This window comes from Aquarana catesbeiana, linkage group LG08 (assembly GCF_042186555.1).
Source record: "Aquarana catesbeiana isolate 2022-GZ linkage group LG08, ASM4218655v1, whole genome shotgun sequence".
NCBI lineage: Eukaryota > Metazoa > Chordata > Amphibia > Anura > Ranidae > Aquarana > Aquarana catesbeiana.
In genome coordinates this window covers 49,623,316-49,767,494 of record NC_133331.1, presented here as the reverse complement: position 1 = coordinate 49,767,494, position 144,179 = coordinate 49,623,316, and the positions used below count along the sequence as shown (strand labels likewise).

The 144,179-nt window shown below is 43.9% G+C and overlaps 1 pseudogene; it reads right to left on the bottom strand.

Moving 5' to 3' along the window:
- Positions 1 to 41,931: 41,931 nt before the first annotated feature.
- On the bottom strand, positions 41,932 to 126,937 carry LOC141106664 (pancreatic lipase-related protein 2-like; annotated as a pseudogene).
- Positions 126,938 to 144,179: the final 17,242 nt, after the last annotated feature.

Genomic DNA, 144,179 nt, shown 5'->3' with positions numbered 1-144,179 from the left:
AAAGCTTTCCCGGGCTCCTGGCTCTCTCTCTCCCATTCAGCTGAGCATGCTGTGTGGGCTGCAGTTTCCATGTTACAGTTGGGCTGCCAGTCCTCGGGACTACATGTCCCACAATCCTCTTTGCTCCTTTTTTTTTTTTCCCTGGCTGATATGAAGGCGGGGGAAGAAACATAGTGCGCCGCTCACTAGTACAGCAGTGCGCACAAGGAGAAGTGCGCACAAGGAGAAGAAATAAGAGCCCGCGGCTGCAGTGGCGTCACTAGGGTTGGTGTCACCCGGTGTGGTAAAACATGGTATCACCCCCTCCACCAACTATAGTCACCCCTCAGTACAGACCCCCCTCCACTAAGTATAGACCCCCCTCCGTCAGTGCAGACCCCCCACTAAGTATAAACCCCTCCCTCAGTATAGACCCCCCAGGACAAACCCCCCCCTCCATTAGTACAGACCCCCCTCAGGACAAACCACCCCCTCCATTAGTACAGAACCACCCCCTCCATTAGTACAGAATCCCCCAGAACAAACCACCCCCTCCATTAGTACAGACCCCCCAGAACAAACCACCCCCCCTCCATTAATACAGACCCCCAGAACAAACCACCCCCCTCCATTAGTACAGACCTCCCCAGGACAAACCACCCCCCTACATTAGTACAGACCCCCCTTAGGACAAACCACCCCCCTCCATTAGTACAGACCCCCCCAGAACAAACCACCCCCCTACATTAGTACAGACCCCCCAGAACAAACCACCCCCCCTCCATTAGTACAGACCCCCCCAGGACAAACCATCCCCCTCCATTATTACAGACCCCTGCGACAAACCACCTGCCCCCTTCCATTAGTACAGACCCCCCCAGACAAACCACCCCCCCTACATTTGTACAGACCCCCCAGGACAAACCACCCCTCCATTAGTACAGACCACCCCCAGGACAAACTACCCCCCTCCATTAGTACAGACACCCCCAGGACAAACCACCCCCCTCCATTAGTACAGACCACCCCCAGGACAAACCACCCCCCTCCCTTAGTACAGACCCCCCAGGACAAACCACCCCCCTCCCTTAGTACAGACCCCCCAGGACAAACCAACCCCCACCATTAGTACAGACACCCCCAGGACAAACCATCCCCCCTCCATTAGTTTAGACCCCCCAGGACAAATCACCCCCTCTCCATTACTTCAGACCCCCCCAGGACAAATCACCCCCTCTACATTAGTATAGACCCCCCCAAGACAAATCACCTCCCCCCTACATTAGTTTAGACCCCCCAGGACAAATCACCCCCCCACATTAGTACAGACCCCCCAGAACAAATCACCCCCCTACATTAGTTTAGACCCCCCAGGACAAATCACCCCCCACATTAGTACAGACCCCCAGGACAAATCATCCCCCTACATTAGTTTAGACCCCCCAGGATAAATCACCCCCCCACATTAGTATAGACCCCCCAGGACAAATCACCCCCCCACATTAGTATAGACCCCCCAGGACAAACCACCCCCCCTCCATTAGGCTAATTAAAAACACACGGGCGGCAGCTAGAGAGGAGAGAACGGTGTGCAGCCGCGCCGACTGGGTGGAGAACAGAGCTTGGGCAGCAGGCGGGAATTAAACACAGGAGAAGAAGTGGAACACGTCGGGGTCAGGCTCGGACCGCCCTCCCCCATGATGTCACTGCACGGCAGTGACTGGTCTCTCTCTGCACACAGAGACAGCCGCTCCGGTCTCCGGCTGTTTCGATCTCCTCCTCTAACAGGAGGAGGGAGGGGGGATGGGCACAGCGGCAGTGGTGGCGGTGACCGGCGGAGAGAGCCGCCTACGGACAAGAGGAGGAGGAGGAGGAGGGAGGGGAGCATTCTGGCGCTTCAGCTCCCCCACCTCTGTGGCGCCCGGGTGCACTGCACCCCATGCACCCCAGCCAGGATCGGCTCTGCGCTGGGCAGATGTGACGGTTTTATTAAGATCCCTTTCCCATTTGCTGAGGTCTGGCAGAATATAATAGTCTGGAGGGATATTATCAAGGCTTAAATCTTAGGAGGGTATAGGGAAGGGGATCCTTGTCCTCTGAATATGATTAAAACATTGTCCGCTGACGTTGAATGTTCACCAGGGGTCCTAGGGTTCGAAAGTAGTGACATAGCTGTAGCGCCTGCCAGAAATTTAACCCGAACTGACCACCTGACTGCACCAACGTGGAGATTGTGGGTCAGGTATAAGAGGTCAAAAAATGAGCAGCCTGAAAACAGTCCTTCTCGAGAAGGCAAGGAAACGGGCCAGGTGCAGTACATGGAGGGAAGTTAGGGTTCCCTAAAATGGGGAACAGTGGTGATTGAGCAGAAGAAAGCTCAGGATTCCTGCCAGCCATGAAGCCAACTCGGAGTGTGGGGCCTATAGTAGGATGCATCTTAAGGGAAGTCTGTAAGGCTGAATAACACCACGGCACCCTACACAGGGGAATGGGGCTGAACTGTTGCTCAATGGCTATCCAAAGCCTAAGATCTCCATGTCTACACCAGTCCATCACTCTGCCAAGGTGGGCAGCTTGGTAGTATTTAAACACATCCAAGACAGATAATCCGCCATAACATTTAGGCAGTATCAGAAGGGGTCTACAAAGCTTGGGTCATTTGTGAGCCCAGATAAACTTAGTAAAAAAGGGCATTGACATTTTATAGTTTTTATAATCATGGACACCAATGTGCATTTAATTGTAAGCAAGAGTATACTTTCTACAGAAAATCACTCCATAGCATGAGAATCAACCATTCTTAACCAGGGTTCCTTGAAATCCTAGGGTTCCTCCAGAGATTGCTAGGGTTTTCTTGAGCAGTGAGTAACCTCTGTCTCTTAGTCGCTGCAAGCCTCGATGATTTTTTTAGCCATTTTCTAGAGGGGCAGCATTCTCACTGATCATTTCTCCACTAACCAGTGATGTACAGGGACATTCCTCCACTGACCACCAATGTATCGGGACATGTATACACCAATCACTTAAGTGCAGGGTCGTTTCCCCACTGACCACCAATGCGCAGGGACATTTTTCCCTGATTTTCAGATTTGGTCAACAAAAAGAGCACCCAGCCTGACGTGCCCTAATCCGTTGTTTGGTGTGAGGCCATTAACTTTGGACAATTTCATTTAGTTGGAGCGTCCGGAGGCCACTTCTTTGAGGGGGGATACTGTCATGAAAAGAGACCCGTTGGTGGCGCTGTCGGTCTCTTGGATCGCAGTACCAGTGTCCACCAGCGGATGTCTTCCAACACCCAGGACCTGTAATAAGAGGACTCACCTGTTAGTGACACTGTTGCATCCTTGATCTTGCTGCCTGTTATTTTGACCTTGAGCCTGCATCTGTCCTGTCCTGACCTGATCTGATCCAATCCAATCCCTATCCCGAGCCCTTCCTGGACCTGTCTCTTCTGTTTCCTGATTAGCTTGGATTCCTGCCCTACATCCCATCCATCCATCCTCTCCCTGTCCTGTTGGTTTCTCGTCCTTAACCATCTCCTGATCTCCCGGTGTATGACCTCGGCCTGGCTTCTGTTTACGGTTCCGGTATCTCCCATTTTATTGTACATACTATTTTGTTGTTTGTGGGTCTTGTGGTTGGTTGTGCACTGTTATATTCACTTATTTGTCACTTATGTAAATAAACACAATTATTATTCACTTATATACATTTCTGGTTTCCTCTGTGCAGTCTACACAGTCTGGCTTACTAATTCTCTGACAGTACACCAAGGCCATCCCTACCAGACGTGGCTGCACTGAGGAATCACCCTGTTTTGTTGGGAGTGTTAAGATGGATTTAAATGAAATTACATATTAATCTCTGCTGGCGGAAGAGGATGGTGAATATTGCCGCCAGATTTTAAAAGACTGGACCAGTGATCAACTGATGGAAACGATCCGATCAGCTCATTCCCTAGTGGATCAGGGTTACATGTCATTTGAAGATGTTCAGCCCCTGATCCGGTTATGTGCAAAACCAGCCCTGTCATGCATTCCCGAAGGAAGTGACGATTTTTCTCCCCCCTTCAATTATGGCCAAGTTGAGTCTCTGGTATGGTTGTTAGAGGATGATCCAGCCTTTTTTATGGAACATTATTCTTCTTGTTCCCAGCAGGTGTTTGATTGCATCAATTCAGTGCAATCTCTGGTTAGTCAGGCTGTGTGTGAATCAATGTTTGTTCAACCTGTGCTACAGGCATGGTCAGATCTCCTCCTTTATTTAGCCAAACCACAGCCACAACAACCCAGCCCTGCCATTAATCATCTGCCTTCCCAAGAATCTATTTCCCCGTCGCTCATGGCAACCTCAGCTACAGCCCAGTATACACAGCTTTCCACCAAGTACTATTACCCAGTCTTTACCCACTGCACCTATCCTGCTTTCAATCCACCTGCCTCTTCTCCTCCACCTGTAACAATCCCACAAAACCCTCCACCAGCCACTATTCCCTGGTCTTCCTTTTGCCCAGTTACATCTTTTTCTTACAGTCCTGCAGCTACCAACAAAGCTGCAGTGGCTAAACCAAAGAAGAAATGAAAGTTTTTCCCAACTCACACAATCCTGCCAGTAAACTAACCTACCTCCACACCAACCAACCTATTCCAGCCTGCGTTCATGCCAGTTGAACCTGATGACCCACCTAAATCTGCCAACCCAGTACCTGCTACCCAGTCTGACGTCCCAGTGCCTGTTACCCAGTCTGACGCCCCAGTGCCTGCTACTCTGTCTGACGCCCCAGTGCCTGCTACCCAGTCTGACATCCCAGTGCCTGCTACCCAGTCTGATGCCCTAGTGCCTGCTACCCAGTCTGACGCCCCAGTGCCTGCTACCCAGTCTGACGTCCCAGTCCCTGCTACCCAGTCTGACGTCCCACTGCCTGCTACCCAGTCTGACGCCCCAGGACCTGCTACCCAGTCTGACGCCCCAGGGCCTGCTACCCAGTCTAATGTTTCAGTACCTGCCGACTAGTCTGATAACCTCGTGTCCTTGTTCCAGCCTGAAGTTTCACTGCCAGTGTTCCAGTCTGATGTGCCCGCTTCCCAGTCTGATGAGCCTCTGTCTGCTGCCCAGCCTGATGTGCCTCTGTCTGCTGCCCAGCCTGATGTGCCACTGTCCGCTGCCCAGCCTGATGTGTTCCTGTCAGCTGCCCAGCCTGATGTGTTCCTTTCCGCTGCACAGCCTGATGTGTTCCTGTCTGCTGCCCAGCCTGATGTGCCAGTGTCTTCTACTCAGCCTGTGGTGCCAATGCCTGTGCCCGCTGTCCAGTTTGAGGTCCCAGTGCCTGCTGCTCAGCCTGACATCCCAGTGTCCATGTTCCAGTCTGACGCTCCAGTGACTACTGTCAAGTCCGATGTACCTGTTGTTCAGCCAGTTGTGCCAGTACCTGCTGTTTTGCCTATTGTGCCAGCACCTGCTGTTCTGCCTGATGTGCCAAGCGCCTGTGTCTGCTGGCCAGTCTGAAGTTCCAGTACCTGCTGCCCGGTCTGATGTCTCAGTGCCCGCTGTCCAGTCCGATGAGCATGCCTTCCAGTCTGATGTGCACGCTTTCCAGTCTGATGTGCACACTTTCCAGTCTGATATGCCAGCTTTTCAATCTGATGTGCCCGTTTTTCAGCCTGATGTGCCTGCTTTCCAGCCTGATGTGCCCACTTTCCGGTCTGATGTGCCCGCCTTCCAGCCTGATGTCTCAGTGCTTGCCTTCCAGCCTGATGTCTCGGTGCCTGCCTTCCAGCTTGATGTCTCCGCTTCCCAGTCTGATGTGCCCGCTTCTCAGTCTCATGTGCCCGCTTTCCAGTCTGATATCTTGGTACCTGCCTTCCAGCCTGATGTCTCGTTGCCTGCCTTCCAGCCTGATGTCTTGATAATGGTATCTCAGCCTGAAGTTTCGGTGCCAGTGTCTCAGCCTGCTGAACCGGTGCCCGTTACCCAGTCTGCTGAATCGGTGCCCGTTACCCAGTCTGCTAAACCGGAGTCCGTCACTCGGCCTGTTAAGCCAGTACACATTATTCGGCTTGCTGGACCAGTGCCCCGTGTCCAGCTTGCTGAGCCGGGGCCCGTTACCCAGCCCATTGGGCCAGGGCCCGTTACCCAGCTTGCTGAGCCAGTGCCTGTGAGCCAGCCTGCCCTTACAGTGCTCGCTGTTCGGCCTAATGTTGCAGAGCCTGCTGCCCAGCTCGACGACCCGGAGCCTGCTGCCCAACTCAACGACTCGGAGCCTGCTGCCCAACTCGACGACCCGGAGCCTGCTGCCCAGCTCAACGACTCAGAGCCTGCCGCCCAGCTCAACGACCCGGAACACACTGCCTGCTCTGATGTGCCCACTGTTTGCTCTGATGTGCCCGCTGTCCAGTTTGACGTATCCGCTGCCCAGTCGAAAGTACCTGATGCCCAGCCTGATGTGCCCTCATCCATTGTTTGGTGTGAGGCCATTAACTTTGGACAATTTAATTTAGTTGGAGCGTCCGGAGGCCGCTCCTTTGAGGGGGAGGGGTACTGTCATGAAAAGGTTCACCCGTTGGTGGCGCTGTCGGTCTCTTGGATTGCAGTACCAGTGTCCACCAGCGGGTGTCTTCCAACACCCAGGACCTGTAATAAGAGGACTCACCTGCTTGTGGCACTGTTGCATCCTTGAGCCGTAGTACCGGTGTCCACCAACGGGTGTATTCCGGCAGTGTGGAGCAGACAGCACCTTCTGCGCTCAAGTGTAATGTGAGGGCAATTACTGCAGGCTGATAAATACCCGGCAAACCCTCACATGCTTGCCTTGGTGTCTCTCTCCCTGCGCCTTGACCTTGCTGCCTGTTATTTTGACCTTGAGCTTGCATCTGTCCTGTCCTGACCTGACCTGATCTGATTCAATCCCTATCCCAAGCCCTTCCTGGACTTGTCCCTTCTGTTTCCTGATTACCTTGGATTCCTGCCCTACATCCCATCCATCCATCCTCTCCCTGTCCTGTTGGTTTCCCATCCTTAACCATCTGTTGATCTCCCGGTGTATGACCTTGGCCTGGCTTCTGTTTACGGTTCCGGTATCTCCTATTTTATTGTATATACTATTTTGTTGTTTGTGGGTCTTGTGGTTGGTTGTGCACTGTTATATTCACTTATGTGTCACTTATGTAAATATACACCATTATTATTCACTTATATATGTTTCTGGTTTCCTCTGTGCAGTCCACACAGTCTGGTTTACTAATTCTCTGACAGTATATTGTTCTCTCTTATTGGAAAAGTCTGTGAATAGGAAAGTCTGTGAACTGTTGAGAGATCCTTTGCACCTCCAACCAATACTATTTAAGTTTCAGACAAGACCAGAAAATGTGAAGTAAGGTTCCCCCTTTTCTCTCTGCATCTCCAGCAACGACCGCATGTCTCCGGAAAGAATTTATATAGAGCCACCCAGGTGAGGATGTGAGGTACCAACGCATTAATAATTTGTAATTGGATTCCTGAGTACGCCTGCATATGGATGATTTCAGGGAAAGGTAAATGATGTTCTAACGCTGGGCAGATGTGAAGGTTTTATTAAGATCCCTTTCCCATTTGCTGAGGTCTGGCAGAATATAATCATCTGGAGGGATATTAGCAAGGCTTAAATCTTAGGAGGGTATGGGGAAAAGGATTCTTGTCCTCTCAATATGATTAAAACATTGTCCGCTGACGTTGAATGTTCACCAGGGGTCCTAGGGTTCGAAAGTAGTGACGTAGCTGTAGCGCCTGCCAGAAATTTAACCCGTACGGACCACCTGACTGCACCAATGTGGAGATCATGGGTCAGGTATAAGAGGTCAAAAAATGAGCAGCCTGAACACAGTCCTCGAGAAGTTAAGGAAACGGGCCAGGCGGAGAACCTGGAGGGAAGTTAGGGTTCCCTAAAATGGGGAACAGTGGTGATTGAACGGAAGAAAGCTCAGGATTCCTGCAAGCCATGAAGCCAACTCAGAGTGTGGGGCCTATAGTAGGATGCGTCTTAAGGGAAGTCTGTAAGGTGAATAACACCACAGTACCCTACGCAGGGGAATGGGGCTGAACTGTTGCTCAATGCCTATCCAAAGCTTAAGATCTCCAGGTCTACACCAGTCAATCACTCTGCCAAGGTGGGCAGCTTGGTAGTATTTAAACACATCCAAGACAGCTAATCCGCCATAACATTTAGGCAGTATCAGAAGGCGTCTACAAAGCTTGGGTCATTTGTGAGCCCAGATAAACTTAGTAAAAAGGGCATTGACATTTTATAGTTTTTGTAATCGTGGACACCAATGTGCGTTTAATTGTAAGCAAGAGTATACTTTCTACAGGAAATCACTCCATAGCATGAGAATCAACCATTCTTAACCAGGGTTTCTTGAAATCCTAGGGTTCCTCCAGAGATTGCTAGGGTTTTCTTGAGCAGTGAGTAACCTCTGTCTCTTAGTCGCTGCAAGCCTCGATGATCTTTTTAGTAATTTTCTAGAGGGGCAGCATTCTCACTGATCATTTCTCCACTAACCAGTGATGTACAGGGACATTCCTGAACTGACCACCACTGTATCGGGACATGTATACACCAATCACTTAAGTGCAGGGTTGTTTCCCCACTGACCACCAATGCACAGGGACATTTTTCCCTGATTTTCAGATTTGGTCAACAAAAAGAGCACCCAGCCTGACGGGCCCTCATCCGTTGTTTGGTGTGAGGCCATTAACTTTGGAAAATTTCATTGAGTTGGAGCGTCCGGAGGCCACTCCTTTGAGGGGGGTACTGTCATGAAAAGAGACCCATGGGTGGCGCTGTCGGTCTCTTGGATCGCAGTACCAGTGTCCACCAGCGGATGTTTTCCAACACCCAGGACCTGTAATAAGAGGACTCACCCGCTAGTGGCACTGTTGCATCCTTGGGCAGTAGTACCGGTGTCAACAGTTTGGAGCAAACAGCACCTTCTGCCCTCAGGTGTAACGTGAGGGCAATTACTGCAGGCTGATAAATAGCAGGCAAGCCCTCACATGCTTGCCTTGGTGTCTCTCTCCCTGCGCCCTGACCTTGCTGCCTGTTATTTTGACCTTGAGCCTGCATCTGTCCTGTCCTGACCTGACCTGATCTGATCCAATCCAATCCCTGTCCTGAGCCCTTTCTGGACCTGTCCCTTCTGTTTCCTGATTACCTTGGATTCCTGCCCTACATCCCATCCATCCATTCTCTCTCTGTCCTGTTGGTTTCCCGTCCTTAACCATCTGCTGATCTCCCAGTGTATGACCTCGGCCTGGTTTCTGTTTACGGTTCCGGTATCTCCCATTTTATTGTATGTACTATTTTGTTGTTTGTGGGTCTTGTGGTTGGTTGTGCACTGTTATATTCACTTACTTGACACTTATGTAAATAAACACCATTATTATTCACTTATATACGTTTCTGGTTTCCTCTGTGCAGTCCACACAGTCTGGTTTACTAATTCTCTGACAGTACACCAAGGCCATCCCTACCAGACGTGGCTGCACTGAGGAATCACCCTTTTTTGTTGGGCGTGTTAAGATGGATTTAAATTAATTTACCTATTATTCTCTTCTGGCGGAAGAGGATGGTGAATATTGCCGCCAGGTTTTAAAAGATTGGACCAGTGACCAGCTGATGGAAACGATCCGATCAGCTCATTCCCTAATGGATCAGGGTTACATGTCATTTGAAGATGTTCAGTCCCTAATCTGGTTATGTGCAAAACCAGCCCTGTCATGCATTCCCGAAGGAAGTGACGATTTTTCTCCCCCCTTCAATTATGGCCAAGTTGAGTCGCTGGTATGGTTGTTAGAGGATGATCCAGCCTTTTTTATGGAACATTATTCTTCTTGTTCCCAGCAGGTGTTTGATTGTATCCATTCAGTGCAATCTCCGGTTAGTCAGGCTGTGTGTGAATCAATGTTTGATCAACCTGTGCTACAGGCATGGTCAGATCTCCTCCCTTTATTTAGCCAAGCCACAGCCACAACAACCCATCCCTGCCATTAATCATCTGCCTTCCCAAGAATCTATTTCCCCGTCGCTCATGGCAACCTCAGCTACAGCCCAGTATACACACCTTTCCACCAAGTACTATTACCCAGTCTCTACTCACCGCACCTATCTTGCTTTCAATCCACCTGCCTCTTCTCCTCCACCTGTAGCAATCCCACAAAACCCTCCTCCAGCCACTATTCCCTGGTCTTCCTTTTGCTCAGTTACTTCTTTTTCTTACAGCCCTGCAGCTACCAACAAAGCTGCAGTGGCTAAACCAAAGAGGAAATTAAAGTTTTTCCCAACTCACACAGTCCTGCCAGTAAACCAACCTGCCTCCACACCAACCAACCTATTCCAGCCTGCGTTCATGCCAGTTGAACCTGATGACCCACCTAAATCTGCCAACCCAGTACCTGCTACCCAGTCTGACGTCCCAGTGCCTATTACCCAGTCTGACGTCCCAGTGCCTATTACCCAGTCTGACATCCCAGTGCCTGTTACCCAGTCTGAAGTCTCAGTGCCTGCTACCCAGTCTGACATCCCAGTGCCTGCTACCCAGTCTGACGTCCCAGTGCCTGCTACCCAGTCTGACGCCCCAGGGACTGCTACACAGTCTGACACCCCAGGGCCTGCTACCCAGTCCGATGTTTCAGTACCTGCCAACCGGTCTGATGACCTTGTGTCCTTGTTCCAGCCTGAAGTTTTACTGCCAGTGTCCCAGTCTGATGTTCCCGCTTCCCAGGCTGATGAGCCTCTGTCTGCTGACCAGCCTGATGTGCCACTGTCCGCTGCCCAGCCTGATGTGCCACTGTCCACTGCCCAGCCTGATGTGTTCCTGCCTGCTGCCCAGCCTGATGTGTTCCTTTCTGCTGCATAGCCTGATGTGTGCCTTTCCGGTGCCCAGCCTGATGTGCCAGTGTCTGCTACTCAGCCTGTGGTGCCAATGCCTGTGTCCGCTGTCCAGTTTGAGCTCCCAGTGCCTGCTGCTCAGCCTGACATCCCAGTGTCCATGTTTCAGTCTGACACTCCAGTGACTACTGTCCAGTCCGATGTACCTGTTGTTCAGCCTGTTGTGCCAGTACCTGCTGTTTTGCCTGTTGTGCCAGCACCTGTGTCTGCTGCCCAGTCTGAAGTTCCAATACCTGCTGCCTGGTCTGATGTCTCAGTGCCCGCTGTCCAGTCCGATGAGCCTGCCTCCCAGTCCGATGTGCCGCTTTCAAGTCCAATGTGCCCACTTTCCAGTCTGATGTGCCCACTTTTCAACCTGATGTGCCTGTTTTTCAGCCTGATGTGCCCGCTTTCCAGCCTGATGTCTCGGTGCTTGCCTTCCAGCCTGATGTCTCGTGCCTGCCTTCCAGCCTGATGTGCCTGCCTTCCAGCCTGATGTGCCCGCTTTCCAGTCTTTCCGGTCTGATGTGCCCGCCTTCCAGCCTGATGTCTCAGTGCTTGCCTTCCATCCTGATGTCTCTTGCCTGCCTTCCAGCCTGATGTGCCTGCCTTCCAGCCTGATGTGCCTGCCTTCCAGTCTGATGTGCCCGCCTTCCAGCCTGATGTCTAGGTGCTTGCCTTCCAACCTGATGTCTCGGTGCCTGCCTTCCAGCTTGATGTCTCCGCTTCCCAGTCTGATGTGCTCGCTTCTCAGTCTGATGTGCCCGCTTTCCAGTCTGATATCCTGGTACCTGCCTTCCAGCCTGATGTCTCGTTGCCTGCCTTCCAGCCTGATGTCTTGATATTGGTTTCTCAGCCTGAAGTTTCGGTGCCCATATCTTAGCCTGCTGAACTGGTGCCCAATACCCAGTCTGCTGAACCGGTGCCCGTTACCCAGTCTGCTCAACCGGAGTCCGTCACTCGGCCTGTTAAGCCAGTACCCGTTATTCAGCTTGCTGGACCAGTGCCCGGTGTCGAGCTAGCTCAGCCAGGGCCTGTTACCCAGCCCACTGGGCCGGGGCTTGTTACCCAGCTTGCTGAGCCGGTGCCTGTGAGCCAGCCTGCCCTTACGGTGCTCGCTGTTCGGCCTAATGTTCCAGAGCCTGCTGCCCAGCTTGATGACCCGGAGCCTGCTGCCCAGCTCGATGACCCGGAGCCTGCTGCCCAGCTCGACGACCCGGAGCCTGCTGCCCAGCTTGACGAACCGGAGCCTTCTGCCCAGATCGATGACCCGGAGCCTGCTGCCCAGCTCGACGACCCGGAGCACACTGCCTGCTCTGATGTGCCCGCTGTCTGCTCTGATGTGCCCGCTGTCCGATTTGACGTATCCGCTGCCCAGTCGAAAGTACCCGATGCCCAGCCTGACATGCCCTCATCCATTGTTTGGAGTGAGGCCATTAACTTTGGACAATTTAATTTAGTTGGAGCGTCCGGAGGCCGCTCCTTTGAGGGGGGGTACTGTCATGAAAAGGTTCACCCGTTGGTGGCGCTGTCGGTCTCTTGGATCGCAGTACCAGTGTCCACCAGCGAATGTCTTCCAACACCCAGGACCTGTAATAAGAGGACTCACCTGCTGGTGGCACTGTTGCATCCTTGAGCCGTAGTACCGCTGTCCACCAACGGGTGTATTCCGGCAGTGTGAAGCAGACAGCACCTTCTGCGCTCAGGTGTAACGTGAGGGCAATTACGGCAGGCTGATAAATAACCGGCAAATCCTCACATGCTTGCCTTGGTGTCTCTCTCCCTGCGCCCTGACCTTGTTGCCTGTTATTTTGACCTTGAGCCTGCATCTGTCCTGTCCTGACCTGACTTGATCTGATCCAATCCTGTTCTGTTTACGGTTCCGGTATCTCCCATTTTATTGTATATACTATTTTGTTGTTTGTAGGTCTTGTGGTTGGTTGTGCACTGTTATATTCACTTACTTGTCACTTATGTAAATAAACATTATTATTCATTTTATATATGTTTCTGGTTTCCTCTGTGCAGTCCACACAGTCTGGTTTACTAATTCTCTGACAGTATATTGTTCTCTCTTATTGGAAAGATCTGTGAATAGAAAAGTCGGTGAATTGTTTAGAGATCCTTTGCACCTCCAACCAATACTGTTTAAGTTTCGGACAAAACCAGAAAATGTGAAGTAAGGTTCCCCCTTTTCTCTCGGCATCTCCAGCAACGATCGCATGCCTCCGGAGCCGCCTAGGTGAGGATGTGAGGTACCAACGCATTAATAATTTGTAATTGGATTCCTGAGTACGCGTGCATATGGATGATTTCAGGGAAAGGTGAATGATGTTCTAACGCTGGGCAGATGTGAAGGTTTTATTAAGATCCCTTTCCCATTTGCTGAGGTCTGGCAGAATATAATTGTCTGGACGGATATTAGCAAGGCTTAAATCTTAGGAGGGTATGGGGAAGAGGATCCTTGTCCACTCAATATGATTAAAACATTGTCCGCTGATGTTGAATGTTCACCAGAAATTTAACCTGTACTGACCACCTGACTGCACCAACGTGGAGATCGTGGGTCGGGTATAAGAGGTTAAATAATGAGCAGCCTGAAAACAGTCCTTCTCGAGAAGGCAAGGAAACGGGCCAGGCGCAGTACCTGGAGGGAAGTTAGGGTTCCCTAAAATGGGGAACAGTGGTGATTGAGTGGAAGAAAGCTCAGGATTCCTGCAAGCCATGAAGCCAACTCGGAGTGTGGGGCCTATAGTAGGATGCGTCTTAAGGGAAGTCTGTAAGGCTGAATAACACCACAGCACCCTACACAGGGAAATGGGGCTGAACTCTTGCTCAATGGCTATCCAAAGCTTAAGATCTCCATGTCTACCCCAGTCAATCACTCTGCCAAGGTGGGCAGCTTGGTAGTATTTAAACACATCCAAGACAGCTAATCCGCCATAACATTTAGGCAGTATCAGAAGGCGTCTACAGAGCTTGAGTCATTTGTGAGCCCAGACAAACTTAGTAAAAAAGGGCATTGACATTTTATAGTTTTTATAATCGTGGACACCAATGTGCGTTTAATTGTAAGCAAGAGTATACTTTCTACAGGAAATCACTCCAGAGCATGAGAATCAACCATTCTTAACCAGGGTTCCTTGAAATCCTAGGGTTCCTCCAGAGATTGCTAGGGTTTTTTTGAGCAGTGAGTAACCTCTGTCTCCTTAGTCGCTGCAAGCCTCGATGATCTTTTTAGCCATTTTCTAGAGGGGCAGCATTCTCACTGATCGTTTCCCCACTAACCAGTGATGTACAGGGACATTCCTCCACTGACCACCAATGTATCGGGACATGTATACACCAATCACTTAAGTGCAGGGTCGTTTCCCCACTGACCACCAATGCACAGGGACATTTTTCCCTGATTTTCAGATTTGGTCAACAAAAAGAGCACCAGTTGGTTGTTACTCACAACAGAAGATAAAAGCCAATGCATAGTTAAAAAGTTAGTCAGGTTGAAAAAAGACACAAGTCCATCAAGTTCAACCAAAAAAAAAAAAAAAAAATACAATCCCATATACACAAACCTTTCCCCACAGTTTATCCAGAGGAAGGAGAGGAAGGTAACCCCCCCCAGCAAAGCATGCTCCAATTTGCTACAGCAGGGGGAAAAATCCTTCCTGATCCCAGAGAGGCAATCATATTTTCCCTGGATCAACTTTACCTATAAATGTTAGTACCCAGTTATATTGTGTACATTTAGGAAAGAATCCAGGCCTTTTTTAAAGCAATCGACTGAGCTTGCCAGAACCACTCTGTAGGGAGTCTATTTCACATTTTCACAGCTCTTACTGTGAGGAAACCTTTCCGTATTTTAAGATGAGATCCTTTTTCCTCTAGACGTAAAGAGTGCCCCTTGTCCTCTGTGAGGATCTTAAAGTGAATAAATCAACACCAAGTTCCTTATATGGACCACTTATGTATTTGTGCATGTTGATCATATCCCCCCTTAATCTCCTCTTCTCAGAAGGGAATAGATTCAGTTCCTCTAATCTTTCCTCATAGCTGAGCTCCTCCATGCCTCTTATCAGTTTGGTTGCATTTCTCTGCACTTTCTCCAGTTCCCAGATGTCCTTTTTGAGAACTGGTGCCCAAACTTAAACTGCATATTCCAGATGAGGTCTTACTAATGATTTGTACAGGGGCAAAATTCTCTCTCTCTCCACTTAGTTGCCCAATTAAACAAAGACAGAAATGTTACTTTTAATACCAGTCCCTATATCATTTATAAACGTATTAAAAAGTAAGGGTCCCAGCACTGAACCTTGGGGTCACCACTTATAACCTTAGACCATTCTGAGTACGATTCATTACCACTACTCTCTGAATTCTGTCTTTTAGACAGTTTTCTATCTATTTACAAATTGATCTTTCCAAGCCTGTAGACTTTACCTTACACATGAGTCTTGTGGGGGGAACTGTATCGAACGCTTTCGCAAAATCCAAGTATACCATGTCCAAAGCCACCCCTCTGTCCAAGGTTTTACTTACCTCCTCATAAAAAGAAATCAGGTTTGTTTGACAAATTCTGTCTTTCATGAATCCATGCTGTCTGTTCTTCAGTTAACTCTCAGGTCCCCGTGACAATGTACACCCTCATTGTAACTTGCATTGAGGAGGCAAGCGCTGAGCCTTGTCCACATCCACCTGTCCAGCGTTTTCCACTACCATTCCCCAGTAGCATAGTGGGCTCTGCCATGCACCCTGCGCAGGCTCCACACGTGCTCTTAACTCGTCTTTTGAACCATCTCACCTCTGTGTAGGATGGAAAACTCTGTGATGTGGATCCACTCCCGGAACTATGGCAGACAGACCACTAGCGTAAGGAGCTGCGATAACACCTCCCTCACTTCTAAGATAAGATAAGAGATAAGATAAGATTTATTGTCATTGTAGAAAACAAATTCACAATGAAATTACATTTCTACTCCACACATTATTCATACTTCACAATTATCAACCATGCATTTACCACGCAGGATTTAATTATACCAAAAAATAAATATATAAAAATGTCCCCATATTATAAAAGTATAAATATAAAAGTATAAAAAGTGTCCTTGTATTAAAAACTAAACAAAACAATAAAATAAGACTATGTGACTGCTTTCATTTCATTCCTACATTGATAGCCTTAATAGCCCTGGGAAAGCTCTCTTTAAATCTATTTGTTTTAATCACCCTAAAACGTCTCCCAGATGGCAATAATTCAAATAAATGACAACCAGGATGAGTCGGGTCTCTCACTTTTTTTCCTGCTCTACAAAGGCAATGAGTCCTGTATATTTCTTCTAGAGAAACAAGTTCACACCCTACAATTTTCTGCACAGTTTGAACCACTCTCTTTAGAGCACTTTTATCTGCTTGCGTACAACTAGGATACCAAACTAGAATACAATATGTTAATGTTAATGTGTAGTGGCAAAAAATATAAACGCTATTGCGATTTCTTAATAATGGCTTTAATGTTGATTGTTCACGATAAGTTTTCAGAAATGCATGTTCCCAAAAACGTAAAGGTAGAGACCCGCGCCACGCACATGCCTTTATTGAAAAGCGGTGCTGGTTCAGGCCTGTTCCTTCTGAAATCTACAATCAGTTCCTTTGTTTTCCCTGTGTTTAGGATCAGGTTATTCGGTGTATACCATTCCACTATCCTATCAACCTCTCTCTTGTATTGCTCCTCATCATCTCAGTGATACAACCGATTATGGTAGTGTCATCAGCAAACTTAACTATACTATTGGTCTCATAATAGGGGGCGCAGTCATATGTGTACAGCGCATAGAGAAAGGGACTTAACACACAAGTGCTCCAGTACTTTTTTCTCGCTTGGAATAAATAAACGTATCCAATTTGTCCACCTGTGAGCGATGGACCAAAAAATCCCTTTTCCCTTATAGTAAATAAACACTCATAGGTGGGTGTGCCACTATGCAAGTCAGCTGCTGCTGAGTGATTGAGTGATTCCTCCGAGGGAATGGATTAGGAGCTCCAGGCCGCGTGTCAGGAGGCGAGTGAGCTGGAGTGCGGAGGTGTATAGTACAGCACTAGCACAAAGAGCGGCTTCAGAAGGATTCAGCATTCCGGCTCTTCTGTTCTAAGTATCTGTTCTAAGTATCCAGCATTAGCGCATCCAGTATCAGCGCTGCTGATCATTTCACATGCTCCTTCATCATACTGGAAGATCGCTGGAGTGCTGTGCTCTCGGAGGGGTTGTTGGTCGGACCGGGAGCCCATAGTCAGCCCGCAGGCAGACAGCCCGGAAGGTAGTCCATCTCCCTTCTCCCTGCTCTCCCTACATGGATCGCACACGGATCGCACAGGCTGCATGAACTTTGCCTGAACTTTCCATGCTACCTAGCCTTCCTAGCCTTCCTCGCTTCCTCGTTCCTCCTCTCACACTCTTGATCCTTAGTATACAGAGGGCTGTTGAACTGAGCTGTTCTTCACCGAACATCGCTGCAATCCTTGCATCCTTGCATCTTTGCATCCCTGTATCAAGGAGGTACAGGTAAGGTGGACAAGGTGGACTAGGAGGAGATATTTGATATTTGTTATTTGGTGTTATTGGAGTATACAGAGATATTCAGGAAGCCCTTACCTAACTACATTCTTATTGATCTAACTGATTGATCCAACTGATCTAATTGGCCTACCTGCTGAGGCTCTAACCCATCTAACCCATCTGTTGGCTACAGAGAGATGCTGTAAAGCTGTAAAGCTGTAAAGCTTACTTACTACTAATTACTAATTACTAACTACTAACTACCAGCCGATGCTTTGATCCACCTGCTTGCTCACCCGCTCACCCTTCACTTCTTAGCATCCCCCAACCCGCAGTGTTGATTGAGGTGTTTTTTTTTTTTTCTGGAGTGCAGTGTTTTGGTGACTTATTTATTCAACAAGGTAAGGCGGGGCTGTTATCTAAATAAGTGCGAGAGTCTGGCCTGGAAAAGATACGGCAATCCTTGGTATAGCTATCCCTACAGTTCTACAATTATAATCTTACGACTTTCCTTTTTGTGTGATAGCTGTCTGCCTGACTACCAGATTAATTATCAGACTATTAGATTGCAACCGGACTTCTTCTTTAGGCTAGCCCCCTTGTTAGCAGTGTGTATTGCTGATACTGGAGGTCACCGTGGGAATAGATCTATCGTATATATCAGATATACCAGATATATTCCAGATGCCTGATGAGTAAACGCATGAGAAACTGAACAAAAAATAAACAGGAATGGAGAAAATGTAATGTTTGAATAACTGAATAACTGAACTTTCAGATGAGCTTTCAGATGAGCAAATCGCTTTAAGGGTTTCTTTTTTTTTTGAGGACACTGTTATCTCTTATCTGTTTTTGTGCCTCTTCAATCTTTGGCTTCTTGATTCTGTGGATTCTGTGGACTCTGACGGCTTTACATCATTCTACATCAGGATGAATATATACTAGTTATTATATACCAAGCTACATAGTATACTACTATGTTATTAGGCTATCGTGCCATTATAGCATTGTGCGCAGAGACTATCGGTATTCTTGACTTTTTTGATAAGATATCATTGCCCTTTTTTTTTTTGTTTTTTTTTTTTTTTTTACCAAAACATTTTTTTTTTGTTTTTTTGTTTGTCACAGTCAGCTTTTCCCAGTAAATATTGGTATAGACTGGTAATGATTACCAGGTTAACTGGTAACTAATCTGCACATTGTCTACAACTGTCTACAATAGGTACTATACATGATATACAGTATACACTGTATATGATATATGTGATATATAAGATGCATAATTGTAATTGTACAATCACATACATTGATAACTGCTAATCTGTGCTGATATGTGGAGAGACCTTACTGTCTCTGCGATCTTCTCAGGCAATTCAGTCTAACCTAGTTCGCTTATTTTATTTTTTTTTTTTTTTCTAGGATTGTTTAGTCTAGGCCTAGGTTAAGCTTCAGCTTCAGTATCTGGTTAAATATGACTGGACATTTTTTTTTCTTTGTGTTTGGAAGTTATCTACCTGGAAATACTATGATATTGCAAGGTCATGACTAGGGGCCGAAAACACGCAGAACAAACTATAGGAGCAACAGTTAAACAAAATAAATCTAAATTGTCTAGATCAAATAGGCTTCATCGTTATGTCTACTGTTTCCTCTGCCTCCCTTGCTACCACCTCTGCTTCAACCTCAACCTCTAGCTCTACCTCTACTTCCATCCCTGCTAAATCAAAATAAAAGCTACTTCTTCCACAGAAATAGCCCGAACCACCCGGAACTCCAAACTAGCAGCCCCCCTTGTAGACACGGAGAACACTCTGGACAATCAGGACAACAATTTGGGAGAGGAAAACTCTTGGAAACTTACCTGATAATAGGGGGGAAACAGCCGCTAGCCCAAGAGGGGATCCTCAAAGCACGGTAGGGGACCCGGTAGGGGACACAGAGGGTAACTTTGGGCCTACGGTTGTCCTGGAAACAGGTACTAGAAACAGTAATCCTACTAACCTTACTACCACTATCACCCCTATCTTGCATATTAACCCCATGGCGAACAACCCATTCAGGACAGAAGGAACGGAGAGTATGTTCTCTACACTACCACCCTCCCCTACTGGCTATACAGTTGGGCAAAAAAGGATTTAGTCAGCCACCAATTGTGCAAGTTCTCCCACTTAAAAAGATTGGAGAGGCCTGTAATTGTCATCATAGGTATACCTCAACTATGAGAGACAAAATGTGGAAACAAATCCAGACAATCACATTGTCTGATTTTTGAAAGAATTTATTTGCAAATTATGGTGGAAAATAAGTATGTGGTCACCTACAAACAAGCAAGATTTCTGGCTCTCACAGACCTGTTTTTTCTTCTTCAAGAGGCTCCTCTGTCCTCCACTCATTACTTGTATTAATGGCACCTGATTGAACTTGTTATCGGTATAAAAGACACCTGTTCACAACTTCAAACAGTCACACTCCAAACTCCACTATGGTGAAGACCAAAGAGCTGTCGAAGGACACCAGAAACAAAATTGTAGACCTGCATCAGCCTGGGAAGACTAAATCTGCAATAGGCAAGCAGCTTGGTGTGAAGAAATCAACTGTGGGAGCAATAATTAGAAAATGGAAGACATACAAGACCACTGATAATCTCCCTTGATCTGGGGCTCTATGCAAGATCTCACCCCGTGGGGTCAAAATGATCACAAGAACGGTGAGCAAAAATCCCAGAACCACACGGGGGACCTAGTGAATGACATGCAGAGAGCTGGGACCAACGTAACAAAGGCTACCATCAGTAACACACTACGCCGCCAGGGACTCAGATCCTGCAGTGCCAGACGTGTCCCCTTGCTTAAGCCAGTACATGTCCGGGCCCGTCTGAGGTTTGCTAGAGAGCATTTGGATAATCCAAAAGAGGATTGGGAGAATGTTATATGGTCAGATGAAACCAAAGTAGAACTGCTTAGTAGAAACACAACTCGTCGTGTTTGGAGGAGAGAGAATGCTACCAAAGAAAACCATACCTACTGTGAAGCATGGGGGTGGCAACATCATGCTTTGGGGCTGTTTCTCTGCAAAGGGAACAGGGCAAATGATCCGTGTACATGAAAGAATGACTGGGGCCATGTATCGTGAGATTTTGAGTGCAAACCTCCTCCCATCAGCAAGGGCATTGAAGATGAAATGTAGCTGGGTCTTTCAGCATGACAATGATCCCAAACACATTGCCCAGGCAATGAAGGAGTGGCTTCGTAAGAAGCATTTCAAGGTCCTGGAGTGGCCTAGCCAGTCTCCAGATCTCAACTCCATAGAAAACCTTTGGAGGGAGTTGAAAGTCTCTGTTGCCCAGTGACAGCCCCAAAACATCTCTGCTCTAGAGGAGATCTGCATGGAGGAATGGGCCAACATACCAGCAACAGTGTATGACAACCTTGTGAAGACTTACAGAAAACGTTTGACCTCTGTCATTGCCAACAAAGGATATATAACAAAGTATTGAGATGAACTTTTGATATTGACAAAATACTTATTTTCCATAATTTGCAAATAAATTCTTTCAAAAATCAGATAATGTGATTGTCTGGATTTGTTTCCACATTTTGTCTCTCATAGTTGAGGCATACCTATGATGACAATGACAGGCCTCTCCGATCTTTTTAAGTGGGAGAACTTGCACAATTGACTAGCTGACTAAATACTTTTTTGCGCCACTGTACTGCCCCTTTAGTGAGATCAATAGAAGGGAGCAACAGGGCGATCACATTAACTAGAACAAATAACTGTGTAGTGGACTCAGGAACCTACATGGGTTATATAGTCAACGATCCGGTTATAGTCGCTAACTCCGAGATGCCTCTTGCTCTACATAATACAGCCATACCCCATAATAAAGATGCCGCTCCGATCCGATTTCAGTTTCAGCTTCTCCAGAATACAGCTATGGATCTTCAATCACGTGGTTTAGTACCTTCAAGAGAGATCGGAAATATAGCTCATCAACAATCAGATAGGGGAGCATCGGCTCTTTTAAATTCAACACAATCTAGATCTTCCCATTTATGGACAGAAGACGCAGAGATGAGGGCAATATTGCTCTCACTCCCTACCAAACAGGATCTAGCATTACTTCTGAACAGAGGAGATTTGGAAGCGGTGGCACAACGTCTAGAAGGGGCTCTACGGAAGGAGATTTCTGAGGTGAGGGAACAGTTGGATATCATCGAGACTTGGGTATCTAACCTAGAATCTAACTTAGAGTCTGCAATAGAAAACGCGAATATACGGATGGATAGATTGGTACTATCTAATGCTGCCGTACAGCAAAAGTTTACCTCAATTCTTCTTCGGGTAGATGACTTGGAAAATCAAAGCCGAAGGAACAATATCTGGTTTAGAGGTATCCCTGAAAATGTTGAAGATACAGAGCTGAGACCTACGATACAGTCTATTTGTTACAATATTTTGGGTAAACCCCAACTAGATGAGCTCATAATAGATAGAGTACATCGAGTCACTCCGTACAGAAGCTAACCAGGGGTCTGGTCCACGCAATGTTCTTTGCCACATACATTTTTTCAATATAAAGGAAGAGATCATGCGTCGAGCATGGTAGTTAGGTCAGATTGAACATGCTGGAGCAAGGATATTGATCCTCTCGGATATATTAAGAAATACATGACGTATGAGAGGATGTATGCGTCCACTCTTGGACCAGATTAAAGCATCTGGGGCAACTTATTCTTGGGGACATCCATTTCATTTGAAGGTCAAGAAAGAGAATCACTCTTTTTTTCCTTACACCCAAGACCAACTTCAAGATCTGTTTACATTTTTGGGGTGTGAACTGTAATGGAAATGTGTAAGTTCTGTATATAATTGTATTGTATTTTGTATGTATTGCACACTGCCCTCACTGTGCACACGGCACTAATAATGTTTTCAGTAAATGTTTACATTCTTTCGAGTCCTGATTAGAATTAGCCTGCCTATGTAACGCCCCTTGTTACCATAAATGTACAATTGTAATATTAATGTGATACCTACGTAATCATGTGCATAAAAACCTTCAATTGCGTCATAATAAAGCAGAACAGTAATTTGGAAAGATGCTGAGCGTATCTTTTGTGTCTGTTCCCTACTGCAGTAGTTATTATTAATTTGGAACCACTAATCAATATGAGGATAGGAGTTGCCTATCATCAATTTAGCCGAGTCATGCATGGCGAGCTTTGCCTTAGGAGGGGATTCCAGGTGACCCTGAGTATCCGAAACGAGGAGCTTGAGACGATCCGGGAATTTCTGATAATCAGCCGGCTGAGGTAAGCCTTTTGCTTACATTTGAGTTATCAGACTTCCTTGATCGGTAAGGCATTTTCGGGACAAAGGGTACCTATTTTACTCCCCTTAATCGAACTGTATTGATTGGTGGTTATATGTTATGTTGTCACTGTCTACTGTCCATCGGAGTGTTATAAATAAGAAAGGGAAGAATAGTACTGTTCACAGGTATATGTAGTACATCTGCTAGATAAAGTAGTTTAGAGGCAAGAGGGTATAGGCACACGTAGAGAAGAGAGAAGACTGGCCAGTCATTATGGGCATTGAATTAAGTAAGGGAATGAAGGGTAAGAGACCCTCAAAAATGCCCAGCGCAAGAGAAGCGCTATATATGAACCGAAGGTGTGGTTCCGCCTATACTGAGCCCCTATATTAATGGTTAAAGTGGACAGAGATCCACAATAGGTAATTGGGTTACCAAGGTCCACAGGGACTAAGAATAATGCAGAGTAAACAGCTAGAGAAACAAGTTATCTATGTGAGCAGGATGGATCAAGGGTGACATTAACACTAGACAGAAAGGGACATTTTCATGTTAAGTTGTGGGATGAATTTGGGGTCAGGCACTACTAGTAAAAGTCAGAAACAGAGAAATGAGAGTTAAAACAGAATACTTTATATGTTGTCAGAGAGGGAAGATGGGATGAGCACTCTGGCTCCCCATCTGATCATAGAATCATAGAAGCTAGATATAAAAGTTATTTAAACAAAATAAGGAAAGCAGAATTTAGGCAGGGAAATATTAAAGAGTTAAAAGAAAGTGAGAGAATGATATGCACATGTTGTGTACAAATGGGAAAAATGTATGTGCGAATGCTGGGACCTTTAGTTCTATTGCTTGTGTGTGCCATGTACGCAGATGTGACCCCCTCCTTTGTGCTCTCCTGAAAGAAATGTGGCTGGGATGAGAGGTTAGTGATAAGCTGGAAAGACACCATGCCAATTTCTGTTTTTTAGACAAAACATTTATAACAAAATGTGCCGGGTTAACGAATCTAATGGTAAACAATGTGATCACAATTATTTTGAATCTGTTTTCCAAACACGGTAAAATGAAGGTTACATTTAACCGTGTATTACACAAATTGAATATCCTTTGATAGTGGAAACAGTGCATTTAAAAAAGGGAAATTAAGTAAAATTAAGTAATAATGAGTATTAATTTCTAATATGAGTTTAACAATTATATAGATATATTGAAACTGGTTTAGACAACCTTTGGTTGGAAATGAAATCCAGGTTATTGGGGAAATTTGTAAAAATGGGATTAGTTTAGATTAAGATAACAATTTTGTAATTTTACATTTATTCAATAAGCCCTTATTGAGAGAAAAAAAAGATTAAGATGAGGTTGTTATTTTGAATAAAGCTGCCATAATATTTAACAAAGCCAAGATGGATGGGATACATAAGAAGTTCTTCTATAAAAATGATATTGTAAGGTTTTTGATAATAACTTGATGTGCGGTCCATGATGTAAGAGTAATAATAAATAAAATTTAAATATAACAGTCCCATCACATCAAGTCCACACACCCTGTTAGGATAGATGCCACCTGCAGCCAGTTGTGTTATAGTTTTTGATGCTTTCTGGTCCATCATACAGATTATTGATCCTTTTGTTTTTATTTATTTTTATTTTTGAAATCCAAAGCAGAATGTGTGGATTGTGAAATGATGTGCCCCTTTTTCTTGTAAAGTACAGTGGTATAAGCAGAAGAATATTTTGGATTTATGGGCATCTCTCCATGACCGCAGGGTATTGTTATCATTTATTATAATATTGCCAGGAAGAAGTTGTCTTTTGAAACATGAAACTGGAGTTCTTACACAAATAGCATGATAGAAAACAAGCCATTGTAATATATTCATGCAAGCTGGACCCAGTAATGAAGGGTTCACCCCGATATATCAGAGCTGTAGCTTTTATGCAAAGGTGCTATTAGACAAAGTTAGATATTGTTTTGGTCAATGGTCCGACATTCTGCGCAGCAAATATACAGATAACTAAATGTTTGTCTAATGAAAGGTTTAAAATATGAGTTTATTTATGTACAAATCTAACAATGAAAAATGTGGACATTTATTCAAAAGAAAGGAAAAACCACATGTGTTAAATTGATGGTGTAGGAATCAGCTGCTGTGAGCCCAGTGCGGGACACACTCCCTGAAGACCCAGATATTACATTTTTTGTAGATTTGAGTATGCAGTTTATCACCCAGAAAGATACTCTGTATTCAAAGTCATTGGATCCTTTTTCCCCAGCTCAAGAAGCAGAGCTCCATGTTTTAGCAAAGCCTGTGAGCTATAAAAAGAGTGTATATTTATATAGATAGTCGAGATATAGAGAGCTTTTGGTTCCATTTGAAGGGCCAGAAGTTTGTTTTTACTTCGGCAGGTAAACCAACCAAGCATGCCAAGTTAATTTGATTGGCTGTTTTCAGCCTTCCAGCTTCTTGCTGAGGTAGCCATATTAACTTTCACACATGGAAGCAGACCAGGTGACTAAGGATGCTGCATTTACAGCCCCGGACACTTGATGGGTCTGTGCAACTCACAGATTCCACCCTAGTTCTGGCCCAGTATAGCTGGGATTAATAATTCAACTTTAAGGACCCCAGAACGAGAAGAACAAGTGGTCCACAGGGGGCAACTTCTTATGAAACAGGACTTTGGAAAAAGTGATCATTTATGTCTGCCAGCCACTCTTTTCCCTTCAGCTTGACACATGGACCGTGTCATCAGTCACAAGCAGTTATGGCTGCCTTAGTAAATGAGCGTGGGATAGAGCCAGGGTTCTCCACAGTTGTTTTTATAACATACCACTTCTTGTTTTACCTGTTACCAAAGGTGTTACCAAAAGCTGAACATCCCTCCCAGAGATTACAAAAAAGATATATCCAGATGCCCAAGTCAGGATCTTACAAATATGCATTTTGTCTGTATGGACATGTTTTTTGGATGTCCAGTGGCAAATGCTACTGCAAAGGCCACAGTAAAAAGTGTTATCAGAAGTAGTTTGTAAGTACAGAGTGCCAGAAAGTACAGAGAGTAACAGAGGAAATCATTTTTTATAGGAGAGTCCTTACTAGAAGTTTTGCGGTTTTATTTTTACACCCCTACTGTCTACAATGTAGCGGACAAAGTAGAGTAAGAAACTAGAAAACTAGAAAACTTTTGCCTGAATGTTTTCTTATATTTTATGAAGCCCCTAAGGGGGATGTTGGACTCTCTCCCTATGGGATTTGGTTTGGGAGTGTGTTACTCACTTGCTAATATTTTGTCTCAGCAGCTGAAGTCCTCCATTCGGATCTCACAGAGAATGTTGCTGATCTTTTAAGGTTTTTTGACAAACTCATTTATGTGTTTTCTCCCCAATTCCAGATCCTAAAAGTTTGGAAGGATCTAAAACTAAAGCCAGGTGACTTTTGGATTGTTAAGAGACATTTATATATATAAGGAAAAGTTTGGAGACTCAATACTGCATCTATTTCATGTACAGTTTTTGCAAAACTTGAAGGAAAAGTCACCTGGATCCACACCAGACACTGCAAAAATGACTAAATTAAAGAAATCTCTGTGTTTGATTTGTTTCCCTCTTGTGATCACAGTCTAGGGTACTTTTTGATTCAATTACTTTAATTGTAAGGGATATATATATTTGAAAAGTAGTTGAAGTCATATTTAGCCATGTTGAAGTCATATTTGTCTTTTGTATGTATGTATTATATGTAGAATTGTCTGTGTTTACATATGCTGATAAGTCAGCATGTCCACAATTCAGCTAGAAGGCCATTCTGGCCACAGGAGTGTACAGCCAGTACTCTGTAAATATGTCTTATCAATCATTTGTTTTTCACAATGAAAAGTCATTTTGTAATGAAAAAGTTGCTCAGCTATTATTTTCTCCACAATGGAGTTTTTTGCCTCTTTGGCCAGGACTACCTCCACCTAAGCGTGTGGAGGTTCCAGGTTAAAGGTGATAGCAGGTATGGTTAGTGATCAAAATATTGATCAAAAGAGGGGAGACTGTAATGGAAATGTGTAAGTTCTGTATATAATTGTATTGTATTTTGTATGTATTGCACACTGCCCTCACTGTGCACACGGCACTAATAATGTTTTCAGTAAATGTTTACATTCTTTCGAGTCCTGATTAGAATTAGCCTGCCTATGTAACGCCCCTTGTTACCATAAATGTACAATTGTAATATTAATGTGATACCTACGTAATCATGTGCATAAAAACCTTCAATTGCGTCATAATAAAGCAGAACAGTAATTTGGAAAGATGCTGAGCGTATCTTTTGTGTCTGTTCCCTACTGCAGTAGTTATTATTAATTTGGAACCACTAATCAATATGAGGATAGGAGTTGCCTATCATCAATTTAGCCGAGTCATGCGGCTAAATTGATGGATATCATCGAGACTTGGGTATCTAACCTAGAATCTAACTTAGAGTCTGCAATAGAAAACGCGAATATACGGATGGATAGATTGGTACTATCTAATGCTGCCGTACAGCAAAAGTTTACCTCAATTCTTCTTCGGGTAGATGACTTGGAAAATCAAAGCCGAAGGAACAATATCTGGTTTAGAGGTATCCCTGAAAATGTTGAAGATACAGAGCTGAGACCTACGATACAGTCTATTTGTTACAATATTTTGGGTAAACCCCAACTAGATGAGCTCATAATAGATAGAGTACATCGAGTCACTCCGTACAGAAGCTAACCAGGGGTCTGGTCCACGCAATGTTCTTTGCCACATACATTTTTTCAATATAAAGGAAGAGATCATGCGTCGAGCATGGTAGTTAGGTCAGATTGAACATGCTGGAGCAAGGATATTGATCCTCTCGGATATATTAAGAAATACATGACGTATGAGAGGATGTATGCGTCCACTCTTGGACCAGATTAAAGCATCTGGGGCAACTTATTCTTGGGGACATCCATTTCATTTGAAGGTCAAGAAAGAGAATCACTCTTTTTTTCCTTACACCCAAGACCAACTTCAAGATCTGTTTACATTTTTGGGGTGTGAACCAATACAAGTCCCTAATTGGTTAGATTTTACCTGAGTTTTGAGTTTGAGTCTGCTTAGGGTTTTTTTTTAATTAGTTTTTCTTTTTCACTCCATAGAAGCACTTTTTGAATATCTACCTCATGGAATACCATTCTTGATTCCTAAAGCTTTGGCTACGGTTTTTCCACAGCTTACTGACTCATTATTGCTTTCCATTTGCAGAGAGGGGTTTCTACCTCTATTAAATTCTGTGATTCTATTAAAAGGTAATTTTCCACATCAATAATATGGTCAGAGTGGATGTCCTGCTTAATATAAATTCCAAATATAAACTTTTAATATTCATTTCCATCTGCCCTCTATATTTTTTTTGCCCTTTTCATTAAGGATACATAAATTCTATATCCTCCTGTGGCCATAGAAGACGGCAACCTTTGATGTGAGAGGCCTAGTTGATGTTTCTGCATTGCTGATGCTACTTAACAAGCAATTTTTATCCAATACAATTTTCTTCAATTTGTGGCAGCCTGGTAAGATCATGAATATTGATGAATTCTTTTCCTGTTTATTATGTATTATTGTTTTTTCAGCTGTTTTTTCAGTTCATGTATGATTCATTGTCCATATACATATTTACATACTGTATATTTATGTTTATTGTAGATTGCAAACTCTATCATGCAACTATGTAACAATATACTTCATCCATGTTTCTCTTTATTACCATTTAGAGTATACCACAATCTATGTCAAAACTCCTGAGGAAGCTCCAAATGAGCGAAACATGTTGAGTGGTATTGAATTAAGTGGTTTTTCTTACTGCCTGTCCACCACGGGCTGTGAATATTGAGATATACATATTGTCTTTTTACAAAAAAATGGTGTCATGTAATAATAAAATTTGTTTTAATTGTAATTTATAATAAAAATTATTTTTATGGATAAGTTATACATGTTTCTCTACTCTATCTACTTTGAAATTGAAGCACCTTAAAAGTCCCCGGGTTGTCTTCAACCCTTTTTTCCCCATCTCCTTTCTTATCTTTATAATTATGGGATGTGGTGCTATTTGTTGACTATGTCTTCCCTTATCAGTATGTTAGAGATTGTTTATGTCTTCTCTAAGGTATACCAGAAAATGGGACGGCTGAACGTTTTACAGATGAAGGCCTGCAGTAAGCAGAGTATCCCTCTTTCAGGAGCAATGCTTTGGTTCTGCTTGTATGGAATGTTAGCTGTAGGGACCTGCAGTTAGGTTGTATAATTGTACAGGATTTGTGTTATGTGTTATTTTGTACATTGATTATGGATGTTCTTTTTTACAGTTTGTTTCCTTTCCCCATTTCAGCTTTGTGTAAATGAGATGCCTTTTTTCCTTAAACAAGGCAGTATATTCAAATTTTATTCCCCTACAACTGGGGACAGTTGTGATTTAAGTGGGGGGTGAGTGTAGCAGTCACTAAATGCAGGTAGGTGATTAATAAGTATTTAGTGACAGAATGCAGATGCAGGTAAATTTTGCCAGGCCTGAGATTTTGGGCAGGCCTGGTTGTTTTGATCTGGTAATAGGAGCGCAAGTGTAGAGGGAGGGGTGTGGCCACCTACGCTTGGGCTCTTAGATACCTCCTCCGCTTGCAGAAGGAATCTTCTCTGGAAGGGAGGTTGGGTTTGAGACCTGAGAGGCAGGCAGCTCATGTGAGAGTTCTGACTTATCATTAATCTGCATAGGCAGAGGGAGGTTTCTCATATAAGAGGGGTCACATGCTTCCCGGGGAGTTCGAGCCTAAGAGGGAGGTGAGGCGGAGTTCGGGGCCTGGAGTTCCAAGTGGCCGAGGGCCTGGGGCCCTAAATGAGGAGAGTCCTGAGTACAGAGAAGACAACATGTAGTGCCAGGGACCATGCCGGACATCCGGGGATGTGCCATGTGCATGGACGAAGTAGGAGTAAAGCAGATGAAATAGACCGAAGCATCTACTTTCTGTGACCGGAGAACACAGAACTTTGATCAAGAGAGAAAGGTCAGTGCAACGTAAAGAAGCAAGAGCAGGAGAGAGTAGTAGCATGCTGTGTTGCTATGGAACACAGTATGACCCGCAATGTACAGTAACTTCCAAAGACTGAGAGGTAATTTTGCATTGAGTCAAGGAAGATAGGCAGTACAGGCCTTTGACTTCAGGATTCATAATCAGAGAATTCATTTAGTCAAACAAAGGAATTTTCAGAGTGATCTCTTTTTTTCAACTTGGAAGCACTGAATGGGGAAACTTAGAGTCGGATAGCTCGCATTGTACAAGAGGTAATAGTCTCAAGAGGGGACTACATAGGGAAAGTCCAGTTACAAAGGCCACAGCCATGGATAATACTCTATACAGTGAAATTCATTGGGGCATCTCATTATCTTATACCCTTCTCATTGATAACCTAGTTTACCCCGTAAATAAAAGCAAGAAAGATTGAACTACTGACTGGTGATTTATCATTGGTTATGGGAAGTCGGAAGCAGGGGGATTGGCAAATGGCTCAAACCAGCAGCCCTTACGGGGGTAGTGCGCAACATTTAATTTGTTTATTTCCATAAAAAGGCCCACCAAAATCCTCAACACCAGGCCTATGATGTCCTTAATCTGGCCCTGTGTCAGTGTCTAGTACAATACACTAAGAAAAAGCCATAGATGATGCAACCTGTGGTTGCAGGAAAGAAAATTGCTCTATTCCCCCATCAACACAGTCAGCGTTGATGGTGGAAATCCCTCCCGCAGCGCTATTGTGTTCTGCCAGCAGGGAGCCTTCCCTGCCAGCAGAACACAATGAATACTGCTGATGGCTATAGTCGCCAAAAGTAATCACATGCAAAAAATCCGACAGGCTGGTTATACTGAAGTCAATTGATGGATCCAATTTAGTACAACCAGCCTGCCCATAGATGGATCAAATCTCAGCTGATCCCTGCTGAACTGGCCATGATTCGAGCCATATATGGCTTGCTTAACTCTTCGGGAACATGAAGACAATTGCTAGAATCTTTAAACTGTTCCAAACAAAAGCTATTATTCCATCTTACCTAAAATCAGCCATCATCATTTATTTTCCCAAAAAGCCAGTTATTGACAGTATTAGCTATCGCTGTTCACACTTACTTCAGGGGTTATGAAGTGCTTTGAGAGATTAGTTTCACAGTATATAAAAGTTAGTCCACCTTCCACCTTGGATCCACATTAGTTTGCGTAAAGCGCTAACAGCTCCATGGAGGTTGCCATCGCCATAGCCCTTCATACTGTGCTCAGCCATTTAGAACACCAGGGGAGCTATGCAAGAATGTTATTTGTAGTTTAAAGCTCAACAAGCTTTAACACAATTATACTGGACATATAAGTGGACACATTTTTGATTTAGGCCTCACTCTACCGATCTGCATTTGCACCTTTCTACTAGAGAGGAAAAAAACTCTGCCCTCTGATTAGGTGGTGCTTGATGATGGACATATTTAAGAGGTGATGCAGGCAGGCTGCTAGTGTGATGATGAGTGTGTGCCTGTGTGTGCTGGGATCATCAGGCCAAAAGATCTTGTCATTGGAATGAGCATGGCTTAGTGAAAACCTCAAAGAATTGACTGTGAAAATGGTAACGGCAACTGTTAGATGGCAATTATGCTGCATAATTCTGGTCTGATCCTATTTTTAGTTTTCAGGGATCACATAGAGGTAGACAGAGTAGGATATATATAGGAATTTTGTGAGCTTAGATTTGGATAGATTGAAGTTGAGGACGTGTAGTGACATCCAAACTGGTATGTCCATTAGTAGTCCATTAGTGATATGCGAAGAGATTGATGGGGTGAGCCTATGCGTAGAAAGATAGATTAGAATGTGATCAACATTGAACTGGTATTGGAAGCCGTGAGAGGTTATCAGCTGACCCATGGAGGAGGTGTAGATAGAGAATAGAAGAGATCCAAGGTTGGAGTTGTAAGTGACACTGAGGATGCAGTGAGATAGGTAAGAGCAGGGCTTTTTTTCAGCAGGAACTAGGGGGAACTCAGTTCCACCACCTCTGGCTCAGGTCTTCTGCTCCCTGCACACCACTATCACTTGGTAACACTGAAGTCCAGCTTCTGCGTTTACAAGTGATAGCTTATCTCCCAGTAGCTCCCACAGGTCAGATCTCCTGGGCAGATCCCACTGAGTGCCGGACAGGCACAAGGTAGATACAGAACAGGTGCCCAGGGTTTAGTGCAGTCATGGGCAGGAGAGGGTGCGTGGTAGGCTGCACCCTCTGTGGGCTCCATTTTTTCCCTAGTGACCAGTTGTTGATGCTCCTACTGCATGATCTCCCTTGCAAGTGACTGTAGTATAGTTTAGTATGCTGGGAGGTACTACAGTCGGGTAGGTGCTTCAGCTTAGTATTGCAACAAAGGTAAGAAATATGACAGATGGTGGAGCTTTTAAGGAGGGGGGAGAAGATGAGGACAGTGGAAGGAGGGGTTGTATGCACTATTTGATGCCATTTGGCAGGTATGTGTGTGTGGCAGGCATGGTTGAGTTCCTGCACCTATTCTCTGAGAAAAAAAGCCCTGGGTAAGAGGAGACCCAATAAAGAGCAGAGTAACAGAGAACAAGAGAATAAAGATTTTTAGGAGAAGGGAGTGGTCAACTGTGTCAAAGGCAGCGGAGAGGTCCAAGAGTAAGAATACAGAGTAGTGACCAGCTGTTTTAGCTGTTAGTAAGTTATTACTGAGTTTAAAGACAGCAGTTTCTGTGGAGTGTTGTGGGCAATGACAGACTGAAAGGGCTCAAGAAGGTTATTATCAGTGAGGTGGTAGCTCATGTGGTTGTAAACTAGGGGATCTAGAAGTTTGGCGGTAAACAGGAGCGAGGAGATGGGTCTTGAGTTGTTAACTGGCACTGGTGGGTTCCAGTGAGGACTTTTTAGGTATTTGAGTGACCAGTTCATGTTTTAGAGGGTTGGGGAAGATGCCAGTAGAGAGGGGCAGATTGAAGATGTGAGTTATAGAGTGCAGGAAATAGCTGGAGGGTGAATGTAGTAGTTGTGAGGGATCAGGGTCCAGGGGACAGGTGGTTAGGTGGGTGCTAGAAAAAAACTTTAGTTACCTCCTCTATAGTAGCAGGGTTAAAAGAGGTAAGTATTGAGTGTGCAAGTGAACATGGAATAAAAGGTGGAGGAGATATCTGTAAATTGGAGATCTCATCACAAATTACAGCAACCAAAATCAATTTTGATGCTTTCTCTTTATACGTGTCAGACTTCTCACTCTGTGTTACTGTCAATATCAATGTTTGTTTAGAGACTGCCGTTGGGCTGGAGACTATCTGTTATCCCAATGTCACAGTGACTATCATCCTTGTCATCATTGTGTCATGATGACCCCCCCCCCCAATATTTTTCTTTCTTTTCCCCGTTTCTAAATTTGGGCCCTCCACATTTCCTAAGCTTTGGGGACTCTAGCATGGCTCAATTCCCATTATAGTGGAGTCTATGATAGACATGGTTTTAGGCAACTAATTGATTATGTTCTCCTCATATGTTCATACGCCATCATATGTTTACCCTTGCCCCGAGGGCCCCCACACATTGATTTCCTCTCTACTACGGATGCCTAACTAGAAGTGCACTCGCTTTTTTCATTTTTTTTGTACCATGTTTTGGATTTAATATGTTTAATTCTTTTTGTAAACATTTTGTAAATTGCTAATATAGACAGATTGCAAAATCCCTGGAATTGACGTGAATACATAAGTACCAAAAATTTCATTGTGAACGTGTGGAACTGTTTCAATTTTCTTAGGAATTTTTTTCTATCAACAGACAATTCCTTGTAAATGAACCAGTGGGAACACCCATCATTGTGCTTCAGTAAATAAACTTTTATGTTTAAGCAATCATAATTATAAGATAGCTGAACAAACAAATTCTGTACTGTGTATGTGCAACGACCAGTAATGGGTTATCACATATTTTTTATAGGTCGTGGTGCAAAGCCTCCTTTTTCTTACTTTTTTTAACATTACAAAAATTACACTTAGACAAAAAAAGTCAGAGGTCACTGGCCTGCCTGGGGATGAGACTATAGGTCATTGGTCACCTTATCTCTACCTTACGAGGGAAGAGATATTATTATATGAAATTAAAGCATATCTCTGGTCATTATGCAAAATCATATGTAGCGCTCAGAGGAACCCCTATTTTCTCAGGTCCCTTGTTCCCAGAGCCATGGCTGGGTAAGTAGCACCATCCTCTCTGGAAAAGCAGGGCTGAAAAGAGGATATTTATAGTGACCAGTCCATGCTGCCAGACAGCACTGTGGACCAGGGGCTACACAACTATTCATTTCTTCATTGTATTTCAATTATTTCTACACTATTCCTAATAATGATTGTGGCCATATAAAGTATTTCACAAAAAAGAGTACACCCTTCATATTTTTGTAAATATTTTATTATAACTTTTCATGTGACGACGCTGAAGAAATAACACTTTGCTACAATGTAAAGTAGGGAGTGTACAGCTTGTATAACAGTGTAAATTTGCTGTCCCACAAAATAGCTCAACACACAGCCATTAATGTCTAAACTGCTGACAACAAAAGTAAGTAAACCCCTACGTGAAAATGTCCAAATTGGGCCCAAAGTGTCAATATTTTGTGTGGCCATCATATTCCAGCAGTCCTCCATGATGGTAGATGTTAGAGACCTTGCACTCCTCCACCTTCCGTTTGAGGATGCCCCACAGATGCTCAATAGGGTTTAGGTCTGGAGACATGCTTGGCCAGTCCATCATATTTACCCTCAGCTTCTTTAGCAAGGCAGTAGTTGTCTTGAAGGTGTGTTTGGGGTCGTTATCATGTTGGAATACTGCCCTGCGGCCCAGTCTCCAAAAGTAGGGGATCATGCTCTGCTTCAGTATGTCACAGTACATGGTGGCATTTACTGTAGTGCCCCCAGTGCCGGCAGCACTCATGCAGCCCCAGACCATGACACTCCCACCACCATGCTTGACTGTAGGCAAGACACACTTGTCTTTGTACTTCTCACATGGTTGCCGCCGCCACACACACTTTACACACACACTTTACACCATCTGAACCAAATAAGTTTGGTCTCATCAGACCACAGGACATGGTTCCAGTAACCCATGTCCTTAGTCTGCTTGTCTTCAGAAAACTGCAGGCTTTCTTCTGCATCATCTTTAGAAGAGGCTTCCTTCTGGGATAACAGCCATGCAGACCAATTTGATGCAGTGTCCGGCATATGGTCTGAGCACTGACAGGCTGACCCCCCACCCCTTCAACTTCTGCAGCAATGCTGGTAGCACTCATCCGTCTATTTCCCAAAGGCAACCTCTGGATATGACGCTGAGCATGTGCACTCAACTTCTTTGTTCGACCATGGTGAGGGCTGTTCTGAGTGAAACCTGTCCTGTTAAACTGCTGTATGGTCTTGAGCATTGTGCTGCAGCTCAGTTTCAGGGTCTTCGCAATTTTCCTATAACCTAGGCCATCTTTATGTAGAGCAACAATCTTTTTTTCAGATCCTCAGAGAGTTCTTTGCCATAAGGTGCCATGTTGAACTTCCAGGGACCAGTATGAGAGAGTGATGGCCCCAAATTTAACACACCTGCTCTCCATTCACACCTGAGACCTTGTAACACTAACGAGTCACATGACAACGGAGAGGGAAAATGGCTAATTGGGCCCAATTTGGACATTTTCACTTAGGGGTGTACTCACTTTTGTTGCCAGCGGTTTAGACATTAATGGCTGTATGTTGAGTTATTTTGAGGGGACAGCAAATTTACACTGTTATACAAGCTGTACACTCACTACATTACATTGTAGCAAAGTGTCATTTCTTCAGTGTTGTCACATGAAAAGATATAATAAATTATTTACAAAAATGTGAGGGGTGTACTCACTTTTGTGAGACACTGTAAGTGCCTCCGCAGAGGACCCATCAAGTGACGCACGCGAGCAAGAGAAGAGGAAGGCGCCATCACCAATGCGGAAGAGCCGCCAGGCAAATTGGCGCCAAAACAGTTCCCATGACGCTCATAGGTGGATAACCCCAAATTTAACACACCTGCTCTCCATTCACACCTGAGACCTTGTAACACTAACGAGTCACATGACAACGGGGAGGGAAAATGGCTAATTGGGCCCAATTTGGACATTTTCACTTAGGGGTGTACTCACTTTTGTTGCCAGCGGTTTAGACATTAATGGCTTTGTGTTGAGTTATTTTGAGGGGACAGCAAATTTACACTGTTATACAAGCTGTACACTCACTACATTACATTGTAGCAAAGTGTAATTTCTTCAGTGTTGTCACAAGAATAGATATAATAAAATATTTACAAAAATGTGAGGGGTGTACCCACTTTTGTGAGACACTGTAAGTGCCGCCGCAGAGGACCCATCAACGTGACGCACGCGAGCAAGAGAAGAGGAAGGCGCCATCACCAATGCGGAAGAGCCGCCTGGCAAATTGGCGCCAAAACAGTTCCCGTGGCGCTCGTAGGTGGATTATCTCCCCCGGCAGCAGAGCAACAAGATATGACGCCGCATGCACAGCGCATGAGGTGTGACGTCAATGCAGAGTGCGCGCATAGATACCCTGTAACATATGGGGTTTTCCCTTTACCATTCTTAGTACTTGTGACCATATTAGACCAACTAGGAATTTATATATGTCATTGCAGATATACATTACACGCTTGCTCCTGATGAATGACGCCAGTGATGAAACGCATCGAGACAACAGATGTCGTGTTCCATTATAAACTATGTGTTACTACAGTATATCATTTTTGGATTCTGTTCATGAGCTATGAATTTATTACCGTATTTATCGGCGTATAACATGCACCGGAGTATAACACGCACCCCAAGTTTAGGAGGGAAGTTTACAGAAAAAAAACTTTTAGGAGGGAAGTTTAAGGAAAAAAACTTACATTTTAAATGCCCATCAATGCAGCCTTATCAGTGTCAATCTGCAGCCTTGCCCATCATTGCAGAATGATCAGTGTCCATCTGCAGCCTTTGCAAATGTGTGCTAACTAAACCCCTGCTTTTAACAGATGGTTAGACAGGCTAATTTGGTTGATCAGCAGACTGGTTGGTGAGTTGAGCTATGGAATTGTCTTTGTCTTACATGTATATGCCCTCCATGTGCTCCTTACTGTGAAGGCCAGTTATGGGTGTGGGCGGTGGCCAGTGTTTTGTTACTGTTTGTAAATGTGGGTCGGGGACACACTGGATACCTTTGCTGCCATTGTGCTCTTGCTGGGTGTCCAGTGTGCTCCTGTCCCTTTAAGGGGGCTAGGGCGGCCTCCAGGCTCACCTGTCTCACACCTATCCATTCAATGCATGTGCTTCCACTGTGGAGACACTTATAAATTTAGTAGTGTTAGGACTGCAAGTAATACAGGGTGCCTTGACGGGGCCTTGCAGCTTTCACATGCGTTTGCAAATGTGTGCTAACTAAACCCCTGCTTTTAACAGACGGTTAGACAGGCTAATTTGGTTGGTCAGCAGACTGGTTGGTGAGTTGAGCTATGGAATTGTCTTTGTCTTACAGTGTCAATCTGCAGCCTTGCCCATCATTTCAGAATGATCAGTGTCCATCTGCAGCCTTGCAACACAGTCTCCATTTCCAAAATTGCAGTATGATCTTTTTTAAATTACTGTAATTTAATTTACTGTTAATGGAACGAGTGCCGCCGAGATAGACAGAGCCGGATGTCCTGTGTACTCGGCTCCTCTCGGCTCGTCTCGCAGTGCCGCCCAGTCCCTCCCCTTGGCCCAGCTCCTATGATGGACACAACACGGGTCCAATGGCAGGACGTAAATGCTAGGAGGCGGGCCTGGGCGTGACTGTGAGCAGAGCCGAGTGGAGCCGAGCCTAGCTGAGTACACAGTACACTCGGCTGTCTATTTCGGCGGCACTCGTTCCCTCCTTCCCCTCTGAGGCAGCGGTTCGGCGTATAACACGCACCCACAATTTTTCCCTGATTTTAAGTGGAAAAAAGTGCGTGTTATACGCCGATAAATACGGTAATTCTAACATGAGTTATTCTATGTCGGGTTACAATACCAATCATGTGCTACTATTTTTCTTGTGGACTGTTTATGAATTATGAATTTTTATTATATATTATATATGTTAAATAGATTTTCATCTAGCATTTTTTCATTCTTTTCTAATGATAGGGATTAGAGGAACCATAGATTATGCAGGTACCATCTTTGTATGTATATAAATATATGTATTTTATTGATTATGAATTGTTAACATGTGTTACTGTGGTACAGTGTACTAGAATATATTGTAGATATGTAGACAAAATAAATATAATATAATTCTTATTCAATACAATATTTTGGCCCACCGCGTTCTTCATTTAAAGTCCCGCTTTCTTGCTTCTTGTCCTGATATGTGCTGACACCTAGTTGTGGTTAACTAGGAATTGTTTACTTATGATAACTTCCTCTGTCCCCCCCTCCCAGTGCTAGCTAGACGCTCCCTGTTTCTTCTATGTTTCCCCCGTCAGTGTTAGTTATTTTTAAGACAGGACTTAGGAAAGTTATTGTCCTCTTAGGCCTCATGTACACTGCTGCTGATAAACGGACATTTAGGAGCAGTTGGGCGTTTTTTTCAGCTGCCCCTGAAATCTCCTCTATATTATCTTATCAGTACATGTACACAGGGTCATTTATAGTCGTTTCTAGGCAGTTGAGTTTAGAGGCATTTTTTTGGAAAGCAAAAAAAAAGCTTTCAGGATGGATGTTCAGAGGCATTTGAAACGCCAAACGCCTGTAACAGCTTGTAAATGCGTGTAACCGCGGTAACTCGCGTTTAGCCACTTTTCATTTACAGACGTTTTTAATTTTTGACTATTTAAAAAAAAAATTTTAAAGTTTCTAAATGCAAACGAGGCTAAATGCGACATGTAAGTGCGGCAAAACGGACGTTTTTTTTTTTCTTTTTTTTTTCCACTTCAGCGAAAATTTTTCTGAGGGACATTATATCAACTTTGTATGTCAAAATTTATCTCCTCTCATTTTTCACATCATTGTGGATTATTTCTGTCTTATCTCTATTAGTTTTCCCATCGTATATCTTTGTTTAAGTACAAAAAACTCCAAAATATGTAACTACCACTATGCCTTTATTCCTTCTTGGTCCCTCTTATCCCCCCCTTCCCCCCTCCCCTCTTTTATGTCTGGTTTACTCCTTCTTATATTCTATGTCATTTTAGCTCTGTACCTGTTGCTTCTTTCGTCTTGTCTAAATATATATCCGAGGTTTTATATTTTTTCCATCCCTCCCAGAGACTATTGCGCTTATTATCTCCTCTTTCTCTGCTTCTCAGCAGGTCCATTTTACAATAATAATCTATTTTCTCAAACCATTCTCTAATATCTGGTTTTCCACTTTTTAGCCAATATCTTGGGATCAGACCCTTAGCGGCGTTCAGAAGACTCAGAACCATTGATCTCATATATTGTTTCCTTGATTTTTTATAGTCATGGAACAGACAGGTCCATGTGTTTTGTTCTATTTTTTCACCGGTTATTTCCCCTATGTTTTTTAGTACTTTATTCCAGTAGTCCACTATTATTGGGCATCCCATTCTCCTGGAACGGATTATGCTTGTAATCCAAAGGTTCCACTGTGTACAAAAAGACGAGGTTGCAGCCTCTCCAGAAGATCCTCAAATGTGCGAACCGACATCCTTGTAAAGTTAAAAAACTTTTCTGGATAGTTACGCAGCTGACGAAATAGGCTGGCAAAATATCTAGAAGATATATGTTGGTCCATCAATGGATGGGTCCAGTACCGACAAACTCTGGTCCTCTCATGCAATTCTCTCCCTCTTCTGATCCTATGCAACAGACCCGGGAGGAGTATTTCCTGAATCGTGTTCAGGGCTGGATCCATAGCGAAAATAGTTAGCAACAGCAGACATGTTTTTTCTCAACAAAACTGGAGTTACTCTTTAAAGAAGCTGAAGTTAGAAGCTAATTGGTGACTATGCACAGCTGCACCAGATTCTGTGTGCTCTGGTTTTAGTTAATCCCTCCTAATAAGTCCTTAGTGCATCAATATTTAATAGTTCAAATTTGCAGCTTGAAGTATTTGCCGAGTGGAGCACTAAACAAATACCAACAGAAACTGCAAAGCGTGCCAGCAATGTGTTAAAGCAGTTGTAAACTGCTGCACGTTTTTCTTTTCTATCTGCAAGGCAAAGGCATAATGTGCTAGTATGGTGACGTAAACGGATGACCCCGCCCCCCTGTCTGACGCCACGTGAAGTCAGAGGAAGGCAGAGTTGCCCATTTACGTCACTGAGTGGCCCCACCCTCAGATATATAACAGCTGTCATCGAGAAGAATCACTCAGGGGGAGCCTCCCATGGAGGCGGAGCTGTTGCGGCTTTTTTTTTTCTTTTATTCGGTCTGTCGAGCAGCGTGAGATGGATCTACATCACGGGACATTTTTACTTTTTTATTTTTTAAAAGTCCACAATGTGGACTGTTTGATCTGTACAAAATGCTTATACTAAAAAATAATACATTGAAATTGAAAGGTGTGGACAGATGGGACTAGTGAGGTCTGGCTAGCTGCTAGTACGTGGACCTAAGGATGGAGACTTTATCCCACCCAAAGCTCTACAAAGCCTCCGGGCTGCAGGACCCAGGTCAGAACTCATTATCTAAGAAAACAACAAAGCTTGTTTCCTACATAGTAGCGATGAGCTTGGGTTCAGCTCTATTTGGCGGAATGAGTAAGTCCCCTGTCAGTGCCAAGTCAATAAGCTGTAGGTGGGGGATTCCCCTGATTTCCAGCTGCATGTAAACAAAGGGTCTGGGATGCTTGTGACACCATTTAACCAATTTGGCAACCCAGTTCAGACTGAATCCAAGCACTTCTCTACTCCATGCTTAAATATAGTAGAACACACCTGTTGCAATTCCCCGAGGTGGTGGGCGCATGGTGCACTGGCTTGTAGTCCTCCTAGCACCTGAGATAGCATATAGATAACAGAAAGCGGGCAACTCAATCTTTCGCAACACATTTGTTTATTAATCCAGGTGTGGTACAAAATAATACAGGGCTTACACATTGCAGCATGTAGCCTTAATCATAGCCATAAGCTTTCTTTTATGTATATCTCTACTCTACTAAATCCTGGAGATACTGGGATAGAGTATGGTAATCCATCCTGGAATCTTGGCTCCTGATATCCATCCATCCCATGGGGATACTGGGATAAAGTGCAGCCAGACCCCCATCTTGGGGTCAGAGTAGCTGGTAAGCAGCTTGAGAGTTGGGTGTGCACTTTTGGGTGGGAAGAATTTTGCTATACACACTGAAATATGGATTTTTGTTGATACACAAGTACATTAAATAACTTTTTGCACAAGAGCGCTTCTTTTCTTCTTTTTTCTGATGGACTTCACTGGATCATTTATGAATGTTTTTTTTTAACACATTCTTATTTATAGTTTTTGATATATATATTTTTTTTACTATATATTGATAGCGCAACACGTTTTCCATGATTATAAGTCCTAAAGACCCTCACCATATTTAGGCTAGAAACCTGGGTGACATGTATATACCATCCATAATCCTGCACGCCAGTGCCTAACATACCCTCCACTTCTGCCCAGACCAGTGGGAAGGAGCTCATTTTGCCACCATACAATGGCACCGCATCCAGGCCAACAAAAATGTGCCCTGTTGGGGAGATTTTTTTTCACTTCCTGTCATCACCAAATGAAAATAAATGAAATAAGCCTGAAATAAGTAACATACTTTCAAATCCAAAAGACTAGTTAGTTGCAATATATTGCATTTTTTCCTCTGTTGCAAAGAGTTTTTTTATTTTATTTAGTTGACCACATTCACTAATCATCACCTAAAGACTATAAAAAAAGGCCATTGGGGGGGTCACATAATTGATATCATTGATCCCATTGATACACAACACATATCCAGAAACTTTCTGCTCTTGAAATAACACGTCTCAAAACAAAGATGAACTTTATTTACTGGTTGTTCAGTCATTTGTAGGTAAACAGGTAGAAAAGTGCCATCTTTGGACGATCTCAGCAGTTAGAGCAGAGTGAGAACCTGGGGGACTTCAGCTGCCACTTTGGCATTGTCCTTAAATGTATATCTGAAAATAAAGAAAAGCACATTAGTGACATTCTTATATTCATATTAATGATATTCTTATTCTTTAAATTATGAAGTCTACAAACCTGTAATATGGCTTATGGCAGGGTATTTATAAAAAATAGCCAACGTAGATATAAAAGTTTGAAGAATGTTCTAATAACTGAACATGCTTGGAGTAAAACTGAGATGCTGAAGGTAACATACAATCATAAAGAAAATCCATCCTCACCAAAAAATTGCTGGATAGATGGTACTACAGTGCCCTGAAAAAATATTCATACCCCTTGAAATTTTCCACATTTTGCCATGTTACAACCAAAAACGTAAATGTATTTTATTGGGATTTTATGTAATAGACCAACACAAAGTGGCACATAATTGTGAAGTGGGAGAAAAATTATAAATGGTTTTCAATTTATTTTACAAATAAATATGTGAAAGTGTGGCGTGCATTTGTATTCAGCCCCCCCGGAAGTCAATACTTTGTAGAACCGCCTTTCACTGCAATTACAGCTGCAAGTCTTTTTGGGAATGTCTCTACCAGCTTTGCACATCTAGAGTGACATTTTGGCCCATTCTTCTGTGTAAAATATCTCAAGCTCTGTCAGATTGGATGGAGAGCGTCTGTGAACAGCAATTTTTAAGTCTTGCCACAGATTCTTAATTGGATTTAGGTCTGCACTTTGACTGGGCCATTCTAACACATGAATATGCTTTGATATAAATCATTCCATTGTAGCTCTGTATGTTTAGGGTCGTTGTCCTGCTGGGAAATGAATATCCGCCCCGGTCTCAAGTCTTTTGTAGACTCTAACAGGTTTTCTTCTAAGATTGCCCTGTATTTGGCTCCATCCATCTTCCCATCAACTTTGACCAGCTTCCCTGTCCCTGCTGAAGGAAAGCATCCCCACAACATGACGCTGCCACCACCATGTTTCACGGTGAGGATGGTGTGTTCAGGGTGATGTGCAGTGTTATGATGCGTACACACGGTTGGATTTTCCGATGGGAAATGTTCGATGGGAGCTTTTTGTCGGAAATTCCGACCGTGTGTAGGCTCAATTGGACATTTTACGTCGGAATTTCCGACAAACAAAATTTGAGATCTGGATCTCAAATTTTCTGACAACAAAATCCGTTCTCGTAAATTCCAATCATGTGTACACAATTCCGATGCACAAAGTTCCACGCATGCTCGGAATCAAGCAGAAGAGCCGCACTGGCTATTGAACTTCATTTTTCTAGGCTCGTCGTACGTGTTGTATGTCACCACTTTCTTGACGTTCGGAATTTCCGACAAGATTTGTGTGACCGTGTGTATGCAAGACAAGTTTGAGCCAACATCCGTTGGGGGAGAAAAACATGGATTTTGTTGTCGGAATGTGTAATCGTGAGTACGAGGCATAAGTTTTCCACCACACATAGCGTTTTGACTCTTTTGACTGTTATTTAGTGATGACTTGCTGAGGCTTTTAGCGGGGGCCCCGGTAAGAGATTAAGCCTCCTTTGAATAGGATTACAGAGTTTCAGCTCTGTCAGTTTTTGTTATTGCTCTGAATGCAACAAAGAAGAGCTTTGTACTTTGAAACAAGCTTGTCAGTGTACTGATGACATATTGAAAAATATAAACACATGGGGGGGCAGGAGGCGGAGCCTAGCGGAGCAGACATGCATTGTTAGAGCTCCGCACCGCTGAGGAGAGAAGAGAAGGACAAAGCGGAGCCTGCAGGCTCAAAAGGTATCCATTTGAACCTTTTTGCCCCAGGCAACAAACTGTGAAAGTTTGGGCAGGAAATATGGTACTGGGAGGAAACCGTGGCAGAAATAAAAATCACCTCACAAAGAGCTCACAGGCACTCACTGCAGCTGAAGCAGCTCCAGTCACCTCACAAGATACAGCATCAGGGCGCTCTCACAGACAGAAAATGTCACAGAAAGACTCTCCATTTGAGTCAGATACAGAACAAATCCTCTCACAAACCTCTCCACAAGCCTCCTCAGCATCCCCAGTAATATTATTACAATTTGAAAAGATGCTTCATAAGGCTTTAAAACAAACCTCAGACCAAATAACAAAAAGCCTAACCAAAGAAATAAGAGAGCTGGGAAACCGCACCGCAGCCTTAGAAATAAAAATGGATGAAATTGAAATTACAACCCAAGAAAATATAACAGAATTGTAACAATTAAAAGAAGAGAATGTAATACTTCAAACTAAGCTCAAAGATTACGAAAATAGAGCCAGACGTTCAAACTTGCGTATAAGGGGAATACCTGAAACTGCGACAGACCTGCAATCTACTATTACTGCTCTATTACAAGAACTAAAGCCAGATATCCCTATTGAACGTTTAGAACTGGACAGAGTACACAGAGCCCTCACAGCCAAAAAGAAAGATGGACCCCCACGTGATATAATCACAAAATTTCATTATTACAGAACGAAAGAACAAATACTAATTGCTGCAAGAGAAAAAAAGGAACTTAATTTTCAAGGACACAATTATCAAATTTTTGCTGACCTATCCCAACTTACTATTACTAAAAGACGATCCATGAAACCCCAACTAATGGAACTGCAACGCCACAACATTATGTATCAATGGGGCTTCCCCTTTTCAGTCAGATTTAACTACCAAGGTACAATTTACAGAAGCAGATCAGCAGATGAACTACAACAAACCCTTTTAAAATTAAATCTGACAGAACCCACAAGCAGCAACACTCCCACACGCAGAAGAATGGCATCATCTTCACCTTCAGGCAGCACCCAGAAAATTTCAGAACAAAATGGGAATCATCATTCTCACAAAAGAGGCCGTTATGCCACATCATCCATGGACCAAGAAGATTCAATGGACTGACATCCTAATTCCTGATATCTCTCCATTTATTATACTAAGAGATGGTTCTCTATAAAAAAACCTGTATTTATAACTGAATGTAACTGCATTCTGATAGTCACACACTGTGTGGGATCATGTTACATTCCAGTTATATTTCTTATTACTTCTGATTCATATAGCCTTAGAATATATAAGTGAAATAAGGAAATTCTTGTTCAGTTATATATTTTCAGGTAATAACAATAGATTTATTACTTTTTAGGACAAATATGTTCAATAATCCAGAAGTAATGGAAGCTTTTTCTTTCTTTTCTTAAAACAAATATATTATTACCTAACTAGTTCCTAGAATTATGTTTTTGTTTATTCTAATCTGAAGCAATACAACCTCAATTTTATGAGTTAACATATCTAAACAGTTGCATATGAATAAAATATGTAATTGTTTACTCTAAAAGGGTTAAAATCCCAAAATAATTCAAACTATCTTCATCAATACCAAAGTTATTAACAGTACCTTTCTAACTGAATTATTTAGCCTAGGGCAAGACTAACCATATACAACCACCCTGGAATAAATAATTTCAACAAAAACTATATTCTGCACTCCAATTAATGAAACATCATTTTGATGTCTTTTGACATAGCACTTCTCTCCTGTAAGCGGAAGATCCGTGTACCCCTCATTCTCCCAACCATATTATGTGGGAGTGTGACGAAGGCACTTATTCCCCTGAGAGAGATATTTATTCTCTTTCACGGGTAAATTGTGATTACTTGCAAAAAATAATTTATACAATGTATCATCTAATCTCATATGTTTTTTGTTTACTCTTTACTCCAGAATTCACTGGTTTCTTTTCTATCTATTCATCTCTTCAGTCCACACAGGTTGATCTGCGCAGTCAGCTCTGCATAACAAAAAGTAAGTCAAAACTATTTGATCTATTGCCATGGCACCACTGAATATACTTTCCCTGAATGTTCAGGGAATAAATGTCCCTCAAAAAAGGACCAAAGCCTTCCGTACTTTCCATAACAAGAAGGCTCACATAGTATGCCTCCAAGAAACACACTTCACCAAAGATTCTACTCCAAAATATATTTCTCCTTTTTATCAACAAATTTACACGGCTTCTGCCTGTACCAAGCAAAGGGGAACTCTAATTGCATTTCACCGATCCACACCATTCACCTTATCATCAGAAATTAAAGACCCAGAAGGTAGATACCTGATACTCATGGGTTATATAATGGATACAGCAATCACTGTGATTTCCTACTACGCTCCTAACAAACAACCTACACCATTCCTCTCACATATATTACAAGTGATTAATACACACAAAATAGGAACAGTGATAATGTGTGGGGATTCGAACCAGGTCCTCCTCCCATTTCTAGATAAATCACCTTTTACACCATCCAAAATAACCTCTAGATTACCTTTTTCTCAACTTCTTTCCAAATACAATCTGGTAGATTCGTGGAGAGAAAGTAACCCAATGAAAAAGAAATTCACTTATTTCTCGCACCCTCATCAAACCTTCACCAGAATAGATCATATTTTTCTAACAATAGGAATGATACCAGAAATTATTGCATCAGATATAATTCCGATTCCGTGGTCTGACCATAATGCAGTATACACTACTATAGCCTCAGCCATACCAAAAGCGCATGACCCAACGTGGTACTTACCGGACATAATGCTCAAACACCCACTACATCAGATGGCCATTGAACAAGCTTTAAAGGAATACATATCAATTAATAATACAACAGACATCTCCCCAATAACACTGTGGGAAGCTCATAAGCCTGTCTTGCGTGGTACAATACAAAGACAAATGGCACTATTTAAACGGGAACGCAAAAATCTAGCAAAAAAACTAGAACTCAATTTTAATGCAGTCTACATATCATTTCAAGATAATCCATCTCAGAGTACAAAATCTCATCTGGAAAAATCTAGATTGGAATACGATCTATTTCTCACTGAGTCAGTTGATAAATCCCTCAAACGCTCCAAACACAATTTCTACATGAATACAAACAAACCAGGTACATATTTGGCTCGGGCATTAAATTCAACTAACAAATCTTTCAAACCAATACGTTTGAAATTATCAAAAAATGTTTACACTTGTAATCCAGTTAAAATAGTCCATAAATTTCACTCACATCTCGCAACTTTATACAAGACAAACAATGAATTTAATCCTACAGAGGCTGAATCCTTCTTCTCAAAAATAACCTTACCTGAGTTATCTCAGAATCAAAAAAGCAGTTTGGATGAGCCTATAACTATAGATGAAGTTGCTAACGCCATAAAAGACCTAAAACTTAACAAAAGACCAGGCCCAGACGGCTACTCGGCTTTATACTATAAAACATTCTCAGAAATACTCTCTCCCATTCTCACTGAAACTTTTAACAAACTTCTAGATGGACATTCTTTTCGGCAAGAAACACTAATGGCAATTGTTTGTATGATCCCAAAACCCCTTTCTGATGATACTTCCTGTGTGAATTATCGGCCTATCTCTCTGTTAAACCTCGATATTAAATTATTAGCAAAAATAATAGCAAAACGCCTCAATAGCATTATAGGAAAATTAATACATAGAGATCAAGTAGGCTTCATGCCAAATAGACAGGCAGGCGATAATATACGCAGGGCAGTGTTATTGGCACATATTGCTAAAAAACGGAAAATCCCTTTATGTTTTCTATCTCTCGATATTAAGAGGGCATTTGACACAGTATCCTGGCAATATATGCAATATTCATTACAAAAATGGGGTTTTGGACCCCACTTTTTAACATGGATCAAAGCATTATATAATAAACCCAAAGCCTATATAAAATATGCTGGATACAAATCTGAAGCCTTTAATATCGAAAGAGGTACCCGACAGGGTTGCCCATTATCTCCCTTATTATTTGCCCTTATACTCGAACCCATGGCCCAATACATCAGAACAAACCAAACTATAACTGGCATTGAAGTAGGAGGTATTACACACAAATTATGTATATTTGCAGACGATATATTACTTTTTCTATCATCACCACAGGTCTCTGGTCCTAACTTAATACCAGCTCTTGATGGATTTGCAGCCCTATCTGGCCTTATGATTAATCCTAAGAAATGCCTAGTGCTTAATATTTCACTCACAAACATGGAATTGATCCCGGCTAGGGCTGCACTCCCATTCACATGGGCAGAAAAATCAATCCCATATCTTGGAATTCATTTAACAGCATCTCATTCTGACTTATTCTCAACCAATTATCCTCCTGTATTAAGACAGATCACAAATCTAATAAAACAATGGTCGCAACTTCCTTTATCTTGGATAGGGAAGATTAATGCAATTAAAATGACTATTCTACCCAAATTGCTTTATCTATTCAGAGTCCTCCCTATTCCAATTCCTTCCTATTTTTTGAGAATAGTACAAAAAAGAGCAACTTCGTTTATATGGGGCTCTTCTAAACCACGTATACCTATACACACACTACATCTTCCCAAAAATAAAGGAGGCCTGGGATACCCTAATTTTACTAACTACTACAGAGCAGCACATTTGGCCAGTCTGTCCAAATACCATGCAAAACAGGAAATCCCATTATGGGTATTTATAGAGGCTTCAGAAAATGACCCTCTATTAATATCAAATTTATTATGGCTTGATCCTAAAGACCGCTTTAAAATTCATAATCCCATAACTAAACACTTCTTATCTCTCTGGGATAAACTAAAAACCAAATATCAGTTACAATCTCCACACAATCCTCTCCTTTCTTTTATCAGAAATCCGGCCTTTTATCCGGCATGGATCTACCCAAATTCTTTTAAAGCTTGGACAACATCAGGCATTCAGACACTAAATGACTTCATAGCATCTAAATCATTCCTTTCATTCCCATCGCTTAGAGAAAAATATGATCTACCAAACTCTGAGATATTTAGATATCTCCAAATCAAAAATTTCTATACACCATTCCTAAAGGGGGATACACCATTATCCCAATTATCCATTTTTGAATCAATCTGTACAAAAGATCCATTTGCTAAAGGTACAATTTCATCACTTTATAATCAATTATATGGAGTAGCAAATCTTAATAGACCCTCTTACGTTCAGAGGTGGGAGGAGGACCTGGGACGAACTTTAGAAGACATGGACTGGTCTAACATATGGCTCACATCTAAGTCATCCTCACCCAACATCTTAGCACTGGAGACAAATTATAAAGTCCTAACTCGCTGGTACCTTGTACCCGCTAGAGTGGCAAAATATTCACCTAATACCTCAGCTCATTGTTTTCGAGGATGCCCAGAAATAGGCACACATTTACACATATGGTGGACGTGCCCAGTAATCCAAACCTTCTGGAAGGAAGTCTTCGTGATTGCATCTAAAATATTTAAAAAAATAATACAACCAGATCCATATTTAACTTTACTTAATCTAAAACTGGAATGGTTAACACTCTCTCAATTCAAACTTATGATCCAACTAATAACGGCTGCAAAACAAACAGTGGCCAAGGCATGGAAATCTCCTACATTGGTACTAGCAGAAACAATTCACAGAATGAATAATACAATGTCCCATGCTAAGATGGTAGCCATCGATCAAAATCAAATTCCAAAATTTAAAAAACTTTGGCATCCTTGGATAAAACAACAGTTCCTGTCAAACTTCAATGACTCTGTCCTGTGGCCATGGTAACAGATTAAATGACTTACAGAGACACCCATTCTAAGGCTTCAAAGAGAACTAAAAAGAATAATAAACTGACGAGCGGGACAACCTTGTGGGCCATACCTCTGCCTTTCTACCCTTTTTCTTCTTTCTCTTTCCTTTTCTCCACCTTACGATTAAAGCTCATTATCAGAATTTATTTGACCTATATACACTCTACTTGTAAACAATATGTATAGTAGGTATAAATCATTTAAATACCTACAAAAGTAACTAAGGAAATGATATATATCTTTAATTTAGGTTTACGTGAACCCAATGTTTAATATTTGAAATGTCATGATATTTACCTATATAAACCCTACTGTAAAACAATGAGCTTACTTTATAGATCCTTGTAAACTTACTTTATGTATCTTTATAACATTGTATACTCAATAAACTTCTTTTGACAAGGAAAAAAAAAAAAAAAAAAAAAAAAAAAGAAAAATATAAACACACAAGCCCTCTGCAACAAACATTTAAGCAATTTTCAGTGTGACATGACTAGTAGACATGTGCACAGCCGAAAAATGTGTTAGTTTTCGTTTCATTCGTTTTTTTGTTTTTTTTTGGTAAATTGGTAAATTCAAAAATCTCAGAAATTTGTAAATTTGAAAATCCATGAATTCGAAAATTCGGAATTCGTAAATTTGTAAATTTGAAAATTCGGAATTCGTAAAATCAAAATGTTTGAAATTTAAAAATTTTGGAATTCAAAAATTAGAAAAATTTAACAATTCGGAAATTTGAAAATCCACAAATTCGAAAATTCAGAAATCCGAAAATTCAAAAATCCGAAAATAAGAAACAACAAAAATCCAAAGATTCGAAATACCTAGCTAACTAACTAATAATAACTAACTATTAAATTATAGGTATTGGAATTTTCTTTCAAATTTGGCTGCTAGTGAACGTAATGAATACAATTTTATCTGAAGTTACAAATTATCCGAATTATCCGAAATAAAGAATGCTGCATCTAAACAAATGGAATGGAACAAAATAATAATAAATAATAATAATACATTTTTATTATTATTGTTATTTATTATTATTTATTTATACACGTTTAGACACGGCATTCGTTATTAAGGATAATTGGTAACTTCGGATAAATTCGTATTCATTACGCTCACTAACAGCCAAATTTGAAAGGAAATTCCAATACCTATAATTTAATAGTTAAAAATAGTTATTATTAGTTAGTTATTATTTCAGATTTTCGAATTTTCGGGTCATTGAATTTTCAGATTTTCGAATTTCTGAATTTACGAAGTTTTGAATTTCCAAATTTTCAAATTTCAAATTTGTCTAAATTTGTTAAAAAAACGAATTTGGAACTAAATGAATTGCACATATCTAATGGCTAGGGCTGAGTTAGTTTAGGGACATTTCTAAATTAACACCATAAGGGAAATACTCACATCACTCCATCCTTCCCAGACTGCACTGTCACTGTGGAAGCTCCTACGCGCTTAATCTTCAGGAGATCCCCGTGCCAAACAAATGTCACCTTATTGACACTTCCAACATCTATGTCAGCATCAATAAAAGCTGTGTATGTTTTGGTCAGTATGATACCATCACTGTAAAATTAAAACACATTAATTGATTAAATTAATTAAAATACAATAAAATTAAAAATTACAATAAGTAAAATGCACAGGGTTTTCAGTGATAAAAAATAGATATATAATTTTTTTAAAGCAGTATTAAACCCAAAAGCAAACATTTCTTATATTGCAACTTACGAATTCTTAGATGCAATGGGTGCATTACTTTTTTTTTTTACTTTCACCTGGTGATCTGGCCAGTAAGTCTGATTTTTTTTTTAGAAGCACAAGCTCTCCAGCAGAATGTATCAGTTTACATGGATTGGACAAACCATTTACCACTGGCAGGGGCGATTAAAGTCATCAGCTTTTATTTATTCATGTAAAACCTTTATCCCAAGAGGAAAAAAAAACTGTTTGCTGTAACTGATTAGAAAATGTGAGCTGGAGTTTGGGTTCAATTTGTTATTATTTTTAAATATAGTGGTACATTTACCATTACCCTGCACTCCCCTCAGACTGACAATGCTGCTGTCTGCTGGGACTCCTGTGCTCCTTCATCCAGAGTGGAGGCACTCTAGTACAGGAGGTGTGTTACTGGCCAGATCACCAGATGAAAACTGTGAGAAAAAGCCAAAGAAAAGAAAACTAATGCAGCCAACACAACTAATGATTGGTACGCTGCAATATATTACATTTTTGGTTTTAAGCTTAAAGTGGTTCTAAACCAATTACATTTAGGGCATACAGGAATGAACAAAATTGTTTGGTCTTTGATGAATATTGCTCACCTATGTATTTTGTACTCCTGAGTCTTTCCACGAGATCCTTCTAAGGACACAGTGAATGATCTAAGCATAATAATATCACCTTTAACTTGGACAGTGACCTTGTATCGCCAACCTGCAGAAATATTATATGATATTTTTAAAAAATGCATCGCTATTCTTCAATCCAAGCTGCATTTAAATGTGTTCTGTGCAAATGGGGCAAAATCAAACTTTTCCAGGCTATGTTCTCTGCAATTCAACTGCGTGAATGTGGAAAATATTGCATTATGGCCACAAGATGTTGCTGAACATAAGTATGCTCCTCAGTGCCATCTAGTGGCCATTTTTCAGTATTTTCCACACTCACACATTCGAATTGCAAAGAATATAACCTGAGAACATTAAATATATTCCCCATTCACACAGAACAATATATATAATATATGCAGTTTAAATGGACAAGCATTTGTTGTTATAAATACCCCCCAATGTGATGTTATCAGCTAAAAGGAAATTTGCGGCTCATTAAGAAACTAATATATCATATTATTAAAAATCATTCCATTGAAACATCCAAATGTGATTTTATTAAATGGCAAAAAAAAAAAGAAATCATCATGGCAGCAGTAGAAGGTGCACTGGTCATCCCAGAATTCCTGCCTACATAGCGTTTTGGCCTACAATACAGCCATCTCCAAAAACAATGCACTACTACATGGAATGATTTCTGAAAGTTTGACATTATCATTCATTTTAATTTGATCCACAACAATCTGCTACACACCATTTCAGTTATCGTGTAATTTTGTGTAATCTTATAAACTAAACTGTAATGGAAATTGATAACAAAATAATCACATTGCCCAATTCCAATTATTTGCTAACTCGAATGTGGAAAATAATAAAAAGTTTTGTGCAAAATTTTGTGCTCAACAGCTGATGGAAAGCCAATAAATTCACCTAATTTCCTGGCTGGAGGACATCCAGCATTATCTTGCCCTTTTCTCCCCAGCCACACCGTCCCTGGCCCATCCCTTTCATTCATTAGATTTTAGTTCTTTCGGGTCAGAGTTTGCATTACATTTGGGATTCACCACAGTTTCTTGATAATGTTTATTTTAAGATAAAGCCTATCTCATCTCATCTCTCCTTCCTTCCAAGTTGCTTACATACTGACTTACAGTTAATTTAGGTAAAAGTCTTATAAGACTTGCATAGATGACATGTAGAGAGTAGTCATTAAAAAAATATATTTTCACTTTAGGATGGGAAAAATCCACATTTGATCAGAGCATTGTCACCTCCCCATAAGGCTGGGTTCACACTGGTCCGACAAACGCTCCGACATTGGGAGCTCATGTCGCATGACGTGTGAAATTTAATGTTTCCCTATGGGAGCCGTCCTAACTGGTCCGACACAAGTCGTTCCGACTTTAGAAATGCTCCCTGTACTACTTTGGTCCGACTTTGATCCTACTTCAGTCTATTGACTATCATTGAAGTCGGATCAAAGTCGGATTGCCGTCTTGCATGATCCGACTTTGGCACGCGACTTGTGCTCAGATGTTCTTGAGGGGGAACTCCGCGCCAAATTTTAAATAAAAAACCGGCATGGGTTCCCCCTCCAAGAGCATACCAGGCCCTTGGGTCTGGTATGGACCTTGAGGGGAACCCCCTACGCCGATAAAAACGGCGTGGGGGTCCCCCCCAATCCATACCAGACCCTTATCCGAGCACGCAGCCCGGCCGGACAGGAATGGGGGTGGGGACGAGCGAGCGCCCCCCCCCTCCTGAACCGTACCAGGCCGCATGCCCTCAACATGGGGTGTTGGTGCTTTGGGGGAGGGGGCGCACTGCGGCCCCCCACCCCAAAGCACCTTGTCCCCATGTTGATGAGGACAAGGGCCTCTTCCCGACAACCCTGGCCGTTGGTTGTCGGGGTCTGCGGGCGGGGGGCTTATCGGAATCCGGGAGCCCCCTTTAATAAGGGAGCCCCCAGATCCCGGCCCCCCACCCTATGTGAATGAGTATGGGGTACAGCGTACCCCTACCCATTCACCTAGGAAAAAAGTGTCAATTTAAAAAAAAAACACTACACAGATTTTTAAAGCATTTTATTAGACAGCTCCGGGGGGTCTTCTTCCGACTTCGGGGGTCTCTCCGGTTCTTCTCCACGCTCTCCGGATCTTCTGCCGGGCTCCTCCGCTCTCTTCTGCTCTTTTGCCGCTCTTTTGCTAAAGCGGAGGAGCCCGGTCTTCAATCTTCTGCCTTCTGCCTTCTGCCTTCTGCCTTCTGCCTTCTGCCCTCTTCTCCTGATGTTGACACGACGCTCTCTGGGGCTAGAATGCTCTCTGTGCGCTCTGCTCTGACTTATATAGGCGGTGACCCCGCCCCCTTATGCCGTCACAGTCCCTGGGCATGCTGGGACTGTGACGTTTTAGGGGGCGTGGTCATCGGGTGATGACCACGCCCCCTAAAACGTCACAGTCCCAGCATGCCCAGGGACTGTGACGGCATAAGGGGGCGGGGTCACCGCCTATATAAGTCAGAGCAGAGCGCACAGAGAGCATTCTAGCCCCAGAGAGCGTCGTGTCAACATCAGGAGAAGAGGGCAGAAGGCAGAAGGCAGAAGGCAGAAGGCAGAAGGCAGAAGGCAGAAGATTGAAGACCGGGCTCCTCCGCTTTAGCAAAAGAGCGGCAAAAGAGCAGAAGAGAGCGGAGGAGCCCGGCAGAAGATCCGGAGAGCGTGGAGAAGAACCGGAGAGACCCCCGAAGTCGGAAGAAGACCCCCGGAGCTGTCTAATAAAATGCTTTAAAAATCTGTGTAGTGTTTTTTTTTAAATTGACACTTTTTTCCTAGGTGAATGGGTAGGGGTACGCTGTACCCCATACTCATTCACATAGGGTGGGGGGCCGGGATCTGGGGGCTCCCTTATTAAAGGGGGCTCCCGGATTCCGATAAGCCCCCCGCCCGCAGACCCCGACAACCAACGGCCAGGGTTGTCGGGAAGAGGCCCTTGTCCTCATCGACATGGGGACAAGGTGCTTTGGGGTGGGGGGGCCGCAGCGCGCCCCCCTCCCCCAAGGCACCACCCCCCATGTTGAGGGCATGCGGCCTGGTACGGTTCAGGAGGGGGGGGGGCGCTCGCTCGTCCCCACCCCCATTCCTGTCCGGCCGGGCTGCGTGCTCGGATAAGGGTCTGGTATGGATTGGGGGCGACCCCCCACGCCGTTTTTTCGGCGTAGGGGGTTCCCCTCAAGGTCCATACCAGACCCAAGGGCCTGGTATGCCTCTGGAGGGGGAACCCATGCCGGTTTTTTATTTAAAATTTGGCGCGGAGTTCCCCCCTAAAGATTCATACCAAACACAGTGCCGGCATTGGCGGGGATCCAAGTCGGATCCCCGTTCATTGAAAGTCGGACACATGCCGGCTTCATGTCGCAGGGCAAAGTCGGATCCAAAGTAGGACGGCTGTCGTGTCGCACCAGTGTGAACCCAGCCTGACACAAAGGGCTCAAATAGCCCTAATCAAGCTGCTTAAATACTGTCCAGCCATTGTGTAATATATGTGGCTATCGTCTCTCAAATAATACACTCTAATGTTTATTTTACAATAAAACCTATTATATCTCATCTCTCCTCCCTTCCAAGTTGCTCACATACTAACTTACATTTAATTAAGGTAAAAGTTTTATATGACTTATATAGATGACATGGATAGGTTAGTCATTAAAAAAAAATATTTTCACTTTAGGATGGGAAAAATACACTTTTGGTCAGAGCATTGCCACTCCTCCATAACACAAAGTGCTCAAATAGCCCTAATCAAGTTGCTTAGATACTATTAGGGATGAGCCGAACACCCCCGGTTCAGTTTGCACCAGAACCTGCGAACGGACCGAAAATTCGCACGAACGTAAGAACCCCATTGATGTCTATCGGACTCGAACGTTCGAAATCAAAAGTGCTCATTTTAAAGGCTAATTTGCATGGTATTGTCCTAAAAAGGGTTTGGGGACCCGGGTCCTGCCCCAGGGGACATGTATCAATGCAAAAAAAACGTTTAAAAATGGCCGTTTTTTCGGGAGCAGTGATTTTAATGATGCTTAAAGTAAAAAAAAAAAAAGTGAAATATTCCTTTAAATATCGTACCTGGGGGGTGTCTATAGTATGCCTGTAAAGTGGCGTGTGTTTCCCGTGCTTAGAACAGTCCCTGCACAAAATGTAATTTTTAAAGGGAAAAAAGTCATTTAAAACTGCTTGCAGCTTTAATGCAATGTCGGGTCCTGGCAATATGAACGAAAATCAGTGAGGCAAACGACATGGGTACCCCCCACCCCCCAGTCCTTTACCAGGCCCTTTGGGTCTTGTATGGATATTAAGGGGAACCCCGCACCCAAATTAAAAATGGAAAGGTGTGGGGCCCCCAGGCCCTATATACTCTGAACAGCAGTATACAGGTGGTGCAAACAAGACATGGACTGTAGGTTTGTTGTTAAGTAGAATCTGTTTGTAATTTTGAACTGGTACATTTTAAACGTGTCTAGCTCCAGCCAAAAAATCTATTTTAAGCTTTTTGGAAAACATAGGGAAGGGTTATCACCCCTGTAAAATTTGTTTTGCTGTTTGTGCTCCTCTTCAGAAGATTTCACCTCACTTTTTGTCCCAATGACAAATATTTTTTGAAAATTTGTTTTTTTTTGTGAAACAATGATTGGTGATAAAGCATCATTGGAAAGGAGAAAAGTTTTTCCTATATTAACTCTTACAGGAGAGAATTTCCCTTCCTATGGGGTAGATTTCATCTCACTTCCTGTTGTCTCCTTCCGTTTGCAAGTAGGAGTCGTTTGTAAGTTGGATGTTTGAAAGTAGGGGCCTGCCCTATATACTCAGCAGAAATTTGGGCCTTAGGTGTTGTTGTGGCCACAACACTGTAAGCCCTCACAGGGCCCTACTGTGAAATATTAGATCAGGAATTGTAATTACATGCCCCTGTTGAACAGGGGCAGAAAAATTGGGCCTTTGGTGGTGGTGCTGATGCCACAACACTGTAAGTCCTCACAGATACTCTTGGTGGGCGCAGAAACAGGCCCTGCTGTGAAATATTAGATCAATAATTCTAATTACATGTCCCTGTTGAACAGGGGCTGAAAAATTGGGCCTTAGGCACTGGTGCTGGTGCCACAACACTGCAACCCCTCACAGATACTCTAGGTGGAGCGCAGGAACTAGCCCTGCTACAAAGAATTGCATCAAAAATTGTAATTACACGCCCCTGTTAAACAGGGGCTGAAAAATTGGGCCTTAGGCACTGGTGCTGGTGCCACAACATTGCAACCCCTCACAGATACTCTAGTTGAGCGCAGGACCTAGCCCTGCTGCAAAGAATTGCATTAAAAATTGTAATGATATGCCTCTGTTAAACAGGGGCTGAAAAATTGGGCCTTAGGCACTGGTGCTGGTGTCACAACACTGCAACCCCTCACAGATACTCTAGTTGGAGCGCAGGAATTAACCCTGCTGCAAAGAATTGCATCAAAAATTGTAATGACACGCCCCTGTTAAACAGGGGCTGAAAAATTGGGCCTTAGGCACTGGTGCTGGTGCCACAACACTGCAACCCCTCACAGATACTCTAGTTGGAGCGCACGAACTAGCCCTGCTGCAAAGAATTGCATCAAAAATTGTAATTACACGCCCCTGTTAAACAGGGGCTGAAAAATTGGGCATTAGGCACTGGTGGCAGGACTGGCAGTGCCCAGAACCAAAAATGTTCTTACAAGCTATCATCATGATCATTGAGGAGGAAGAGGATAATTACTCAGTATAACAGGATAGTCACTCAGCATAGGCAGTCTTTGAAGGGATCTGACATTTCAAAAAAATGTATTTGGTTACATCAGCATCAGGTGCTTGGTGGCTGGTGGTGATCCAAGACTGATTCATTTTTATGAAGGTCAGTCGATCGACCGAGTCGGTGGACAGACGCACCCTGTGATCGGTTACAAAGCCTCCAGCAGCACTGAATGTGCGTTCCGAAAGAACGCTGGATGCAGGACAGGCCAGTAGCTCAATTGCATACTGTGATAAACAAATGATAAACAAAAAAGTGCAGCGCTATATATATAAATGTTACATAGGAAAACATATAATTGAGAACCCACCAAGTGACATCATATCAATCAATCAATGCATAAGTAAAATCAATCAAGCAAAAAGACAAAAACTTTTGTTCACAAATGCATGTGAAAAAAAAAATATAATATAAAACAATATATGTGATAATCCAAAAACGTATTATAGTCCATCAACAGAGAAGGAAAAAACCCTCATCCAGGGGAGGTGTGATGAGAAATAGATGATCCACCAAGGAGTGTGTAAATAAGGTCTGCTTACCAAACAGCGATGACCGCTATTACAGCAGTCTCGCCCAGCATAGGGATTATGGTCTCCCAAAACCACAGGTGCAGAGCGGGACCAGTAACTTTAACACTCGACCATGACCGGAAATAGAAAGCAGAACACATCCATAGCGCAATAACGTATGATAAAAGATTTTTAATAGGATAAAATAGTTGCACTTACAATTTAGCAGAAACAATATGGCATAAGAGGTATCAAACACAGCAGCGGTGTCTCTGTGTGCCGCGGTTCACTTCCTGTGCTGCAAAGCCCGTCTAAGAACGTGATGACGTCACCGTCGTAGGCTCCTCCCTACGCGTTTCGTCACGAATGGACGTCGTCTGGGGATTGGCCGGGTGACAAGTCATCACGCTTGGGCTTATAAATACATGGGAAACGCCATTTTAACTATTGGCAAATGCAATATATATAATGGAGATGAATCCAAAGGGGCCATATTGACTTCTGGCCATTAATAGTAAACCATATATAAACAGGAAGTAGCAGAAGGCAGCATCGCCATCTTGTGGAAATAAAGGAGATTTACGGATAAGGCTTTGCATAGGAAGAAAAACGAGGCACAACAGAAAAAAGAAAAAAAGAAAAAAATATAGACAAGTTCATATCTAATCTACATAAAAAATTTAGATGGAAAAATGAGAGAAGTATGTATTAATACTGAATAAAGACTTAAAAAACCCAGAACTTGACAGAATAAAATAATATGCAAAAAATGTAGAAAAATATATATATAAAAAATATATATATAAAAAATGGGATAAATGTGGAAGGTAACAAAACCGCCCATCATGCATTGTTGATGAAGCAGTTTATATCCCACTCCACATTTAACCCTTGTGGTCTAGAAGATAACATGTTGAAGATCCATCTGGTTTCAAGTCTGGAGATGGATCTAACCATGTTAGTTCCTCTCCAGTGGGGACGTACTCTGTCGATGGCCAGAAACAAGGTACCCTGTAGTTTTTTGTTGTGATATTTAGTATAGTGCCTAGAGAGGTTGTGTTTCGTAAATCCTCGCTTGATGTTAGCGACATGTTCTGAAAGACGCACGTGTAGCTCGCGTTTGGTGCGTCCAATATACTGCTTTGAGCAAGGACATTGGATTAAATAGACAACGTACTGAGTAGAGCATGTTATAAAAGACTCTATGTTATATACCCTGTTTGTGACTGTTGAACTGAAGGTTTCACATTTTCTACCCCTGAAGGAATTAATCTGGCAGATTTTGCATCTGCGGCAGGGAAAAAAGCCTTTCATGTTTTGAAAAAAAGAGATCGTTCGCGGAGGATCTACAACATTTGAAGCCACACTATGTCTCAGGGAGGGAGCCTCTATAAATCAAAACAGGTTTATCTGGAATAACTGTACGGAGTATTGGGTCATTCTGAAGAATGCTCCAATGCTTCCGAAAATTTTTTTTAATAGAATAATGCTGGTTGGAATAACCCGTAATCATGGACCATTCAAATTTGTTAGTAGGCCCCGGATTACGCTCTCTATCTTGATTCAGCATCAGAGACCGATCCATGGTGGCAACTTTATTAATAGTGATGTCAATATCATTCTCCAGATACCCTTTGTCCAAAAAACGTTGTTTTAGTACCAAAGCTTGTGAGTGGTAATCTGAAACATTAGTACAATTACGTCTTATACGTTGAAATTGACTTAGAGGGACAGAGTTCAGCCATGATGGATGATGGCAGCTGGAGAGTGGTATGTAAGCATTTCTGTCCGTCTCTTTGAAATGTGTACTGGTAAAAAGGCAACCATTAGCAACCATGATGTTTAGATCGAGGAAATGTATTCTCGATTGACTGGCCTTGAATTGTAGAGAGATGCCCCTGTTGTTAGAGTTAAGTTGGGAGAAGAAATTCTCTAGAGATGGCATATCTCCGTCCCATACAAGGAGAACGTCATCGATATATCTTCTCCATAGGCGTAGTTCCTTGGGGGGATTGGTGTCAATAACTTCTTTTTCCCACCTGGCCATAAATAAATTGGCCAGGCTGGGCGCAAATTTAGCGCCCATAGCCACTCCACATATTTGCAAGAAGAAATCGCCCCCAAACCAGAAATAGTTATGGCTTGTGGCGAAATTAAGAAGCGCCATAATAAATTGTTTCTGTATTTCCGGTAAAGTAGGGTCCAAATCAAGATAGTAGTTGACAGCCTCAAACCCTTGTTGATGGGAAATAATAGTATAGAGAGAGGCTACATCCGCCGTAGCTAAGATGTAGCTATCTCTCCATTCCAACCCTTCCAGTAAATTGATAACTTGGGTAGTGTCTTTTAGATATGAGGGAGTCAAAACTACTAGGGGTTGAAGAAAATTATCTACATACTTTCCGATTCTCGCTGTGACAGACTCAATGCCACTAATGATCGGGCGGCCTGGTGGATGGATCAGATTTTTGTGTATTTTTGGTAAATAGTACATAACTGGTACCCTTGGAGCTGAGGGGACCAGGTATGTCTTTTCTTTTTTATTTAGGATTCCCTGTTGATATCCTTTATCAACAAGGTTCTGCAATTCTCTCTTAAATTTGGTTGTAGGATTAGATGCTAGTGGCGAGTATGTGGTACGATCCGACAAAAGTCTATGCATTTCCTCCAGGTATTTAGATTTATCTAAAATGACTACCCCCCCACCTTTATCCGCAGGGCGTATTACTATCTCATTACGCTCACAAATTTGTTTAAGATGGTGTTGGAGGTCATTGTTGGTATTATTACTTGAGATGTTAAGTGCTGTGAGATCTCTAATGACCATTTCTTTAAAGACCTGTATGGAAGGGGCGGTAAAGCCTGGGGGATTAAATAGTGAGGCATTAGAAAAATTGGTGTGTCTGATGGAGCTGTCAATAGTGTTTGTCAAAGAATTGGAATTAAAAGAGGATGTGTTGGTAGAAAGAATCTGACTTCGATTACCACTCGGATTAAGAATAAAATGTCTTTTGATGTTAATCTTCCTTATGAATTTGTGTATATCAATGAAGGTTTCGAATTTATTCAACCTATGTGGGGGTGCAAACTTGAGACCCAGACTGAGAACCCTCTGTTCTCCTTCAGAAAGTTGAACTTGACTTAGGTTGAAGACACCACTGATATCTACTGTTTTCTTTTTTTTGGACCTGAGCCTCCTCCCCCCTCTGATGCCTCTCTTTCGTCGTAACCCCTTTTGGTTTTGTGATTGCCCTGGGGAAAAAAACGACGAGTCTGATGGGCCTCTGTGTAGTTGTGAGGGGAGTCCTGAGGAGTGTCCTGATAGTCATCCCTAGGAGGACCTCTAAATTGATTAGGGTGCCGAGAGATAACTGGGTTATCCTCAAAATGAGGATCTGAGTAATGTGAAAGAGGTGCAAACCTGTTTTGTAAGGGGATTTGTCTCTCTTGGGGATAATAATAATCTTGTGAAGTGGATGGAGAGTTGACATATGTTGCCCTATTATCATAAGGATTCTGGTAATAGTCTCTAGGGTCACCTCGAAAATCCCGTGATCCTTGTCGGGGGTAATCAGCACTGGGATTTCTCTTATGAGGGAAATTTCCTTGATTGTTACCCCTGAAAGGTGGTTTTCTATATTGTGATCTCTGGGGGGTGCCCCGAGAGGGGTTCCTATAAACCATCGGTCTCTCATTATTTTTGAAAGTTTTGAGCCTGGTTGCAGGTTGTCCTCGTTGATTAGTCCGGGGAGAAAAAATAGGAGGGGCCCTCCCTCTATTATTGTCAAACAGAGGTGGGGGCCTTACATCACCACCAAAAGAAGGCGGTGGGAAAGGTTGATGGTTTGCTATTTCTGCATCACCTGTAGAGTTCTCTATAAGGGTCTGCCATTTAAAAACTGTTTTGTTGGAATAATCAGCAAGGTCACGATTGTATTTTTTCTTTTTTTTGTTTTTTTGGTCATTATCCTCTTTTTCAAGCGTTTGTCTTAAATGATCCGATTTTTGTTTGTAAACTTCATGGTCTTTATAGGCCATGAGTTTATCCTTAGCTAAAGAAACCTCTTCATTTAAATTTTTCAGTTTGATCCGTTTCTTATCCAACAAAAAACATAAAAATTTAATACCAGTGTCATTAAAATAAACAAACCAGCCTTCCAGATCAGTTTCCCCCTTTTGGGGATTGACCTCCCATCTGAGACTGCGGGGTACCATCTTTAATGCAACATATTGCTCAAGGTAAGCCACATCCCAGCTAGTGTGTAATTCTGATATGAGCAGGTTTTTAAGTCTGAGAAACAGACCACTTAATTCATCCGTCTGTTCTATCTGACCATTAAAAACTCCCTCAGTGTTGATACTGTATTGGGATCTGTATTCAAAAATGTCCATGACACCTATCTAGCAGCAACTTTTTGATACAAAAAAGTGTAAAATATAATAAAAACCCAAGATAGAGTCAAAGCTGCGCTCAGATCTAAAATTATAAATTATAATTATAATACTGTGCAAGCTCTGGACAGTGATCCATCCTCAAGACCCAGTAACCCAGAGGATTTTTGGTGGGAAAGGTGTCCAAGTCAGATCTTGCCCCTAGGTATTCCTGCGCCATGTAAAACAGACGCTGGCGATGGTTGTTGGAACCGATCATACCTTGGGGCTGCGGACTAAAAAATTGTCTGAACGCATCGGTCAGACAGCCACCTTCTCCACGGCTCCTTCTTTGATTGACCGAAGCCTCAGCAACACGTTGTCCAGAAACAGGAGTTTGTAACCTCCCAGTCTCTGGGAACGCATTGCACAGACCTTTCTGCAAGGCCTCCCGAAGATGTTTCATCCTCTGCTCCCTCTGCGATGGCAAGATAAGGTCCGCAACCTTACCCTTGTAACGTGGATCAAGGAGGGCTGCCAGCCAGTATTGTTCCTTCTCCTTGATACCACGAATACGAGGATCCTTCCGCAGGCTTTGCAGGATCAAGGAGGCCATGCAGCATAGGTTTGCTGAGGCATTCGGTCCGGAGTCCTCTGGGTCACTAAGGACGACATGATCCGCAGCCACCTCCTCCCAGCCACGTACAAGTCCATGTGTTTCTTGGGACTGTAAATGATCCCTGAAAGACTGCTGCTGATGCTGAGTGCCAGGCTCCACCTCCATACTAACACAATCCTCCTCCTCCTCCTGTGTGATCGGTGGGCATGCAGGAACACTGTCTGGATAAAGGGGGCTTTGAGAGCTAAGGAAGTCCTCCTCTTCCTGCCTCTGTTCTGCCTCAAGTGCCCTGTCCATTATTCCACGCAGCGTGTGCTCCAACGGGTGGACAAGGGGGACAGTGTCATCGATGCATGCACTATCACTGCTCACCATCCTCGTGGCCTCCTCAAATGGTGACAGGACAGTGCATGCATCCCTGATCATGGCCCACTGGCGTGGGGAAAAAAAAAACAAGCTCCCCTGACCCTGTCCTGGTGCCATAGTCGCACAGGTACTCATTGCTGGCCCTCTGCTGCGTGTGCAGCTGCTGCAGCATGGCCAACGTTGAGTTCCACCTGGTGGGCATGTCACAGATTAGGCAGTTCTTGGGCAGGTTAAATTCCTTTTGGAGGTCTGCCAGCCGAGCACTGGCATTATATGACCAGCGGAAATGCACACAGACTTTCCTGGCCTGCCTCAGGACATCCTGTAAGCCCGGATACCTGCCAAAGAACCGCTGCACCACCAAGTTAAGGATGTGAGCCAAACAGGGCACATGGGTCATTTGTCCCTGTCGGAGGGCGGAGAGGAGGTTGGTGCCATTGTCGCAAACCACCATTCCTGCCTTAAGTTGGCATGGCGTCAACCACCTCTGAACTTGCCCCTGCAGAGCTGAGAGAACCTCTGCCCCAGTGTGTCACCTGTCCCCCAAGTACACCAGCTCAAGCACCGCATGGCATCTTTTGACCTGCATATTTGAGTAGCCCCTTGAATGCCTAGGGAGCACCACTGGTTCCGAGGACAAAGCACAGGAAGAGGCCATGGAGGAAGAAGAAGAGGAGGGGGTGGAGGACAGAGGTGTGCCAGAATCATTAGTAGTGGCATTTTGGAGGCGTGGTGGCAGAACAACCTCCAACACTACTGCACCTTGTCCTGCATCCTTCCCAGCTGCCAGCAGAGTCACCCAATGCGCCGTGAAACTTAGGTAACGTCCCTGTCCATGCCTGCTGGACCATGAGTCAGCAGTAATATGCACCTTACCGCTGACCGTCCTGTCCAGTGAGGCATGGACATTGCCTTCCACATGCCGGTAAAGAGCCGGAATTGCCTTCTGTGAGAAAAAGTGGCATTTGGGTACCTGCCACTGAGGAACCGCACATTCCACAAACTCACGGAAGGGGGCAGAGTCTACCAACTGAAAAGGTAGCAGTTGAAGTGCAAGTAATTTTGCCAAGCTAGCATTCAACCACTGGGCATGTGGATGGCTGGGAGCGAACTTCTTTTGGCGGTGCAGCAGCTGGGGCAGGGAAATGTGCCTGGTACAATCTGACGTTGGTGTACCGAAAGCAGATTGCCCACAAGTACTTGGCTGTGACACACCTAATTCTACACATTCATTCCTCTCAGTGCAGGTCTCAGAGAGGACTGAAGGTATAGTGGGGTTGGAGATCTCAGCTGATGAGGAGCAAGGAGAGGTCCTGTTTGTTCTTTGGTGTGGGTCTTTTAGATACGTTTGCCAACGAACTGCATGGCAGGTCAACATATGTCTGGTCAAGCATGTAGTGCCCAAGCGGGAGATGTTTTGGCCACGTGAGATACGCTTGAGACATATGTTGCAAATAGCAGCATGCGATCTATTGTGTATATACACTACACAATACACTGTAAGTGCAGCTAACTGACTGACTGTCCTGCCTAATCTATCTAACTTAAATCAAATGACACTGTCTCTCTGTCTCTCTGTCTCTCAACGCCGAAACACACTACACAGGGCCACCGTGCAGGCGGCCTTATATAGTGTGGGGTGTGTACTAAACCCCCTGAGCCATAATTGGCCAAAGCCACCCTGGCTTTGGCCAATTACAGCTCTCTCTACAGACGGCGCTGTGATTGGCCAAGCATGCGGGTCATAGTGCATGCTTGGCCAATCATCAGCCAGCAATGCACTGCGATGCCGCAGTGAATTATGGGCCGTGACGCGCCACACAAATATGGCGCGAACGGCCCATATCGTTCACAATTCGAGTCGAACATGGGTTCGACTTGAACACGAAGCTCATCCCTAGATACTATCCAGCCACTGTGTAATATTTGTCGCCATTGTCTCTCAAATAATACTCTAATGTTTATTTTACGATAAAACCTCTTTCATCTCATCTCTACTTCCTTCCAAGTTGCTTACAAACTGACTTACAGTTCAGTTAGGTAAAAGTCTTATATGACTGACATAGATGGCATGGATAGGTTAGTTATTTAAAAAAATGATTTTCACTTTGGGATGGGAAAAATCCACTTTTGCTTTTAGGTCATTGCAGTCAACGGTATCCTGCCCCCTCCCAGAAACGTCTATATGAGATCTACACAATTTTCAGGCTAGACAATAATTCATGTAAAGGAGAGGGACTGTAATAGTGAACTATGAGGGCTGGTAAGAGCAGTGCTAATCCATCTGAAACTTACGTGCAAAGATTTTGTCATCTCCGGTGTTCAAGTAAAATTTCTGAGTAAACAACTTGATTCCAGAATAATTTGCTGCAAAATGTCCCATCATTGGGCACCCATTCTTGGGACACGGGAAGCCGACACCCTGCGGGGAGAGAGGAGAGATTGGTACAAATATTGCAACAAAAGTGGTTACTGTCATCACCAATCCTTCCATGTCTAATGGGATGTATTCATAGCCTAAATGTACATTTTTTCCCTCTACTTGTTTTTACATCTCACAAAAGGCCAAGGAAAATTCCAAGCTCTAGTTACTGACCAGCCTGCGACCAACCAAACTGACCTGTCTAACAGTATACGTTTTTATAAAAAAAAGGATTTAATGCAATGAACAAACTGGTTCCCTATATCATATTTTATGAAATTGCAAAAATCTTAGTAGTTTATGGAAATAATTTTCAATATTTATTGCTAACCTCACTGGTAATTTACTTTTCCTTACTCCCGCAATGGCCCTTTTAGGAATAAATCTGGATCTTTACTCTTTAGAGTATAGAACAGTAGTAGCAAATGTATTAATAGCAGCAAGGATGACTATAACAAAACTATGGAAATCCAAGGAAGCACCGAATTTATCTGATGTTATACGGTTGAATACACAAGCTCAATATGAGTTAATGTTAGCATATAAAAATTACAACCCGGTCAAGTTTGAGAAACTATGGCAAATATGGACTAGTCACCCTAGAGCTTCTACCTCACTCAAAAACATTTGCTACAGTTCTTAAACCATATTTCAGTATTATGCCAGGTGTAATATCAAGGTTTCACAGCTCTCTCTTTTCTAATTTCTTGAATTGTCCATGATAATGTTGTCATTATATTAGTTAGCCCCTGTTTACAGTTAGAACCCAATGGGGTAAACAGGGATGTTACTATACTGTTTAGGTCATTTATTTGATCATTTGTATGGCTATCGTCAATTACTTAGATTTTTTTTTTTGCAGCTGTAAAAAATATTTTAATCTACATTTATATATGTTTTCATACTCTTTTAAATTGATACATCTATAACCCTGAAGTGACCAAAGAATCTTGCCTGTACATGGTAGGCAAGCCTGTTCTGTAGCTAATTCCATTGTCTGTATGCAGCTGCATACGTCTACATTTTTTTCTTTTTTTTTTAATTTTTTATTTATTAATTTTTTCTGTATCAAAACATAGTACAAATATTGAGATTTCTTCTCGTCTCCACATTACATGATGCCAACAATAAAAACCCTTCATAGTGCATTCCCCAATAACCCCCCACATTCCCCTCCTCAGGGCCGTCTTTAATTTTGATTGGACCCTAGGCAAAACTTTTCTTGGGAGCCCCCCCATGTAGTTTCGCTCTTCGCCTGCTCTGAGACATACAAGTAATTTACATTATACTCCCATTACTTAGCAAATCTCATTGAGTACTTGTATTCTGATCATTTCTTCCATTTCTCTTCAAACTCCGCGAAGCCCTCCTCATCACTGAACCTAAGATACTCTAAGTTTTGCATATCATTTATTTTATTACACCATTCCTTCAGTGTTGGCCTTTCCAAATCTTGCCAATGTCTAGGTATTAGGCATTTAGCGGCATCTAGGAGCTGTGGGAGCAATGTTCTCCTATATTGCTTAGATGGCATTCTAATCCCGTGGAATAAGCACCCCCACGGGTCCTCCGGAACCTCAATGTCAGTAATCTCAGTTATTAATTGCCTGATCTCATCCCAATATATTTTAATTTTAGGGCATAACCACCATATGTGGGCCATAGTCCCAATTTCTTTACACCCCTGCCAACAAAGCTGTGATGTTTCCCTTTGGCAATTATGTGCCTTGTCGGGGGTGATATACATTTGGCCAGGCACTTGTAGTTTAACTCTATCATGTTGCTGTTTACTGACGTAGTGAACCCACTTCAACAGTTCTCGAATCTACCATTTTCACCTGTGTTCCCAGTTCTTTTCCCCATTTCTCGATATATGGCGGTATGTCTGGTCCTTTCGAATCATTCAATATTTTATAGATCCTAGAGATCACCCTCTTCTTGTTTTTATCTACACACATCATCTCCAGCGGGAGTAGGTTCTCTACTGATCTTATAGGTTGGGTTAGAGTCTCGAGAAAATGTTTCAGTTGGGTATACCGACAAACATCTTTTACCATCAGTTCTCTTTTGTTTATTAATTCCTGGTAAGTGCACATTTTATCTTGTACCATTATATCTTTTAGTTGTGTTTCCTCCTGTATAATCCAATTACCAAACATTTCCTCCATCCCGGGTGTGAAGTATTTTGTGCCTTTCAGTGGGATCGGGGGTGAATTGTATTCCCATTTCTCCCTTTTATATTAGTTATCCCATATTTTTAGTGCATTGTTTGTGATATCGTGCGGGTCTTTACTAAGTTCCCTATATTGTGCAGGAATCCAAATTAACTTCCCCAATGTGACTTTACTGACTGTGCTTTCCATTTTTACCCATCTCTTTTCCTTATTGTTTTTTGCCCATTCTATTATTTGTGCTAAATTTATAGCGTTGTAATCATTTCTTAAATCCGGTGCACCCCATCCTCCTTTTATTAACTGTGCCAAACTAATACGTGCTTTTTTCCCTCTCCAAATAAACCAAAGAAACATTGTTTGTAGTGTCTTAAAATATGCCTGTGGAAGTGGGATTGGAAGCATTTGCATCTTATATGTAATTTTAGGTACCATTTTAAAAATATTAATTCTTCCCCCCCAGGATAGCTGTCCTGTTGTAATTTCTATTCAATTCTACTTTAATATCGTTCAGTAATGGTATAAAATTTGCTTGGTACAATGTCTCCACAGATGTTGTTATCTTGACCCCAAGGTAGTTTAATTCTTTTTTCCTCCACACAAATGGGACGTTTTTTTGAAATATGAGCTCCTTAGTTTTTAATATATTGATGGTCAGAGTTTCTGATTTGGCCGGGTTTATCTTAAAGTTAGATATTTCTCCGTACACTTTTAAGGATTTTATTAAGTTTGGGAGGCTTATCCTGGGACTAGTTATAAAAAATAGGATATCGTCCGCATAGGCCACTACTTTGTGTTCATCCTCCCCTACCTTTATCCCCCCAATATCCGGATTTTGTCTTATCCTCTTTAAGAGGGGTTCTAATGCCATTACGAATAGTGGGCACCCCTGTCTAGTGCCATTGAACAGTTCGAATGGTCCCGAGGCCGTCCCGTTTACCTTTACCCTCGCTGTAGGTCAGGTGTACAATGCTTTTATCCCGTTCCTCATTTTTGTTCCTAATCTCAGTGCCTCCAAAGTACTCTGGATAAAGCCCCAGTCTACCCTCTGGAATGCTTTTTCAGCATCAATAGACAGGAGTAGTCCTGGGGCTCTGCTATCTTTAATTTTCTGTACTGCCAGGAGTGTTCTAATTCCATTATCCCTCCCCTCCCTTCCTGGGACAAATCCTACTTGATCTTCATGTATAATGTCATTCATTATTGTTTTCAATCTCCCTGCAATTACCTTCGTGAATAGTTTAGTGTCGGAATTTAGGAGCGAAATAGGTCTATAACTGGAGCAAAGTGTGCTATCTTTCCCCTCTTTCAATATAATAGTTATAGTGGCCTCCAGCGCCTCTTTTCTCATCTCCCATTTATCCCCGATCCCATTCAAATAAGCACACAGTTTAGGGATTAAAATATCTTTGAATTTTTTTCTAGTATAAGTTCGTCAGGCCGTCGGGTCCAGGACTCTTTCCAGCCGGTGATTCTTTTAGGGTTTTTGTTATCTCCTCTTCTGTTATGGGGGCCTCTAAGTAGCTAAGTTTATCTTCTGGGATTCTATTTAAGCAGGTATCTTTTAGAAAAGCTTTTATTTTCTCCTGTTTCCCTTCTACCTCTTCTATCGTATCATTCTTGTTGATTGAATAGAGTCCCCCATAGTAGTTTTGAAAGGTCTTAGCAATTTCTGCCGTTCTGTATACCAGCTCCCCTGTACTTGTTTGTATCTTCTCTATATAATTAACTGTTTTTTTTTTTTTTTACGTACCTTTGCCAGATGTTTCCCTGGTTTATTATCCCATTGGTACCTTTCTTTCTTAATTAAGTTATAGGCTGTTTGTATATCCTGCTCTATTAGTTCTCTCATAGCCTCCCTTTTTCGACTAAGTTTTAATAGAAGTTCCCTATCTCTTGTTATCTTATGTTGCTGTTCTAATTCATAAACTTCTTTAGATAAAATTATTTTATTCTCCTTTTTCCTATTTTTCCTTTCTGAGCCGGCCATTATCAAGATCCCTCTAATATAGGGCTTATGGGCTTCCCATACAGTGGCTTCTGATATACCCTCCGTATTGTTGATCCTAAAAAACTGCTCTAATTCTATCTTTATTCACTCTTCTATACCTTTATCCTGTAGTAGTTCTTCATTCAATCTCCAGCTATAGCTCCTTAAATGAGCCTTTCCTATCTGTAGCTGTAATGTCACCGAAACATGGTCTGAAAAGGTAATTATTCAGATTTTAGTGTTGACCGCAGCCTCCAGCAGCCTATGCTCAATCAAAAGAAAATCTATTCTGGAATACGTCCCATGTACAGGGGAGTGGAACGTATAGTCCCTTGCCCTGATGTGTTGTGACCTCCACACATCCACCAGTTGCCACTGGTGCATTTTCTTTTTTAACTTATTCCTTGCTGCCATACCAGTCTCCTGTACATGGGACGTAGTATCCTTCTTTGGTTCCAGATAGAGATTGAAGTCCCCTGCTATAATTGGCCCTCCTTTCTTAAAATCCATAAACTCCACTATAGCCCCCGTTAAATATCTGATGGGGTTTTTGTTAGGGCCATATATGTTTGCCAGGGAATATTCGGCTCCATTCAATTTTCCACTCAGGAATAAGTAACGCCCATCTGGGTCCGTCTTTCTCTCCTCTATGTCGAACCTCACTCCCCTGGCAAACCCTATGGCTACTTCCTTTGCTCGACTCATAGGGGAGTCCCCATAGTACCATAACAGGAAATCTTTTGAAAATATTCTGCGGTTCAAACCAGAAAAGAAATGTGTCTTCTGCAGCAGTACTACATCTGCTTTAAGATGTTTTAGTTCACTTATTATGTTGGCCCTTTTTATAGGAGCATTTAGACAGCACACATTATATGATATTATATTTAAGCTAGACGACATTACCTATTTATGGGAGTATCCTATCGGACACCGCCAGTAAAAGTGTTATAGAAAGACCAGGAACCATGAAGTGAGGGTCAGTGCTAATTCTTTCCAAGCAGGTGCCCCCTCCTATCCCAACCCTATCCTCCCCCCCTACACCCAACCCTCCCCCCCATCCACCTCTCCGCTCCCCGCCCTCTCCCCATGCGGGGGCAAAAGGCCTCCCTGAGGCCCCATAAACCGTGGCCCACCAAGCTCCTCTCAGCCCTACGGTTCGTCCCCCTAGAGGTTGAACTCTGAGTGTACTGTCGGACAAAACCAATGCCCCCCCCCCTAGGTTTGGGGGCTCCAGTACCCACCACACTCTCTCCCCCTCCTCCCCGTTCCACGTTCAATCCCAGTCCCCTTTCATCTTCTTCAATATTTATTGTTTTCTACTTTGTCTTCTTCTCATTCTTATTTCTTCTTTCCTTCAGAAAATTTTCTCTGGGCTAGTTGCCACACCTGTTGTTCATCGGTATTATCTGTGCTTTCCTGTTTTTCCCACCAGCCAGGTATTTCCACTAAGACCCCTTTCACACTAGGGCGGTTTGCAGGCGTTATTGCGCTAAAAATAGCGCCTGCAAACCGACCCAAAACAGCCGCTGCTGTTTGTTCAGTGTGAAAGCCCGAGGGCTTTCACACTGAAGCGGTGCGCTGGCAGAAGAAGAAAAAAACTCCTGCCAGCCGCATCTTTGGAGCGGTGAAGGAGCGGTGTATTCACCGCTCCTAAACTGCTCCTGCCCATTGAAATCAATGGGACAGCGCGGCTATACCGCGGCTATAGCCGCGCTATACGAGCGGTTTTAACCCTTTTTTGGCCACCAGCGGGGGGTTAAAACCGCACAGCTAGCGGCCGAATATTGCGGTAAAGCAGCGCTAAAAATAGCGCTGTTTTACCACCGACGCCCCCTACCACCCCGGTGTGAAAGCAGCCTAATGGAACCCCCAGTCTGTTGCAAAATTTAACTGTATCTTCCGGGAATCTTAGAGTTGCTGATCGGCCCTCTTTGCGTCCGATTAGGCAGGCTGGGAAGCCCCAAAAGTATTGAATGATTTGTATCTTGAGCTGTTCTAATAGAGGTTTGAGGATTCTTCTCCTACCCAGGGTCTCTGGTGCAAGGTCTGGAAATGTCTGCAAAGTAATCTCACCAAATTTGGGGGTTGATTGGTTTTCATTGATGACCTTATCTGTTCTTTATCCTGAAAGTTATGGAATCTTGCGATCACATCTCTTGGGACGTCTGCGGCCATTTCTGCGGACTTTCTAATTCTATGAATTCTTTCAAACTTTATTTTATTATTTACTCTGGGAGCCTCCAACATATGACCGAATATTTTGTCCATTTTTTCCTGCAGGTCTTCCTCTTCTCCTGATGTCTCTGGTAAGCCTCTGATCCTAAGGTTTTTCCTGATTTTCTTGATCTTCTGTTTTATACATCATATGTCTCTGCTCTCTCTGCATCCCTTCCATCTTTGCCTTAAGCATTTTTATTTCACCCGCCTGAATGTCCAGCCTTTCCTCTGTCTCCTCAACCCTTTTTATAATATGGTTTATATCCTCTTGCATGGTTGCTATTTCTCCCTTTATAGACATTTCCAACCTCGCAAACATTTCCACCATTTCTCCCTTCATTGGTAATTGCTTTTTTTGTCTGGTTTCCATTATGGTTTCCTCCTCTAACTCCTCGCTTCTCGATATCGGGGCTTCTATATCCTCTGTTTTCTCTGTCCGTTCTTTTGTATTCCCTCCTGGGTTTTACTTTTGGTCCCCGTTTGTCTCCCCGGACTTTCTTTATTTCAGTCCTGTACCATGTATTTTTTGATGGTACCCGGGCTAGCACTAAGTCTAGGTGGATTTGCTCCTGCTCCCTTCGTCGTTTTACCCCTCATATTTTTTTATTTATTTATTTAACAAAATATTACTTATCCAGGGTGGAAGTGTACCTTCCTGTGGTTCTATGCCCGGCTATAATCCCTTTAGGGGCTAAGTTTACACAGTCCTATTCAGCAGGGAGAAACATGGGATTTTTTTTCCCTTTTTTGCCTTTGTAATAGCTTTATTTCGTGCTTCTTTAGCAGGTTTTTAGCAGGTTTTTAGCAGGTTTAGCAGGTTTAGCAGGTTAGCAGGTTTAGCAGGTTTAGCATGTTAGCAAGTCAGCTAGCAGGTTTAGCAGGTCAGCACGTTAGCAAAACAAGGGGTTCTTGTGCAACCCCTTAAATATTCACCGTCTGCACAGTCACAGAGGGGGAAAAAAAAAATTATTTTTCTTTTACTCTTTACGTATTTACTCTCGGAAATTATTTTCACAGTTTTCACCGTTATTTCCAGTACAGCCTTAGTCCATCAGGGTGTCTCTCGCTGTGTCTCTCAGTTCTTTGCTCTGTGCAGGCTATCTTCCACCCCTATGAGCTTCTTCTGTCTGTCCACTATATGCATATGCCCTGGTCATATTCCTTTCAACGTATCGTATGTATCGTACATTTATATCAGTCCAGCATTCCGACCATCTCTGTCTCTGTACAATCTGTACACAATCTGTACAATCTGTATCTTGTTTATGTGCAGTCTGTCGGTGATGGTACATATTAGAGCATAACAAAAGGACTCACCGCCCTGCAACCACCGTCTCTGCAGATTACCTGAGAGCTAAGAGGTCAGGCTCAGCTCCGCTCATAGGTGTACACACTCCTGCAGGTGCCCCGCAAATTCTTTGATTTGTTCAGATCTCCTCCAGCTCTCCCACCAGCGTCTCTCGTGTGCCTCGTATACTTCCAGGTTCTCCTGCTCCTTCTAGTGGAGTCTTACTACAATGCTGGCACTGTACACACTGCTGCTGCTTCTCCTCTCTCTCTCCAACAGCTGATCGAGGTTACTGAGTACGGATCTCGTACACGGTGTGGGACAGCAGAGACTCCTTCACCAGCGTCAGGTTCCTCGGTCTTCAGTTCTATCATCTGCGCTGTTTGCGCTGGGTCTTACAGGGGACATACGTGGGGTTAGGGGGGGGGGTCCGTGATGGTCCTTAGACCATCATCATACAGGATGGAGCATGGCGTGCCTCACGGGCTCAGCGTCGGCTCCGGACCAAAGCCCACATCAGGCCCCTCCCTCTGGACCCTTCACTAATGATCCATTACTTTGATTGAGATTAGTATGTAAATGTTTTACTGCTATACCTGATTGTTATATACCAGAACCAGCTGCCTTTAATTTTTCTGTTATTTGTATAAACATTTCAAAAAAAATTCTTTAATGATAAAATAAATAAATAAATACTAAATAAAAACAGGGGTTTAGTCTGCACACATTTGCAAATAAATGCGTAAGCTACAGGCCCCGGCAAGGCTCCCTGTTACCTGTAGTCCTACCTTTAACTTACAGTATCTCACGAAAGTGAGTACACACCTCACATTTTTGTAAATGTTTTATTATATCTTTTCATGTGACAACACTGAAGAAATGACACTTTGCTACAATGTAAAGTAGTGAGTGTACAGCTTGTATAACAGTGAAAATTTACTGTCCCCTTAAAATAACTCAACATACAACCATTTTTGTTTAAACCGCTGGCAACAAAAGTGAGTACACCTCTAAGTGAAAACGTCCAAATTGGGCCCAAAGTGTCAATATTTTGTGTGGCCACCATTATTTTCCAGCACTGCCTTAACCCTCTTGGGCATGGAGTTCACCAGAGCTTCACAGGTTGCCACTGGAATCCTCTTCCACTCCTCCACGATGACATCACGGAGCTGGTGGATGTAAGAGACCTTGCGATCCTCCACCCTCCATTTGAGGATGCCCCACAAATGCTCAATAGGGTTTAGGTCTGGAGACATGCCTGGCCAGTCCATCACTTTTACCCTCAGCTTCTTTAGCAAGGCAATGGTCATCTTGGAGGTATGTTTGGGGTCATTATCATGTTGGAATACTGCCCTGCGGCCCAATCTCTGAAGGGAGGGGATCATGCTTCATTAACTTCAGTATGTCACAGTATATGTTGGCATTCATGGTTTCCTCAACGAACTGTAGCTCCCCAGTGCCAGCAGCACTCAAGCAGCCCCAGACCATGACACTCCTACCACCATGCTTGACTGTAGGCAAGACACAATTGTTTATGTACTCCTAACCTGGTTGTCACCACACACGCTTGACACCATCTGAACCAAAAGAGTTTATTTTGGTCTCAGCAGACCAAAGGACATGGTACCAGTAATCCATGTCATTAGTCTGCTGGTCTTCAGCAAACTGTTTGCGGGCTCTCTTGTTCATCTTTAGAAGAGGCTTCCTTCTTGGACGACAGCCATGCAGACCAATTTGATGCAGTGTGCGGCGTATGGTCTGAGCACTGACAGGCTGGCCCCCCCACCCCCTTCAACCTCTGCAGCAATGCTGGCAGCACTCATATGTCTATTTCCCAAAGACAACCTCTTAATATGACGCTAAGCACGTGCACTCAACTTCTTTGGTCGACCATGGCGAGGCCTGTTCTGAGTGGAACCTGTCCTGCTAAACCACTGTATGGTCTTGGCCACCATGCTGCAGCTCAGTTTCAGCATCTTGGCAATCTTCTTATAGCCTAGGCCATTTTTTATATAGAGCAACAATTCTTTTTTTTCAGATCCTCAGAGATTTCTTTGCCATGAGGTGCCATGTTGAACTTCCAGTGACCAGTATGAGAGAGTGAGAGCGATAACACCAAATTTAACACACCTGCTCCCCATTCACACCTGAGACCTTGTAACACCGGGGAGGGAAATTTTCTAATTGGGCCCAATTTGGATATTTTCAAATAGGGGTGTACTCACTTTTGTTGCCAGTGGTTTAGACATTAATGGCTGTGTGTTGAGTTATTTTGAGAGGACAGCAAATTTACACTGTTATACAAGCTGTACACTCACTACTCTACATTATAGCAAAGTGTCATTTCTTCAGTGTTGTCACATAAAAAGATATAATAAAATATTTACAAAAATGTGAGGGGTGTACTCACTTTTGTGATATACTGCATAAGAGGCTCCACAGTGGAAGCACATGCATTCTGATGGGATAGACGTGGATGTGGGGGAAAGAGCTAATAAAAGTCCTGGGTGACTTAACTTCAATGTTAAAATGCATATTAAAGCAAAGGAAAGGGCCTTTAAAAAATGCAAGGCTGAGGGATCATCATCAGCTTTCCAATTTTACAAAGAATGCAACAAGAAATGTAAGGGTGCACTCAGGGCGGCTAAGATAAAACAGGAAAGGCACATAGCGGAGGAGAGTAAAAAAAATCCCAATAAATTCTTTAAGTATATAAATAGTAAAAAAGGCAGGTCAGATCATATTGGTCCCATAAAGAATGATGAAGGGAATCTGGTTATTAAGGACGGAGAGATGGCGAAGGTATTGCATTTATTCTTCTCCTCAGTCTTCATGAGGGAAACAGGGGGCTTCAGTAACCAAAATTGCAATGTTTATCCTCATGACACATTACAGGAAGCACTCTCATGGCTAACAGAGGATAGAATTAGAAATAGATATGAAAAACCTAACATTAATAGTTCTCTGGGACCAGATGGCTTGCACCCGAGGGTCCTTAAGGAACTCAGTCAAGTAATTGCCAGACCATTGTTCCTAATTTTCAGAAACAGTCTACTGACTGGAATTGTACCAGCTGATTGGAGAAAAGCCAATGTATCACCAATATTTTAAAAAGGGCCAAGATATATCCCTGGGAATTACAGACCAGTTAGCCTAACGTCAAAAGTATGTAAGCTCTTGGAGGGGATGATAAGGGACTATATACAAGATTTTAGTAGTCAAAACTGTATCATTAGCAATAATCAGCATGGATTCATGAAGAATTGTTCTTGCCAAACCAATCTATTAACCTTCTATGAGCAGGTGAGCTGCCATCTAGATAAAGGAAGCCCTGTAAACGTGTATCTGGATTTTGCAAAGGCATTTGATACAGTTCCCCATAAACGCTTACTGTACAAACTAAAGTCTGTAGGCATGGACCATAGGGTGAGTACATGGATTGAAAACTGGCTACAGGGGCGAGTTCAGAGGGTGGTGATAAATGAGAAGTACTCAGAATAGTCCCTTGTGGAAAGTGGGGTCCCCCAGGGTTCTGTCCTGAGACCAATCTTATTTAATTTATTCATAAACGATCTGAAGGATGGGATACACAGCTCAATCTCAGTATTTGTTGACAATACAAAGCTAAGCAGGGCAATAATTTCTCTGCAGGATGTGGAAACCTTACAAGAAGATCTGAACAAATTAATTTGGTCGGCAACTACATGGCAAATGAGGTTTAATGTAGAAAAATGTAAAATAATGCATTTGGGTGGCAAAAATTTGAATGCAATCTATACACTGGGGGGAGAACCTCTGGGGGAATCTAGGATGGAGAAGGACCTGGGGGTCCTAGTAGATGATAGGCTCAGCGGTGGCATGCAATGACAAGCTGCTGCAAGTGAAGCAAACAGAATATTGGCATGCATTAAAAGGGGGATCAACTCCAGAGATAAAACAATAATTCTCCCACTCTACAAGATTCTGGTCCGGCCGCACCTGGAGTATGCCATCCAGTTCTGGGCACCAGTCCTCAGGAAGGATGTGGTGGAACTGGAGAGAGTCCAGAAAAGGGCAACAAAGCTAATAAAGGGACTGGAGGACCTTAGTTATGAGGAAAGGTTACGAGCACTGAACTTATTCTCTCTGGTGAAGAGACGCTTGAGAGGGGATATGATTTCAATGTACATATACCGTATTGGTGTCCCCACAATAGGGATAAAACTTTTCCTTGAAAGGGAATTTAAAAAGACACACGGCTATTCACTAAAATTAGAAGAGAAGCGGTTTAAACTTAAACTGTGTAGCGGGTTCTTTAATGTAATGCCCCGTACACACGGTCGGACATTGATTGGACATTCCGACAACAAAATCCTAGGATTTTTTCCGATGGATGTTGGCTCAAACTTGTCTTGCATACACACGGTCACACAAAGTTGTCGGAAAATCCGATCATTTTGAACGCCGTGACGTAAAACACGTACGTCGGGACTATAAACGGGGCAGTAGCCAATAGCTTTCATCTCTTTATTTATTCTGAGCATGTGTGGCACTTTGTGCGTCGGATTTGTGTACACACGATCGGAAATTCCGACAACGGATTTTGTTGTCGGAAAATTTTATAGCCTGCTCTCAAACTTTGTGTGTCTGAAAATCCGATGGAAAATGTGTGATGGAGCCCACACATGGTCGCAATTTCCGACAACAAGGTCCTATCACACATTTTCCGTCGGAAAATCCGACCGTGTGTACGGGGCATAAGAGTGGTAAGGATGTGGAATTCTCTTACACAGGCAGTGGTATCAGCAGGGAGCATCGATAATTTCAAAAAACTATTAGAACGACCACAACATACAGGGTTATACAATGTAATACTGACATAAAAGCACACATACAGGTTGGACTTGATGGACTTTTTTCAACCTCACCTACTATGTAACTATGTAACCGTGTAAGAGCAGATAGGCTGGAGGGAGCTCACCCCTCCTCAAATGCACAGGGACACACTGAACACCCAGCACATACAGTGGGGGGAAAAAGTATTTGCTCCCCTGCTGATTTTGTACATTTGGCCACTGACAAAGAAATGATCAGTCTATAATTATAATGGTAGGTTTATTTTAACAGTGAGAGACAGAATAACAACAAAAATATCCAGAAAAAGACATTTTCAAAAAAGGTATAAATTGATTTCCATTTTAATGAGTGAAATAAGTATTTGATCCCCTATCAATCAGCAAGATTTCTGGCTCCCAGGTGTCTTCTATACAGGTAACGAGCTGATATTAGGAGCACCCTCTTAAAGGGAGTGCTCCTAATCTCAGCTTGTTACCTGTATAAAAGACACCTGTCCACAGAAGCAATAAATCAATCAGATTCCAATGTCTGCACCATGGCCAAGACCAAAGAGCTGCCCAAGGATGTCAGGGACAAGATTGTAGACCTACACAAGGCTGTAAGGGGCTACAAGACCTTCGCCTAGCAGCTTGGAGAGATGGTGACAACAGTTGGTGCGATTATTCGCAAATGGAATAAACACAAAATAACTATCAATCTCCCTCGATCTGGGGCTCCATGCAAGATCTCACCTTGTGGAGTTTCAATGATCATGAGAACAGAGAAGAATCAGCCCATAACTACACGGGAGGATCTTGTGAATGATCTCAAGGCAGCTGGGACCATAGTCATCAAGAAAACAACTGGTAACATACTACGCCATAAAAAACTGAAATCCTGCAGTGCCCCCAAGGTCCCCCTGCTCAAGAAAGCACATATACAGGTCCGTCTGAAGTCTGCTAATGAACATCTGAATGATTCAAAGGAGAACTGGGTGAAAGTGTTGTGGTCAGAAGATGAGACCATAATCAAGCTCTTTGGCCTCAACTCATCATGTTTGGAGAAGGAGGAATGCTGCCTATGAACCCAAGAACACCATCCCCACCGTGAAACATGGAGGTGGAAATATTATGCTTTGGGGGTGTTTTTATGCTAAGGGGACAACTTCACAGCATCAAAGGGACGATGGACTGGGCCATGCACCGTCAAACCTTGGGTGAGAACCGCCTTGCCTCAGCCAGGACATTGAATATGGGTCGTGCATGGGTTTTCCAGCATGACAATGACCCAAAACACACGGCCAAGGCAACAAAGGAGTGGCTAAATAAGAAGTACATTAAGGTCCTGGAGTGGCCTACCCAGTCTCCAGACCTTAATTCCATAAAAAATATGTGGAGGGAGCTGAAGGTTCAAGTTACCAAACATCAGCCTCGAAACTTAATGACTTGGAGAGGATCTGCAAAGAGGAGTGGGACAAAATCCCTCCTGAGATGTGTGCAAACCTGGTGGCCAACTACAAGAAACGTCTAACCTCTGTGATTGCCAACAAGGGTTTGCCACCAAGTACTAAGTCATGTTTTGTGAAGGAGTCAAATACTTATTTTACTCATTAAAATGCAAATCAATTTATAAATTGCGTTTTTCTGGATATTTTGGTTGTTTTTCTGTCTCTCACTGTTAAAATAAAACTATTTAAAATTATAGACTGATCATTTCAAGCTGCTTAGATACTGTCCAGCTACTGTGTAATATTTGTGGCTATTGTCTCTCAAACAATACACTCTAATGTTTATTTTAAGATAAAGCCTATCTCATCTCTCCTTCCTTCCAAGTTGCTTACATACTGACAGTTAATTTAGGTAAAAGTCTTATAAGACTTGCATAGATGACATGGAGAGGGTAGTCATTAAAAAAATATATTTTCACTTTAGGATGAGAAAAATCCACTTTTGGTCAGAGCATTGTCACCTCCCCATAACACAACGTGCTCAGATAGCCCTAATCAAGCTGCTTAGATACTGTCTAGCAATTGTGTAATATTCGTGGCTATCGTCTCTCAAGTAATACACTCTAATGTTTATTTTAAGATAAAGCCTATCTCATCTCATCTGTCCTCACTTCCAAGTTGCTCAAATACTGACTTACAGTTAATTTAGGTAAAAGTCTTATATGACTTATATAGAGGTGTCAGTGCGTTGCCTGACCTATATATATGCTGCATAGGCCAGTTATAGGTGAAGGCAGTGGCTAACTTTTTGTACGCTTAAAATATATAGGTCAGCAACGCACTGACACCTTTGCAGCCATGGTGTTATATGCTGGGTGTTCAGTGCGTCTCTGTACCTTTTAAGAAGGGGCGGGCTCGCTCCAGCCCATCTGCCCTTCATCTATCCCATCAGAATGCATGTGCTTCCAAGTTAGAGGTAGGACTACAGGTAACAGGGTGCCTTGCCGGGGCCTGTAGCTTACACATATTTTTGCAAATTTTTAAATGCATACTGTTAGACAGGTCAATTTGGTTGGTCGCAGGCTGGTCAGTTAGTAGAGCTTGGAATTTTCCTTGGATTTTTCCTTGGCCTTTCTTGACATGTGTCCTCCAATGCTCTTTGCTGCATAGGGCAATTATAGGTGAGGGCAGTGGCTTACCTTTTGTACACTTGTTTTTACATCTACAGAAGAGAGGCATTGTTCCTCAAACTGTACATTCAAAAGACCAGTGACCTTCCATACAGATATTCCATCAATGATATATTCCCACAATGTATTTTAGATTCATCATTTTTATCATAAGTACATTACAGGATGGATTTTTTTTGGTGCGTCATATTTTTATTGAAGAGAAAATGATGGTTGTTGTTTTGGCTAAGAGTAAAATGTAGAGGTCCTGTGAGGCTCCAAAACATTGCACTTGCTCTTGTGATGTGATCTTTCTGCAATAAAACTTTTGAACAACAATTGAGGATCCTTGATGTGCCAGCGAATATGTGCATTTATCTGTGAAGTTTCCAGTAACCAGCTGATAGTCGCTTCAGCACACACTATTGATGGGCCTTTTCCCAGGAATGTGTGCGAGGGGAATATAGACAAGTTTATAATAGGATTTAGACTAAGGTTTAGGATAGATATTTGAGGATGTGCTCAGGGTAAGGGTGAAGGTCAAGGTTCAGGTTAAAGTACAGCAGAAGTTTCACTGAAAAATGTGAATATGTGATGAAAATGCCCATCTGTTGATAAAGCTTTGAGCCCCTATAGCTCAAACAAGCAGCCCAACTTACAAATACCGAAAAACGATCTGTCAGTATCATGTGATAATGTGGCGCATACTGCATTTCCAGGGCTGAACAAAATAACAGAACACCCCAACAATATCTCATCATCAAGGAGCTAATTAAGAAAGAGGTTGCCCTTTTGAAGCTCAAAACATACAGATCATTTTGAGACCAGGCCACAGAGGGAGGATTCAGTTTGGTAATTGTAGAGGACTTTTTAGAATTTGGTGACTATCCTCAACAGTAGGGATAAGGTTTGGGTTTGCTACTACCATTGGTTTCCTATGAATCCCATATAGTCTAAATATGTGGCCCTGGCAAATGAATGTAGGAATTTGCTGGGCACAATTCTTTATAACCACAATGCACTACCTGGCCTTTGAACTTAGGTGGCTAAAAACTATGCTGGCTTAAAAGGCCAAGGGGGTGTATGGATATGCCAACCGCCTCACTATTAAAAGGTGAGATCGCAGTAGCCATATTGACTTGTGCTATCTTTGAAAGTATAGGAAGTGCGGCTGATGAATGGCATAGAGAAATTAGTGTAGGGGTTGTAGGCATTGGCAAGTCTGTTAAAGCGAACGTAAACCTTACCAAATATCATATAGGGAGCAAAATGCTATGTGTCTTATGTGTCTTAGAGATTTGTTGTGGGGGGGGGGGATTTTGCCTGTGGTTTCCTTTGCAGAAGCATTTGGTAGACTTATATACAAGTAGGAGATTGTGGGAGACAGGGCCAGAGTGATGTCACCCCATAACACACAGCACTCAAACAGCTCTAACCAAGCTACTTAGATACTCTCCAGCCACTGTGCAATATTTTTGGATATTGTTTGTCAAATAGTAATCTGATGTTTATTTCAAGATAAAATTTGTTTTACTTCTCCTTCTTAAATTGCAGCTTAATCAAGGTGCTTACATACTGTCCAGCCATATCTGTGGCTATTGTCTCTCAGATAATAATGTTTGGTACAAGAAAAAACCTGCCTCATCTATTTCTATCTGGGACTTTTTCCAGCACTCACATACTCTTCTGACGCCAGCCAATTTCTGAATGTGAAGTTGTGGTTTTGAAGTGTTGTTATGCACTTTTTAATAATATTTTATTAAACTTTTAAGACAATGCAGTGTGGTACCGGTGAGAAAAGAAGTTCACAAGCTACCAATAAATTGTTATGCCACTGGATAATTTGTAGGAAGCAGAGGGATTTAGCTTTAATTGTTTAAGGGTTAACATTCCTATAGCTTTTATATCTGTTGTGGATGCTATTTTTACCGTAAGTTCAAGCCTATTACTGCTGTTAATAAAAATCAGATGTTACAGCCAAAACTATGCAAAAAAGCCTTTATTTTAGTTGAAATGATTAGGGTGTTGCCATGGTATTCATTCTAAGCTAAATGTAAAAGTTACAAATTAATTTTATTTATTTATTTCAGGTACTTACCCTGTTTCCCCGAAAATAAGACCTAGCGTGATTGTCGGTGATGGCTGCAATATAAGCCCTACCCCCCAAATAAGCCCTAGTTAAAGTCCTTGTAGGTCTTATTTTCAGGGTAGGGCTTATTTTCGGGGAAACAGGGTAGGGCTTATTTGGGGGGTAGGGCTTATATTGCAGCCATCACCGACAATCACGCTAGGTCTTATTTTTGGGGAAACAGGGTATATAGCACCATCAATTTACGCAGTGCTTTTACATTTGCATTGTTCATTCACACCAGTCCCTGCCCTCAAGGAACTTACAATCTAAGGTCCCTAACTCACATTCATACATACACATACTAGGGCCAATTTAGACAGGAACCAATTAACCTACCAGCATGTCTTCGAAGTGTGGGAGGAAAACGGGGTACCTGGAGGAAACCCATGCAGGCACAAGGAGAACATGCAAACTCCAGGCAGGTAGTGTCGGGGTTGGGATGAATGACACATCCAAAATATGTGATGCCAAAACACGGTGTCACTGAATTTGTCTGTGAAAATCATACTGTTCCAAAACACCACATATACTATATTGTCAAAACTATTGTGACGCCTGCCTTTACACGTACATGAACTTTAATTGCATCCCAGTCTTAGTCCGTAGGGTTCAATATTGAGTTGGCCCACCCTTTGCAGCTATAACAGCTTCAACTCTTCTGGGAAGACTGTCCACAAGGTTTAGAAGTGTGTCTATGGCATTGTTTGCCTATTCTTCCAGAAGTGCATTTGTGAGGTCAGGCACTATTGTGGACCAGAAGTCCTGGCTCGTAGTCTCCACTCTAATATATCCCAAAGGTGTTCTATCACATATACTCTATCACATATACTATATTGTCAAAAGTATTGTGACGCCTGCCTTTACACGTACATGAACTTTAATGGCATCCCAGTTTTAGTCCGTAGGGTTTAATATTGAGTTGGCCCACCCTTTGCAGCTATAACAGCTTCAACTCTTCTGGGAAGACTGTCCACAAGGTTTAGGAGTGTGTCTATGGCAATGTTTGCCCATTCTTCCAGAAGTGCATTTGTGAGGTCAGGCACTATTGTGGACCAGAAGTCCTGGCTCGTAGTCTCCACTCTAATATATCCCAAAGGTGTTCTATCAAGTTGAGGTAAGGACTCTGTGCAGGCCAGTCAAGTTCCTTTACCCCAAACTCGCTCATCCATGTCTTTATGGACCTTGCTTTGTGCACTGGTCCAAATCATTTGGTGGAGGGGGAATATGGTGTAGGGTTGTTTTTCAGGGGTTGGGCTTGGTCCCTTAGTTCCAGTGAAGAGAACTCTTAAGGCATCAGAATACCAAGACATTTTGGACAATTTCATGCCCCCAACTTTGTGGGAACAGTTTAGAGATGGCCCCTTCCTGTTCCAACATGACTGTGCACTAGTGTACAAAGCATGGTCCATAAAGACATGGATGAGAGTGTTTGGGATGCAGGAACTTAATTGGCCTGCACAGAGTCCTGACTTCAACCCAATAGAACACCTTTGTGATGAATTAGAGCAGAGACTGCAAGCCAGGCCTTCTCGTCCAACATCAGTACCTTACCTCACAAATGCGCTTCTGGAAGAATGGGCCAACATTCCCATAGACACACTCCTAAACCTTGTGGATAGCCTTCCCAGAAGTGTTGAAGCTGTTATAGCTGCAAAGGGTGGGCCAACTCAATATTGAACCATACGGACTAAGACTGGAATGCCATTAAAGTTCATGTGCGTCGAGTGTGCATGCGCACGGGCACGGGAGCGGACATGTTCTGACCTGCTCCGCACGCCGCCGGGCTTTCTAAGCGACTACAAGCCAACGGGGAGCCGAGATACCCGCAGATAGACCGGGGATCGCAACATGCAGCGGCGAGGAGGGGGGCCCGCTAAAAAGAAACCCCCGCCTTCCAGCTATTCGTTCCGTTTGGGGAACACATCAGCGGTGGCAGACGGGCCTTCCCCATCCAAGATGGCGTTGGTCCGGAGGACGGAGACGAACACAGCCAAGCAGGTGAGCGGGACCCAGTGTGACCTGGCCCTCCCTGCACAGAGTCTCACCTCATAATGCAGCAGTCGCTCGAGCAGACAGAGTCCAAGACCCCTTCTCCTCCCAATCACAGGAAGACATGGCTCAGTCACAGAAGCATGAGTCTCAACGATTCTCTCTCTCTCCCTCCCATACTTATCAGGGGGAGGGGATGGACAGTGCTGATTCCCCAGCCTCTTCCATGGATAGGAATATGGCTGAAATAGCTGAACTTGCTTTGAGCCAAAACAGCACAGGGAGCGATCAACCCCCTCCACCTCCTGTACCATACTCGGGGGACTCTGTCCTGTTAGCCCGTTTTTCAGCATTACTGCAGCAAGAACTAACTGAAGCCTGCCAATCAATTACAGCTAAAATGAAGCATGATTTTAATGGCATGAGTGAAAGACTGGACACTATTGAATCTAAGATGGATGGCACAGTGAGGAGGGTTAATCAGAATTCGAGCATGATCTCTTCGTTACAGGATCAATCAGACCAGGCAAACGCTAAAATAGAAGATCAAGAAAATAGGTCCAGGCGTTATAATTTCAGAATTTGCGGCCTACTGGAAGTGGTGACTGACCTTGAAGATGCTGTACATGTTCTCATGCAGGACTTGATCCCTGACATCTCACCACATCACCTGGAAATCGATCGAGTTCATCGAGCCCTGACGGCCCCAAGACAAGATGGCCTACGTAGAGACGTCATAGTCAACCCGCATTTCTACAGAATTAAGGAAAAAATAATGTCCATAGCCCGTGGCAGGGGCGAAATTACCCTTTTGGGTCATCCAATACAAATATTTGCGGACATTTCACAATTGACTATCCAAAAAAGACGTGCCTTGAAACCACTATTGGTACAGCTTACTAACCGCCAAATTAAATACCGTTGGTCATTTCCGTTTCGCTTGTCATTCACCTATAAGGGAAAGACATACTCTTTTGCCAATTTTCCGGATGGAGAAGACATCCTTATGAGCCTCGGTTTGATCTCCAGGGAATCACCTTCCCCCAAAGCACAGCAAGATTCAGGCTGCCCAATCTCGCCTTTGTGGGAGCAACGCCAACGATCTTCTTCTAAGAGACTACCCCCTAACGCAGGACTGGATGGATGACCAGGAGGACCCTTACTTGAGAAGTAATCCCTCACGGTGATAGTTGAAATCACTGTAAGCCTGACCAAGGCTCCCCTTCAGTAATTTGGGACTCGCAATGTTGGCTGAAGTTTAGTCAGTTTAGAATGTCTTTTATGCGTTAATACAACAACCTTATTTCTGGGGGGGTGAAGACCCCTCCTAAATAGGGGGGATAAAGGTAACATAAGTAAATACGACATTTTATTTTGGAGGTTATACAGTTATGATAGAGTTTGCTCCCCCAGTTTTATTTACGTAAACACACTGTATGTTCAAAAAGATTCATTAGTCTCCCCCAACCCTTAGTATTATGTTTTACACAGAAAGTGTCGGGGCGGAAGCGCTGCGCATGCCACTTGCTAGTGAGGTTGTCATTACCAGTAAGATGGTGACAACCTCACTCAACCCGATGGAGACTATAGTTTCTCGGACCTTCATGAGTATGTTTTTATTATTATGTCAGCTGTCGTTATTTCTTAATCTCAAGGTAAAAGGTAGACCTTGGTCCAGTATACCTTATCCCAACATTAATTTTCGATTCTTTCTTTTCTTTGTCTTCTTTATTCCCTTGAGTGCACACCTGTATCCGAAATTAGAAGAGATTCACCGAAGTTCTCACATCTCGGAGGAGACGGCGGATATCTACAACAGGCGAGTACAGTCTGCCGAACCATAATGTTTTATGTATTAACGCATAATATTCAGGGCCTAAATTCCCCTACGAAACGGGCTATGGCCTTCCAAAATTACCATAAACTAGGTATAGATTTTCTGCTCCTCCAGGAAACGCATTTTTCGCGTACCTCAGTCCCCAGATACCTAAATGCTAGATATCCCACATTTTACTTATCAAACGGTCCAGATAAGAAAAGTGGGGTAGCGATTTATATAGCAAAGAGGGTCCCATTTACTCCCACTACAGTCATAAGGGATAAGGAGGGGAGGTATATCATGGTGGCGGGGAAAATAAAACATGCTATCACACTCATCTCATACTACGCCCTCAATACGGGTCAAGTAGCATTTTTTGAAGGAAAGGAAATTGACAGAGGATCTTCTGAGATGGGCCAATAATCCACCGTCGTGGTTCGGCAGACTGTATTCCTTAAAAATGAACCTCTTACCGAGACTGTTGTATTTGTTTAGAACCCTTCCGATAGCTATCAAACTTGATATGATTGTAGCCGTATTAGTGCAATTGTGACAGAGAAAATTGAGTACTGTCCGTGATACTTTTTTAATTTGCACTAACATACAATTTTTCAGGACAAGCTTTTGGGGTATGTCCCCTTCTTCAAGGTCCAAGCAGTACTGATTCACAAATTTTTAAGCAGAATGTTAAAGAAGAGGAAAAAAAAAAAGAGAAAACCAAACACATATAAATCAATATTAATAAAGATAGCAGCAGAGTTAGTGAGATAAGACAGAGGGAGAGCTATAGAATGCAGGGGGGATACTAGTCACAGAGGGGTCATAAAACTTTAGCATAATGTGTAAGGAAACCAATATCTAAATTCAGGCCATTTTTTTTCATGTCAAAAAGAAGTATCATTCTTAGTTCAAACGTTTTCCTTTCCTGGATAGTTCTGAAATTCCCTTTAAGAACTAAAACATAGAGGTCTTCTATAGTGTGGTCTGGTTGTGAGAAATGATGTCCCACAGGTGTGCATAAACTGTCTTCTTTATGTTCTTTGATGGTATGTCTGTGCAAATTCATCCTCGCTTGCAACTTCTGTCCTGTTTCACCAACATAAGATCCTTTGCAGCACCTTTTGCATTGGATGAGGTACACAACATTACTGGAGGTACAGTTGTTAGATCCCATGATATTGAAGATCCCATTTGTGTGTGTAACACTTTTGGATAGATTGATCCGGTTGCATAGTTTGCAGCGTTTTTTATTGCAGGGTTTGCTTCCATTATTTGTGACTTCATAATCAGAGTGAAGTTTCATGCTGACTAGTTTGTGTCTGAGGTTGGGTGGTTGTCTGAAAGCCAATAATGGGGGTTGTTGGAATATTCCTTTCAGAGTTTCATCCTCTGTTATAATGGGTTGTAAATCTTTGATTATCTTTTTGATCCCTTCAAGTGCTGGGTTGTATGTGGTGACTAGAGGTACTCGGTTATTTGTTTTTTTCTCTGTGTATTGGAGGAGATTTTCTCTTCGGGTTTTCAAGGCTGTGTTTATGCTGTTGTTGATGGTTTTGTCTTTGTAACCTTTCTTATGGAAGGAGTCTGCCAGTGTTCTGAGATGTTTATCTCTGTCTTCTGGGTCTGAAAAAATTCGATGGTATCTGATGGCCTGGCTGTGTATAATGGCCCGTTTAGTGTGTTGGGGGTGAAAACTGGAACTATGAAGATAGCTGCATCGGTCAGTCGGTTTTCTGTATATCGACGTGTGAAGCTTGTCATCCCTGATGTATACTGTAGTGTCCAGGAAGTTGACATGTGTGTTCGAATAGTACATTTTTAGTTTGATAGATGGGTGAACAGTGTTGATCAATGAGAAGAATTGGTTTAGATTTTATTCACCTTCAGTCCATATCATGAAGCTATCATCAATGTAACGATAATATCTGTATGGCTTTTGTTGTATGCTGTTCAGGAATTTGTCCTCCAGGTCAGCCATAAATAAGTTGCATATTGGGGTGCCATTTTGCTTCCCATAGCAGTACCCATACAGTGGAGATAGATGTCATTATTGAAAGTGAAGTAGTTGTGTGTAAGAATGAATTCAATGAGCTGTGTCACATCCTTAGCCGTGTATTTGTGGTTTGGTGAGATCCCCCTCTGCATTCTATAGCTCTCCCTCTGTCTTATCTCACTAACTGCTATCTTTATTACCATTGATTTGTATGTGTTTGGTTTTCTCTTTTTTTTTTTTTTTTCTTCTTCTTTAACATTCTGCTTAAAAATTTGTGAATCAGTACTGCTTGGACCTTGAAGAAGGGGACATACCCCAAAAGCTTGTCCCGAAAAATTGTATGTTAGTGCAAATTAAAAAAGTATCACGGACAGTACTCAATTTTCTCTGATAGCTATCAACAAACCCGACCTTAAGGTTCTTCAGAATAAGATGATGAAGTTTATCTGGGGGGGATAAAAGACCTAGGGTGAATAAGCAAACTCTTTATACCCCCAAAATGAGAGGAGGTTTGGGGGTTCCAGGCCTGGTCAAATATTTTGAGGCAGCTCAGCTAGCCCAATTAATTCAATCTCACTCTATGCAAATTCAACCATCCTGGATGAAAATTGAATCATCCCCCTATCCCATAAAACCAATTATTCACTTGTTGTGGCTACGTATGAAAGACAGACCAACTATAATGTGCCCCACACTATCTTTTTCATTAAGTTTATGGGACAGAATGCAAAAGCCTTTTGCTTTCCGTTGCAACCATTCTCCCTTAGCCCGGGTAACCCAGATTTCACCCCGGGTCTTAATCCTCACATGTTTTCATGGTGGACCAACAAGGGTCTGATACGTATTGCCGATATGTGTGACCACAGAGGCATCTTATTGAAACAAACCCTCATAGGGAAATATCAATTACCCAATACAGAATTCTATCATTACCTTCAAATATTGCACGTATGATATCACGACTTCCACCCCAATGGAATACCTGTGCAGGTCCTTTGATAAGCATACAGGTCACATATCGAAAATATATAGTATCTTGACCTCAAAGACGGAAAAATTATTTTATATGCATAAGTGGGAACAGGATATAGAGGTAACAATGGAAATGGATACATGGATTAAAATTGCACAATTTGCCTCAAAATCTTATATAAATACCTCACTAATAGAGGCGAATTATAAAGTCCTATTACAGTGGTACATGGTACCGGCGAGAGTAGCGACATATGTCCTAGGCACCTCCCCACTATGTTTCAGGGATTGTGGTAAAGAAGGTACAATATATCATACATGGTGGACTTGCTCTAAAGTCAGGCGATTTTGGATACGCATTCATAACTTTATCTACTCACTTAACCAAGTGAATCTAACCAAATCTCCACAACAGGCGCTGCTGGGGGGCCAAGTGGAGAGAGTGCCTGGGCACACAAAAAGACTCATATCTTTTATTTTCACGGCGTCTAGAATTGCAGTTGCTAGATCTTGGAAAAAGCCCTTAATCCCCTTTGACTTGGTGAAAGCGAAGTTGACGTGGATCATGATTAACCACTTAAGGACCGCCTAACGCCGATTTACGTCGGCAAAGCGGCACGGGCAAGCAAAATCACGTACATGTACGTGATTTGCCTTCCGCGGGTGGGGGGTCCGATCGGACCCCCCCCCGGTGCCCGAGGCGGTCCCGTTCTGTTCCCCGGCGATCCGAGATGAGGGGGAGGCCATCCGTTCGTGGCCCCCCCCTCGCGATCGCCGCCGGCCAATGGGAACATTCCTTTGCTGCTGTATGCTAAACAGCAGCAAAGGAAATGATGTCATCTCCCCTCGGCTCGGTATTCCGTTCCAGCGCCGAGGGGAGAAGACATCAATGTAAGTGCACAACACACTACACACACAGTAGAACATGCCAGGCATACAAAACACCCCGATCCCCCCACCAATCGCCCCCCGATCCCCCCCCAATCACCCCCCCCCCTGTCACAAACTGACACCAGCAGGTTTTTTTTTTTTTTTTTTTCTGATTACTGCATAGTGTCAGTTTGTGACAGTTACAGTGTTGGGACAGTTAGTATTACCCCCATTTAGGTCTAGGATACCCCCCTAACCCCCCCTAATAAAGTTTTAACCCCTTGATCACCCCCTGTCACCAGTGTCGCTAAGCGATCATTTTTCTGATCGCTGTATTAGTGTCGCTGGTGACGCTAGTTAGTGAGGTAAATATTTAGGTTCGCTGTCAGCGTTTTATAGCGTCAGGGACCCCCATATACTACCGAATAAATGTTTTAACCCCTTGATTGCCCCCTAGTTAACCCTTACACCACTGATCACCGTATAAACGTTACGGTTGACGCTGGTTAGTTCGTTTATTTTTTATAGTGTCAGGGCACCCGCCGTTTATTACCGAATAAAGGTTTAGCCCCCTGATCGCCCGGCGGTGATATGCGTCGCCCCAGGCAGCGTCAGATTAGCGCCAGTACCGCTAACACCCACGCACGCAGCATACACCTCCCTTAGTGGTATAGTATCTGAACGCATCAATATCTGATCCGATCAGATCTATACTAGCGTCCCCAGCAGTTTAGGGTTCCCAAAAACGCAGTGTTAGCGGGATCAGCCCAGATACCCGCTAGCACCTGCATTTTGCCCCTCCGCCCGGCCCACCCAAGTGCAGTATCGATCGATCGCTGTCACTTACAAAACACTAAACACATGACTGCAGCGTTCGCAGAGTCAGGCCTGATCCCTGCGATCGCTAACAGTTTTTTTGGTAGCATTTTGGTGAACTGGCAAGCAAGCACCAGGCAGCGTCAGGTTAGCACCAGTAGCGCTAACACCCACGCACGCACCGTACACCTCCCTTAGTGGTATAGTATCTGATCGGATCAATATCTGATCTGATCAGATCTATACTAGCGTTCCCAGCAGTTTAGGGTTCCCAAAAACGCAGTGTTAGCGGGATCAGCCCAGATACCTGCTAGCACCTGCGTTTTGCCCCTCCGCCCGGCCCAGCCCAGCCCACCCAAGTGCAGTATCGATCGATCACTGTCCCTTACAAAACACTAAACGCATAACTGCAGCGTTCGCAGAGTCAGGCCTGATCCCTGCGATCGCTAACAGTTTTTTTGGTAGCGTTTTGGTGAACTGGCAAGCACCAGCCCCAGGCAGCGTCAGGTTAGCGCCAGTACCGCTAACACCCACGCACGCAGCATACACCTCCCTTAGTGGTATAGTATCTGAACGGATCAATATCTGATCCGATCAGATCTATACTAGCGTCCCCAGCAGTTTAGGGTTCCCAAAAACGCAGTGTTAGCGGGATCAGCCCAGATACCTGCTAGCACCTGTGTTTTGCCCCTCCGCCCGGCCCAGCCCAGCCCACCCAAGTGCAGTATCGATCGATCACTGACACTTACAAAACACTAAACGCATAACTGCAGCGTTCGCAGAGTCAGGCCTGATCCCTGCGATCGCTAACAGTTTTTTTGGTAGCGTTTTGGTGAACTGGCAAGCACCAGCGGCCTAGTACACCCCGGTCGTAGTCAAACCAGCACTGCAGTAACACTTGGTGACGTGGCGAGTCCCATAAGTGCAGTTCAAGCTGGTGAGGTGGCAAGCACAAGTAGTGTCCCGCTGCCACCAAGAAGACAAACACAGGCCCGTCGTGCCCATAATGCCCTTCCTGCTGCATTGGCCAATCCTAATTGGGAACCCACCACTTCTGCAGCGCCCGTACTTCCCCCATTCACATCCCCAACCAAATGCAGTCGGCTGCATGAGAGGCATTTTCTTTATGTCCTCCCGAGTACCCCTACCCAACGAACCCCCCCAAAAAAGATGTTGTGTCTGCAGCAAGCGCGGATATAGGCGTGACACCCACTATTATTGTCCCTTCTGTCCTGACAATCCTGGTCTTTGCATTGGTGAATGTTTTGAACGCTACCATTCACTAGTTGAGTATTAGCGTAGGGTACAGCATTGCACAGACTAGGCACACTTTCACAGGGTCTCCCAAGATGCCATCGCATTTTGTGAGACCCGAACCTGGAACCGGTTACCGTTATAAAAGTTAGTTACAAAAAAAGTGTCAAAAAAAAAATATATATATAAAATAAAAAAAAATAGTTGTCGTTTTATTGTTCTCTCTCTCTCTCTCTCTATTCTCTCTCTATTGTTCTGCTCTTTTTTACTGTATTCTATTCTTCAATGTTTTATTGTTATTATGTTTTATCATGTTTGTTTTTCAGGTATGCAATTTTTTATACTTTACCGTTTACTGTGCTTTATTGTTAACCATTTTTTTGTCTTCAGGTACGCCATTCACGACTTTGAGTGGTTATACCAGAATGATGCCTGCAGATTTAGGTATCATCTTGGTATCATTCTTTTCAGCCAGAGGTCGGCTTTCATGTAAAAGCAATCCTAGCGGCTAATTAGCCTCTAGACTGCTTTTACAAGCCGTGGGAGGGAATGCCCCCCCCCCACCACCGTCTTCCGTGTTTTTCTCTGGCTCTCCTGTCTCAACAGGGAACCTGAGAATGCAGCCGATGATTCAGCCTGACCATAGAGCTGATCAGAGACCAGAGTGGCTCCAAACATCTCTATGGCCTAAGAAACCGGAAGCTACGAGCATTTTATGACTTAGATTTCGCCGGATGTAAATAGCGCCATTGGGAAATTGGGGAAGCATTTTATCACACCGATCTTGGTGTGGTCAGATGCTTTGAGGGCAGAGGAGAGATCTAGGGTCTAATAGACCCCAATTTTTTCAAAAAAGAGTACCTGTCACTACCTATTGCTATCATAGGGGATATTTACATTCCCCGAGATAACAATAAAAATGATTAAAAAAAAAAATATGAAAGGAACAGTTTAAAAATAAGATAAAAAAAGCAGAAAAATAATAAAGAAAAAAAAAAAAAAAAAAAAAAGCACCCCTGTCGCCCCCTGCTCTCGCGCTAAGGCGAACGCAATCGGCGGTCTGTCGTCAAACGTAAACAGCAATTGCACCATGCATGTGAGGTATCATCGCGAAGGTCAGATCGAGGGCAGTAATTTTTGCAGTAGACCTCCTCTGTAGATCTAAAGTGGTAACCTGTAAAGGCTTTTAAAGGCTTTTAAAAATGTATTTATTTTGTTGCCACTGCACGTTTGTGCGCAATTTTAAAGCATGTCATGTTTGGTATCCATGTACTCGGCCTAAGATCATCTTTTTTATTTCAACAAACAATTGGGCAATATAGTGTGTTTTAGTGCATTAAAATTTTAAAAAGTGTGTTTTTTCCCCAAAAAATGCGTTTGAAAAAACGCTGTGCAAATACTGTGCGAAAAAAAAAAATGAAACACCCACCATTTTAATCTGTAGGGCATTTGCTTTAAAAAAATATATAATGTTTGGGGGTTCAAAGTAATTTTTTTGCAAAAAAAAAAAATAACTTTTTCATGTAAACAATGTGTCAGAAAGGGCTTTGTCTTCAAGTGGTTAGAAGAGTGGGTGATGTGTGACATAAGCTTCTAAATGTTGTGCATAAAATGCCAGGACAGTTCAAACTCCCCCCAAATGACCCCATTTTGGAAAGTAGACACCCCAAGCTATTTGCTGAGAGGCATGTCGAGTCCATGGAATATTTTATATTGCGACACAAGTTGCGGGAAAGAGACACATTTTTTTTTTTTTTTTTTTTTTGCACAAAGTTGTCACTAAATGATATATTGCTCAAACATGCCATGGAAATATGTGAAATTACACCCCAAAATACATTCTGCTGCTTCTCCTGAGTACAGGGATACCACATGTGTGAGACTTTTTGGGAGCCTAGCCACGTACGGGACCCCGAAAACCAAGCACCGCCTTCAGGCTTTCTAAGGGCGTGAATTTTTGATTTCACTCTTCACTGCCTATCACAGTTTCGGAGGCCATGGAAAGCCCAGGTGGCACAAACCCCCCCCAAATGACCCCATTTTGGAAAGTAGACACCCCAAGCTATTTGCTGAGAGGTATAGTGAGTATTTTGCAGACCTCACTTTTTGTCACAAAGTTTTGAAAATTGAAAAAAGAAAAAAAAAATGTTTTTTCTTGTCTTTCTTCATTTTCAAAAACAAATGAGAGCTGCAAAATACTCACCATGCCTCTCAGCAAATAGCTTGGGGTGTCTACTTTCCAAAATGGGGTCATTTGGGGGGGGTTTGTGCCACCTGGGCATTCCATGGCCTCCGAAACTGTGATAGGCAGTGAAGAGTGAAATAAAAAATTTTCACCCTTAGAAATCCTGAAGGCGGTGATTGGATTTTGGGGCCCCGTACGCGGCTAGGCTCCCAAAAAGTCCCACACATGTGGTATCCCCGTACTCAGGAGAAGCAGCTAAATGTATTTTGGGGTGCAATTCCACATATGCCCATGGCCTGTGTGAGCAATATATCATTTAGTGACAACTTTATGCAAAAAAAAAAAAAAAAAAAAGTGTCACTTTCCCACAACTTGTGTCAAAATATAAAATATTCCATGGACTCAATATGCCTCTCAGCAAATAGCTTGGGGTGTCTACTTTCCAAAATGGGGTCATTTGGGGGGGTTTGTGCCATCTGGGCATTCCATGGCCTCCGAAACTGTGATAGGTAGTGAGGAGTAAAATCAAAAATTTACACCCTTAGAAATCCTGAAGGCGGTGATTGGTTTTCGGGGCCCCGTACGCGGCTAGGCTCCCAAAAAGTCCCACACATGTGGTATCCCCATACTCAGGAGAAGCAGCTGAATGTATTTTGGGGTGCAATTCCACATAGGCCCATGGCCTGTGTGAGCAATATATCATTTAGTGACAACTTTTTGTAAATATTTTTTTTTTTTTTTGTCATTATTCAATCACTTGGGACAAAAAAAATAAATATTCAATGGGTTCAACATGCCTCTCAGCAATTTCCTTGGGGTGTCTACTTTCCAAAATGGGGTCACTTGGGGGGGTTTTGTACTGCCCTGCCATTTTAGCACCTCAAGAAATGACATAGGCAGTCATAAATTAAAAGCTGTGTAAATTACAGAAAATGTACCCTAGTTTGTAGACGCTATAACTTTTGCGTAAACCAATAAATATACGCTTATTGACATTTTTTTTACCAAAGACATGTGGCCGAATACATTTTGGCCTAAATGTATGACTAAAATTTAGTTTATTGGATTTTTTTTATAACAAAAAGTAGAAAATATCATTTTTTTTCAAAATTTTCGGTCTTTTTCCGTTTATAGCGCAAAAAATAAAAACCGCAGAGGTGATCAAATACCATCAAAAGAAAGCTCTATTTGTGGGAAGAAAAGGACGCAAATTTCGTTTGGGTACAGCATTGCATGACCGCGCAATTAGCAGTTAAAGCGACGCAGTGCCAAATTGGAAAAAGACCTCTGGTCCTTAGGCAGCATAATGGTCCGGGGCTCAAGTGGTTAATGAACGCTTCTCAGCAATTTTATTGGATAAACAGCCAGCTGTTGATAAGATCTGGGAACCGTGGTTGTCATATCTGTCTATAGGATTATGAGTAATTAGTAGAACCTAGCGGAGACCTACAGGGTTGCACTCAATTTCCCCCCCTCTTCCCTCTTTCTTTTTCACCTGTTCTTTTTCTCTCTTCTTCTCTCATATCCTTTCCTTTTCTAGACAGATCTTCCTTTCCATTGTTGTTATCCTAGTATCTTATGTGAAAGACCAATGTGTGGCAAATGGCCTAATGGTCATAAGGTGGGGAGGAGGGCGGTTGGGGCCCTCCCTTCCACAGCGAGATCCCACCGGGGGTGGCTGGTGGGGCCCTTGCCTATCTCCTTCTCTCCAACAAGTACATAAGCAATGTAGAGATAATTCTAGGGACAACGAATATATGTATCTAAACAGCTATAACTCCAAATTAATGACATTCTATATAATGCCTAAATCTGTATGTGAGTGAAAGTGAATTGGAAGTGAACAATTAGACAGCCAAGTTCACTTCATGCAGAGATAGTGGAGTTGATATTTTCTTTATATAAAATTTTCGCAGGTCATGTTGGCCGTGATATGTTTCTATTTTTCAAATCTTGTGGAATGTATATTGTATTTTCTACCTGTCAAACTCAATAAACATTATTGGAAAAGAACACAGGAAATAACCTTCTCCCTACTGTATGGTATTTTTAAAAACTTTTTTGCTTTAAGTGTCCCCCATGGCAGTACCCTGCTCTCATTTTTAGACAATAGCTTGCCTATTAGCCTTAAATGGCCAGAATTTAGTATTAAGGTATGCCCTCCCATTGACTTCAGTGGGATTCACTGTTAAGTTTGGGTTTTCAATTAGGATTTACCAACCCCCCGAAAATTGAACCTAGACAGATTCACCCATCCCTACTCTAAAGCTTTCTTCAATACCTAAATACACGTTTCCCTATATAGGAATACTGTATTACATTAAAAAGGGGATCTACAGTGCCTTGAAAAAGTATTCATACCCCTTGAAATGTTCCACACTGTCATGTTACAACAAAAAATGTAATTTTATGTGATAGACCAACACAAAGTGGCACATAATTGTGAAGTGGAAGGAAAATGATAAATGGTTTTCTACATTTTTTACAAATCAATATGTGAAAAGTGTGGCGTGCATTTATATTCAGCCCCCTGAGTTAATACTTTGTAGAACCTCCTTTCACTGCAATTACAGCTGCAAGTCTTTTTGGGGATGTCTCTACCAGCTTTGTACATCTAGAGAGTGATATTTTTGCCCATTCTTCTTTGCAAAATAGCTCAAGTTCTGTCAGATTGGATGGAGAGTGTCTGTGAACAGCAAATTTCAAGTCTTGCCACAGATTCTCAATTGGATTTAGGCCTGGACTTTGACTGGGCCATTCTAACACATGATTATGCTTTGAAACCATTCCATTGTAGCTCTGGCTGTATGTTTAGGGTCGTTGTCCTGCTGGAAGATGAACCTCCGCCCAGTCTCAAGTCTTTTGCAGACTCTTAACAGGTTTTCTTCTAAGATTGCCCTGTATTTGGCTCCATCTAGGGATGAGCCGAACACCCCCCGGTTCGGTTCGCACCAGAACCCGCGAACGGACCGAAAGTTCGCACGAACGTTAGAACCCCATTGACGTCTATGGGACTCGAACGTTCGAAATCAAAAGTGCTCATTTTAAAGGCTAATTTGCATGGTATTGTCCTAAAAAGGGTTTGGGGACCCGGGTCCTACCCCAGGGGACATGTATCAATGCAAAAAAAACTTTTAAAAACGGCCGTTTTTTCGGGAGCAGTGATTTTAATGATGCTTAAAGTAAAAAAAAAAAAGTGAAATATTCCTTTAAATATCGTACCTGGGGGGTGTCTATAGTATGCCTGTAAAGTGACGCGTGTTTCCCATGTTTAGAACAGTCCCTGCACCAAATGTCATTTTTAAAGGAAAAAATCTCATTTAAAACTGCTTGCGGGTTTAATGTCATGTCGGGTCATGGCAATATGGATGAAAATCAGTGAGACAAACGGCATGGGTACCCCCCAGTCCATTACCAGTCCCTTTGGGTCTTGTATGGATATTAAGGGGAACCCCGCACCCAAATTAAAATAAGGAAAGGTGTGGGGCCACCAGGCCCTATATACTCTGAACAGCAGTATACAGGCGGTGCAAACAAGACAGGGACTGTAGGTTTGTTGTTAAGTAGAATCTGTTTGTAATTTTGAACATTTTTAACGTGTTTAGCTCCAGCCAAAAAATCTTTTCTAAGCTTTTTGGAAAACATAGGGAAGGGTTATCACCCCTGTGACATTTGTTTTGCTGTCTTTCCTCCTCTTCAGAAGATTTCACCTCACTTTTTTGTCCCAATGAAAAATGTTTTTTGAAAATTTGGGTTTTTTTGTGGAACAAGGATTGGAAAGCATCAGTGGAAAGGAGAACTTGTTTTCCCATATTAACTCTTACAGGAGAGAATTTCCCTTCCTAGGGGTAGATTTCATCTCACTTCCTGTTGTCTCCTTCCGTTTGCAAGTAGGAGTCGTTTGTAAGTTAGATGTTTGAAAGTAGGGTCCTGCCCTATATACTCAGCAGAAATTTGGGCCTTAGGTGTTGCTGTGGCCACAACACTGTAAGCCCTCACAGGGCCCTGCTGTGAAATATTAGATCAAGAATTGTAATTACATGCCCCTGTTGAACAGGAGCTGAAAAATTAGGCCTTAGGCACTGGTGCTGGTGCCACAACACTGCAACCCCTCACAGACACTCTAGTTGGAACGCAGGAACGAGCCCTGCTGCAAATTATTGCTTCAAAAATTGTAATTACACGCCCCTGTTAGACAGGGGCAGAAAAATTGGGCCTTAGGCACTGGTGCTGGTGCCACAACACTGCAACCCCTCACAGACACTCTAGTTGGAACGCAGGAACGAGCCCTGCTGCAAAGTATTGCATCAAAAATTGTAATTACACGCCCCTGTTAGACAGGGGCAGAAAAATTGGGCCTTAGGCACTGGTGCTGGTGCCACAACACTGCAACCCCTCACAGACACTCTAGTTGGAATGCAGGAACGAGCCCTGCTGCAAAGTATTACATCAAAAATTGTAATTACACGCCCCTGTTAAACAGGGGCTGAAAAATTGTGCCTTAGGCACTGGTGGTGGCGCCCAGAACCAAAAATGTTCTTACAAGCTATCAGCGTGATGATTGAGGAGGAAGAGGATAATTACTCAGGGATAGTCACTCAGCATCAGCATAGGCAGTCTTTGAAGGGATCTGAGATTTCAAAAAAAATTATTCGGTTACATCAGCATCAGGTGCTTGGTAGCTGGTGGTGATCCAAGACTCATTCATTTTTATGAAGGTCAGCCGATCGACCGAGTCGGTGGACAGACGCACCCTGTGATCGGTTACCACGCCTCCAGCAGCACTGAATGTGCGTTCCGAAAGAACGCTGGATGCAGGACAGGCCAGTAGCTCAATTGCATACTGTGCAAGCTCTGGCCAGTGATCCATCCTCAAGACCCAGTAACCCAGAGGATTTTCGGTGGGAAAGGTGTCCAAGTCTGATCTTGCCCCTAGGTATTCCTGCACCATGTAAAACAGACGCTGGCGATGGTTGCTGGAACCGATCATACCTTGGGGCTGCGGACCAAAAAATTGTCTGAACGCATCGGTCAGACGGCCACCTTCTCCACCGCTCCTTCTTTGACTGACCGAAGCCTCAGCAACACGTTGTCCAGAAACAGGAGTTTGTAACCTCCCAGTCTCTGGGAACGCGTTGCACAGACCTTTCTGCAAGGCCTCCCGAAGATGTTTCATCCTCTGCTCCCTCTGCGATGGCAAGATAAGGTCCGCAACCTTACCCTTGTAACGTGGATCAAGGAGGGTTGCCAGCCAGTATTGGTCCTTCTCCTTGATACCACGAATATGAGGATCCTTACGCAGGCTTTGCAGGATCAGGGAGGCCATGCAGCGTAGGTTTGCTGAGGCATTCGGTCCGGAGTCCTCTGGGTCACTAAGAACGACATGGTCCGCAGCCACCTCCTCCCAGCCACGTACAAGTCCATGTGTTTCTTGGGACTGATCCCTTAAAGACTGCTGCTGATGCTGAGTGCCAGGCTCCACCTCCATACTGACACAATCTTCCTCCTCCTCCTCTTCCTCCTCGTCCTCTTCCTGTGTGATCGGCGGGCACGCAGGAACACTGTCTGGATAAAGGGGGCCTTGAGAGCTAAGGAAGTCCTCCTCTTCCTGCCTCTGTTCTGCCTCAAGTGCCCTGTCCATTATTCCACGCAGCGTGTGCTCCAACAGGTGGACAAGGGGGACAGTGTCACTGATGCATGCACTGTCACTGCTCACCATCCTCGTGGCCTCCTCGAATGGTGACAGGACAGTGCATGCATCCCTGATCATGGCCCACTGGCGTGGGGAAAAAAAACCAAGCTCCCCTGACCCTGTCCTGGTGCCATAGTCGCACAGGTACTCATTTATGGCCCTCTGCTGCGTGTGCAGCCGCTGCAGCATGGCCAACGTTGAGTTCCACCTGGTGGGCATGTCACAGATTAGGCGGTTCTTGGGCAGGTTAAACTCCTTTTGGAGGTCCGTCAGCCGAGCACTGGCATTATATGACCGGCGGAAATGCACACAGACTTTCCTGGCCTGCCTCAGGACATCCTGTAAGCCCGGGTACCTGCCCAAGAACCGCTGCACCACCAAGTTAAGGACGTGAGCCAAACAGGGCACATGGGTCATTTGTCCCTGTCGGAGGGCAGAGAGGAGGTTGGTGCCATTGTCGCAAACCACCATTCCTGCCTTAAGTTGGCGTGGCGTCAACCACCTCTGAACCTGCCCCTGCAGAGCTGACAGAACCTCTGCCCCAGTGTGGCTCCTGTCCCCCAAGCACACCAGCTCAAGCACCGCATGGCATCTTTTGGCCTGCGTACTTGCGTAGCCCCTTGAACGCCTACGGAGCACCGCTGGTTCCGAGGAAGAGGCCATGGAGGAAGAAGAAGAGGAGGGGGTGGAGGAGAGAGGTGTGTCACAATCAGCATTTTGGAGGCGTGGTGGCGGAACAACCTCCAACACTACTGCACCTTGTCCTGCATCCTTCCCAGCTGCCAGCAGAGTCACCCAATGCGCCGTGAAACTTAGGTAACGTCCCTGTCCATGCCTGCTGGACCATGAGTCAGCGGTAATATGCACCTTACCGCTGACCGCCCTGTCCAGCGAGGCATGGACATTGCCTTCCACATGCCGGTAGAGAGCCGGAATCGCCTTCCGTGAGAAAAAGTGGCGTTTGGGTACCTGCCACTGAGGAACCGCACATTCCACAAACTCACGGAAGGGGGCAGAGTCTACCAACTGAAAAGGCAGCAGTTGAAGTGCTAGCAATTTTGCCAAGCTAGCATTCAACCGCTGGGCATGTGGATGGCTGGGAGCAAACTTCTTTCGGCGGTGCAGCAGCTGGGGCAGGGAAATTTGCCTGGTACAATCTGACGTCGGTGTACCAAAAGCAGATTGCCCACAAGTACTTGGCTGTGACACACCTAATTCTACACCTTCATTCCTCTCACTGCAGGTCTCAGAGAGGACTGAAGGTCTAGTGGGGTTGGAAATCTCAGCTGATGAGGAGCAAGGAGAGATCCTCTTTGTTCTTTGGTGTGGGTCTTTTAGATACGCTTGCCAATGAACTGCATGGCAGGTCAACATATGTCTGGTCAAGCATGTGGTACCCAAGCGGGAGATATTTTGGCCACGCGAGATACGCTTGAGACATATGTTGCAAATAGCAGCGGTGCGATCTGATGCACTCGTCTCAAAAAAGGCCCACACCAAAGAACTTTTTGAATAACGCGCAGAGACTGCAGCGCCCTGCACATGTGGAGCTTTGGGGTGTGATGCAGTCAATGTGCTGCCCTTAGGCTGGCCCCTGGAGGGCATCCTGCCTCGTTGGTGATGTGCTGCCGCCTCCTCCTCCTCCTCCTCCTCCTCCTCCTCCTCCTCTCTCCTATCAGGCACCCACGTTGAGTCAGTGACCTCATCATCCCCTCCCTCCTCATCACTGGAGCAAACCTGGCAGTATGCTGCAGCAGGGGGAGCATGACTGCCAGATTGCTGTCCTTCTTGGGCACCCCCTCTGTCCGCGCTCATGTTACTGCCTTCATCGAGCTCAGTATCGTCATCAGAGCCTTCCAAACGCTGGGCATCCTCCTGGAGCATGTACCCAACACTGTGGTCAAACAGTTCGAGGGAATCCTCATGAGGACATGGTGGAGCTAGGGAAGGAGTCACTGATGACATTGAGCTGAGGGAAGAGGCCGCTGCTTTGCCAGACAAAGCACCCTGGGCATGGGTGAGAGAGGATGAGGAGGATGAGGACGGCTTGGTCATCCACTCGACCAAGTCTTCCGCATGTTGCGGCTCAACATGGCCAGCTGCCGAAAAAAAGGCCAAGCGTGTCCCATGGCCACGTGCTGATGAGGATGCACCGTCTCCACGACCAGCACTAGACACAGAGCCTGCTTGCCCTCTCTTATTGGCTTGTGACTGTCTGCCTCTCCTTCTTGGCCTTCCAGACATACTAATGGCCTGTAGCTGCACTAAGCTGGGATAGAACACCTGTAATTTTCTTCAAGTAGCTTTATATACTGTAACCAGACAAGCCTGCCTGTCAGTAGGAAGATAACAGGAACGGATCTAGCTGAACACTGTGAGCAGGACGCACTGTACTAAATGTAAATAGTCTAGCTGCCTGACCGTGGTACTAATAGGATCAAATAGAACACCTGTAATTTTCTTCAGGTAGCTTTATATACTGTAACCAGACAAGCCTGCCTGTCAGTAGGAAGATAACAGGAACGGATCTAGCTGTACACTGTGAGCAGGACGCACTGTACTAAATGTAAATAGTCTAGCTGCCTGACCGTGGTACTAATAGGATCAAATAGAACACCTGTAATTTTCTTCAGGTAGCTTTATATACTGTAACCAGACAAGCCTGCCTGTCAGTAGGAAGATAACAGGAACGGATCTAGCTGTACACTGTGAGCAGGACGCACTGTACTAAATGTAAATAGTCTAGCTGCCTGACCGTGGTACTAATAGGATCAAATAGAACACCTGTAATTTTCTTCAGGTAGCTTTATATACTGTAACCAGACAAGCCTGCCTGTCAGTAGGAAGATAACAGGAACGGATCTAGCTGTACACTGTGAGCAGGACGCACTGTACTAAATGTAAATAGTCTAGCTGCCTGACCGTGGTACTAATAGGATCAAATAGAACACCTGTAATTTTCTTCAGGTAGCTTTATATACTGTAACCAGACAAGCCTGCCTGTCAGTAGGAAGATAACAGGAACGGATCTAGCTGAACACTGTGAGCAGGACGCACTGTACTAAATGTAAATAGTCTAGCTGCCTGACCGTGGTACTAATAGGATCAAATAGAACACCTGTAATTTTCTTCAGGTAGCTTTATATACTGTAACCAGACAAGCCTGCCGGTCAGTAGGAATTTAACAGGAACGGATCTAGCTGAACACTGTGAGCAGGACGCACTGCACTAAATGTAAATAGCAGGAACGGATCTAGCTGAACACTGTGAGCAGGACGCACTGCACTAAATGTAAATAGTCTAGAAGATAACAGGAACGGATCTAGCTGAACACTGTGAGCAGGACGCACTGCACTAAATGTAAATAGTCTAGAAGATAACAGGAACGGATCTAGCTGAACACTGTGAGCAGGACGCACTGCACTAAATGTAAATAGCAGGAACGGCTCTAGCTGAACACTGTGCGCAGGACGCACTGCACTAAATGTAAATAGCAGGAACGGATCTAGCTGAACACTGTGAGCAGGACGCACTGCACTAAATGTAAATAGCAGGAACGGATCTAGCTGAACACTGTGAGCAGGACGCACTGCACTAAATGTAAATAGCAGGAACGGATCTAGCTGAACACTGTGAGCAGGACGCACTGCACTAAATGTAAATAGCAGGAACGGATCTAGCTGAACACTGTGAGCAGGACGCACTGCACTAAATGTAAATTGCAGGAACGGATCTAGCTGAACACTGTGAGCAGGACGCACTGCACTAAATGTAAATAGTCTAGAAGATAACAGGAACGGATCTAGCTGAACACTGTGAGCAGGACGCACTGCACTAAATGTAAATAGCAGGAACGGATCTAGCTGAACACTGTGAGCAGGACGCACTGCACTAAATGTAAATAGCAGGAACGGATCTAGCTGAACACTGTGAGCAGGACGCACTGCACTAAATGTAAATAGCAGGAACGGATCTAGCTGAACACTGTGAGCAGGACGCACTGCACTAAATGTAAATTGCAGGAACGGATCTAGCTGAACACTGTGAGCAGGACGCACTGCACTAAATGTAAATAGTCTAGAAGATAACAGGAACGGATCTAGCTGAACACTGTGAGCAGGACGCACTGCACTAAATGTAAATAGCAGGAACGGATCTAGCTGAACACTGTGAGCAGGACGCACTGCATTAAATGTAAATAGTCTAGATAGAAGATAACAGGAACGGATCTAGCTAAACTGAATACAGTGTATATATATATATGCAACACCTGGGATGCATATATATACACAATACACTGTAAGTGCAGCTAACTGACTGACTGTTCTGCCTAATCTATCTAACTCAAATCAAATGACACTGTCTCTCTCTCTCTCTATCTCTCAGCACACCGGAACACACACTACACAGGGCCGCCGTGCAGGCGGCCTTATATAGTGTGGGGTGTGTACTAAATCCCCTGAGCCATAATTGGCCAAAGCCACCCTGGCTTTGGCCAATTACAGCTCTCTCTACTGACAGCGCTGTGATTGGCCAAGCATGCGGGTCATAGTGCATGCTTGGCCAATCATCAGCCAGCAATGCACTGCGATGCCGCAGTGAATTATGGGCCGTGACGCGCCACACGAATTTAGCGCGAACGGCCCATAACGTTCGCAATTCGGCGAACGATCGAACAGCCGATGTTCGAGTCGAACATGGGTTCGACTCGAACACGAAGCTCATCCCTAGCTCCATCCATCTTCCTATCAACTCTGACCAGCTTCCCTGTTCCTGTTAAAAAAAAGCATTCCCACAACATAATGCTGCCACCACCATGTTTCACGGTGGGGATGGAGTGTTCAGGGTGATGTGCAGTGTAGTTTTCCGCCACACATAGCATTTTGCTTTTAGGCCAAAAAGTTCAATTTTGGTCTCATCTGACCAGAGCACTTTCTTCCACATGTTTGCTGTGTCCCCTACATGGCTTCTCACAAACTGCAAGCAGGACTTCTTATGGCTTTCTTTCAACAATGGCTTTCTTCTTGCCACTCTTCCATAAAGGCCAGATTTGTGGAGTGCACGACTAATAGTTGTCCTGTGGACAGATTTTCCCACCTGAGCTGTGAATCTCTACAGCTCCTCCAGAGTTACCATGGGCCTCTTGGCTGCCTCTCTGATTAATGCTCTCCTTGCCCAGCCTGTCAGTTTAGGTGGACGGCCATGTCTTGGTAGGTTTGCAGTTGTGCCATACTCTTTCCATTTTCAGATGATGGATTGAACAGTGCTCCATGAGATGTTCAAAGTTTGAAATATTTTTTTTATAACCTAACCCTGATTTAAACTTCTCCACAACTTTATCCCTGACCTGTCTAGTGTGTTCCTTGGCCTTCATGGTGCTGTTTGTTCACTAAGGTTCTCTAACAAACCTCTGAGGGCTTCACAGAACAGCTGTATTTATACTGAGAATAAATTACACACAGGTGCATGCTATTTACTAATTAGGTGACTTCTGAAGGCAATTGGTTCCACTAGATTTTAGTTAGGGGTATCAGAGTAAAGGGGGCTGAATATAAATGCACGCCACACTTTTCACATATTTATTTGTAAAAAATGTTAAAAACCATTTATCATTTTCCTTCCACTTCACAATTATGTGCCGCTTTGTGTTGATCTATCACATAAAATCAAAACAAAATACATTTACGTTTTTGGTTGTAACAAAATGTGGAAAAATTTCAAGGGGTATGAATATTTTTTCAAGGCACTGTATATCTGGGGGTCTTACAATAGCATTCACCATAGTTTTGTATTTCTCTTCTGGTTCTTAAAGCTCCACATGGATAATAAGCAGAGAACCCAGATGGTCTCCTCCCTGCTCACAAGTCCCCCCTAATTTAGCTGTTTTTGGTCACAGTTCATATTGGCTCTGAACTTACCTTCTGGAAGGCATTGTAGGATGATGCAGCGTACCCCATGAACCCTTCAGGATTGAGAATGCTCTCTGTGTAATATTTGTAGCTGCGCAGGTGATTGCATGCTGCTAGGTCATCTACCACTGAAAAGAGGCATTGAGACCAACATTCAGCATTTTAATTTCTCCACATCCATGAAGGTGAAATCTATACAGGGTCATGTGTTCATATACTGCAAACAGTCCATATATCCAATAATATCTCTACAGTAACATTACATCTTGGCAGTCTTTCCCTACAGATGAAAAAGTATAAAATCTTGTACTATAAACTTCTCATATTTGCTTTCTTTTGATCTGTTAAATATACCATTGAAAGCATCTTTTTATATCTCTTAATAAGTGCAAAAAATACCTGTTGATCCTGTGAACTGATATCTTCCTCTGCTCCCTGCTTGGGCTGACTTATCAAGTACATTGTTCACAACAATCTCCAAGGACTACAACACCTCCCCTTTTTGTTATATAAGTGAGAAAAGGGGTAGGTGTTCTGTAGTGCTGTTCTAGGGTGGCAATGCTGTACAGTACAGTGAGTAAGCATTGTCAGCCTGGGACAGGAATCATGTCTTTGGCAGGATCACCAGGTGAAAATAAAGGAACACATTTAACCACTTCAATACCGGGTACTTTCCCCTCTTCCTGCTCAGGACAATTTACAGCTTTCAGCGCTGTCGCACTTTAAATGACAATTGCGCGGTCATGCTACACTGCACCCAAACTAAATTTTTATAATTTTCTTCACACAAATAGAGCTTTCTTTTTGGTGGTATTTGATCACCACTGGGGTTTTTATTTTTTGCTAAACAAACTAAAAAAAAACAAAATTTTTGAAAAAAATTTTTTTTTTTCGTTTCGGTTATAAAACTTTGTTTTCTCCTTCACTGATGGGCACTGATGAGGCGGCACTGATGGGCACTGATGAGGCGGCACTGATGGGCACTGATCAGTTGGCACTGATAAGGTGGCACTGATGGGCACTGATGAGGAGGCACTGATATGTAGAATTGATGGGCATTGATATGCAGCATTGATGGGCACTGATAGGTGGAACTGATGGGCACTGACAGGTGGCACTGATGGGCACTGACAGGCGGCTGTAATGGGCACTGACAGGTGGCTGTGATGGGCACTGACAGATGCCACTGACAAGTGGCACTGATGGGCAGCACTGATGATGAGGTCAGAGGCGGCTCTAGGCTTTGAGAGGCCTTAGGCAAAACTTAGACATGGGGCTCACAGCAGAACATGGGGCACTTTAAGGGGCTCACGACTGGGCATGGGGCACACCATGGGGCAAGCAGCATAACATGGGGTACACAGCAAGGCTTATCACAAGGCACAAAGCAGGGCATGGGGCGCACAGAAGGGTACAGGGCACACAGCGTGGTACAGAGCACAGCAGGGTACATGGTTCAGCAGGGTACAGGGTACATCAGGGTACATGGTACACGGCACAGTAGGGTACAGGGCACATCAGGATACAGGGCACAGGGTATGGGGTACAGCAGGGCACAGGGTACAGGGCAGATCAGGGTACATGGTACACGGCACAGTAGGGTACAGGGCACATCAGGATACAGGGCACAGGGTATGGGGTACAGCAGGGCACAGGGTATGGGGCACATCAGGACATGAGCACAGGGTACGGGGCACAGCAGGGTATGAGGCACAGCAGGGCATGGGTACAGGGTACGGGGCAAAGCAGGGTGCAGGGTATGGGGCACAGCAGGGCACATCCGGATTCGAGCACAGGGTATGGGGCATAGCAGTGTATGGGCACAGCACGGTGCAGAGTATTAGTCACATCAGGGTCACAGCAGGGCACATCAGGGTATGGGCACAGGGTATGAGGCACTGGGCACAGCAGAGTACATGGCATGGGGCACAGCAGGGCACAGGGTATGAGGCACATCAGGACAAAGGCACAGGGTACGGGGCACAGCAGGGCACAGGGTATGGGGCACAGCAGGGCATAGGGTACGGGGCACAGCAGGGCACAGAGTATGGGGCACATCAGGGTACTGGGCACAGAAGGGCACAGGGTATGGGGCACAGCAGGGCACATCAGGGTACGGGCACAGCAGGGCGCAGGGTATGGGGCCCATCAGGGAATGGGGCACAGCAGGGCACATCAGGGTTTGGGCACAGGGTATGGGGCACAGCAGGGTATGGGCACAGCAGGATGCAGGGTATTGGTCACATCAGGGTTTGGGCCACAGCAGGGCATATCAGGTTACGGGCACAGGGTATGTGGCACTAGGCACAGCAGAGCACATCAGGGTACTGGGCACAGGGTACTGACATGGCAGGGCACAGGGTACAGGGCACATCAGGGTACTGGGCACAGGGTATGGTGCACATCAGAATACTCGGCACAGCAGGGCACACTTTCTTTTCAGTTTCCTTTAAATGCAGAGAAGCGCGGGAAGCGACTGTATTATAATAAGTCCTTACTGTCCTCTCTCATGTCTCGCTGCTCCCCGGCGGCCCCTCCCCTCCTCTCCTCTCGTTGTATGCTTGTGACATCACCTGGGATGGACGAGAGGAAGGGAGGGGGCGCTGGGGAGCAGCGGCGGCGCGTCATGAGAGAGGACCGAAAGGACTTATTACAGCCGCTTCCCGCGCTACTCTGCATGACGGCCGATACTCGATCTCCCCGTCAGCTGTCTGTAATTGACGGGTAGATCGCCACAGAGCTGGTGACTTTGCAACATAACAGACTGGGAAATCACCACTGTTAAACACTGCAATAGGCAAATTAGGCGGCCGCGAGGCCCCTGTGAGGGCGAGGCCTTAGGCGACCGCCTAATTTTCCTAATTATAAAGCCGCCTCTGGATGAGGTACTGACAGGTGTTACTGCCAGGCACTGATTGACACTGTGATGGGCACTGATTGGCACTGTGGTGATCACTGATTGCCAGTGATATGGGCACTGACATCCGTTTCTGATGGGGCACTGACTGGCAGCTGATGGGCACTTATTGGCAGCTGTGGTGGCACATCTGATGGGGCTGTGCTGATAATCAATGTGCTGATTATTAGCACGGACCCCCCCTCTGACAGAGAGAGCCTCCGATCGGCTCTCCCTGTCAGCGCAAATCGAGGAATGCCATTTACCGGCACTTCCCGGTTCACGCGATGATCAGCTATGATTGGTCAGGTGCCTCCGTCAGAGGCTCCATACCATGATCGGAGATGCAGTGTGTCAGACTGACACACAGCACCTACGTTCGCTGTGCTGCATGCCCCCACGAGCAAGTGCCGGCATGTTATCCTGCTAGACGTCATATGACGCCCAGTCAGGAAAACAGAACCACCGCCCGGCTGTCATTCTGCTATAGGCCGGGCGGGAAGTGGTTAAACTCTTGGCGCCAACAGCACACAAATATGCAGTCTCTCGATGGGTGGGCCTTGGCAACGTGCGGTCACATATTTGCATGCATTATTGAAAAAACAGCTGTGCTGAGAGTGTGCCCCCCCACCTCCTGGCATCCAAAACCCCATAAAGGGCTGGGAGGCATTAAGGGGTTAAAGAAGTAAACAAATGCATCCATCATATCTAAGGACGGGTAAGCAATAACATCTTAAATGTTCAGATATGCTTTAAATTTAACAATTTATATGTTTAATTATTTTGTTGCTCCTTTATAATTTACAGGATTTATATACTGTATGATGTAATAAAGTGTAAAATTTATATCTGTAATAGAATTAAATGTAAGATATTAAATACATCGGAGACAGACTATGATGTTGGCCATACACATAGGCATTTTCAGGCAATTTCAACTAATTTCAAGCCACTATGAATTGCAAATGCAATTTAAAGTATTTGCCAGTATCTAAGCACTGTACCACCCATGAGTTTTATGGCCCACAAAAATTTTATAGTTTCTGAAATCAAAACTGGGCTGTACATTGACAACTTCAGTACAAATTATTAAAACATAGATTGAAATGGAATTGAAGCAGGAAAAGAAAATACTGCTAATAATTTTTTTGTAGATATAAAGTAATTGTTATTTCCCACACAAAGCTAGTGTGTTTTTCTCATTATATAGTACAATTACCATTGGTTATTTCATCTAAACTTCCAACTTTTAGGATCTCTGTCTTTTTGCATCCTGGCATGTGTTTTCCTCCATTTGGGAAGAAATCCAAGTGCCCGACAGTCTGACTCATTCCAAATCCTCCAAAATCTAAATAAGAAAAAAAAAAAATAATAATAATAATAATAATTAAAAAAAATTATATATATATATATATATATATATATATATATATATATATATATATATATATATATATATACTGTACATGCAAACCCAATCACTGAAATCTCATATAAGCTTTATCATGACAATGTTATTTCAAGGGGGAGACACTCTGATCTAAGGGGAGACTTATGGGCTGAGGTTTATTTGACATTTCTTTGCTTTGTTTTACTAAAGTTTTTTTTTAATGTTTTTCTGTTTACAAAAAACTAATTACTGAGAAGTTTAGAGACCCCTGGTATAGTGCATAAGTTCCACTTTCAATTTTTCATTGGGAAATCTGCATCCTGTCTTGGATTCACCTGGACAAATTCTAGTAGTGAAATTTCTCTTCCAGCAATCACATTTGTCTTACCCTTTTATCTTCACCCCATCATACAGTACTAGGTTTATCCTCCAAACCTCCTCACCATGCAATACCCCCACTTCCAACTCACACACCGCACTCCTATATATACTGCCTCCTGTCATACCCTCCATATTCCTCTCCTGAGCATACTGCCCACTGTCATACCCTCTGCACTCCTCTACTGTACATAATGCTGCTGTCATGCCCCTCAACATTCCTCTCCAATACATACTACCCCCTTCATACTCTTGGCGCTCCTCTCCTGCACATACTGCCACTGTCATACCCTCCACACTCCTCTCCTATACATACTGCCTACTATCATACCCTCCACACTCCTCTCCTATACATACCGCCCACTATCATACCCTCCACACTCCTCTCCTGTACATACCGCCCACTGTTATACCCTCCTCACTCCTCTGCTGTACATACTGCCCACTGTCATACCCTCCACACTCCTCTCCTGTACATACTGTCCACTGTTATACCCTCCTCACTCCTCTGCTGTACATACTGCCCACTGTCATACTCTCCACACTTCTCTCCTGTACAAATTGCCCACTATCATATCCCTCCACACTCCCCTCCTGTACATACTGCCCACTATCATACCCTCCACACTCCTCTTCTGTACATACCACCCACTGTCATACCCTCCACACTTCTCTCCTGTACAAACTGCCCACTGTCCTATCCCTTCACACTCCTCTCCTGTACATACTGCCCACTATCACACCCTCCACGCTCCTCTTCTGTACATACCACCCACTGTCATACCCCTCCTCTCCTGTACATACTGCCTACTATCATACCCTCCACACTCCTCTCCTATACATACCGCCCACTGTCATACCCTCCACACTCCTCTCCTGTACATATCGCTCACTGTTACACCCTCCTTACTTCTCTGCTGTACATACTGCCCATTGTCATACCCTCCACACTCCTCTCCTGTACATACTGCCCACTGTCATACCCTTCACACTCCTCTCCTGTACATACCTCCCACTGTCATACCCTCCACACTTCTCTCCTGTACAAACTGTCCACTGTCACATCCCTCTACACTCCTCTCTTGTACATACTGCCCACTATCATACCCTCCATGCTCCTCTTCTGTACATACCGCCCACTGTCATACCCTCCACACTCCTCTCCTGTACATACCGCCCACTGTCATACCCTCCACACTTCTCTCCTGTACACACTGCCCACTGTCACATTCTCTGCTTGTCATATCCCTCCACACTCCTCTCCTGTGCATACTGCCCAATGCCACTCCTCTGCACTCCTCTCCTGTACATACTGCACACTGTCATACTCTCCATATGCCTCTCCTGTACATACTGCACACTGTCATACTCTCTGCACTCCTCTCCTGTACATACCGCCCAATTTCATACCCTTCACACTCCTCGCCTGTACATACCGCCCACTGTCATACCCTCCACACTTCTCTCCTGTACAAACTGCCCACTGTCATATCCCTCCACACTCCTCTCCTGTGCATCCTGCCCAATGCCACTCCTCTGCACTCCTCTCCTGTACATACTGCACGCTGTCATACTCTCTATACTCCTCTCCTGTACATACTGCACACTGCCATACTCTCTGCACTCCTCTCCTGTACATACTGCCCAATTTCATACCCTTCACACTCCTCGCCTGTACATACCGCCTACTGTCATACCCTCCACACTTCTCTCCTGTACAAACTGCCCACTGTCATATCCCTCCACACTCCTCTCCTGTGCATCCTGCCCAATGCCTCTCCTCTGCACTCCTCTCCTGTACATACTGCACACTGTCATACTCTCTGCACTCCTCTCCTGTACATACTGCCTACTGTCATACCCTTCACATTCCTCTCCTGTACATACTGCCTACTGTCATACCCTCCACACTCCTCTCCTGTACATAGTGCCAACTGTCATACCCTCTGCACTCCTCTCCTGTACATACTGCCCGCCAGGGCCATCTTTAATATTGATTGGACCCTGGGCAAAAATTTTCTTGGCCCCCCCATGCAATTTCTCTCCACCTGCTCTGAGACATACAATAAATATCAGCTAGACTTAAAATCAGTTTACTGTATCAGATCAGGCAGCGATTGTGATGGGTTGCCAGAGGTTACAGCTTATCATTAACACTTACTGACTGGTTTCTAGAGGTTACAGCACACATTAGAGGTTACAGCACATGATTTCTGCTTGTTAAATGATTGCTAGAGATTACTGTACAGTAATACTGCTCACTAATTGGTAGCTAGAGGTTACAGCACATCATCTGCTCACTGCAGAGGGGCATGATATACATATGAATGCCGCCTTCATTTACAGATCAATGCCGCCGGCCTCGGTTATTTACATAAAAATGCTGCCGCTATTTACATATGAATGACAGTTATTTACATGTAAACACAGGGTCTGCAGGTGAGTCATCTGTACACAACAATAGGGCAGAGCTGGGCAGCATTAGTAGCAGTACTTCACGCTGAGATATTGGGACACAGCACAGGACTAAAACTTCAAGGGACAAGGGAATTTAACCTGGGATAGTTAGCAAGTATGAGGCAGCTGCTTTGGGCCCCACAACAATGACAGGGCCCAGGGCAGCTGCCCCTTTTGCCCTGCCTTAACGACGGCCTTGCTGCCCGCTATCATACCCTCTGCTCTCCTCTGCTATACATACTGCCTACTGTCATACCTTCTGCACTCCTCTCCTGTACAAACTTCCCACTATAATACCTTCTGCACTCCTCTCCTGTGCATACTGGCTACTGTCATACCCTCTGCACTCCTCTCCTCTACATGCTGCCCGCTATCATACCCTCCACACTCCTCTCTTGTACATTTTGTCCATTGTCATACTCTCCGCACTCCTCTCCTGTACATTCTGCCCACTGTCACACCCCTCAACATTCCTCTCCTGTACATGCTGCCCACTGTCACACTGTCATACCCTCCACACTCCTTTCCAGTACATACTGCCTACTGTCTCTGCACACCTCTCTTGTACATATTGCCCACTGTCATACCCTTTGCACACCTCTCTTGTAAATACTGTCACACCCCTTAACATTCTTCTCCTGTACATACTGCCCACTGTCATACTCTTCGCACTCCCCTTCTGTACATACTAGTACCCACTATCATACTCTCTGCACACCTCTCTTTTGCATACTGTCATACCCTCTGCAATTCTCTTCTGTACATGCTGCTCACTGTCATATCCTCCGCACTCCTCTCCTGCCACACCTTCACAGTTCACTATTACAAGCTAGGACACTCCTTTAGCATTGCTTGCTCCCCAAACTTGCTCTTTCTAGAATGAGCACGCTTTTGCTAGTTAAAATAAAGACTTACCAATATTGATCAGAGTTGGAGCTCCATCAGTGTGGATGGCGTCGACCAGCTTAGCATCTGACGGGTCCAGTCTGACCTCAATGGGTGTGTCCTGAAAGTATGGCTGAGCCGGGTCCAATCCTGCATCATAATATATGAGGACTGGTCAGTATATAAATACAGAGAGATTCCCTATACCTAGAGTGATGATTTGTCCTTCCCCCCAATCCCCTTCACCCCACTATTTAAGGACAGTGACTGCACATGTGTATGACCATTAGTGGCAAATTGATCCTGTAAGCAGTGTGGGAGGGCAATTATCGTTCGCACATATATTTTTATTAAAGTGTATGTAAACTCTAACAATGATCTTCTCCTATTTTCTCCCTTTTGGTCTGTTAAATATAACATTGAAAGTGCTTTGTTATATCTGTTTGATAATTGCTAAAAATCCTGTTAGTTCTCATAGAAATCTTGTGAGCTGATAATTTCCAGAATCTGTGCCTTTGCTACACTCTTATCAGTTACATTGTTGTGAGCTATCTGTGGACTACAAAGCACTTCCCCTTTGCTTTAGAGAAGAGAAAGGGGGAGGTGTTCTGTGATACTGGGTTAGGGAGACAAAATGGCTCCTCTATAAATTAAGTACAGTGAGTTAGCACTGTCACCCCAGAACAGGAAGGGCATCTAAGGGCTGCAGCCATAACTAAGGCCTGACGGCTGAAACGCGTTGGCTGTTTTACAGCTGTTTCATGTAATTTAAAAAAAAATATATTGCCAATTGACATTTACCCAAGTGGGGACTGTCCCTCCAGTGGTTCACAGTACATAGATGTATCAGCAGCCTTTCAGTCTGAGCACCGGGTAGAGCTGAGGATTGAAGGAATGTAGCAGCACCACTAAACCTGTTTGCATCTAAGTGCTGTAGACAGGGCCGGTTGGCAGCATCTGCTATACCCGAAGTGTATGGTATCGCTTGAGTTAGCAGAACTAAAAACTAATACGGCAATCCTATGATCACTAATTCACATTGACATTTTTCTTCAGTGGTCGCTGTTTAATACTGACACTACGGGAAGCCCAGTATAGAAAAAATATGTGCTCTGCCTTGGGCCCCAGGTGTCATCTAGAACTGGAAAGCTTCTATACTTCAAGTATTTTGGAAAAATAACTGCCTATGTGTTCTTCCTTTGCTATCCTGTGTGGCAGAGATAATACTTGGTTTGGGACTGGTACATTGCAATAGATTACATTTTTCCTATTGGGTTTAAATATGTTTTAATGGAATTCTTCAAAATGAAAGTAGTATAGTTTCCATAGAAGAACATTGCCAACTGGAAGTTGCAGGTGAACAAAAATCAGAAATAGGAAACATTAGTATGCAACAGATATCCCTATGCGATGTTACAATTGGTTGGAAACCAAGAAGACAAACACAATGTGTATATAAACACCATAAATATGGTAACTCTTCTATTAAATGAAATAAACTATATGTGAAAAATATAAGAGTGGTTGAGATGGGTGTCTGATCCGCATATGACAAAGGACTGTGTGGCAAGAAGTAAATAATAAACTTTCTGTCAACACAGACAACACATACAGAGTGCATATAAAAAAAGATAAATAAGTGATTAGTCCATTCAAAAAATAATATGAAAAAAAGTCTCTTAAAAATAACAGTTCATTTTTCCCAGTGATGTGATTAATTTCAAGTGATGTGATTTTTCAACTTCTGTGCAATAAACAAAAAGGTGACTTGTGCAAATTTTCAAGTGATGCGTCTTAATCGCAACTCCTATGCAGCAAAACAAAGAGACTTCTGGTGCTCCCCTTAGGTATATGCACTCACCAGAAGCCCTCACCTCTGCAGAGGTAGAGAGCGTGTAATATATGTGGTATGTGATCTCCAATCTTGGTAACCCTGGGGTCAATCCTTTGTTTCACTCCAGATCAAGGTGCATGCAACACAGTATCCACATGTAAATTAAAAACGGGCATCCATAGTTTAAATTCGAAGAATCATTTTATTTGGCACAATTAAAAAATAATAAAACTGTTTTCCAACAATAGAAAAAGCTAGGTATTACCCTAGAAAGTGCAGCACTTTCTAGGGTAATACCTAGCTTTTTCTATTGTTGGAAAACAGTTTTATTATTTTTTAATTGTGCCAAATTGGAGATTGCATACCACATATACTACACGCTCTCTACCCCTGCAGGGGTGAGGGCTTTTGGTGAGTGCATATACCTAAGGGGGAGCACCAGAAGTCTCTTTGTTTTGCTGTACAGGAGTTGCGATTAAGACGCATCACTTGAAAATTTGCACAAGTCACCTTATTGTTTATTGCACAGAAGTTGAAAAATCACATCACTTGAAATTAATCACATCACTGGGAATATGAACTGTTATTTTTAAGAGACTTTTTTCATATTATTTTTTGAATGGACTAATCACTCATTTATTTTTTTTATATACACTCTGTATGTGTTGTCTGTGGTGACAGAAAGTTTTTTTGTCATTTGCGGATCAGACACCCATCTCAACCACTCTTATATGTTTCACATATAGTTTATTTCATTTAAGAGAAGAGTTACCATATTTATGGTGTTAATATACACATTATGTTTGTCTTCTTGGTTTCCAACCAATTGTAACATCGCGTAGGGATATCCGTTGCATACTACTGTTTCCCATTGCTGATTAATAATTGCCTTGATCGGGTGGTATTTACATAACCATTAGCAGCGCCATTTCCCTTTTTTGAGTTATAACGTTTTGGGCACCACCTAGTGGTGGTCGGGTTACTCTAGGCCATGCTAGAGGGCTCTACAGGGCATGTCTCTGGTACCTCCCTCTGGTTCTAGAAGCTTGGACTGGCCAGTCTCTAGGTAGAAGGCACTGGCAGGATGGCTAGATCAGCCCTGAAATATCAAGCGTGGTCAGCAAGGGAACCAGGTGGAAGATGGAGTGCCGAGGTTGCTGTCATGGAGCTGAGGAAAGGAAGGAGAGGAAGCCTAAGTGCCCAGTACAGCAGGAATCAAGGGATAGGGTAAGTGCCTCAGCACACCCAGAGGAGTACAAAAGGAAAAGAATGCCAGACGTAGCATACTTTCTTAGAGACAGCGTTGAGCTTAATCCTAATCCTAGGTGGGCTGGTAGTCAAGGCAGCCAGGGGGGCTGGTAGTATTAGCGAGTGTAAGAACTGTCTGAGGTTCTACTGAGGAGACATGATACTTCGGCATACAGTTTGGAACTTTGCACTTTTTCCCTAAAGGGGACTGAGAGCTCCTGGTTTGTAAAGAACCGTGCCATTGATTCATAGAGACTGCGACTATCAACTGTTGTTTTTCAAGTCAAGTTGGGCATTCCATAATCCCTATACCCTGTCCAAGTTGTTTCCCCCCGATAAAACAACAAAAAAAAGCCCATGGATGGATTTCTTGTGTCTGGATGAGAATTTGAAATGTGTGTTGCCTGGCTGTGCAGGAATAGGGGGACTCAAAATCCAGCGGCTCCTGGGGGGGGTAGTGCTACATGTTTATTGCACACTTAAAATGATTATAGCATATTAGTGCACTTGTGACCACAGTTGAGTACTGGAAATTATATGTTTTTTAATTATAATAACAGTTAACTTTTAAGGAAAATATTTTAGTGGCCTGTCTCCTTCTTCTTGGTCCAAGCAGTACTGATACATAGATGCCTTTGTGTATCAGCACTGCTTGGACTAAATAAATGTACAAAAACTTGCCTCTAAAAATGACCTGTTCCAGGGCCAACAATGGGGAATTTTCCTCTTAGTGGGACTTTATAGGGCAGGAGTCTCAAGACAGTAGATCAAGAATTATAAACAATAATTTTATTTATCAAAAAGTTTAAAAGACATATCCAATAATAGTAAAACAGAGGACAACAAAAAGTGGATGCCAATGTTAGTGAATAATGTTGATACAATAGATGTAGTAAATATACATGACAAATTGCAAAGGTACACTTAACCTCACAAAAGTTGTTTCAAAAAGGAAAAACTGTACAATGAAGCCCGGCGCGTTTCGAGGTTTTATAAATGTTGAGACCTCTTCTTCAGGGTCTGATAGTGAGGTGTGTTTATCTGTCGTGTTGTTCCTTAATCTGCATCAAATAGCATCCAATTTAAAAAAAAAGAGAGGACGAAATGGTTTACCAGTGGGGTTCGGAACTGAGAGCCAATACCGCTGCAACGGGACCGAGTGTGTCCACAACCCAAGACAAGACACAAAGGGCGTCCCATCCACCAGCTTGTAGTACTACAGGTGTTTGTTGTGGTAGGGTATTATCATCAGCTGTCAGCGCATATAGGATGAATTATCCCTGTATAGGCTGAAATGGAGGTATCTCATGCGGCACTATCTGGTCTATAATGCCGTAGTGAAGGAAGGGATTGCACCATTGGAGCCCCTGCCGTCATTGGCTCAAAGAAGCTTGAGCGGCTGCACGTCCGGTCCGATGCCCCCAAGCCTATTAGAGCCTCTGGCTCTAATCAGGTGCTTCAAAAAACACCCCAGCTGCTGTAATTCATGCGCCCGAGGTCACCCCCTATTCATGCAGTGTATCATAAAGTGTATCATAAAGCATGAATAGGGGGTGGTGGCTGTGGATCATAGAACATGAATAGGGGGTGGAATTTTACAATAATTACTACACCACTGGAACGTTTCTTTTGGCTCTCGGTGAGCTTCATTTATCTGCAGTTTAATGTTTCATAAGGAGAGGTCCTTGGAGACCTTATGCCATTACATTCTTTGCTGGATCAACACACAGCTTTGGGCATTTTTCTCTGCTGTGATGGCAGCTACTCACTCCGGTGAGTTTGAAATTCAGTTGGTGGTGGGAGATCACTGAAGCACATTTATGTAGATCTGTTACACCAACATTGGTGTTACTGATTGACACTTGTTCACTACCATTGGACATTATATTGTAATTTTATTTGGACTTTATTGGAATAATTTTGTTTTAAGTTTTTTGTTTTATATGAGGCATGTCACTATTACTTTGCACTATGTTGCAGGGTTCCCCGAGACCCTAAAATTTATTTTATGGGTTCCTCTAGAATAAAAAGTTGCAATAAGTTTTAGAAGAAAGAAATTAGGTGTGCTGTAAGTCTCCATTTGAAGGAACTCACCGGTTATTCTGCCAATTCCAGGATGGTTCTTCCCAGCTTCACCCGCTGCATGTGCCCCCAGACTGTGCCCAATAATGTGGACATTGGATGGAGAATAGTTAAAAACATTCTTGTAAAGAAAGCACAAAACATACAAATGTTAGCAAATAATTTTCTTAAATCTTAACTTCAACCAAACAGCTAAATACACATATGAACTACGTATTTGGAAACTATTTTACCTGCCAAAGGAGACCTGTAGTAGGACAGTGTGTATGCTGCTGTTGCTGGTCTCTACTGAAAATGCTAGTTACATAGCTTTCAGTTCCAATGGCTTCGGTACTTTCTGACCTGAAATAATCATGCAGGTGTTCTGACCTTACTTTGACTTCCCTGACCTGTTTGTTCTGTGCCACTGACTTGGAGAACATTACAGCCAGGAAACTAGCATTTTGGGTAGCAGGTCAGGAATTGAAGCTTATTAGTTCTCACACTACAGGTTTTCTTTATAAAATAAAATTATAAAATACAGCAGGCCAGCAGCGCTATGCCACCTATTGTGATATATCAGTGAGAAGATAGAAGACAAGTTCTAGCAAACAAACTGATAGTTTTGCTTTGTTATTTTGCTTTGATAGCTAAAGTATTTTTATATTGGCATGCAGAATCTAAGAATTAAAAAGAGGTCATTTTTGCTACCTGGAGAATTTTCGTGAAAAAAGCCACCTCAGCCCCCACAACACGGATATTGTTTGAAGCTTGAGTGTAGAGCCCCAGAGAGCCACCGTGCCAATCCACGCAGATACAGTTCACGTCCTCCACTTTTAGCATGGCCTGGAAGCAGAATGGTTACAGATTATGGTGCCTTTGGTGATGCAAAACAGCATTTAGTAAGTTAGAGAGGAACAGGAGAGCCAAAAAAGTCTAAGACATAGGAGCCACTAAACCCTGAAACATCCCTAATCTCCTGCCCACTGTCAGGGTCTAGTGAGACCAGAGCATGTAATTCAGACTCTCAGAGTTACATTCTCTGAATCATACCAGCAGAACATGGTGAATGACATCCAGCAGAACATGTTGGAGTGACATCCGGCAGAACATGGTGGAATGACATCTAATGCCGCGTTAACACAACCGGACTTTACGGCATACTTGGTCCGGCGGACCGGAGTCCAACGGACAATTCGATCGTGTGTGGGCTATAGCGGACTTTTTTTCCCCAAAAGTTTGACGGACCTAGAAATCAAACATGTTTCAAATCTTTCCGACGGACTCGAGTCCGGTCGAAAAGTCCGCTCGTCTGTATGCTGGTCCTACGGACAAAAAACGACACTAGGGCAGCTATTGGCTACTGGCTATGAACTTCCTTGTTTTAGTCCGGTCTTACGTCATCACGTACGAATCCATCGGACTTTGGTTGATCGTGTGTAGGCAAGTCCGTTCATTTGGAAAGTCCGTCGTAAAGTCATTCGAAAAGTCAGCCGGACAAAGTCTGCCATAAAGTCCGCTCGTGTGTATGCGGCATAACAGAACATGATTGAGTGATATCCAGAAAAACATGGTGGAGTGACAAGCAGCAGGGCCTGGTGAATGACATCCAGCAGAATATATTGCAGTGGCATCCAACAGGACATAGTGGATTGACATCCGATCCACAGCATGGTAGAGTGATATCCAGCAGAAAATAATGGATTGACATCCAGCAGAACATTGTGGAAGGTCATCCAAAAAAATATGGTGGATTGACAACCAACAGAACATGGTGGAGTGACAGCCAGTAAAAAATGGTGGAGTGCCTTCCAGCAGAATATAGTGGAGTGATATCCAGCAGAACAAGGCGGTGTGACATCCAGCAGAACATGTTGGAGTGACATCCAGCAGAACATGGTGGAGTGGCATCCAAGAGAACACAGTGGACTGACATCCCACAGACCATGATGGAGTGGCATCCAGCAGAACATAGTGGAGTGACATCCAGAAAAGACATTGTAGAGATGTATCTACGTACCTGGCACATCTGGATCATCCAACTCTTCTCGCCATTGTCCAGAAACCCATGAATAATAAATCGCGTCTTCCGAAAAGTTTTGAAATTGGACTCTTCAATCGTCTTGTATTGGATGGCACTGATTTCCTGCAGAGGAAAGCATGGATAATAATTAAATACAAGACCTATACAAGGAGCACAATTTGTATTAGCGTTTGAACTGCACTGAAAGTGTATTTAAAGTGTATTTAAAGCTAAAACGATTGAATGGAGTGTGAAAAGGTTGGACCCCCTGTCAAATACCCCTGACAAATATCTGTTTCTTCTCTGTGCCCTCTCTGAGGACCCACCCTCTCTATTTGCCCTTGTGTCACCAGACAGAAAGTGTTGTTAAATCCAGAAAGTTATCTGTGTGAAGTATAGCTGGTTGTTAAGCAGCGTGCCAGGAAGGCGGCCGCCGCTTCCTTAACAACTGATGACTCATCAGCTGTCAGCGGGCTTCCCCACTGACACCTCAAACGTAAGCTAAACAATACCAGAAATAAAAAATAAATAAAAAAACAGTGTGGGACCCCCCCAATCCATACCAGGCCACATGCCCTCAACATGCCCTACCCATTTGACAAAAATGTGTAAAAAGTGAATAGAGACAGTAAACATGTTTTTGATAATTCCTTTATTAAAAAAAAAAACTATGTCCCCCGATTTAGATCCATCTCACGCCACTTACTGTGCCGCAGAACCCAAAAAAAAACCTCTGACCTCGTCAAATGCTTCCTGCAGACTGCCTGCTCCTCCATCTCAATCCAGAGAGAAATTATTGTGGACCTTTTAAAATTTGCAGCTACACATAATTACTTCTGGTGGGGGAGGGGTTACCTCAAAAACAGAAGTGTGGCAATGGGGGCTAAGCATGCCCATAGTGTGGCTAATATATTTATGGCCAAATGGTAGGAGGATGTGATCTATGTCCAACAAAGGCCTGAATTAGCCAGGTGGCCACGATATATATAGAAGACATCCTCCTGCTATGGAAGGGAGACCCCACCTCTCTGGTGGGCTTTATGGAAACATGGAACCAGAACAATAGAGGTAATAAACTATGAGATGAGCCAAAAGGAGATCCATTTTTTGGATCTCACCATTAGAGTGGAGGAGGGCCGCTTGGTCACCTCTACGTTCTTTAAGTCCACAGATTGAAATGCATATATTTTGAGGGACAGCTGTGACCATCAGCCTTGGTTGAATCAGATTCCAAAGGGGCAGTTCCTTCCAATCAGACAGTAATGCACCAATTAGGAGGATTTTGATAACCAGACTGGGGTATTAACTCAAAGATTTCTGGAGAATGGCTATGATCTTGCTACTTTGAATACTACACTGAATCAAGTTAGAAATACCGATAGGGATCTATTGCTGAGAGATAGAATGGAGGGATCTATTAATGAGGGTGGTAACTCAGTCACATTTTCCCTAATTACTTTGTTTTCTACACAGCATCTTGCCATTAAAAGCATAATGCAAAAACATTGGCATATTCTACAAAATGACAGGATTCTTGGCCCCCTGCTTTTACCAAAACCTTAAGTTATTTATAGAGGTGTCCCTTCTTTGAAAAATAAAGTTGCACAAAATATTTTTGACCCCCCTTCTAGACCCTCCTTCTTCCACAATCTCACTGGGTATCATAAATGTGGGAGATGCCAGGTTTATAGTCTTATTAAATGTAAACCCCAAAAAAGCTAGAATTTTCCTCCAACGTCACTTTAAAAACATATACTGTGAGACCCTTTATCACCTATAGTACTACACGTGTAGTTTATTTACTCCAGTGCCTGTGTGGGTTACAATATGTGGGCTGTACCACTCATGCACTGAATGTCAGAGTTAATGAACATATAGCCAATATCCGAAAGGGATACAAGAATCATAGTGTCTCTCGACACTATGTTCTTGTGTATGGTAGGGAACCAGCGGGGACACTCTTCATGAGAATAGACCATTTTGTCTCCCATTGGAGAGGGTGACTCAAAGTAAGAGAATTGTCTAAGATCGAAACCAAGTGGATCTATCTTCTTAAAAGTCATACCCCACATGGGTTAAACGTTGCTTGGGATGTGAATTGTTTTTTAGATCATTTTTAAACCTGCATTTATATTATTTTTTTAATCCTGTTTTAATCAACTTTGTTATTGTTATTGTAATCTCCAGTTTCTATTTGAATGATATCTGTATTATGGTACTGAGAGAGCTTGGTTTCACTTCCTAAATAAGGTTTTTAGATACATTTGCGCTATAGGGTGGTAACTATGTAAACCGGATTTGGCCGAATTCTTTCAACTGGGGTCTCTTGTCCATTACTTCTGTCCTAGCAGGACACAAGGGCTTTTTGGTAGTATGATTTTGCACCAAAACGTGCAATGTCTCTTGATTGAGGTGATGAGGCTTGGCTTGCGTGCTGGACCGCACAAGTTGGGAAGTGAGAAGGAGGCATGGTCAGTTGTAATGGTTATATATAGCGATGATGGGATGTGACACTCATGCCCCAGAAGAAGTCTTCTAGTGACAAAACTGGTCAGGCGGACTTACAAATCCACGTCATCACATTTACCTGGAAGTGCTAGCGATCATCATTTTGTATACTGGATTTGATTCATGCTGATTTCTATCTTGGTACGGTTGGTACGTCTATGGACAGTCTAGAGCTCTCATCCCCTTCTCTTTGCTGGATATAATAGTGGATTGGGAAAAATTAGATTTATGATCTTACTTTGACCCCCCCGTAATATGGGTCTATGCTCTCTGGTAAGAGCACATCTACTGTATATATGTGGTGGTGGTGAATTCACAAGGTGGAGGGATTTTGGAGCACAAGAAATATTTCACCTGTTTCACTATTTTTGGGACTCTTCGTTTGTGTCATGAAATTGACACTTGAACCCACCGATTGATTATTTTGACTTTAGACACAGTTTATTTATGAATCTTCTTTTGTGATAATATCTCAAGTTAGTGGTGCAGCTTTATAAATTTAAATAAATTTTGATTTATTATATCATAAGCGCAGTTTAATTTTGTTATTATTTGCGTCCATGGACGTCCTCCCGAGCAAGCGCTGTCTGCAACCGAGTCTATGAGACTCGGCTTATCACAAATCAGAGTAAGGGATCGATCCCAGCCCCTTACCACGTGATCAGCTGTCAGCCAATGACGGCTGATCACATGATGTAAAAAGAAGATCGGTAATCTCTATTTTTTTTCCTCCCGAGCAAGCGCTGTCTGCAATCGAGTCTATGAGACTCGGCTTATCACAAATCAGAGTAGGGGATCGATCCCAGCCCCTTACCACATGATCAGCTGTCAGCCAATGACGGCTGATCACATGATGTAAAAAGAAGATCGGTAATCTCTATTTTTTTCCCTCACGCTGTCAGCACCTATCAGTGCCCATCAGTGCCACCTATCAGTGCCCATCAGTGCCACCTCATCAGTGCACATCAGTGAAGGAGAAAAATTACCTGTTTTCAAAATTTTAGAACAAACTATGAAACAGGTTTTTTTCTTCAAAATTTTTCCGTTCTTTTTCATTTTATTTAGAAAAAAATAAAAAACCCAGCAGCAATTAAATACCACCAAAAGAAAGCTCTATTTGTGTGAAAAAAATTATAAAGATTTCATTTGGGTACATCGTAGCATGACCGCGCAATTGTCATTCAAAGAGTGACAGCGCTGAAAGCTGAACGTTGGTCTGGGCAGGAAGGGGGTTTAAGTGCCCAGTAAGCATGTGGTTAAATAAACGACTTGTCAAAAACCGTTAACTGTTTATCTTTACTTTTGACCCTTTTTTTGGTGAATGAGTAGGGGTGCAATGTACCCCATACTTATTCACATGGGGGGCCGGGATCTGGGGGCCCCCTTGTTAAAGGGAGCTTCCAGATTCCCATAAGCCCCCGGCCCCCGGGGTTGTCAGGAAGAGGCCCTTGTCCCCATCTTTCTTTACAAATGTAATTTTTGCTGCAACATGTTCTATACAGATGCGCCACTTTACAGGCAGACTAAGGGGACCCGGGCACTATATTTAAAGGAATTTTTCATTTTTATTGTTTCATTCAAAGTGGGTGGTTCCCACTTTGAGTGAAATAATAAAAATGAAAAATTCCTTCCCACAGACCCCGACAACCACAGCCCATGGTTGTGGGGAAGAGATCCTTATCCCCATCTGCCCAAAAGCGATGCTCGCTCGTCCCCCCCCATCTCCTGTCCTGCCGGACTGCATACTGCTCAGATAAGGATCTGGTATGGATTTTGGGGGGGACCCCACTCAGTTTTTTTTTTAAATATTGGCATGGGGTTCTTCTAAGAATCCATACCAGACCAGAAGGGCCTGGTATGAATTGGGGGGGGACGGACCTCATGCTGTTTTTCCTGTGGATTTCCTTTTACCTGTCAGGGCCAGGAAATGAAGGAACATTTTCCCTCTGGGAAGCAGAGAGAAAAAAATGACAGGTTTTAACCATTACCTGCTTTATTGAACAATAGAAAAAGAAGGTTTTGACAATAGATACACCTTAAATGCCCCCAGAATCCTTCACAAGGGTTTTCAGGCCCAAGCTGTGGGAGGTCATCAAATGACCAAACTCCACTGTCATGCTGGACAGCTGAATTAAAGTCACAGGGACCTTATACAAACATATTTCTTTCTAGATATATACTGCCTTGCTGATTGTTTTTAAAGGATAGGAATTTTACAGGTTCAGTTTTCTTTAAGCACAAACATTAGATCTTACCTGGTAGGTATTGAGGTTGTCCCGGGTGTAGAGCAGGAATCGAGTATTTATCTTCTCCGGAGACCAGGGTAAACGGGGGATGGGTCTCTGCGGAGTCCATGACCAGGGAATTTTATTGGAGAAACAGCCAAGACGATCGTAACACACTTCAGCTAAGAAAAGGGGAAGAATATGAAAAATCTACAATATATATGATATATCCATCTCTATGGAAAATTTTTAAGTATAGCCTCAAGTAACAAGGCCTAAACCTAGGCATAAAAAACCATCATCCATCATCCAAAAATGATATAGGAGGAAAGGAAGGGATGGGAGCGTGAGGACAGTTGCTGAGACTGACTAGACATATACTCCAACCCACAAGGTTTTGTGGTGGACTCTCGGTACTGATACACAGAAAAATAAATCTTGGATAAAAATTAAATCATTTATTACATATAAAAAGACATACATAGATCACATTAAAACATTTCAAAAAAACAGTATACAAATACTCAAAGGTTTCTCCAAGAGATATCTGTTGATGGAATTTTTCTCATAGATTAACCAGTCCTCTACTAGTTTCATGGTACATAGACCGCTTCTTATAATAATAATATATAAAACAAATAATCAAATAAAACACAAGAACGCATAATCAAAAAATGACAGAAATATAATATGATCAGATAGGGCTCAGCGGTAACATTGAGAAGTTGCTTAACCAACACGTCAATTGCCAGGTACAAAGCCAAGCCGCTCAAAAGGCTCCTCCGGGGACAGACAAGGTGGATTGTGCAGAATTCAATCTAAATAGGAGTAGGAATACATATATACAGAACGGTTGGTAAAGTATTCCCCATAAGGGGATTGTATAGTGCACTGGGAGGGGAAGGAGGCGGGGGGGAGAAAAGGCAAAGGGGGGAAAGAAAGGAGGTGGGGAAAAAAAGGGGAGGAGAGAAAGATAAAAAAAGGAAGAAAAGGGGGGGTTGTACAGAAGGGGGGGGGAAGAAGGGAAGCCTGGGGGGGATAAAGAAGGGGGAGAGGGGGCGGGAGGGGGAAAAGGTGTTGGAGGGTAGGGTAGGTTAGTTGTTGGGTGAGGATGTGAAGGGGGAGGGGGAAGATGGGGGTGAGGGGAATGGGTGGTAAGGGAGAGAAATATTCAAAGAATATATACAAAACTTCAGGGGGGAGAGAAAAGGGCAAAGCAGGCAGAAAGAGGGAAGGCAAGCAACGAGACCATATATAAGGTATCTCAGGTGGTGGTGGCTGGAATATGCCGTAATCCCACATCACCAGAGGATAATTGCAAGCTGAACCCAAGCACCCCCTAGCGGAGTGCAATTCCTCTAACGGGACTTTTTTCGGGGTTACCTCTAATAAAGTAGAAAGTAGTAGAAGTTTTTAGATATGTATAAAAGTATTACAGTTTATTGATTTAACATCTAAAAATCATTACACATGACCTAACCATATATACAATAAAATGGATGCATGTAAATGGGAAGAAATAATTCTATGAATAAATGACCAAATGCAATGATACAGGTAAGTAAAAAAAACAACGATCATAGAAACCCGACGTTTCGAGGTAAGCAAAGGGGTTGACCTCTTCTTCAGGTGTAACGACAATTGGTCAAAATGGGTATTTCATCCCTTAAAGTTCATATAATCATTCCCAAGGGCATTATCAGCATCCAGTGTGAATCAAGAGTTTGCCGTCCGCCATGGCCACACAGGGATCACAGAACCGAGGTTCAAGGAGATAGGGAGGAGGCCAAGTGGATCACAGGAATAAGAACCAGGGTAGACTGAGGTTGCTTCACAAAGGATATCCCCAATACAGGAACAGACACAGTCCCCCCCCCCCTTTTTTTTCTTTTTTTTTTTTTTCCTTCCTTCACTGCGGAGGCTTGAGACAGCCTGCTAGATGGAGTTGGAGGGTGGGGGGGTATAATCCTGCTAAAAAATGGGGGTAAGTGGAACCAGATCAGGGGTCCCAATCTAAGCAGCAAGGAGGTATTTAAATAATACCCCAGATCAAAGTGGGCAGGACTCCAAAACAGCTGCTACTGACACCACACAGACGTGCTTGGAGGAAGTAAAGACAGGCAGACTCATGCGGACTTACACCCAACCAGGGAACCTGCATACCTGTTTTGGAGTCCTGCCCACTTTGATCTGGGGTATTATTTAAATACCTCCTTGCTGCTTAGATTGGGACCCCTGATCTGGTTCCACTTACCCCCATTTTTTAGCAGGATTATACCCCCCACCCTCCAACTCCATCTAGCAGGCGGTCTCAAGCCTCCGCAGTGAAGGAAGGAAAAAAAAAAAAAAAGGGGGGGGGGGGACTGTGTCTGTTCCTGTATTGGGGATATCCTTTGTGAAGCAATCTCAGTCTACCCTGGTTCTTATTCCTGTGATCCACTTGGCCTCCTCCCTATCTCCTTGAACCTCGGTTCTGTGATCCCTGTGTGGCTGTGGCGGACGGCAAACTCTTGATTCACACTGGATGCTGATAATGCCCTTGGGAATGACTATATGAACTTTAAGGGATGAAATACCCATTTTGACCAATTGTCGTTACCCCTGAAGAAGAGGTCAACCCCTTTGCTTACCTCGAAATGTCGGGTTTCTATGATCGTTGGTTTTTTACTTACCTGTATCATTGCATTTGGTCATTTATTCATAGAATTATTTCTTCCCATTTACATGCATCCATTTTATTGTATATATGGTTAGGTCATGTGTAATGATTTTTAGATGTTAAATCAATAAACTATAATACTTTTATACATAACTAAAAACTTCTACTACTTTCTACTTTATTAGAGGTAACCCCGAAAAAAGTCCCGTTAGAGGAATTGCACTCTGCTAGGGGGTGCTTGGGTTTGGTAAAAAATTGGGATGGGGGCTCACCTCTAGAAATAAACAGTGCCTACTGGGACGACACCTCCCTCCATTGCAAGCTGAAGGTTAATTGCACATTAAGCAAGCACCTGGTAAGGGATCCCTCTATCTGTAGCCAAGCTAAAGCCTATAGGAGCCAGACGGTCTGTAAAAATAGAACCATTATAGCGTTCATGCGGGAAAAGGGGCAGGGAGTAAACCCACCCACGACTGGCCGCAAATATCCCAGTCTTACTTTCCTCCTGGTTGCCGGTCATGACTCCCCTGGAGAAAAATACCAGCTGTGCTCACCAGTTGGCCTAGGCCCACTAAATGAGCTCCCCAACCCGGAAGCCGTGCACACGCCACCTGACGGCGGCGCGTGACGTCATCAGGTCTAGCTACCCGCACTGTGCAGGTGCGAGATAATACGCTACTGCGCAAGCGCACCCCGACTATGTCAAATGGGCTGGAAAGCCCAAAACTCAGGCAGCGCAAGAGAGGGGTGGTTCCCACAAGGAGAAACATCCTCACCAGGGGAGTCACATGTCTGCCGCTGGGGAGAAAAAACAAGCAGCCAGGGAGAGACTGGCTAGGCGTGCAGGGAAAGCAACAACCCAAATTAATTTCGTCAAATATACACAACATTAGTACATATAAAAGACACATTAATTACAAAAAATAATGAGGGGCTGAATAATCCCAAATCTATAATACAGAACTTTATTTGTAAACAAAACATTTTGGAAATTTGACTATTACTAACCTAGTTCAAGGGCAGGTATGGACGGCCAGGTAACCTGAGGTGTACTAGGCCAGTGGGGAATTGCTGCAATAATTGACAGGGGTACACAAAGGAAACAAATGGGAAAAGGGTGACTTGGATAGGATAGGACAAGAAGGATAGGGAGGGGGGAGGGGAATGGGAAGGTAGGGGGAGGAAGGGAACGGAGTAGAAGGGAGGGGCGGGGGAAGGGGGAAAAAATTGCAAAAACCTACAAGAGCGGTTTATTAGATATCATCTCGTTGAGGCGGTGGAGGGGTGGTAGCATTGAGACTTTCGATCCACAGAGTTTCTCTTTGTAAAATCGTCCTATCCCAATCACCCCCTCTAGGGCTCTGTTAGACTACTTCAAGAATTAAAAATTTGACAGCTATAACATCAAAGGCGGTGGTGCAGTCCAATGTGTCAGCCTATGGTGGTAAGTTCACCATTGCCAGAATAGTATAGGTGGTCTCCGATTCTCTGTCGGAGTTCTCGTATTGTTTGGCATACATAGAAGACATTACACTTACACAGCATAAGGTAAATCACCCCCATAGTGCCACAATTCGAAAAGATACGAGGTACAAAAGTTTCCCTGTTGGGTAACTGGAACCTCCTCTCCTCGAGAATCTAGGGGCAGCGGGGACAATCCCCACATTGGAAGGTTCCACTAGGTCCTGTGGCAGATGGCTTGGATGGTTGGTAATGGCTGTTAGTCAAACGGTCTCTTAACGAGGATGCTCTCCAGAACACCAGTTCTGGAGTAGATCTCAGATGTCTGCTCAGGAAATTGTGGTCCATCAGTAAATGCCAATGGTTGGATAGTATGATTCTGAGTTGTTGATGTGCTTAGTGATGACTTTAACTGTATCTGTTGATCGGGATTTGGGTGAGGTATACAGTAAAGAGCTCCTGGTACGTGCTAGTGCACAATTAAACGCTTTTCTTAGATTAGTACGCAAATAACCTCTGAGTAAAAGACGGTCACGTAAAGCATTGGCTCAAATCCTGAAATCTGTCTCTAGAGTACAATTTCTTCGTATGCACAATTATTGCGCATACGGAATGCTCCGCACTAGTGGATGTGGGTAGGCACTAGAAGCATGGAGCAGCGTATTACCAGCCGTTGGTTTGCAGAACAGGTCTGTGCCTATTGTACAGTCCTGTTGTTTAACGATAGAGAGATCCAAAAAAGGGATCCAACTATTGTCAAAACTAAATGTAAAGTTGAGGTTAAAACTATTGTCGTTCAAGGCCTGAATAAACTCCAACAGCTTTTCTCTGGTACCTGTCCATACTATGAACAGGTCATCTATGTACCTGTAAAATAACAGAACATGTTCAAGGAAATGTGTGTAACGATCATCAGAAGTTATATGTCTCTCCCACCCGCCCAGATACAAATTAGCATATGCCGGGGCACAAGATTTCCCCATAGCGACTCCTTGAGTCTGTAAATACAATTGATCATTAGGGATGAGCCGAACACCCCCCCCCGGTTCGGTTCGCACCAGAACCTGCGAACGGACCGAAAGTTCGCACGAACGTTAGAACCCCATTGACGTCTATGGGACTCGAACGTTCGAAATCAAAAGTGCTCATTTTAAAGGCTAATTTGCATGGTATTGTCCTAAAAAGGGTTTGGGGACCCGGGTCCTACCCCAGGGGACATGTATCAATGCAAAAAAAACTTTTAAAAACGTCCGTTTTTTCGGGAGCAGTGATTTTAATGATGCTTAAAGTAAAAAAAAAAAAAGTGAAATATTCCTTTAAATATCGTACCTGAGGGGTGTCTATAGTATGCCTGTAAAGTGACGCGTGTTTCCCGTGTTTAGAACAGTCCCTGCACCAAATGTCATTTTTAAAGGAAAAAATCTCATTTAAAACTGATTGCGGGTTTAATGTATTGTCGGGTCCTGGTAATATGGATGAAAATCAGTGAGACAAACGGCATGGGTACCCCCCAGTCCATTACCAGGCCCTTTGGGTCTTGTATGGATATTAAGGGGAACCCCGCACCAAAATTAAAATAAGGAAAGGTGTGGGGCCACCAGGCCCTATATACTCTGAACAGCAGTATACAGGCTGTAGGTTTGTTGTTAAGTAGAATCTCTTTGTAATTTTGAACGGGTACATTTTTAACGTGTTTAGCTCCAGCCAAAAAATCTTTTTTAAGCTTTTTGGAAAACATAGGGAAGGGTTATCACCCCTGTGACATTTGTTTTGCTGTCTTTCCTCCTCTTCAGAAGATTTCACCTCACTTTTTGTCCCAATGGATTGGAAAGCATCAGTGGAAAGGAGAAATGTTTTTCCCATATTAACTCTTACAGGAGAGAATTTCCCTTCCTAGGGGTAGATTTATTCTCACTTCCTGTTGTCTCCTTCCGTTTGCAAGTAGGAGTCGTTTGTAAGTTAGTTGTTTGAAAGTAGGGTCCTGCCCTATATACTCAGCAGAAATTTGGGCCTTAGGTGTTGCTGTGGCCACAACACTGTAAGCCCTCACAGGGCTCTGCTGTGAAATATTAGATCAAGAATTGTAATTACATGCCCCTGTTGAACAGGAGCTGAAAAATTAGGCCTTAGGCACTGGTGCTGGTGCCACAACACTGCAAACCCTCACAGACACTCTAGTTGGAATGCAGGAACGAGCCCTGCTGCAAAGTATTGCATCAAAAATTGTAATTACACGCCCCTGTTAAACAAGGGCTGAAAAATTGGGCCTTAGGCACTGGTGCTGGTGCCACAACACTGCAACCCCTCACAGACACTCTACTTGGAATGCAGGAACGAGCCCTGCTGCAAAGTATTACATCAAAAATCGTAATTACACGCCCCTGTTAAACAGGGGCTGAAAAATTGTGCCTTAGGCACTGGTGGTGGCACCCAGAACCAAAAATGTTCTTACAAGCTATCAGTGTGATGATTGAGGAGGAAGAGGATAATTACTCAGGGATAGTCACTCAGCATCAGCATAGGCAGTCTTTGAAGGGATCTGAGATTTCAAAAAAAATTATTCGGTTACATCAGCATCAGGTGCTTGGTAGCTGGTGGTGATCCAAGACTCATTCATTTTTATGAAGGTCAGTCGATCGACCGAGTCAGTGGACAGACGCACCCTGTGATCGGTTACCACGCCTCCAGCAGCACTGAATGTGCGTTCCGAAAGAACGCTGGATGCAGGACAGGCCAGTAGCTCAATTGCATACTGTGCAAGCTCTGGCCAGTGATCCATCCTCAAGACCCAGTAACCCAGAGGATTTTCGGTGGGAAAGGTGTCCAAGTCTGATCTTGCCCCTAGGTATTCCTGCACCATGTAAAACAGACGCTGGCGATGGTTGCTGGAACCGATCATACCTTGGGGCTGCGGACCAAAAAATTGTCTGAACGCATCGGTCAGACGGCCACCTTCTCCACCGCTCCTTCTTTGACTGACCGAAGCCTCAGCAACATGTTGTCCAGAAACAGGAGTTTGTAACCTCCCAGTCTCTGGGAACGCGTTGCACAGACCTTTCTGCAAGGCCTCCCGAAGATGTTTCATCCTCTGCTCCCTCTGCGATGGCAAGATAAGGTCCGCAACCTTACCCTTGTAACGTGGATCAAGGAGGGTTGCCAGCCAGTATTGGTCCTTCTCCTTGATACCACGAATACGAGGATCCTTACGCAGGCTTTGCAGGATCAGGGAGGCCATGCAGCGTAGGTTTGCTGAGGCATTCGGTCCGGAGTCCTCTGGGTCACTAAGGACGACATGGTCCGCAGCCACCTCCTCCCAGCCACGTACAAGTCCATGTGTTTCTTGGGACTGATCCCTTAAAGACTGCTGCTGATGCTGAGTGCCAGGCTCCACCTCCATACTGACACAATCTTCCTCCTCCTCCTCCTCCTCTTCCTCCTCGTCCTCTTCCTGTGTAATCGGCGGGCACGCAGGAACACTGTCTGGATAAAGGGGCGCTTGAGAGCTAAGGAAGTCCTCCTCTTCCTGCCTCTGTTCTGCCTCAAGTGCCCTGTCCATTATTCCACGCAGCGTGTGCTCCAACAGGTGGACAAGGGGGACAGTGTCACTGATGCATGCACTGTCACTGCTCACCATCCTCGTGGCCTCCTCAAATGGTGACAGGACAGTGCATGCATCCCTGATCATGGCCCACTGGCGTGGGGAAAAAAAACCAAGCTCCCCTGACCCTGTCCTGGTGCCATAGTCGCACAGGTACTCATTGATGGCCCTCTGCTGCGTGTGCAGCCGCTGCAGCATGGCCAACGTTGAGTTCCACCTGGTGGGCATGTCACAGATTAGGCGGTTCTTGGGCAGGTTAAACTCCTTTTGGAGGTCCGTCAGCCGAGCACTGGCATTATATGACCGGCGGAAATGCACACAGACTTTCCTGGCCTGCCTCAGGACATCCTGTAAGCCCGGGTACCTGCCCAAGAACCGCTGCACCACCAAGTTAAGGACGTGAGCCAAACAGGGCACATGGGTCATTTGTCCCTGTCGGAGGGCAGAGAGGAGGTTGGTGCCATTGTCGCAAACCACCATTCCTGCCTTAAGTTGGCGTGGCTTCAAACACCTCTGAACCTGCCCCTGCAGAGCTGACAGAACCTCTGCCCCAGTGTGGCTCCTGTCCCCCAAGCACACCAGCTCAAGCACCGCATGGCATCTTTTGGCCTGCGTACTTGCGTAGCCCCTTGAACGACTACGGAGCACCGCTGGTTCCGAGGAAGAGGCCATGGAGGAAGAAGAAGAGGAGGGGGTGGAGGAGAGAGGTGTGTCACAATCATTAGCATTTTGGAGGCGTGGTGGCGGAACAACCTCCAACACTACTGCACCTTGTCCTGCATCCTTCCCAGCTGCCAGCAGAGTCACCCAATGTGCCGTGAAGCTTAGGTAACGTCCCTGTCCATGCCTGCTGGACCATGAGTCAGCGGTAATATGCACCTTACCGCTGACCGCCCTGTCCAGCGAGGCATGGACATTGCCTTCCACATGCTGGTAGAGAGCCGGAATCGCCTTCCGTGAGAAAAAGTGGCGTTTGGGTACCTGCCACTGAGGAACCGCACATTCCACAAACTCACGGAAGGGGGCAGAGTCTACCAACTGAAAAGGCAGAAGTTGAAGTGCTAGCAATTTTGCCAAGCTAGCATTCAACCGTTGGGCATGTGGATGGCTGGGAGCAAACTTCTTTCGGCGGTGCAGCAGCTGGGGCAGGAAAATTTGCCTGGTACAATCTGACGTCGGTGTACCAAAATCAGATTGCCCACAAGTACGTGGCTGTGACACACCTAATTCTACACCTTCATTCCTCTCAGTGCAGGTCTCAGAGAGGACTGAAGGTCTAGTGGGGTTGGAAATCTCAGCTGATGAGGAGCAAGCAGAGGTCCTCTTTGTTCTTTGGTGTGGGTCTTTTAGATACGCTTGCCAACGAACTGCATGGCAGGTCAACATATGTCTGGTCAAGCATGTGGTACCCAAGCGGGAGATGTTTTGGCCACGCGAGATACGCTTGAGACATATGTTGCAAATAGCAGCGGTGCGATCTGATGCACTCGTCTCAAAAAAGGCCCACACCAAAGAACTTTTTGAATAACGCGCAGAAACTGCAGCGCCCGTCACATGTGGAGCTTTGGGGTGTGATGCAGTCAATGTGCTGCCCTTAGGCTGGCCCCTGGAGGGCATCCTGCCTCGTTGGTGATGTGCCGCCTCCTCCTCCTCCTCCTCTCTCCTATCAGGCACCCACGTTGAGTCAGTGACCTCATCATCCCCTCCCTCCTCATCACTGGAGCAAACCTGGCAGTATGCTGCAGCAGGGGGAGCATGACTGCCAGATTGCTGTCCTTCTTGGGCACCCCCTCTGTCCGTGCTCGTGTTACTGCCTTCATCAAGCTCGGTATCATCATCAGAGCCTTCCAAACGCTGGGCATCCTCCTGGAGCATGTACCCAACACTGTGGTCAAACAGTTCGAGGGACTCCTCAGGAGGACATGGTGGGGCTAGGGAAGGAGTCACTGATGACATTGAGCCGAGGGAAGAGGCCGCTGCTTTGCCAGACAAAGTACCCTGGGCATGGGTGAGAGAGGATGAGGAGGATGAGGACGGCTTGGTCATCCACTCGACCAAGTCTTCCGCATGTTGCGGCTCAACATGGCCAGCTGCCGAAAAAAAGGCCAAGCGTGTCCCATGGCCACGTGCTGATGAGGATGCACCGTCTCCACGACCAGCACTAGACACAGAGCCTGCTTGCCCTCTCTTATTGGCTTGTGACTGTCTGCCTCTCCTTCTTGGCCTTCCAGACATACTAATGGCCTGTAGCTGCACTAAGCTGGGATAGATATATATATATATATATATATATATATATATATATGTACTGATACTGCAGCTAGCAAAATCAACTGCCTGCCTGTAGTATGAGAACACCACCAACCTTCTACAGGTAGCTTTAGCTGAACACTGTGAGGTGGACGCACCCCACTAACTTGTAGGTTTAGCAGAACACTGTGAGCAGGACGCACTGCACTAACTGTAAATAGTCTAGCTGCCTGACTGTGGTACTAATAGGATCAAAAGAACACCAGCAATTTTCTTCAGGTAGCTGTATTTACTGTAACAAGACAAGCCTGCCTGTCAGTAAGAAGATAACAGAAACGGATCTAGCTGAACACTGTGAGCAGGACGCACCCCACTAGCTTGTAGGTTTAGCTGAACACTGTGAGGTGGACGCACCCCACTAACTTGTAGGTTTAGCTGAACACTGTGAACAGGACGCACCCCACTAACTTGCAGGTTTAGCTGAACACTGTGAACAGGACACACCACACTAACTTGTAGGTTTAGCTGAACACTGTGAGCAGGACGCACCCCACTAACTTGTAGGTTTAGCTGAACACTGTGAGCAGGACGCACTGCACTAACTGTAAATAGTCTAGCTGTCTGACTGTGGTACTAATAGGATCAAAAGAACATCAGTAATTTTCTTTAAAATACTGTAACAAGACAAGCCTGCCTGTCAGTAAGAAGATAACAGGAACGGATCTAGCTGAACACTGTGAGCAGGACGCACCCCACTAGCTTGTAGGTTTAGCTGAACACTGTGAGGTGGACGCACCCCACTAACTTATAGGTTTGGCTGAACACTGTGAGCAGGACACACCCCACTAACTTGTAGGTTTAGCAGAACACTGTGAGCAGGACGCATTGCACTAACTGTAAATAGTCTAGCTGCCTGACTGTGGTACTAATAGGATCAAAAGAACACCAGCAATTTTCTTTAAAATACTGTAACAAGACAAGCCTGCCTGTCAGTAAGAAGATAACAGGAACGGATCTAGCTGAACACTGTGAGCAGGACGCACCCCACTAGCTTGTAGGTTTAGCTGAACACTGTGAGGTGGACGCACCCCACTAACTTGTAGGTTTAGCTGAACACTGTGAGCAGGACGCACCCCACTAACTTGTAGGTTTAGCAGAACACTGTGAGCAGGACGCACTGCACTAACTGTAAATAGTCTAGCTGCCTGACTGTGGTACTAATAGGATCAAAAGAACACCAGCAATTTTCTTCAGGTAGCTGTATTTACTGTAACAAGACAAGCCTGCCTGTCAGTAAGAAGATAACAGGAACGGATCTAGCTGAACACTGTGAGCAGGACGCACCCCACTAGCTTGTAGGTTTAGCTGAACACTGTGAGGTGGACGCACCCCACTAACTTGTAGGTTTAGCTGAACACTGTGAGCAGGACGCACCCCACTAACTTGTAGGTTTAGCAGAATACTGTGAGCAGGACGCACTGCACTAACTGTAAATAGTCTAGCTGCCTGACTGTGGTACTAATAGGATCAAAAGAACACCAGCAATTTTCTTCAGGTAGTTGTATTTACTGTAACAAGACAAGCCTGCCTGTCAGTAAGAAGATAACAGAAACGGATCTAGCTGAACACTGTGAGCAGGACGCACCCCACTAGCTTGTAGGTTTAGCTGAACACTGTGAGGTGGACGTACCCCACTAACTTGTAGGTTTAGCTGAACACTGTGAGCAGGACGCACCACACTAACTTGTAGGTTTAGCAGAACACTGTGAGCAGGACGCACTGCACTAACTGTAAATAGTCTAGCTGCCTGACTGTGGTACTAATAGGATCAAAAGAACACCAGCAATTTTCTTCAGGTTGCTGTATTTACTGTAACAAGACAAGCCTGCCTGTCAGTAAGAAGATAACAGAAACAGATCTAGCTGAACACTGTGAGCAGGACGCACCCCACTAGCTTGTAGGTTTAGCTGAACACTGTGAGGTGGATGCACCCCACTAACTTATAGGTTTGGCTGGACACTGTGAGCAGGACACACCCCACTAACTTGTAGGTTTAGCAGAACACTGTGAGCAGGACGCATTGCACTAACTGTAAATAGTCTAGCTGCCTGACTGTGGTACTAATAGGATCAAAAGAACACCAGCAATTTTCTTTAAAATACTGTAACAAGACAAGCCTGCCTGTCAGTAAGAAGATAACAGGAACGGATCTAGCTGAACACTGTGAGCAGGACGCACCCCACTAGCTTGTAGGTTTAGCTGAACACTGTGAGGTGGACGCACCCCACTAACTTGTAGGTTTAGCTGAACACTGTGAGCAGGACGCACCCCACTAACTTGTAGGTTTAGCAGAACACTGTGAGCAGGACGCACTGCACTAACTGTAAATAGTCTAGCTGCCTGACTGTGGTACTAATAGGATCAAAAGAACACCAGCAATTTTCTTCAGGTAGCTGTATTTACTGTAACAAGACAAGCCTGCCTGTCAGTAAGAAGATAACAGGAACGGATCTAGCTGAACACTGTGAGCAGGACGCACCCCACTAGCTTGTAGGTTTAGCTGAACACTGTGAGGTGGACGCACCCCACTAACTTGTAGGTTTAGCTGAACACTGTGAGCAGGACGCACCCCACTAACTTGTAGGTTTAGCAGAATACTGTGAGCAGGACGCACTGCACTAACTGTAAATAGTCTAGCTGCCTGACTGTGGTACTAATAGGATCAAAAGAACACCAGCAATTTTCTTCAGGTAGTTGTATTTACTGTAACAAGACAAGCCTGCCTGTCAGTAAGAAGATAACAGAAACGGATCTAGCTGAACACTGTGAGCAGGACGCACCCCACTAGCTTGTAGGTTTAGCTGAACACTGTGAGGTGGACGTACCCCACTAACTTGTAGGTTTAGCTGAACACTGTGAGCAGGACGCACCACACTAACTTGTAGGTTTAGCAGAACACTGTGAGCAGGACGCACTGCACTAACTGTAAATAGTCTAGCTGCCTGACTGTGGTACTAATAGGATCAAAAGAACACCAGCAATTTTCTTCAGGTTGCTGTATTTACTGTAACAAGACAAGCCTGCCTGTCAGTAAGAAGATAACAGAAACGGATCTAGCTGAACACTGTGAGCAGGACGCACCCCACTAGCTTGTAGGTTTAGCTGAACACTGTGAGGTGGACGCACCCCACTAACTTGTAGGTTTAGCTGAACACTGTGAGCAGGACGCACCCCACTTACTTGTAGGTTTAGCAGAACACTGTGGGGAGGACGCACTGCACTAACTGTAAATAGTCTAGCTGCCTGACTGTGGTACTAATAGGATCAAAAGAACACCAGTAATTTTCTTTAAAATACTGTAACAAGACAAGCCTGCCTGTCAGTAAGAAGATAACAGGAACGGATCTAGCTGAACACTGTGAGCAGGACACACTGCACTAAATGTAAATAGTCTAGCTGCCTGACTGTGGTACTAATAGGATTTAAAAGAACACCAGTAATTTTCTTCAAAATACTGTAACAAGACAAGCCTGCCTGTCAGTAGGAATATAACAGGAACGGATCTAGCTGAACACTGTGAGCAGGACGCACTGCACTAAATGTAAATAGTCTAGAAGATAACAGGAACGGATCTAGCTAAACTGAATACAGTGTATATATATATATATGCAACACCTGGGATGCATATATATACACAATACACTTTAAGTGCAGCTAACTGACTGACTGTCCTGCCTAATCTAGCTAACTCAAATGAAATGACACTGTCTCTCTCTCTCTCTAAGCACACCGGAACACACTGCACAGGGCCGCCGTGTAGGCGGCCTTATATAGTGTGGGGCGTGTACTAAATCCCCTGAGCCATAATTGGCCAAAGCCTCCTTGGCTTTGGCCAATTATGGCTCTCTGTTAAGGCGGCGCTGTGATTGGCCAAGCATGCGGGTCATAGTGCATGCTTGGCCAATCATCAGCAAGCAATGCACTGCGATGCCGCAGTGAATTATGGGCCGTGACGCGCAACACGAATTTGGCGCGAACGGCCCATATCGTTCGCAATTCGACGAACGATCAAACAGCCGATGTTCGTGTCGAACATGGGTTCGACTCGAACACGAAGCTCATCCCTATTGATCATTGAAAGTAAAATAGTTTTTAGTCAAAATTAAATGTAGTATTCGCAAAATTAATTGGTTCAGGGGCCAAGAGGTCTGTTCTTGTTCTCTGAGGAAGGAACCAGCCATCCAGACACCCTGCTCGTGGGGGATACTCGAGTACAAGGCCTCAATATCTATAGCCACGAGCAGGGTGTCCGGAGGGATCTGGATCCCCTTGATATGTATCAAGTAGTATCATGTATATAGGAAGGGAGGCTCTGGACATCAGGCATTAAGAAAGCGTCTACAAATTTGCTGGCATTGTCTATGAATGATCCTTTTCCAGAAACAATTGGTCTACCGGAAGGTATCTGAAAATTTTTGTGGGTTTTAGGAAGGGTATAGAAGGTGGGGACATGTGGAAATTTGGGAACCAGGAACTCCAGGGTCTCCTTGTCAATAAGGCCCTCATAGAAGGCCCCAGTGCAAAGATCCAGAGTTCTGAGGCAAACGTGGAAATGAGGGCAGAGGCAATGGATTTGTACCAGTTGTGGTTGTTCAAAACAGTCAGGCACATTGATTGATACTGGGTATGTGTCATTAAATCAATGTTACCACCTTTGTCCGATTGTTTGATAACAATAACATTCAAGGTGGATGGCAAAGTCCTGCCTGCTGTGCTGTTGTATTCTGGCAGTGGGACTCCTCCTCTGTCAGAATACATTGATCAGATTGGCTGCATGCGCTGATCGAGCGAAATTTTAGCGAAATTTTACCAACAGTCCCGTTCGGGAGGAGTTGATCATTAGATTGACTCCTATTGAACGGGAACAGCCATAGATGGATTGAAATTCAGTGGCTCATCTATTGTCAGCCTAAGCCTAAATGTGTGCGAGTGACGGTCTGGCTCTCCAACGTGTTGCCAGAACAGGGTGTTTTGACCCTTGCTGCAGCACTTACTATCCTACTATTCTGTCCTTGGGGATATTTTCCCTCATTACCTGTCCCAGTGACATCATTAGAAGTAATGGGAGTAGTGGCTGTCATCAGGACAAAAAGACGCAAACCACAATAAAAATAAATTTATCAGAAGTTTGAACCCTTCCCATTGTGCTCACTATTTATGTTTATCTTTGTTCTAGTTGGAGAGATTTTCAAGTCTTTACAAAGGTGACAATCTGAGTAATATGGGATAGGCAAAATTCATTTTGCGAATACTATATTTCATTTTGACTAAAAATGATTTTACTTTCAATGATCAATTGTATTTACAGACTCAAGGAGTCGCTATGGGGACATCTTGTGCCCCAGCATATGCTAATTTGTATCTGGGCGGGTGGGAGAGACATATAACTTCTGACGATCGTTACACACATTTCCTTTAACATGTTCTGTTATGGTACAGGTACATAGTATGGACCGGTACCAATGACAAACTGTTGGAGTTTATTCAGGCCTTGAACGACAATAGTTTTAACCTCAACTTTACATTTAGTTTTGACAATAGTCGGATCCCTTTTTTGGATCTCTCTATCGTCAAACAACAGGACTGTACAATAGGCACAGACCTGTACTGCAAACCAATGGCTGGTAATACGCTTCTCCACGCGTCTAGTGCCCACCCACATCCACTAGTGTGGAACATTTCGTATGCGCAATTTTTGCTCCTACGAAGAAATTGCACTCTAGAGACAGATTTCAGGGTTCAAGCCAATGCTTTATGTGACCGTCTTTTACTCAGAGGTTATTCACGTACTAATCTAAGAAAAGCATTTAATCGAGCACTAGCACATACCAGGAGCTCTTTACTGTATACCTCACCCAAACCCCCATCAACAGATACAATTAAATTCATCACTAAATACTCTACCCATCATCAACAACTCAGAATGACACTAACCAACCATTGGCATTTACTGACAGACCACCATGTCCTGAGCAGATATGTGAGATCTACTCCAGAACTGGTGTTCCGGAGAGCATCCTCTTTAAGAGACCGTTTGACTAACAGCCATTACCAACCATCCAAGCAATCTGTCGCAGGACCTAGTGGAACCTTCCAATGTGGGGATTGTCCCCGCTGCCCCTTGATTCTCGAGGAGAGGAGGTTCCAGTTACCCAATGGTGAAACTTTTTCACCTCGTATCTTTTCCAATTGTGGCACTATTGGGGTGATTTACCTTATGTTCTGTAAGTGTAATGCCTTCTATGTAGGCAAAACAATACGAGAATTCCGACAGAGAATTGGGGACCACCTATATTATTCCGGCAATGGTAAACTTACCACCGTAGGCCGACACATTGGACTTTGATGTTATGGCTGTCAAATTTTTGGTTCTTGAGGTAGTCCTACAGAGCCTACTAAAGGGGGTGATTGGGATAGGAAGATTTTACAGGCCTCAATAAGATGATATCTTATAAACCGTTCTTGTAGGTTTTCACAATTTTTCCCCCCTACCCCCCCGCCCCCTCTCTTCTACTCTGTCCCCTTCCTCCCCCTACCTTCCCATTCCCCTCCCCCCCATCCTATTCTTCTTGCCCTATCCTATCCAAGTCACACTTATCCCATGGGTTTCCTTTGTGTACCCCTGTCAATTATTGCAGCAATTCCCCACTGGCCTACTACACATCAGGTTACCTGGCTGTCCATACCTGCCCTTGAACTAGGTTAGTAATAGTAACATTTCCAAAATGTTTTGTTTACAAATAAAGTTCTGTATTATAGATTTTGGACTATTCAGCCCCTCATTATTTCTTGTTATTAATGTGTTTTTTCTATGTACTAATGTTGTGTATATTTGATGAAATTCATTTGGGTTGTTGCTTACCCTGCACACCTTTCCAGCCCATTTGACATAGACGGTACGCACTTGCGCAGTAGCGTGGTATCTCACACCTGCACAGTGCGGAGAGCCAGACCCGATGACGTCACGCACCTCCGTCAGGCAGCGTGTGTGCGGCTTCTGGGTTGGGGAGCTCTTTTAGTGGGCCTAGGCCCACTGGTGAGCACCGCAGATATTTTTCTCCAGGGGGGTCGTGACCGGCAACCAGGAGGAAGGTAAAACTGGGATCTTTGCGGCCAGGCCTGGGTGGGTTTACTCCCTGCCCCTTTTCCCGCATGCGCACTATATTTGTTCTATTTTTACAGACCCGTCTCACTCCTATAGGCTTTAGCTTGGCTACAGATAGAGGGATCCCTTACCAGGCGATTGCTTCATGTGCAATGAACCTTCAGCTTGCAATTATCTACTGGTGATGTAGGATTACGGCATATTCCAGCCACCTGAGATACCTTATATATGGTCTCGTTGCTTGCCTTCCCTCTTTCTGCCTGCTTTACCCTTTTCTCTCCCCCCTGGAGTTTTGTATATATTATTTGAATAGATCTTTACAGATATCTAACCAGGTACGTTA